The sequence below is a fragment of the Enoplosus armatus genome, chromosome 1 (genome assembly GCF_043641665.1).
Source record: "Enoplosus armatus isolate fEnoArm2 chromosome 1, fEnoArm2.hap1, whole genome shotgun sequence".
In the NCBI taxonomy this organism is placed as follows: domain Eukaryota; kingdom Metazoa; phylum Chordata; class Actinopteri; order Centrarchiformes; family Enoplosidae; genus Enoplosus; species Enoplosus armatus.
The window spans coordinates 10,776,097-10,903,225 of NC_092180.1; the positions used below are offsets into that span (position 1 = coordinate 10,776,097).

Sequence of the window (127,129 nt, forward strand, 5' to 3'; positions counted from 1 at the left end):
GATTCTTGAAATATTTTATCCATCCGCCGTCGATCAAGCCGTGTGGAGAGTCTGTCTTGAGTTTTATCGCCATCCGCATGCACCTGCTGCTGGGCCCCCTCTCCTCGGAGTACAACCAACTGGCCCGTAGCTCTAACAACAACATCCAAACATAACAACAAGACGAATGCGACCCGATGTAATCCCAAATAAAAGTCACTCCCACTCTTCTTGTCCGGAGTACTCCATGAAAGATTTCGGACTCGTGACGTTTGTCCCAGGACACAGTCGTCAATCAGACCTAATGCTGCTTTCAAGTGATTCCCGTAACATCCTACTTCAGAGCTCCCATGGGATGGCTAAATGTGATTTATGCCGCATTCACGGGGCTTTAGTTAGAAAAAAAAGCAGAAGAGATGTGCAGCAGATTGGGGTTTTAAGTAATTCAGTTTTGGCTTTGCTCATAATATATTCGCAGTTATATCTCATCCAACATTGCTGCTAACCAGTTTTACAAGAAAACGCCATTTTTATGAAGTGTTAAAGCTGTTAAAAATCATTAATATTTCCACTATGATCTGTTTATAATGTTGAGTAATACACATAGGGTATTTATTACTTTTATTCGTATATTTCCTATACATGAAAACATAACACTTGTTGAGAACATGTTGTAAAAGCCTTCATAGCCAAACATGTATTTGTCTTATAACATATCACATTACTATGAAGCTTAACTGTCACATCAGATACTCCCTGCTCATAAAACTCCAAGGGTCCCCCGTTTAGTATGGTAACGTTTGTATGTCCGATAACACGTAAAGGCAACAAAAATGGTAAGTAGCCGCGCCCTCTTCGCCACAGCCACGTAGCACAGGTAAATACAGCCATCTGTTAACCTGAGTTTCTGCTGGGCAACATTGGGCCACTAAATTGTATATCTGGACTCAAACTCATATCTGTTGCATGGGTGATTCAGGGCTCCCACAGACCTTGAAAACCTTTAGAGGTTTGCAGATATGACAGAGATAAAAAATAATAATAAGGCTTAGGCTTAATTAAAATAAATGGATGAACTGAATTGAGTTTACCTTAGCTCTCTCTGTCCCAGCATCAGCACAGCTTCACAACCTTAAGGAAACATTTGATCTTTTTAATGAGATAATTTTATTTCAAAACTAAAGTGAAATGACTTGAAATGACATGAATGTCCTGCACAAGTGAGAGTGGAAAACCTTTTCTCTCACTGGAAAACTTGATGAGTATCAAAATGACGCAAACCTCACATCAAGTCACCAGATTTCAATTTGATTATGTGCTAATGAGAGAATCTGGAGCAGAGCCTCGAGCCACTGTGTCCAAACACTGTCACCCAGTTCCAGGCAGGACTGTTGCAAAACTACATTAAGGTTGTTCTGGTGGCTTTTTGGTGGCCATGTTTGAACACATTGTTGTTTCTTATTTTTCAGAGGTGGAAAGGTGGGAAATCATGTGGGGATAGAAATGTGGTTAGTGAAAAAACTACTGTTTGATGTGGCAGTTGCTGAATTTTTTGTTTTTTTATTCAGTGTATGGAGCAAGCTGTCAGAAATAACTGTATTTTTTTGTAATTATTTGGTGAACAGCCCGGGCTAACGGTGATACAAAAAGTCAGCCATAAACACCACAAATATCCCATATAATTCAGTGTGTGTGTGTGTGTGTGTGTGTGTGTATGACTGTGCTGCATGTTGTTTTAACCACTGTTAATGGGATGTGAGTATACAGAAATTCATATATTTGTAGAAGCCCTATTAGCCCTACCTCAATCAAATTACTTGAAATTTGATTTATGCGTTTCTGCCCTACATTCACACACAAACACTCAATAACAACACCATACTCCTCATCCTGCCTATCAGGATAAGCCTCGGGATGGACAGATTATGGATCATGTAGGCCTCGATCTCTTATCCTCTTGTGAAAATACCAGAGTAAAATGTTTCAGCAGTAGTGTAATCCTGCTGGTGGGCGGGGGGCTTGGCTTTGTGAATAGGATGAGCTTCCAGCCACTGACATGTTTGGCACTGCTGTGTGCGACCATTCATCTGTTCTGGGCCATCGTCACTGTGTGCTTTAGAGAAACACTTCAGTTCTCTGTAAGTGTGTACTAGTCACCGTTCCCTATTCATGTAATCTTAAAGTCTAACTCCAATTTAGCATGTCTTTATTCATGTGGTAGATTGAAGATCCTGGAAAAGATATTTCTGCTTCCTCTTGAACAGCCTTGTGACCTTTATGACCGTGTGTTTGGCCAGTTCCCCACAAAGTGATTTATATTCACAGCAGCCAGCTTGTATCAAAAATCGTATTAAAATTGTAGTCATACATTTGAGCTCAATCGCAAATTGCAAATCTACTAAAGCTACCATATTACCATATTACCATATTCTACTGACAATAATGAAAACAATAATAGTGTGCCACTATAGGTTTGAGAGGTTTATTTTAAAAATGAACAAGCTACATTCATTAAACATGTTAACATTGTTGGAAATAATTCAGCAGACAACGCCTCTGGATCCTCCAGAAGAAGCTGGAAAATACTGCTGGGAGTGGGACGTCTGGACTGTCTTGCTTTAGCCTGCTGTCACCGCCACCCAGCCATGGATAAGTGGCATAAAGTGTATGGAGGGATTAAACATTTGCAGGTTATCAGCGCTGTTACAAAATACTGAAGTGGACTATCAGTGATCTTTTTTTTCTTCTTCTTATACTGTAGAGCCCTTTCATGAATCTCTATCAAAATACACCAAATAATCTTTGAATCAACAATGTTGTGATAAACATACACAAAATAAGTGTTAGCAATGGGATTTGCCAAAACAACTGTGGTCCAGTATTTATTCTGGTCTGTACTAGCTTGTGGATGATCATTTGCTCTATGTGTACTGTTAATTAAAATCAGTTTTACTTGTTACTTCCACTGTGTTTTTGTTGCTGTAGCTTTGTAGTAACTATGTATTGTTGCTGATGTATGAAGATACATTGAGAGTGACTGTAATTCTGATTGAAATTCCTTGTACAGTATCAGTGAAAGGAAACAGTGCTTGACCAGTGAATACTGATTCTAGTTCTGATTGAACGTCACTTTCTGTTCAATAGTAGGAACCTAGAAAGTAAAGGTGTCAGTAAATCGTATGATTTTGGGTTTATATGTTTGTTTGACTGAAGCATCCCCATAGTTAATTGTTGTGTACTTTGCTCTCTGTGTTGGACTGTCTTTCTCAGGTTGAATCTTAGGTGATGTTACAGCAGAGGTCTCACTGCCTTCAAATGCAGCCGCATCGGCAGTGTCTCCAGAGAGTCTGAAACTTTGCAGCATACCAGTATCTTTTATGTCCACTGGTGTTTCTTCTTCTTTTCCATCCCTGTCTTTTTCCTGTGGTTTATCCTCTGTTGGTTTGTTATTTGTTGTTATATGGTGGGTTTGTACCTTCACGTTATTAGGAGGACACAAGTTAATGTCTTGACAAATTCCCATTGTCACCAATTCCGTGATAAAAGCAGTCATGGAAGTATCAGAGTGTGGTGGTGGCTTTGCACCCAAAGGAGTTCTGGTTTCTGGGTGCAATGCTGATTGAAGGGAGGAATCAGTCTCATCATCAACATCTTGTTGATAATCAAATCTGTAAACACATGGGATGACGTACTTGGGCAATCTTCTTTGAATGGTTGGATTCGGATCTCCCAATGCTCCATTCTCCGTGGGGTCACGTCCTGTGTATGTAGAAAGTCCCTCAGTTTTGGGCTTTAAAGGGGATCTCCCTTCAGTAACTGTAGTGGAAGGTTCACCTGTGCTTGATTCCCTGTATTGTAGGGCTCTATGAGGACCTTCTGTCTTCAAGTTAGGCATCTTTTCCAAGTGTGAGCTTTCTGATGATCCCACATCATACTGTTTAGGAGAGGAATCTACACATGTGGACCACACAGGAGAGCAGGTCATGATGGTTGCCAAATGCCAGTTCACTTGGGCTTCTACCTGTGAAAAAAGCCTGTACGGTTCTGGGAGTGACCTCTCTGTGACAGATGTTAAACACAGCAGCTCTACATGTCCATATTTTAACTTGTTGGTGCCACTGGTTTCTTCTACTGTAGTCTGAATTTCACCATATTCCCCTGACCTCCAACCCTTAACATCGTCATCATAAGCTTCATCTTTTATATGGTTTAATGAACAATGACCTTCAGCCTTTCGATCTGAATGCTGGTCTCCCATTTGCCTAATTTGCTCTGCTTTCAAATTATTTTTTTCTCCCAGGTTTGAGTTTACTTTTGTTAAAATGTCTACTGCCTGCCCGGGTCTTTGTTCTTGCCCATTTGTAGATTGATTTCCTTTCGACTGCTGTCCAGCCGATTTACTTTTCATTTGCTTGTTTTGGTTTTGTTTGTGAACAGCTTGATCTCTCAATCTTTCATGACAAGCTACCCTCTGTTTTACATTGCTCGTCACCTTGACTCCTCCAGAGGGCCTTTCATGTGAACATTTCAAGTCACTTCCCTTACATACACTGGCCATCGTCTCAAACCTCTCCATCAAAGAAGACAGGAGGATCCCTCTTCCAATGAGTCTTGGCTTGACTGGATGATTCTTCAGCATGTTCTCTCCCTTTTCCTTTTGCTCAGCGATGGCAAACTTGGCCACAATATCTTTCACCCCACCCCCCCTCTTCAGTCCTTGTTCTCTTCTAGTCTGGTTCCTCTTGTGCATGTCGTGCTCACGGTCTTGGCTGTGGTTCACATTACCTGCCACTCCTCTGCTGGAGGACAGAGTTCCTACTTCCCTTTGGTGGGTGATGGGAGGTTTGGGTGTGGACCTTATGAATTTGGATTGGAGGAGCTGGAATGTGGTAAGGCGCCGGGATATTAATCTGTCTTTTTGTGGATCCGACAAGCATTTTTCATGGATCTTGGAACTGGTCTCAGCAGTCTTTCCCTGGGTTTTTCGCTCTTCAGGGAGCTGAACAATAGTGCAACATGTCTTAAATTGAGTCTGCTTCATTGAAGCCTCAATTCTCTGATCAGGCCAATCTGCGTTTCTTTCAACTACAATATCCGACCCTGGCCTCTCCGGGTTTCTGTTTCTGGTGGTCCGCTTGGGCAGATCCTGTGTTAGGTAATGCAGGAGACTCTCTAGAATCCCTCGGAGGACAGGACGGCAGTTGCGGTCTCTAACCAACTTTCTCAACATACTGGCATCAGGGCTCACACTGGTTTTCCGAGAACCTGGTCTATGGAGAATAGAGGACATGCAAGACTTAATCCCTGTAGCCATCTGCAACTAAGCATACCTGTAGTTACATACAATAGTTACTAAATTTACTATTGCATGAAAATAGTGGCAGTGCTGGATGCATAATTGTGAGGAGATGGATGGATGGTCACTAATTACAAATACTGTTATTATTGTAACATGAGTACATGCTGAAAATGTGCAGTATTTGTGGTGGTCGCCATTGTTTGATCTGAACTTGAAACTACATTCCCACTCAACAGAACTACATAACTGTACAAAATGGGTACATGGATAATGGGTTTGTCTCTGAGAAATGAGCATCACAGTCATCATATAAAACTAGTTGCTGTTACTCAGGGTAATCTCCAAAAGGATTACTTTCTCATTTACTTGTTAATCTTCTACCCAATTGATATTTGAGTGCTATTTCAGTAGTAGTCCTCCCACTCCTGCAGCAAAGCAGAGATAAAATGTTCAGACTTGAAGTGAAGTGTTCCAGCGGTGTGAACTTGTTACAGGTGATTAGTTCAAGGGATTGTAGAGGAAGGCTGTGTAGCAAGAAGAGGAAGTCTGGTAGAAAAATTAAGATAGGAGACAAGCTGTCCTTCAAAATAAATGTTGTAGTTAAGATAAAGAGACAGGCACTTCATGCATGATGTATATCTGAGTCCATTTTAATGTTCATAGCATATTAATATTCACCAAGTAATCGTGCCTTCACAATATAGTACCCTATACCTGATAAGAGCATCACAGTGCAAATAATAATCGATCACAGTATAAGATTAAATGATTACTATTCTACAACTCAATAATATTATGCATAAAAGTTCCAATCATCTCAAAATGTCCACCACATGTTACATGCATTAAAAAAACAAAGGCTGATGTAGATTAGAAACTATTGAATTTATTATGCACCTTAGATAAAGGTCGTATTTCGTATCATATTTCGTCAGAGAGGTATCTGAAAATTAATTAGGCTTTCTCAAAAGTTTGCACAATGTTTTCTGTAGATTTTCATGAATTAGATACTCATTGACACAACATACCCATGTGCTTATTAATACAGGTTAGCTTTAGAAAAGGAAAACGGTCAGAGAAGATTATCTTTTGTTTGTTAATTTTGAGAAGTTAACTAGTTTACTAGTCTTTGTTAAAATAAAAGCATTTTCTTTTCTCCACAGTTCTGTCATTTAATATTAGGTGAAGTAATAAAGACAAGTAACTCCTCCCTGCCTTCAACAGAACATGAAATTTCTGCAAACTGATTGCAGATGTCGTTCTAGAGAGATGATCTGACTGGAAAACATTCATGTCAGGCGGAAACTCAGTACCCTAAATGGTCTCCCTTCTGATGTCCCTCAGCTTCACACCTACAGTGACAGGTGCTTTAACTTTTCCAATTCATGACAGATCTGTGCATAGCAAAATCAAGCAGAGGAGGGCAAGAGAGGTGAGGAGATGCCACTCAAGACTACTGAGGACGACTAGTGAAGCAGTTTTACAGCCATGTGCAGTTCCTCTGATAGCCAGTAGGGTTCAGGCCAGTGAAGAGCAGGATTACTTGTCTATGCACTTCTCTGCAGATGCTGCTTTATAAAGCGCTTCTCCCAGCTCCTCCAGGCGCTCTCTTTTGTCCAAATCCTGGTGCAGGCCTGGGGGAACCTGGCTGAGGCCATGCATGAGGCCATAGAGACAACCTGCGATCAGGCCTGTGGCCTCACTCTCACCTAAGAAAACATTTTCACAGAAGTCACAGTGAGCAGGCTGTATGTTTTATCTATCTGTGTTTGAATGTGTCCTTCAGGTGCAGCATGCTGTGGTCCTCACCCCCGTGGAACATGGCTCGTTTACACAGTTCAGCCCAGTCACTCCCTGCTGCTAGAAGAGCATCGTAGGCGATCATGGGGGCATCATGACCTCTCCGGCCCGCACGGCCCTCTGAGCTCCAGCGCTTATAGGTCTGTATGGACAAGGACAGAGTAACAGCGGCACACTGTTCCTGTTAGGGGTTCTGTTGACATAAAAACCTGAAGGTAAGCTTTTCTTTTTTGTGTGACAGAGAGGCGGGATTTACCTTGTCTAGCTCCTCAGCGTCATAGCGATCAGGGAACGAAGGTTTGTTCTGTCCTTCCTTCTCTATCTCTCTCTCTTCCAGGTAAAACTGCCACTTGGCCTCAAAGTAGAACCAGTTTTCCTGATACTCTGCATAGGAATGCATAATCACACGTATTACTGGGATCAGCTGATTGTCATGCTCTCTCAGTCACATACATACCAAGCTCATAGAAACATATTGATAAAATTATTTTTGTTATTTATTCATTTATTTTACACAGAAGCTTCATTTGACCTGGATTAATGTGACGTGCCTCTAACGTGCCACAAACACAGACAGAAACACAATCTAACCTGCCATGTGCCGTATGGTCTTCCTGCAGTACTCCTCAGCCCGAGGGATGACCTTCATGAGCTCGCGGCCCCAATTCACCAGAGGTTTCCCCTGGATCGCATAGGATGCAAACAGTGCCGTTGTCAGGGAGCCGAGGAAGCCTGAAGCCAAGTGTGACACCTCAAGTCACTACGCCAATTCTGTCTACTGACACCTCAAACTCACCAATGAAGCAAGTATTGAAGTAAATGAATGATCTTGCAGGTAAAATGCAATTGCTTAACAAAAAAAATGCTGAACAGTTTATCAACCTGTAGCTGCCAGGTTTGTTTGGATTGGTTAGAAACTGCCATCATTGTCACCTGTGGGGTGGTTGTGGGTCATTCTGCCAATCTCAATGCTGACCTCCACCAGGTTGTCTAGTCTCTCAGGTTGCCAGTATCTCATACCCACACACATAGCCTTGGCAGCTGCCCCGAACCCAGACCCTGGACATAGACACATGTGCACCCATCCACACACACATTTTCATATACTGCAGTTATGTTGGACTCATAAAATAATAATAAAAAAAACAATATCTAAAATCTCCACTGGCCTTTTTCATTGAAGGGTGTATGCCAGGCGAGCAGGAAGTTGTGAGGTTTTAGGTGAACACAGCCCTCCACTGTGGCAGGATCAGGGGCTCTGCCCTGGAGAGACACCATGGCTTCAACATAGAGACGCACCAGCTCCCGGTACAGATCCTCCAGACACCAGTAATCTGGACACACACACACACACACACACAGTGACTGAGAGTCATCCGTGATTGGCATGCAAGGCGAGATGAGTGGTGCTGCGGTGGGCTAAGTTTAGCCTCAGCCTGCCGCACCACAGATTAGGACCAGCATGCCTATGGAGCGAGGGGAGTCACTTCCACACACCACGAGGTCAACTGGGATCATCCTCGAGCAGAGCCCACAGCCATCCTGCTGGAATTTGTTTATGTGTGTACTGTACGTGTGAAGGAGAGAGAGCCCCTGTTGACAAAGAAGCATCACCTCTAATTTAGTGATCTAGACCTTTGATGAAAGACGGGAACTTTAACCCTCTTGACTGGACTGTGGATCAGATTCTGTTATAGAGAGGAGGAGGGCGAGTAGACCTGAAGTCGTCGGTCTATGCACTGTCAAATGTCCTGGTTTAATTTAAGTTCTTTATTCTCTGCTTCAAATAAGAATGTATAATACATTGAACACGCCCCTTTAATTACTAATAATTGGGTTACTAGAAATGCCTTTTAACAGAGGAGCACATACAGTATTGTTATGTTATATACTGACATTAACAGCATTCATTCCACTCCGTAAGTTTTTGTCTGGCTGCTGTGTGTGTGTGTGTGTGCAGGCATTGTGGCTAAATAGGGCTTCCTAATCTCAAAAGATGTCATCACCATTTCACAGGACCGCTGTCATTGGCTTTGAACCGCATCTACAGCCAAACATGATACCGGCAGATTATGGAGGAGTCTGACCTGCTATTGTTCAGTAAAGGAGAGCTGAGGATCAGCTTTTCCAAAGTAGTCTATTTCTGACTTTTCTGTCCTGGCAACTCCTGGCCATCCTGCGGGGGGCTCGAGATGACATTTGAGTGACGGCATTCGTAACAAGGTATCTACAGAGATTTTGTCTTTGATGACCGGTTGCAAGGATGGATTATGATATGTCAGCAGGTTTTGTCATTTAAGAGATGGTCTGCCAGTAAGTGATTAGCAGCTTCCATTGACTTTATAGAAGAAGCTATTCTGGTCCGTCCACTTGTAGGAAGATCAAAAGCTGGGCTGGACAGGTCTGATGTTGTGTCTATATGTTATTGAACAGATAAAGAAAAGAAGCTCTCTAATCTGCCTCTTAGACAATCATAAATCCTTTTTGCCATTCTTCTTCACATCAACCCTATACGTACCTGTTACAAGTGCTTCTGCTGTGGTCATGTGCATCAGCGTTGCATCACTCAGGGGCCAGTTATCAGGGTCCAGTTTAAGGGCCCCCAGTCCCCCCAGAGAGGCCAGTTCCTCTTGGATCTTCTTGCCTGAGATGCAGCCTTCCCAACGGCCCTTTCTGTAGCCCAAGGCATCACCAGCAGCACCCAGGACCATGGCTGCCTTGAATTTCTCCATGATACTGGGCTCCGCTCAATGACGAAAAAAAAAAGATCTTCTCTTGAATGAAGCCGTCACACCTCTCCTGGGATTTAGATGGCTCCTGGCACGAACAGATGCCAAAATCTGAACTTGTTTCAGCTGTAGGTCTTCTTCACCACCTCAACAGACTCACGGTCACAGAACAATGGAAACACAAACTTTCTTACCCCAAAACATCCTAAAGAACTTAAGTCTCTCCAGCTCTCACAATGTTGTTAAGATCGCTCCACCACCCTCTCGTCCTCAGAGCTCTCTTCTAGTTTCTCATCAGTTGTCTCACACACAAACACGCACTCTCCACACCAAGGGTGGGTGGGCGCGCGCACACGCGAAAGCATCACATTATCAGCCACAGTGTCTTTGTGTTGGGCGGCGGTGAGTTCAGCTGTGATTAGGTGTCTCCTAAAAAGGCAATCCCCATGGCCCCAAAGCCTAAAAGCTGGATGGCTGGGTGTGGAGTGGTAATGGGGGCTGGACACACTGGAAGAGATGCTAATGTGCTGCTGGGCTGGAGTGCAAGCTTGTCAGCTGGTGCTAGACCTTGTTGACATCCCACCCGCCCCATGGGAGGAGGGTAAGAATGGAGCATCATCCCAACTGATGCCCCCCCGCTCCGTCAGCCTGCCTCTACCTACGTTGAAGCTCTTATCCTTGCCTTGCTATTTTAAACTTTTTTTATTAATCATCTCCAGTTCCCCTCCCTCTCATCTTCACCCAATGCCTCCATTTGACCCCTTTTGTGTTATGCTAATTACACAAATCCGTTATTGCTAACCCTTTACACACCTTTAAGTTTTTGATTTATCTTTTGGTGAATGTAGCCCTAAACATACTCAGAGTAACAGCAGACAAAGCATTACCGGGGAGCCAATGATGATGATGATATGCAGAAGGAATGCAACCTGATAAGGGACAACTGTTACCAAGCTGACATTACACATACCCTCTCAAACACACACAGTAGGGCACTGGCTTCTCACATACATAAATCCATTCAGTTTGCATATCTCTGCAATCAGTCAGTGTTTGGTTTGCATAAAAACCTGCTTACTCCACTGGACATAAACAAATTCTGCATAGAGTATATCATAGTAAGACAAATGGGTGAATTCAATATTATCACTTTGAACTTTTAGTGGTGTCGTAAGATAATCATTTCAGTTTTACAGAATTCTGTTATCCAATCCATATTAATTATTCAAAGGAAGTTCTGAAGCACAATTAGCTGCTTAAGTTTTACATGAGAGAAGAGTTTGCACTGAAGATCAAGTTGTATATTTTGACTGCAATTTTGCAAACTTTTGCCATGTTGGGATTCATATTGACCCAACTGAAATGTTTGTTTTTCACAACTAACTGCTGCACTTGGTGGACAGAAGTAAATCATTTACAAGACTGTTAAAAACAACATGCTTTATTGACAATTTTCTTAAAGAAAACAATGTACGGTATGCTTCTGTGACAGAACATAATATTCTGTAAATACCTGTTTGCTTGCCGGCAAAAACAATACTGTTTTGATGAGAATGATCTCCATGACTAGAAACAGTTGACCACACATTTGACAAATAAAAACGTACTAAATGTACCATATTATCAAAGTGAATACTGAAACATGTCACATTTTCTTGACGATGTCAGATTGTAAAGTCAACGACTATCAACTGGGAAAAGCTTTCACACCATCTCACTGCTGCAACAGTCAGAAAACACTTATATGGGATATTTCATTGCACCAACACATATCTAACTTGCTTAGTTACAAAGATAAACAATATGACACATTTACCAGCTCCCACAGTGACTGTTTAACAGCCATGATGAAGCTGGTTTCTTTGCCACTCTTCTGCATTCAATCTGCGACTGAAATCATAATAAATTCCCATCCTGATCCGCCTCATAACGTCTACTTCATGCACACCACCGTAGCTTATGACTGACTCCTGTTTACATAAATATTAGAACTTAAAACACAAGTTTGTCAACTTAAGGAAAACAAAAGGCAATTATTTCCCCTGTGGTTAGATGTTGACAGGACAGAGAAATTCTTTATCATGGTGACAACAATTGGCAGAACAAGAGAACATGGCTGGTTGCTGTTCTGAACAGAAAGCATGGCAAATACTGAGTACAGGAAGCCGCCCGCTGCTCACTGTGACTGGGAGAGGACGACTGGTACCTGAGCTCTACCTTCTGTCACACTCTTTAGCCGAGAAAGGGGGTGCCTTTATGCAATACAGAGTTGTTCAGTGTTTATAATTACACTTAAAGAGAAAAGCTAAAAGCGTTGCTGCACTGGCCTCTATGAGTTAACAGGCTAAAGCCACCTGACCACATCTATCATCACAGCTGGGGTTTGGTCAGGTGCTCTCATATACTTGTGACCACATCCAGCTGTGACGTAGCCTTGGACTTGAGTACACTGAGAAGTGCTCTACTGCACAGCCACCCCTAGATGGCAGTGCAAGCACTGTTCTTAAAGTGACATGATTTTCTTTACTTAAAACATGTCACCATTGCCCTGCAGTTGCTAATCCATGAAAACCTCAAACAGTGTAAATAAACAGTTAAAATACTCCTGGCTGGGATGTAGATGTCCATTTTAAAAAGTCTAGTTTGTAAGTGAACCTACTTTCATGTAAACTGAATAGCTCTGTAGCTGTAGTGCTACCTGATAAAGAAAACCTACAACAGAAAAAAAGTGTAAATCAGTGCAGTTTGCAGTCACCATCACCTGGATAATAGAAAACAGTCAATGTGCCAGTCAGTTTCTCTTTGTGTACAGCAGTTTACACACTGAAAATCTAAAGTCAACCAAACGTGTAATGCAGTAGCATTTTTAAAATGAGGATCCTAAATGCTTCTGTACTAGTCATGATTATAAATGTCATTACCTGTTTTCTCAGATATACATGTTCTCCTAAAATTTAATCTATTCTTATTCCCATGGGTACAGTATTTTACAACTGTAACAATAGAGATTCTGCTGGTGCTGAGCTCCAAAAGCATGCTGCCCTATCCAATTCTCAGTGAATACAAAATGTGGAACTTTTTCTGTCAATCAGTCGAGGTGAATCATAATTTCTTAACTTCTAATTATAATAAAACCAAATGAAAATATTTAACATTGTATTGTAAAAGAGGCAATATGTTTAACCCCCCCCCCCCGAAACACACACACACACACACACACACACACACACACACACACACACACACACACACACACACACACACACACACACACACACACACACACAATGATGAGCAAGCACACCTTCTCTCTGCTCTCACTGTGATTGTTAGAGAGCTACACATTTGCAATCTCAGTGAAAATAATGTAGATTACTTTTTTTCCCCTCCTCAACATCCATGACACTGCTTTCACACTGGCTGACAAAAGACATGCAGATTTTTAACATACTGTTCCATTCACAATTGACAATGTAAGAGGCCACATCCTACTGCATCTATAACTTAATCCTCTGCGTGTGCTGAAGGTTCACCGTTACTGCCCCTCCTCATTGTGCCAAGGGTGCAGGTTAGTGAGCCAAGTCCACAGCAGCAGCTCGAAGCCACACCCATTGGTGGTTTGCCCATGAGTGACGAGTTTTAGAGTACCCATCGTTTCCATATTGCAATTACAAAGTCTGTCCTTGCCAGCAGACAACAACAACAAAAAACATAATCTCTCTCTCTCTCCTGTTGATCCCCCCCTCCCCCTTGCTTTCCTCTCTGAACTGGTGATCCAGGTCACTCCCCAGCCAAGGCATCTTATGCAGTTGGAAGAACAATCTGAACGACGAGCTGCAGACAGGCTTATTGAGAAGTAGTCTCTTTTTGGCTCATTTGTATAAAATCCTCATTCAAAAAAAGAAAAAACTGGGAGAAAACGCAAACTCCATCTGCTGCATGAAGCCGGGGACAAACACTATGTCATGTTGCGCTTAGTCCCCATCACAATCGGCCGAGCAAACTCCACAAAGTCATCTATGAGGACAGGCCATGCCCCTGAGGAGAAAGAACAAACACTGAATATTAGTTACATCTCAATGTAATCGATTACAATGACTTAATTCATTGGAGCAATGATCCAATGATGGTGGTAGTTGGAACAAAACATTCACAGGTGCCCCCTGCTGGCCTGAAATTTAGCCAGACTGGATTCTAACCTGAAGTGTTTCTCCTTCATTCTGCTGAGTGCCATACAATTTATAATAAAAGAAAAAGGTTGAACACATTTAAAAGCTGCGCTCAACTTCTGCACTGGGCTCAGGGTACCAAAAAACAACAGCATCCCACAGACACTATGCAGAGATGAGGAAGAACCTTAATGTTTGTCAGATTTAATGTGACAGCTTGAGTAAAGAATTTCAGTGCAAATCAATGGCTGTGTTTGCCTACACGTGTTTGATAGTTTATCAGAAATATGTGATGCAATGAAATCCAACTGTGAGTGAATTTGGTAAACCAGTTCATCACATGACTAAAAGTCATTACATTACTAAAAGTTGTAAGACTTCACTCTAACATTTGCTGTAGTCTGAGTTAATCAGTGCAACTGACTGAATTATCAGCATGCGACTGGATGTGATCACTGAGTTGTTCGTCTTTCAGCATGGACTTAACCACTGAAATGTATACGCATGCACTGTATCATGGGTAGCCTTTATCCTGAAGGCTTTAATAATCTCACCTTCCTCATCATAGTTTGACATGTCGTCTGCAATCATATTGCCGAAGTCCAGAAGGAGGTTCCACGTGTCCTTGGGAATTGAGCGCTTGTGATGTTCCTGAATGCAGCACAGAAACAGGAAGAGAGTGGAAGTTAAACATTATGGTGTAATATTAGATAGATATATTAGACATAAAAAAAAAATATTAGAAATCCCTATGCATTGACAGATTGACAAAGATGTACTATATGGTAGTTTTTCAGGCTGTTGTTTGTGTTGTTGCTGTGTTTGATTGTATTCCAACTTTGTGTTTCTAATAGTTTTACTTCTCCATCTGCAGTTTGTGAATGAGATGGACAAAATATGCAGAAAGTAAAAAATATACAAAATGTCTGAAATCTATTGATATATTTTTGTAATATACTTCTGACACACAGAAAAAAAATAACAGGGTGAAAACAGGTCTGACAAAAATGTCCTCTCTCACCAGCAGGAAGCGGTTCCAGAGATCCAAAAACTTGAAGCGACCTGTGAGAACTAGATTCCAGTAAGCAACAGCCATCTCTAGGTCTAGGACACAGAGTAGAGGAGGAAAGTTTTTCTATTTTCTTTTTTAAATAAAATAAATCCAGGTGAAAATCTGCACCTTTGAAAACATCAGGGTATTTTTTGGTGCTTACCTAATCCTTTCTGGCCAGGGTTCTTGGCAAAATTGAAGGTAAACTGGTAGAAGTCTTTGAACTTCCCCGTGTCTTTCAGCTCCTGCTCTAGTCTGGGAAGGATCGCCTTGAGTTTTTCAGGGCTGTCACAGCTAGAGGAGACATTACAAACAAACAGCTCAGCTTTTTATTATGAGTTGTGGTGAACTGTAGACGCAAAAAGACAGAAATTACAATTTGAGATTCAACATTTGAGCTCATACAAACACCTTAACATGCCAAGAAGGCAGTAGCATCTCTGATCAAATACTGTAGATTTCGGTATCAATGTTGCTCACCCCAGCTCAGCCATGCCATCCAGGAACTCTTTCCTGCTGAACTCGCACTGTGTGGCCGCTCTGAACTTCCATGCCACCACAAGTATGCTCATGCTAGCTGGGTCCAGGGTCAGGTCATCACAGAACTGCTGGATCCCATCAATGCCTATCTTATTCTCATCCTGGGGGTCTGCAAAGACAGCTGAGAGGAGTGAGTAAAACGGTGCCAAAGTGTAACAGACAAGACAAGCAGATCGTGCCAATATTAACATTTTCAAAAAAGCAGACGTCACTCCCCAAACACTTGCCTTTGTATCTGTTGTAGAGCTGTTCCAGCTTTTTGCGGTCCACTGAGGTTTTCATGGATTCTTTATAGTAGAGATCTGGATTCTGGAAGTAGTTGTCTGTTGCGACTTCTAGTTTCCAGTCATTCTGCGTCAGGCAGTAGACGGCTGTCCTCTCCCCCGCCTGTGTGAAGGACATGAACTGCCGAACCTTGTCCTTCTGCGATGACTTCAACTTGTGCTGTAAGACAAGCAGGCACACGGGTAAACACAGGGCTGGAGTAACCTGTTAGGGTTCTGGGCCCCTGTTAAGCCCCCCCCCCCCCACCCCCCACACCACTCTGGAATACTGCCTGTCCCAGGTTTGCTGTGTGTCCATTTGTGATAATTTGTTTAAACGCGAATGTGTTAAGAATATGCACTACGTAAGCACAACATCAAGGGAAGTATTAAAATGATTAAAGCTGAATTGTAACACAGGGTGTAAAGCCCTTACCAGACAAATCAGCAATTAATCAAATTATCACACACAACCTGGGGTCTTCAGGACCTCTGAGGGTCTGGGGTTTTGCAAGGTTGGTAATCCAGCCTCGGGTAAATGGGATGCAGAGACATGTATGTGGAGTTGAGGCTGCACATCAACATTTAGACATACAACACACAGCCTGAACTTTTTGAACGTTTGAAAAAGAGTGCAAGTATTTGATTTCCATTCACACCTCCTAGCTGGAAACTAGTTCCTGTAAATAGTCTCTACACAAAAAACAAGTGCCATGACTGTAAGATCTGGTGTCCGTGCATACAATTAAAAAAGTAAGACTCACACCATGCGTGCAACAGCCTACGTGGAACACTGTCACTTCCAAATGCACCACCACAAGGTTCCGTTAGCTTACAAAAATACCTCCTCGTGTGAATTTAATCTACACGGTCATCTGCAGGATTGCACGTCTTTGCAGAGCTGCAGACCTGACCCACCCGATGATCAAACAGTAAATTCACCGTGACAGGCCAGTGTTTGGCGACCCAGTTTTCGTAGGGAGGGGACGTTTGATCCTGCAGGCTCTCTCCTGATCCGGGGCAGCAACATAGGCGACTTACCAAAAAGGGAAAGGTACGTGCCGCAAGTGCGGGTGTCCGATCTCTAAATACCAACAACTGACCTTCCATTTCCCTCATATTCCCTTCACACATCACCCTGACAATGCGACACTTGGCTGAGGACACCCCGATCCCCCATACCAGAGTGTCCCCTTAACGTTACTGACAGCCGTTAACGGGGTTTGGACTTGTTTAATGGAGCTAAAGAATTGCCCCGGTATCTCATTTTAATCTTACCTACCATTTTATCACACGCTGTTTTGGCCCACTTGATATCCAATTACCACTGGTGCGCATGCGCGAAAAGAACTGCGCTACTGTAGGGGGCTCTGGATTCATGGGAAATGTAGTTCTGTGGCACTGTGATCCCACAGGCCCTGTGTTTTGAATACCTTTAGCTTAATAGCTTTCAGCATTATTAGATAACTGTTTCGATAAAATATGTATTTGTTTTCAAAGTGTTTCTACTGAATTACATTTAAAGGAAAAGATCACATAACCGTGCACCAAACGGTCTGTCACCAACACATAAAAAATAAATGTTTTGAGCAAGACTGTCGATGAAACTCAGCTTTGAACTTGTTTAAGATGATTTTAAACTAAGTTGTATAATGTTAAGCAACCGTTAAGATCAAGTTAAAATAGACTCAACCAGGCAACAGCTGTCACAATTTGCACCTGACACGGTCGAGTTAAAAAACAACACGTCTGAAAACTACAACTCCCATATCAAAGCTGATAAAGATGTTTCGGAAGTAATCTAAAAATGGATCAAAGTTACATGGACGCGATTATATTCAGAAAACAACGCAGTGGTTGTTCAGTGTTAGCTACAGTTTATGGTAACGTTGCATTGTTACGTGTCTTGATGAGCTGTTTCCAGAAAAGTTGTTGGTCTTAACGTACACGACAGCTATTTAGCTAATGTTAGCAAAGTTGTGTTAGCTTTACCGTTACCGTTGTGTCATGGGAGTGTGGACTCAGCTGGCTGGAGCTGGTCTGACAGCTCTGAGGAATTTGAGGGCTAACTTAGCTTTACTTACAGCTCCAGAATAGAAAACAAGGTGAACTTTATACACACTAAAACTGGTCCGACTCCAATAGGGAGTTCGTCTACAGCAGTCGTTCTTACCTGGACGAAGTAACGTTAGCATCCCCTTGCTAGCGCGACTAACGTTACCGACGGTTGGAGGTCGAGGTAAACATGAAGTTGGTCGCCAAGTAAATTGGTGAACGCCTGCATCGACGCTGGCTTCAGCTATGTGGCAGGGGAGGAGGGGTGTCGGTGGTGGTGGTGGTGGTACGATACAACAGCATGATTGTTCCCTTCTCCTTCAGCTTCTCCGTCAGTCGTGGAGTGGAGTTGAGAGCCAGGGCAGTGCACATATTTCGCAGGTAGTTTGCAGCCTTTCTTTCTACATCTATTTCCATTGATATGTTCAGTGAAAATAATCGAGGAATCTGTGTGTGGGACGCTGAACAAATTCATGATTTCACTGCCCGTGGTGTTTCCTGGTGTGTCTGAAACATCATTCATGCCTGGGGTGTGTGTTCAACTTTATATAATGTAGCGCTTGGCTGTCGTGATTTTTTTGATTTTTCATTGCAGGGATGGCATCATTCCCCCCCTGTTTACATGTTTGGTATTCAGCTGTTTGTATTTACAATTTAGATATTTACATACATTCATCCTGATCGAATAACCTCCAGTTTTTCAGTAACCAAAAATGACAACCAGTCAAAACCTACTCACCAAAGTATTGTACTTAATTACAGTTTTGAGTTACTTGTACTTGAGTGTTGACATTTCATGTCACTTTATACTATACCTTTCACAACACTACATTTCTTTAACAGCTATAGCAGTTTATAGCTACAGATTAAGTTTATACCTACAAACCAATGTAATAATCAGTTTATGAAATGATGGTTGATGCATTATTATAGATTAATCCTCTCGATAGTATATGAATGTCTATTGTGCTATTGATTTCTAGCAACAGTAGCAGAGTGGCTGCAGTCCAGTCATAGGAATGAGGACAGAGGAGGAGTTTGGAAAGTAAACATCCCTCATCTTGACTCATGCTCACAAAGGTGCGGTCCAGCTTGGGTGTGAGTTGAATGCATTCGGTCATTATGCTGGTGCAGTAAAAGATTATGAAGCCAGGGTATGAGAGGGCAGGCTGTTGACAGAAAAGCAAGTTTCTTAAAATGGCACAGATCTTAGACTTTTGTATTCCAAGCATAGAAAGAAATGCAGTGTCACATTAGGTGTTGGCAGAAAAGCAAGCACCACTGGAATTTATACATGTGACATGCTCAGTCAAGTTAAGTGCACTTAACACGTCACTTCAAGGCACTCAAAGCAGCCAGTGGGAGAGGCCATAGGTGTGCATACACAGCTGTTGCTTAAGCTTTTCAGCTGTGACCCAAAGATTAAACCGTCTCTTGAGATTACTTTAGTACAAAGGCACAAAGAGTAGCCCACATAAAAAGAGATTGTGTATATCAAATATTCAGACAAGACAAGGGTATGACTTGACTGATTTGTTGACAATAAAAAAAAACTGAAATATCACCAGACTTATCCTTTAGATGCTCCTGACGTCGACACTACACTTTTTGAGTTCATATATATCTTATTTCCTTTTCCCAGGTCTCTTTCTCTTTATTAATCTCCACCCTCGGGTGAAGACAGAAGTAGCGGTTTGGATGCAGGTTGTATGCTGGCTGCTGTGCCTTGGCACGGTGGGGGCACTTGCTGCACTGCAGAAGGACCAGGTGGCCCAGCATGCCATCAAGCTCTATCGGAGCAAGGGGACCACACACGGCCACAGCTGGGTGGCCAGCAACTGCAAGCGGCTGGTGGGCCTCCTGCGTCAGAAGAATGTGGTCGTCAAGAAGCTCGCAGCCGCTGCTGATGCTGTTGGACGAGACCGGGCCCTTTCAGAACCTGAGAGGCACTTCCAGGTACCAGACTGAGAAAAATACCAAATGGAGCATAGGCTGTCTATTTTGATCGTAATGCTGTGATTTGTTAGTGATTGTTTTGCTCAGTTTTCTATCACCCTGGTACAGTACAGTGTGTGAGACATAACATCTGCAACTCTTCAGCGCGGTTTGTTTGTCTGTCTGTATGTGTCTGCTGCCACAGTCCTGTTGGCACAATGGCTTAACAGTAATGCATGCTCATATTTCATACTTACAGTTCAGGTTTCACATACACAGAGGAGGTGACCTGGTTAGATTAGAACTGCAACTGACAACTATTTTCATCATGCAAAAATCAGCCAATTGTTTTTCAGATTAATCAATGAACTTTGTGAACTAAAAATGTCAGAAAATAGATTTTTCAGAGCCCCCCCCTTTTTTTAGGTCTTCAAATTGCTTGTTTTGTCTGGAGTCTGGACATTAAATTTACAATGATACAAAACAGAAAAAAGCAGCAAATTCTCACATTGTAGAGGTGAATTCTCACTTGATTAGTGACTTAAATGATTAATGGATTATCAAAAGTGTTCCTGATTCATTTTATGTCAATTGACTAAACGATTAATCGACTAATTGTTTCAGCTCTGGATTACATAATGGTCACCCACATGGCAGGTTAAATGGCTTCTTGTTGAATCAAGCCAAATGAAGTGGATTATTTTTCTCATAGTAATGACCCTTCTCCCCATCTTAACATATCTGGATTTTCCCTGTATATCATGTCTGACCTCTGATGAAGACATGTAAACTGCTCTCATCTAGTGACCACATAAGAGGATGGCAGATATTTTACAGTTTAATGACTGACTGGTGTCTCTCTGGCTGCATTCAGGTTCACACTCTGGAGGTTTTCCAGAAGGAGCTGAACGAGAGCGAGCACCTGGTGTTCCAGGCGGTGCACAGCCTGCAGAGGGCGCTGCAGGGAGACTACAGGGATGTGGTCAACATGAAGGAGAGCAGCAGGCAGAGGCTGGAGGCCCTCAGGGAGGCGGCCATAAAGGTGAGGACATCAGGCTCAGCAGTGTTTCATGGAGACTACGTCAGAGTGCAGGAGAGAGGGACTGACACACCCTGTATTCAGTCAGTCTAAGCGAACAAAGATTGCTGTTTCTGTCATGAAACAGAGGAACATGTCTTGAAATGTTTTCTCTCAACAAAGGCAAGGAGTGCACAATGAAATGAAAACATTATGGGATGATGTGAATAGGGCTGCATCAAACAGTTATTTTCATGATTAATTAATTGACGAATTGTTGAGTAGAAAAAACGACATTTTCAAAAATGTCTTGTTTTGTCTGAGCAACATTCTAAAATCCAAACATATTTAATTAAAAAAATGAATGATTTCAAGCAAACTGTAATTAAAATAATCAATCAAGTCATTGAAATTTGATTGTGTTGAAGGCTGTGAAGGCTGAGTAATATCATGTATAACCGTATGCTATATGTCATATGAGTGTATTTTGTGTGAGTCTCCTGGGTGTGTCAGCTGCCACATGCATCTCTGTTAACTTGTCTGTATAACCTACCTGTTAACACACACCTGTCTGTTGGGTTTTGTTCTCGCCCCTCAGGAAGAGCAGGAATACGTGGAGCTGGTGGCTGCTGAAAAGCACCAGCAGGAAGCTGTTAAGAGCGCTTTAGCCCAGAATAAGACTCTGTCCATGCTGGATGAGATCCTGGAGGACGTCAGGAAGGCAGCAGACCGGCTAGAAGAGGAGATCGAGGAGCACGCCTTTGACAACAACAAACAGGTCAGCAAACAACATAAACATACTTTGATCACTTGATATGTTTCAGACACTTGAGAGATTGAATAGTCGATTGAAGTAGTTAGTAAATTGTGCCTCCTGTCATGCTCGCTGCTGTGTAGATGAAAGGAGTAAATGTAGAGGCTGTGCTGAGAGTGGAGGATGACGAGGAGAATGGAGGGAAGAGGAAGAACAAGTCCCGGCAGAAGGAAGTGGAGGATGACCTGGGACTGAGCATGCTCATTGACTCTCAGAACAACCAGTACGTCCTGACCAAACCCAGAGACTCCACAATGCCAAGAGCGGACCATCACTTCATCAAGGTCAGTTCATTTTATCCAGGTTACATAACAAGCGGAAACTCTGTATTCATTTGTTTTGAATCCTCAGTAATGCTTAGAGAAGGGCATTTTGCAATATAAATTAATTTTTAATATATTAACCCCAAGTTTTTTGCAACATGTATGTGCAGGACTTGGTGTCTGTGGTGATGTTGTCCCTGCCCTGTGGTTGGATTTGCTCTCTGGTCAGTCTTCCTCCCATGTTTGGATACATCATCTGTGGGGTCCTTCTCGGTCCTTCTGGCCTCAACAGCATCAAGGTGTGTTTGTGTTCACAGTGTCAGCATGTCAGAACAATACCTAGTCTTCATTTGTGAAATATCTCTGTGTCCTGCAGTCTATGGTCCAGGTGGAGACTCTGGGGGAGCTGGGTGTGTTCTTCACTCTCTTTGTGGTGGGGTTGGAGTTCTCACCTGAGCGCGTTCGAAAGGTAAACAAAGAGGGGTTTGAATTTAGGATAAAAATTGTACAATAATTTTCAGCAAAGTTTGTTTTTACATAACAAGTAAGCAACTTCTGTCATGTTTTATGGGCACACACATTGAAATGACCTCAGACTTGACTTAGACTCAAGATTAGTGACATGTAATGAGCGGGGATCTGCAACATCTGTGAAAGCTAACTGTATAAAATGTCTTTTTTGTTTTTCTTTTAAAGTTATGCTCAGCTACATGACCACTCTGAATTGCTGTTCTCAGTTCAGAAGCTACAGTGAGTTTTGTAAAAGTATTTTGTTACAGAAGCTCTTAGACACATGCTATGGCTGTGTATTGATTGTAATTGTTTACACTAACTTTTTGAAGCCCATGCCTGATACACAAATGAGTAAATAACCACCTACTGGTTGGTCAAATTAAACATTTTTCTTAATTTTTATGCCTGCTATCTATGACTGTTATTTCCCCTGGAAACTGGCCAATATCTGTATCACCTGTACTTCCATTTAAGTGGGTTGATAACTTTGTATATATACTGTGTGTGTGTGTGTGTGTGTGTGTGTGTGTGTGTGTGTGTGTGTGTGTGTGTAGGTATGGAAGACATCAGTTCAGGGGTCGTGCTACCTGAGTCTGCTGATGGTGGGGGCCGGTTTGTTGTGGGGGCAAGTCCTGCGTATTAGACCCACCCAGACTGTCTTCATTTCCACTTGTCTCTCGCTGTCCAGCACCCCACTCGTGTCCCGCTTCCTGGCAGGGGGGAGCAGAGGGGACAAAGAAGGTATGTAGGTATGTCTGTGCACATAATGAACATAGACGTGCATCATAGAGTCAGCTAAATCAGGTAGAGGTGAAACAAACTGAAACAAGTCTTGAATACTGCGTTGGTGGTAAAGTGGCATGTATGTATTTCCCATGATTCAGTTGTACAGTATGGCATATTCTCAAAGCATGGAGAAAACTGCCATGAATACTGTATTTAGAGAAATTTCTATAATTACAATGGTCAATAATGTGTGTGTGTGTGTGTGTGTGTGTGTGAGACAGGTGATCTAGACTACAGCAGTGTTCTCCTCGGGATGTTAGTGATGCAAGACGTTCAGCTTGGTCTCTTCGTCGCTGTCATGCCGACTCTAATCCAGGCACAGAGTGGAGACTCGGACAGGTCAGTTCTCTCCCAAACAACCAACCAACCAAACACACACACACTGACACACACACACACAGCTTATTTAAGTCTGCTGTTCCCTTTGTGAAACACAGCTTCCTGTTTGGAAGTCTCCGTGTGTTGTACCTCCTGGCCCAGGTCCTGGTCTCTCTGGCTGCTGTGCTGCTGCTGTGTTTGTTGCTCAAGTCGTTCCTGATCGGCCCCTATTACAAGAAACTGCATGCTGAGAGCAAAGGCAACAAGGAGATCCTGGTGCTGGGGATGGCGGCTTTTGTCTTTTTCATGCTGACGGTACTCACTTTGCTTTTATTTGCATTTATTCTTAGAAGAAGAGCTGTCCTATCTTTTTTGTTCAGTCTCTTATTTCTTTAGTTTTCCTGCGTTTCTCTACAAAGCTCTGATGTTTCTCTTCCATGGCAGTATTATTTAACCTACTGCGAAGAAGCTGTTGATTTTTCTCCTGCTTACCGACACTGTAGGTGACAGAGATGTTGGATGTTTCCATGGAGCTGGGCTGCTTCCTGGCTGGAGCTCTGCTGTCCACACAGGGTCACATGGTCACAACGGAGGTCATGGGATGCATCGAGCCGATCAGAGATTTCCTCGCCATCATCTTCTTTGCCTCCATCGGTCAGATCCAGCATGAATTTATCAGATCTCAGCTTTATGTTCATGTTAACACTTTTGTGCCATTCGCAGAGACTTTACTGATCTTGTGTGTTTGCGTGGCGCTGCAGGTCTCCACGTGTTCCCGACGTTCGTGCTGTATGAACTCACCATCCTGTTGGTGCTAACACTCTCGCTCGTCATTATGAAGGTACAGCGCTTTTCTCTCTTTTGCCCTTCTTCCTTCTTCAGTTCACCTTTGCCACACTCTCAGTCCCTCCGCTCTCCACTCTCATTTTCCTCCCAGTTCGTTATGGCCGTACTGGTGCTGTCGGCGATCTTGCCTCCAGGCTCTCGGCACATACGGTGGATTGTCTCGGCTGGTCTGGCTCAGGTCAGCGAATTCTCCTTTGTCTTGAGCAGCCGTGCGCGTCGTGCTGGCATCATCTCCAGAGAGGTCAGTGATTACTGTCCATATTTATATTTACTACAGGAATGTGTTTTTTTTTTGTTTTTTTTTATTCTGGCCCAGTTAATGTCTTTGTCATTTATTGTTGATTTTTAATTTACTGCCTTGTGTGAAGCACTTTGAAACCTGGGACTGGCACCTCCTAGAGGTGTCCAGCCTGCAGATAGTTTTGGTTTATGTGTCCAGGTTTTGCCTCAGGGGTTTCTGCCGCCACCCCAAAAATCATTTTTTTCCAAAATGTATTCATTTTTCCATCACTGTGAGCAGCACAAATGTCTTTCATATAGGAGAGGACGCAAAAATATCAGAGAAGGGTATCTCAAAATCCTGGCAAATAAAACCCACAGCTGTCTAGATACTGCTTGTAATTTGGGTGAATTAACCCTTTAAACTATTCTTTTCCTCTCTGTCTTTTTTTATTTAATTTGTAACTTGTGAGGTTATTTTCTGTCAAATGTAAGATTTAATAATATATAATGACCCCAGTAGTCGAATAAAAAAAAAAAGAGTATTGATACAGTGTAGGTGTCAGTGACATATACACTAGCAAATAGACATTTATAGACATAATATAGATATATTCATCGATATTTTCTATGTCTCTCTCTCTCTGCTCAGGTGTACCTGCTGGTTCTCAGTGTCACCACCCTCAGTTTGCTACTGGCACCAGTGCTGTGGAGAGTCACCACACACAGATGGGTTCCCAGGGGAGAACGCAAAATGGTCACATGACCAGACCGGCTTCAGGGCCAAAAGGTTCTCGCATAAAGCCGGCAGCGACATCAGGAGAAGCAGAAGTTAAGTCTTATTTGGTCGTTCAGGAAGGCTCTCATGTTAACGCACACAGTAATATGAGACATGGCCTGTTGGACCAAATCTCCCTCTTCTTCTTCTTCTTCTTCTTCTTCTTGATTTCTCCATGTCAAGAGCATGGACCTGGACCATCCATGCTCTTCACCAGTGTTACATATAGGTACTGATACCTGATACTGTATAAGGTCTAAACACATACTGAAATAATTTCAGCTAATATCAAATTGCAACAAAGCTGAACAGCTCCACTCTTTTGGCAAACATCAACAGTCTTAAAGGCTTGACAGAATCATTGATAGGAAGCACAAATACTTGATATCCTTTCAGCTCTGATGCTGTATGAAGAAAAACGGATACTTTCCCTCTCTGTCGTCTGTATGAATTATTTTGTTTTCCATTGAAAGTCAATGGAGTTGCTCTTTTTCTTTTCTTCATCAGTTGTGTCTGCACTTTCAACCCCACATTTATATATTCCTTGTAACAATCACAGGGACCAAATCTGATGGTTTAACTTTCTTTTTTTCATGTATGAGTAAAATGTTAGAATTGTTTTGATCGGGAAAACTTTGTGTGATTTAAATTGCCTCTATTTTCCTTATTTTTGACCATCTCACATTACTATTTCTGACTTTTACCTTCAAATTTAGGTTATTGCAAATGGCAGATTCGGGTTCTTACTGAAGTGCAAACCTTAGTGTCTGCTGTATTTAGTAGATGGTACTTGTAGTTTATCTAATCATTGTACTACTGTGAATTGAGCTGTGACTACAGTTTTAGTGTTACCTAAAAACTACAAATATTCCTTTTACAAAGACTTTAACAGTCATTCATTCCTTTTTTTAGACTCCATTCTTGTCAAATTAGTGTAAACTCTGGTATAATACAGATAAGTAAGAAGTACGAAATGGAGATCATGAAATATTTAGATAGCAGAGGAGAAAATGCTCATCAGAAATTATTTACTGGCGTTACATTTAAAGAACAATCCTGCACTAGTTACCATTGAATGTCAAACTTATGTGCCTGCTCAACACTGCTCTGCACTAAACACAAGACTTTGAGGAGTGTAATCTCACTGTGAGAGAGCACCTCTGTGGCATCTCATGCTGTAAATGTCCTTGTCTTATACTTCATAATGTGCAATGCAAATGTATGTACGTATGAGCTACGTACATGTTGTATTTTGTTTTATGTTTAATATTCTTTTTTTAATGTTTTCCTGCAGTATGTCAACACGGAGGGGTCTTTTTCTTTACTTTGTGTAGTGGATTGAGTTTACATACGTGTTGTTGGTGGCCATGACTGAAAATCCCAGACACAAGGAAATGCTGTTTTCATCAAAATGTTCATGTATTTTTAAATTGTTTGAATGATTAATTCATTTATTTATTAAAAATAAGATGACGAAGAACTTGGTTTTACTTTGTATTAACTCTTTTTCAAAGCTTCAGTTTTTAGAGAGATTTTCTAAAAGCGAGTTTAGAAAAAAGATTTATAATCAATTCATGTATTTTATTTACAACAAAAGTGTTTTTGAAAAATTCCAACCAGGCTTATGTTCCTTTCGTAGCACTAAAACCACACTCATTAAAGTGACCGATGCTGCTCTCTGTCAACTCTAGTTTTGTGTGACTCCTGCTTGATTGTTTGGAAAAATGGGTCGGTTTCAAGGACACGGCTCCTGATTGGTTTCGCTCCTGCCTTTGTGAAAGGATTACTACTCTTGAAATTTTGAGGACCGGGTTACCGCCTACCCCCCCTTGCTTGTGGTGCCCCCCAGGGGTCAATTTTAGGTCTCCTCTTTTATTTTCTTTCACATGCTGCCACTGGGTCACAGATTCCAAAAACACTGTACTGATTTTCATGTGTACGCCGATGATACCTACCTGTTCCCCTTAAACCTGGTCAGACTGCAGAGCTGGATTGCGCAGAACTTTCTGCAACTAAATGAACTAAACTAAACTTTTATGTGGACCACCTTCTCTGTCAGCTCCTCTACAATCCAAACTTGGAAACCACTTGCTTTGTTACCTGAGGTGACCGGGCCTTTCAGCTTTGGAAATCCCTTCCTGAGTGTCTGATGAATGGACAGGCTCATGCGAGTGAATCCATGTGACCAACATAATAGTTATCACACAGCACAATAATCTCTTTCAAGGCAACAGTGTGTGTGTGTGTGTGTGTGTGTGTGTGTGTGTGTGTGTGTGTGTGTGTGTGTGTGTGTGTGTGTAAGCTGATAACCCACAAACTCTGAAGTCAGCACATTTGTGAGAAACCTCATCACCATCATCATCCTATTAGCGAGGGGTAGACAGTGACCAGTTACAAATACAAATAGATTTTTAGAGGTTTACTGCCTTTGCAACAACTTAGATAGTTTAGTTGGTAAATGCAAAACTAAAGCTATGTTGCCTAAACCTTGAGCTTACACAAAATCAAACACTCTTGAGACCAAACTAAAATTGGATTAAGTTTTTATTTAGAAAGACTTTTTTGATGCATTATTTGGCATTGTAAGAACATGCTCTGCAGTGTTTTTTTAAATCCCAAATCCACCTCAAGAGTTTGGTAGTTTCCTGCTTTGGTTTCACTTTCTTGAGTATGAAGAGAGGAGACATGCAGACAGAGGTTAAGTTAGCATGCACCAGGTTACATAACAATAGACAACAAAATAGATATATGACAACAGATTTATAGATTTTATTTTTTTTGTCATGGTAAAACCTAAAAATCAGATGATAAAGAAGGTCATAATTCACTCAGCAAAGCATGACAAATCATGTTTATAAAAGCGCCACACAGCACAGAGATTTGGGCCACTTGGGAAGTGGGCCTAGACTGTTGCGTTAAGTTGAATACAAGTGGTTTAAAGGTTGTTAAATAATAGTCACTATTGATCTGTAGACACCTGCTGTATCTTTGATACTGACAGGTGGGCTGTTACATGATTATGATATCTGAGGATCTTTTTTCTCTCATTTCACTGCTTTGAGGTAGAAGGTGACTTTTCCCTCGTAGGGCTCGTAGAAGTTTTCATAGCTGATCTTGTCAGCGACCACTCTGCACTGGATCTTGGCGGACTTCTCTCCTACCAGGCTGAAGCGAACAGCCACCAGCGGGTTGACATAAGTGGGCTGACGAAAAGGAGGAAGGAGGCAATGCAGGTTATTTCTATTTTTCTAGGACTTAAAGGAATCGTTTGACATTTTGGAAAATATGCTCATTGGCTTTCTTGCTTCTTGAGAGTTACATGAGGAGATTGATACCACTCTCACATTTGTTAATATGAAACTACTGCTAGCAGCCGTTTAGCTTAGCTTAGTATAAATACTGGAAGCAAGGAGAAACAGCTAGCCTGGCTCTGACACAAGGTAACAAAATCCACCTACCAGCACCTTTAAATCTCACAAATTAACACTTTAAATCCTGTTTGTTTAGTCCAACGTTATTGTGGTTTTATGGGAAGTTATGTGTCAGGTCTTGCCATCAGGTTGCCAAGCAACCAGTGGAGACTGCAGGAAGTCACTAAACATTGTCACTTTTACAGTTCGGTTTTTGTAATGTTTAAACAAACTAGTTATAATCTTTTAGAGATTGCGGCAGATTTTGTTACCTTTGGACAGAGCCAGGCTTACTGTTTCCCCCCGTATGCAGTCTTTATGCTTAGCTAAGCTAACCACCTGCTGGTTGCAAATACATATTTACCGTACAGACGTGAGACAGGAATATTTAATTCAAATAAGCGTATTTTCCTGTTCTGTTCTTTTAATTCTTAATTCTTCTTTAAAATACTTGAGAATGTTGATCCTTGGTGTGACACAAACATCTTCAAAATGAATGCATTAACATCTGTTTTTTAAACTGTTAGTGAATCAAAAGCGTTTGACATTTACATGTGGTCAGATTAACCCTGGGTGAAAATGAGCTGTGGGTCTCTATTGACCCCCTGTTTGTGGTCATTTAGTCACACAGGTTTATTTAGGGATATTCACCGTATATTTTTTGGCATTGGGCCCCTTGACAACAGTTGAAAGTGACACACAATGAGTATGGGACCTTTGTCTGCTTGGCCTGGTTGGTAATCCAACCTTACTTTTACAGAGGACATTTTAATGACTTATACCGTTCAGTGTGTTGCTCAGTGGTTTTATGACTTTATTTCTCACCTGTGCCAGATTTCCATAGTAAGGGAAGTAAGAGGGGTCCATAATTCCCCTGTCAGGGAAATACTCGATTTTGGCCACATTGTCCTGTCCTTCCTAAACACAAACACAGAATTTCATCACATTAAATGGGGCAGTCCACCAATTTAACTTGTGAAGTTCACTTTACTTGTCACATGTGCTCCTCCGCCTTTGAAAACAGTTGGATAATTTCTCACGTGACGCTGGAGGAGCTTCGTCAAGTCTGAGAAAATAACCCTTGGCACAGAGACTACAAACAAAAAGCCTGTGTTACAAACTGGGGTTGAGTTTGAAAGACATGGGCATCATGGGAAATGTAGGAACCAGTCCCATACTGAAACTAAAAGTCAGCTTATCTCTGCATCGATTGTGATCATTCTTCCTTTAAATTGTCTCCAACTTGATGAGAGTTCAGTACTAAATAACGTGTAAATCGTCAGACTCATTTTCTTTGATGCATGCTGTTAAAATCAGTATATGCAGTTGTCGCTCACCAGTACAGTGCAGTTGACATATGGGGGAAAGTCAGTGCGATTAGAGGGCAGAAACTCAATGATCTGCAGAGACAAAACAGAACATTTACCTTTTTAGTCATTTTTATTTAATGTGATCTAATTTTTTTTATGTACTGCAAGATCCAAGTTTTCCAAAAGTGCTCAGAAGGATATTTATGAATTAAACATACCCTGTTCATCTTAATGACAACGCAAGGCATGGTGCAGTTGTAACCAAATGTTGGGTCCTCAAATCCTGAGCAGGGTCCCAGCATGCTTTGCGTGAAGGGACATGCCCACTTGGTGTGGTGAGGAGCAGAGAAGCTGTTCTGGATGAAGTACTTTCCCTTAGTGCAGTTATAGGGGTTACATTCATGCTGCTTGGTGTCATTGTAGGCTGAGGAAGACAGACAGAAGGTTTTAGATGTTTGACCTTGTTAAATATAAGAAATAACTGTCCAACAGGGTCGAGTGAATAAATACTAACGCTTCAGGAACTCATTAAGGATGTTGGTCATCTTCATCCAGCTGGCTTTGTCTGATGTGTTATAGAAGATTTCAATAACTTCCTCTCCGTAAGTGTCGGGCCACACCATCACCCCTGAAAGCAAACACAGCAAACACAGAGCTGGTAAAGAGCCACAGAGTAAGTCGTCATTGTCTTAACTCCTTGTTTTGTTCTTGTTGTTGTGTTACCCGGAGATTTTAGCCGGTCTTGGTAGTCAGGGGCGTACGGATCCAAGGTGTACATGAGCGTCCAGATGGCCAGAGAAAAGAGGGCCGTCATCACCACGTAGAAGGCCAGATAATACAGACTGATGTACACTGTGAAGGAGAGATTTATGACTTGTATTTATCAACACACACAGTCAGTTACATTTTTATGGCTGCATCACCTTTCTTTGTCCTTGTGTCCCTCTGATGTTGTCAAATGTCTCATTTTAAAGCTTTTTTTTGATAGTCGTAGTCAAAAAATGCTAAATAACATACAGTAAAAAAGATGAAATCCTTCCTGTATTTATAGTATTTACTAGCACTGAGTTATGCCTAATGTGAAAACACTCGTGACACAGAGGAGAGTTTGGAGTGTGGTTGCAAAGGTGTGTGTCTACATTTGCAGAGGTCAAGGTGTCCTCTGTCGATATGAGCTCAATTTAATCTGATTGTGAGATCAAACAGAAAAAAAAACAAAGCTTATCACAACAGCAGCATGCTTATCTCTCTCTGTCCACATGCTGCAAACATATACCTTGCTGTGGTGACATTAAGAGGACAGAAAAAGTCACACAGAATGGTACACACAAGCAAGTAGTTAGTCAAGTTACTTTATTTTGCAATACATTTTGTGATTTTGTTTCAAGAGTTAATTTAAATATGTCTCTTGGGTCAACTGGTTTAAAGGACGGTCAGAATTCAAGTCGATACAATACGATGCTCACATGCCTATATGCAGTGGTGGGATGTCACTAAGTACATTCACTACATTTTTATTAGATTTATACACAAAATATATTAAGATCTTATATAGAATATATAAAATATAAAGCACTGTTATAGATAAAACTACCTAACAATATATAAAGTAGTTCAAGATAACTCCAATTCAACCAACTACAATAAATAATAAATAGATAATACACAGGAGCCATTCTGCTGCATCATTTTATACTCAAAGTAGATTTTACATATACTCACACACTTTTACTTAAATAGCATTTGAAAGCTTACTTGTAATGGAATATATGTATCTTGCTATGCACATTGAGAGAGTTATGGGTTGCTGTAATCCTTCTTCCTGTTCATACTGGCCATGAAGAAATCTTTTTCTAATGTGACTCCAGTGAAAGAGAAAAAATCAAGCTCAGCAAGGAAACACTGTCTGGAAATCCAAAGAGGTAATTTTGGTAAACACCCTCATGATTTGGCTAATTAAGACGAATGTTAGCCTCTCATTAGCTTAAACTGAATTTAAGAATGGTGGATCACGCCAGGAACTGATCCCCTCAGGGCCATTATGGACAGGAGACATGATCACAGATCCACAACTCTTCCAATGCACATTAAGGCATCTGAGTATTGTTTTAAGACAAAACAATTATTGGACAAACTATTTTAAAGGTTAATCTCCAGATTAACTCCAGATTGTTCCGGATGGACAAAATAAAATAAACAGCAGTGCTACAGCCTCATAAATGACTGAATCATTTGAATAATGCTTCTGCTAAACCTTTCCTAGGTTAATTTAATGTTGCACGAGAGGTTAATGAAGTTAGTTTATTCCTACCCCATTTCTCTGGCGTTCTGCCCATCAACGTCCCATTCTCGGAGTTCCAGATAAAATGGCCAAAGTCTTCACATCGCTGCCCACAAGTCCTCTTCTCCTTCAGGGTGGCCATGATGAAGCTCTGTGCTGACCGGGATCCACGGCAGACCTTTTCTTCCTTCCTTTACTCAACTCTAACCTTTTACTTCTCTTCTTCCACTCTAGACACAAACAGTGATATTTGTTTCTCCTCTCTCCTGGCCCTCCCCAAAGATTTTGAGGCACTTTCAGGTTTGTGCTAATGTCTTGTCGCCTGTCTCATTCTCTTTTACAGTAAAAGCTAAAAGTCACTCCCTGGACCTCGCTCCAGAGTGTGATGTATGTGTTATCTCTTATTCACTATTTATAAGGCCAAGATAAGGTGGGCATGCTGCCGGTAGGGAAGCTGAGGTGGGCCAACGTAGAAACAGGTAAACTTTTTTCATCAGCAGCGACGTCCTTTACCTTGGAGAAACCTCAGGATCACCTTGAAAGGCCAGGCAGCTTGGTTGCTAATGACAACAGTCAAGGTAAACTACTGCATATGATTCGCTCAGATTTAAATGATTTGCACACTTTGATCCCTACCAAAGAGCCAATCTGGGCTCAAAACATTGTATTCTCCTAAAGTAATAAAGAATAAGTTTTAAAGGGAGTAGATTCTGTAACAATGTTATCACAGATTAGTTAATAATTCAACCCATGAAGTGTTGAAAAATTGTGAAAATTTACAATCACAAGTTCCCAGAGCTGAGGGTGACATCTTCAACTTGCTTGTGTTGTCCGACCAACAGTCAAAAACCGTCAACGGTCAGATGCTTGGTTCACGACTTTGGTCCAAACTGAAATGTCTCATCAGTTTTCGATGGACTGCTGTGACATTTTGTACAGAAATTCATGACCCCAACAGGATGAAGTGTTTGGTGTCATCATCAAGTCAAAATCAGGTCAAAATGTCAATCTGTCCAGTACTTTAGTTTATGACAAAATAGCATATCAGCCTCAGCTTTACTTAGTGTTTGTTGCTAATTAGCAAATGTTAGCACGCTAACTCGCTAAACTAAGACGGTGAACATGGTCCTATGTGACTGTTAGACCTTTATATATTAGATATATCATTAGATTTATATTACTCATGCATTCAGGTAAAAGCTGCACTTTACTGTTGTAGTTGGATGAAGTGGAGCTCATTCTTAACTGTTTAGGACTGCTGTGCTTGTATATACTGTTGGGTAGTTTCATTTATAACAAAGCTTCATATTTTATCATCTCTTTGTAAGTTTTGTGTGCAAAAATCTTTTTGTAAACTTGTAAAGTAACTAGTACCTAAAGAGTAGAAAGGAGAAAAGTGGCTCAAGTAAAGTACAAGTACCTCAAACGTGTACTTAAGTAAATACTTGAGTAAATGTACTTAGTTACATTCCACCACTATGGCTAAAAACTATAGATTCCTCACAGTTTTAAAGAGAATTATTAGAGGAAAACACAATAATGGTAGCCCTACTTGTATCTCAAAGAAGTAAAATCTCTGTAGCCATCTTTGTTGTTAGAATCATTGCAGGTTTTGAGACTGAATGAGGAGAGAGATGAGATTTGAAATTGCTCAAGTAAGACCAAAAGAGCAGAAGACCAGTACTCTGCAGAAGCATGACGCTGTGTCTTGTGTCTTTTCTCTCATTTTTCTCTGTGACAGTGTCTCTCTCTCTCAACTTCACTGCATTCCTGTCATTACCAGCCCACTACATGCACACAGTGCCACATTTATCCCTCCTCTCCATCATGTTTCCAGAGTCTTCACTCTTTGTGTTCCCTTCTCCTCTTCTACAGCATGCACATGGGTTAGCGCAGGATAAAGCATTACAGAGTGGATAAATCCCTTTGGGGAAAGGTGATGAGTCAGGTAGATCTGCATGTGTGTCTGCATGTGTGTGAGAGGAAGAGAAAGGACTCTCAGGTTTAGCGATAGCCTCGTTGAGGGAAACACTGTGGCAGATGTACGATATTCTCTGCTTCTGATGTGCTGGAGGAAGAAGATATCCACATCACATCTTATCTGGGAATTAGTCATATATCATCTGCTTCTCTGCTACTTTCCTCTTCTTTTTGCTATCTGGTCCTCATTTCCAGACGTCCACCTACACTCCTGCTTCCCTGCATCCCTCTGTAGCTTTTGCTGCACCTCACACATTCCTCCGTCCCTCCTCCTCACTTTGACTGAGGAGACTGCGCCACCATGGATATTGGTGGCCTGACGACGGTGGTGGCCAACTCTGCCTACATCTCGGCCCGCGGGAGCTTTGATGGCACTGCCAACCCTGCATCCAACCGAGACAAGAAGTACCACTCCCGCCTGAAGCTGCCTCACATCACAGTGTGTGAAGGCCTGCGGGAGACCTTAGATCTGGGCTTCCAGACAGTCTGTGTGGAGCAGCCCATCGGCAAACGCCTCTTTCAGGAGTTCCTAGACTCCTACACAGAGTATAAGGGCCCCTGCCGCCTGTGGAAGGATATAGAGGAATGCAACATGGCTGAGGATGACGATCGAGTCAAGAAAGCGAGCAAGATCTTGTCCCGGTACATGGAGCCTGGCGCCAAGTATTTCTGCCCCTTCCTGCCAGAAAACGGCATCACGAAGGTCAAAGAGAAACACCAAGGGGCCGGGGATGATCTTTTCAATGAGACCATGGACACCGTGATGGACTTCCTCAAGGAAGTGCCCTACACTTTCTTCCTGGAGAGTATGTATCTGAAAAGGTTTCTGCAGTGGAAGTGGTTGGAGATGCAGCCCATGGGAGAGGATTGGTTTTTGGACTTTCGTGTGTTGGGGAAAGGGGGTTTTGGGGAAGTGTCTGCCTGTCAGACGAAGGCCACGGGGAAACTATACGCCTGCAAAAAGCTCAACAAGAAGAGGCTGAAGAAGAGAAAAGGCTATGAGGTAAGGAATCACACAAAGATACATACTTTATCGTCAGGGGAAGAGTGAAAACTCAACAACAGATCTCAGTTAGCTTGCCTTGTGGTTGAAAACATGGTTGGTGGTTGGAAACATGAGTCGTGGTTTGTCTCTTACTGGTCTCTAGTTTGTCTCTTGTTCTCTGGGCCTTTTATGTACAGTATTTGTGTAATCCCCCCCTCTAAACAACAGTCAGTAACTAGCCACCTTTGGCTTATATGATTAGTGCCCTCAGCATTAGAGCATTTTGATCTCCTTACAAAGTGCCAATCCTGCCATGTTTATAAATGGAGCAGCCCTGGAGTGGATTTCCTAATCTTCAGCTCAGACCCCAAAACAGACAATAATATGCCAGCAACGTCAGTAGGGGGCTTCAATGACTCTCAAAATGTTTCTTAAATTATCCAGTTTTCATTATTTACTATGCCTTAACAACTTTGCAGTAAACAAAATGTTTAAAATGCTCTCTGTACAACGCGCTGTACAGTATTTTTAGACACTGAAGAATGATCAAAGTCAATACAATACAATATGGTCAAAGTAGTGCTGGTTAGCTCTGTATGGGCCCATGCATTGTGTAATGGAGAAACACGCTGTGTTTACATGCAATGTTGTATCTCACATGGAAATAGATTTTCCCACAAACCACAAACTTGTCTCTGCTGTCCCTTCCTGTCATGTAGGGGGCGATAGTGGAGAAGAGGGTCCTGGCTCGAGTTCACAGCCGGTTCATTGTCTCTTTGGCTTACGCCTTCCAGTCAAAAACAGAGTTGTGTTTGGTCATGACCATCATGAACGGAGGAGACCTGAGGTGAGATCTCACTCACTGACATCTCCATATTTCAGTCTCTCCCTTTGATCCTCTCGGGCTCTGCCAAAGACACTTTGCAACCCAATTATTAATTATTCATTTGTGAATATAGGGATTATGCATTGAAATTTAGATATTTATTTGGCTTTAGTGTGTTATGTAGTGTAGAAAATGGGATAAATGATTCGCGGTGCCTGTTACCTGATTGTTTTAAATGCTGTGTCATGTATGAACGTCCTGAATGTCCACATATAGTGTTTATTTCTTGGATAAACCTACATACCTACATGTCATTGCATTACAATTACCATTTTGAAGCACAATGTGTTCATAAAATAATTGTCTCGACCTTACACCCTCTCTCTCTTATGCCACTAGGTATCACATTTATAACGTGGATGAGAACAACCCGGGGCTGGACGAGCCGCGGGCCTGCTACTACGCTGCCCAGATCATCCAGGGCCTGGAGCACCTGCACCAGAAGAGGATCATCTACAGAGACCTCAAACCAGAAAATGTGCTGCTGGATAATCAAGGTCAGACACTCGTAGTAGCCTCTTGTGTTTGGTCCTGAAGTCCTTTTTTTGAAGACATAGTTGTTGTGCTGTTGGTGACCCATGACTGTCTAAGTGGGGTAATGTAAGTCTACAGACACAGCAGCTCATTTCCACATGTGGACCACTAGAATATTTGATTAAATTAAAGGTTTATTCGTTGTAATACTTTATAATAGCTTGATATATGTTATTAACTCTCGGCAAGAAAGCGAATAACAATATTTCCCAAAATGTCAAACTATTCCTTAAAAACAATTAAATTGAAACCCCCAACCACTTGTAAAAACTACAACACATATAGGCTACTGATTTCTGCTTTTAATGGAACTTGTAGCCCCTCATCTTGACTTTAAAAATATGTCCCATACTTGGCCTCTTGAGGTCAAAACACACACACACACACACACACACACATATGCTGGTCTGTATGAACACACTGAACCTCTCACATACACTTCACACCTACAGTACACACTGTGTGTTACTTCTAACACAAGGACGTCTTTCAGTTATCATGCTGCTACAGGTTAACGAGTCAGAGACGTGGTGTGCGGGTCAACATTCGTATCTGTGACGTGCACAGCTCTTGACATTACCCCCGGTGTTTGTTCTCACAGGCAACGTCCGTATCTCTGACCTTGGTCTGGCCGTGGAGCTGGCTGAGGATCAGTTCAAAACCAAAGGCTACGCTGGGACTCCAGGTACAGTCGAAAAAATGAAATCACCAAAACTTACATTTACCTTATTGCTCTTACAAACCCACAGCTCTACAGTGTTTATCTTTGTCACTCTGTAATTAATATATGACATTTAACATGTCCATTAATGCCACACTCTGCAGTGTATACAGACTATATACATACATACTTTGTATATAGTACAGACTGTACAGCTGCCTTTAGCTCTCCAACCAGTATTACCTGATTGACTGGACTGAAACTCCTGCCACTTTATAATAGAGCATAATGATTAAATATAAAATATAATAATAAAAGAATATGTATTTATCTATTTAGCAGTTTCATCATTTTTGTCCGAATGTTCACTTTCTAACTGATCTCTGACCTGCAGGTTTTATGGCTCCAGAGCTGCTGAAAGGAGAGGAGTACGACTACTCTGTAGATTATTTCACTCTGGGGGTCACTCTGTATGAGTTTATGGCTGCCAAGGGACCCTACAGGACCCGAGGAGAGAAGGTAAATATACTGCGTGTAACCTGGTCTGTTTTTCCTATTCTCAACCCACGTTTTTTGAGCTGTTTTTAAATATATTGTGTGCTTTAAACATGTTTTTGTTTGTTACTTTGGCTCCGTTTTCCTTGCCTCTTGTCTCACAGTTTTCTTAGCTCATACCTCTCGCTGTGATGTGATGTTTAAACCTGCTTTTACTCAACCTGTGCGATAATACAGTAACCTTTTTTTTTTTAAGATTTGATGGCTCAACTTTGCCCACTTGTGGCCTGGTGCTGCAATACCTCTTTGTTAAAAGATTTGAATTAAGTAAAAGTACAAAAGTATTATCAGGAAAAATATCAAAAGTAAAGAAGTACTCACTGGGCACTACTAACTAACTACTTTGTATACTATTGGATAGTTTAATTTATAACACTGCTTCGTATTTTATATATTGATCATATATTTTGTTTATAAAATATTAAAGTAACTAGGGACTAAATGTGTCAAATAAATAAGTAAAAAGTACAATATTTGCCTCAAAAATGTAGTGGCATAGAAGAAAGTACCATAAAAGTACCATACAATTGAAACACTAAGTACAAGTACCGTACAGTACTTTAGTAATTGTACTTAGTTACTTTCAGAACTGACACATTTTATTACATATTTGCACATTAAGCATGCCATTTACGTACTTCAATATAGATACTTTATAGATGATTTACAGTGGTATTATTATTATAATAGTAATGATTATTATTGTTATTATTATTATTATTAATAATAATAATAATAATAATAATAATAATATTCAAATGGCTGTGCACGTTCATAATGGGTGAAATATGTGTTAAAGTTGGGCTAATGTGACGTGTGCATGTTTTTAAATGAGAGGCAGAAATGAATCTCTGCTGTTCTTTGTGCTGTTTTTCGAGGTGGAGAATAAGGTGGTGAAGAAGCGGATTCTGAACGATCCTGTAACGTATCCAGAGAAGTTCAGCGAGAACGCGCGGTCCATCTGCGAGGGTCTGCTGCTCAAAGAGGTGGACAAGAGGCTCGGCTTCAGGGACGGGTCCTGTGACGAGCTCAGGACGCACCCCTTCTTCAGTGAGATCAACTGGAGGAAACTCAACGCAGGTCTGTTTCAGACAGTTTGCATCATCTTGCACAGTACACACATCTGTTTCTGCAGTTTCAACATGGCCTTATTTACTTCCTGCCCTCTAAGTTTGTTTTTGAAAGTATTCCAATATTTCATGCTGCCTATGTATGGATGTTTTAATAATTGACAGTGTTGCTACAGTACATGCAGTGTTTTTTTCCTGAAGTTTAACTTCATTGATGCTCATTCAGTAATGAATGTTAATGTTTAATGTTATAGATAAAGACTTTAAATTCTTTTTCTTATTTCTTTGACTCTGTTTTGTGGCTCTTTGTGTTTAGTTTTTGCTGGTAAAGTTACATTTTGTTTGAAATTCAAAGTATTTCTGTTTCGGCCTGTGCTGAATCCTGCTGGTTGAATTAAGAGCAGACTCTTCCAGGAAGTCAGTTAGTCTTGAGTTATTTTCTTACTTCACATTTGAAAAAGTTACCAACTGGTGGTCAAGCAGGGTGGTCAAACACTGATGTCACATTGATGGTGAGAAGCTGTTTGTGGGACCCTGGTGGCTCAGTCGACTGAGGCTCTCACCAGCCTCAGTGTTTGATGTCTGCATCTTGTTGTGTCTCCTCAGGGATCCTCACACCCCCTTTCGTGCCAGACTCAAAGACAGTTTATGCCAAGGACATCGGTGACGTCGGGGCCTTCTCCACGGTTAAAGGCGTGCAGGTAGACGAAGAGGACAAGGTCTTCTTTGATGAGTTTGCCTCGGGGAACATCTCCATCCCCTGGCAGGAGGAGATGATCGAGACGGGGATCTACGGGGAGCTCACAGTCTGGGGACCCAACGGCACTTTGCCTAACGACCTGCGACGTGAATCCATCCTGGAGCAGCCGCCCAAGTCCTCCACCTGCACGGTGTCATGAGAGGCTTCGATGGCCTGAGTGCACCACAGCTCAACACCTGCTGTTAATGGATGATTTTACATGAACTGTTTTGTACTTACACTTCAGTACAAGTTAGTGTTTTTTTTTTTGTTTTTTTTTTACCAGCAGTGCAGCTCTAATAGAGAGAGAACTCTTAAAAACTCATTTTTATAAAATGGCTTTTAATTAGAGTTTTTCTTTTTCTTTTAAGCTTTTATTCTTGTGATTTTTATTCATTGTCTTTTATTTATGTTTCTATTTCTAGACTGCATTGAACTTATTCCAATTTGTAATTGTAGTAAGTGTAAGTTTTTATGACTGTGACGCACAACTTGCTTTTGAAAAGTGTATTATTATTATTTACAGTATTACCCAGACTTTTTGTCCAGCGTGTTTTGCTACAATGCAAGCCAAGGTTCCACAATGCAGTTATTTAATTTTTCAACGTCTGATGAAAGTTTTAACAGCCCTTTACTGTAAAATGGTTGAGTTTATGGGGACTGATGCTGTTTTTTTTTCTTCTTTAATTTGTTGCATTGTCTAATTGTCTTTTGAGGTAGAGGAATGAATGATCAGTTATTACGTGTGTGTCAGTGTAAGAGCGTTTCCTAACATTCACGACGAGCCCAAAGAGAGCAGATCTCTGGTTTTATTTGGTTGCCATGTGAGCTGACAGCTGCTCTCGTTCCTCTTCATGTGTTTATAACGCTCTCAGATTCGTTTTATATGACAAATAAATTTAAGTGACATGACGCACACACATATACCTTTTGAACACGTGCTGCACTTATTTGTGACTGTTTCCACTTTTTGCTTGTTTTATAGATATTTTTGCCATTAAAATCACCATGTTTTATGTGCAAGTGACACATTAACAAATCAAATTCCTCCAAGTTTCACACTAAAGGCAGCAATGTGTTATAGAGCCGCCATATAAGCAGACAACAGACTGCAAGAAAGTAACATAATTAATAGTTAACATATTGAAATAATCTCTGTTGCCTGTGTGGCAGTATACACATGGGACATTTTTATAGCCAATAGTCCAGCAAAATGTATCTTTGATCAAATTATTTTTACTATTGTAATTTAAGAACTAGAACTAGCCTCTGATAGATATGAAACAACTTTGACTTATACATTTAGAGAGCTAAGCATACACTATAGGGTTGCAAATAACGATTACTTTCTTTATCCATTAATCTGCAGATTTCTTTTCTCCTGTTTGATCAATAAAATGTCACAAAACAGTAAAGCATTCCTATTCTAAAATCCCAAACCCAAATAAATCCAGTTTATAATCACATAAGACAAAGAAATACTCACAACTAAGAGGCTGAAAGTGGGGAGTGTTTAGCATTTCTGCTTGAAAGATGACATAGATGATTAATCAATCATCAAAATAGTTGTTGATTTATTTTCTGTAGATCAACTGATTCATTGAACGCTGCTGAAACATGCGTGTACATTCAACTTCATTGAAACCAACTTCTCCACTAAGATCAAACAGATACATTTTGTATTGGTATTTGTTTTGAATGGTCATTTTTTATATTCAGGATAAGCAGGATTTAAAAAAAAAAAACATTCCGGACGCTTTCATGAGCCTAAAGCTAGGCTTGTTTTTCAGGTGCTGGCCGATGGAGGGCGCTGTAAACTCACATGACAGTTTGTCTTCCGCGTCAACGCTGCAGCATCATGACCAGTCAGGATGCAGCCTGCAGACATTAAAACCCACCAAAATCTCACTTTAGCTGCCTTTTTATTACATAGTATAGAGTTTAACCGCACGCTGTAAGTGTTTTCAACATGAATTCAAAATATAAGCTGTATAAATTGATGTAAGATAAATAGTTTAATAATTTATCACTGAGGTGAATACAGGGAGCTGATTGGTCTCTCTCTCTCTCTCTCTCTCTCTCTCTCTCTCTCTCTCTCTCTCAGGCTTCAAGAAAAGTTGGACCCGTCAGAGAGTCAGAGGCAGCTGTGGTCAAATTTATATGAAATCCCACTTCTATTTATCACCTAAAAGATTGAATCATAAGTAAAACGCATCTTACTCGCAGCGTGTTGCCTGTGGCCGTGGAGGACGAGGACTCTGTTTCGAATCAACAGGGATAAAAAAAAAACCGCCTCGATCAAAACACTTATAAGCGTCGGTTCAGCTACCTGATCTCCTTTTTCATTTCTAGAGCTAATTCATCTGGACTGAGATAAAATGCAGCAGCCTGAAACCCAGCAGGCAACCCAGCAAACAGCGACAGAAATACTGGACCCTGCAGGTACACTAATGTCGAGTTTCATCTTCTAACCCGACTCTGTTACAGCAGCATCTTTAACATCAGTATTTCTAGTGTGCTTTAACTCAATGTTGCTCCATTTTCATTCAGTGCATGGGAAACGTTTCTGTGTGCAAAAAGTCCTCCAAAGCTCACGGGGCTAATTTAAACAGACAACTTGTGTTGAAGCTTTTGTTAGAAATACTTCAAATGCTTCTCCCACAGCTCATCTGCTCATCTAGTACTGTACTTAGGCATGTTCCTGAGGTATAGGCTACTTTTTATGCTGTTTTATACTTCTACTCTGCAGAGAGAAACATTGTACTTTTCATATCCATCTCACAGCCATCGTTACGTTGCTGATTAGGATTTTAAAGATGTATGATAATTACCATAAAGTTATTGCACACTAGAAAGCCTCACTGATTAATGCTTCACATAAACTATGAAAAAACTGAAATCCTGCATACTGTTGATGAAACCTACAATAAGCATATAAAATATAATACGAATCCACACAACAGCATATAAAACAGGTTGAATCAGCTCCACCATGTTAACACATATGAGTCTGATATATAATAAGGAAACACTGATCCTTTGAGGACATTTTGTTGAGTAATATTTTGAATGCAGGACTTTCTTTCTTTTTTTTTTACATTGTTGTACTCATACTTTTACTTAAGTAAATGATCTGAGTACTTCTTCCACCACTCCTTCTGTCAGGAAAGAAATGACAAGAGTAATTAAAGAGGAGTCAGATTATTTCAATATGTGCATGTTGCCTTCAGCAGACAAGGAGGCAAATTAGTGGTAATGAAAGTAAAGAGTCCTGTCAGTCACCCCATTTCTTCCTCAGTTCAGTACCTGCGTCGGCGGAAGTCGGCTCTGTGGGTGACCGTGGCTCTGCTGGCTCTGGCCCTGGTGGTGCTGACTGTGGGTCTGATCTCTGCCACTCGCACAGACAACGTGCCTGTAGCTGGATATTACCCCGGCATCACTGTGAGTGACAGTCACTGACCCCTCAAACACTCTGTTGTTTATGTCTTCTGCTCCTTCTCTGAAGCATTTTTTAAAAAAAAATCTCTTTGTAACCTGCAGCTGAGTTTTGGAGCATTTCTGGGCATCGTTGGCATCCACCTGGTGGAGAACCGCAGGCCCATGGTGAGTCTGCTCCTCTGACACATTTAACATCACATTGTAATGATGATTTCATTCATTTCATCCATTTCACACCTTTGTGGTCTTCATTTAAACCCCTTAACTACACAACATTTGTACTTCAGACTTCAAGAAATGTCTTATTGTTGCATGCATAGCATGTTATTTATCAGCAGCTGTACTACAGGTAAAGAAATCTAAACATGAATGACACTAAAATGACAGCTGGTGGCTTTTACAGGACAGCATCGAGCATAGTAGGTAAATGTAGATGGATAAGGCAATTCCTGTAGGAGGAAGATTTCCTATAATAATACATCATTTCCTTGATGTATGCAGGGCAGTAATTTTAATTTCCTGAGCGTATTCTCACCTTGACTATAAACATCTTGTCAGTTTCGAACTAGGCCTGCACATCAATATCCCAACGTGCTGATAAATAAAACATGTTTATAGCTATAGGATGTCCCTCGGCTTCACTTAGTTTTACACATTGACAGTTGGTGGCGGTAATGAGCTGTAACACATGCAACGCAAACGAAACAGGAGCGTTAACCTTATCAAATGCGCCAACTTCGTTTCCAAACCCTCCATACTGTACATCACCTGCAAAGCACCACACAAGTCAGCGACGAGCTGGTGAAGAAAGTGGAGCATTTAGCAGCTAAACATGCAGATATTTCCCCCACAACATGGCTGACACCAAAACAAAGCTAAAAGGAGAGAGACTACATTTGCCATATGGGCCAAAACATGACTCCAGGTGAATGCTAATGTTGCTCCTGCTAATGCTGCTGGATGCGTAAATAGGCAACTCTTTGCTAACGAGTTTACCACATCAACTTTTTAAAGGTGACAGTATGTTTTTAGGAAAATCATTCAACATGATTGTTGGCCCCTTTTTTTTGTTTACGGCGACAACAACGTCACATTCACATTTTAGCTGTCAGTTTATTCTCCCTCAAGGTGACTTCGGTCAGCTTTTCGAGCTTTATAATATTCATCTTCTAAAAATGAGGCATTTGTTCCTGGAAAGCGGGACATATATACACCATAAATTAGAGGATTATGTTACAGACTTTGCAAATTCACTAAACTGTTTTACGGGAAATTGCTCTATTACGAGCAAGAAGCAAATCCGATTACTCGATGGCGGAGTGATGTGCTCTTGGTCCTTGTGCCCGGGTCAGTGTACGTGACTGGAGTTGTGGTCGGGGGAAGTGAATGTGATTGGCTCTGGATTTCAATGACATGAGGGGGAAAATTGCATTAGTATTGGTCAGCTGCTGACAGGGCTCCTTTATTTCAGACAGGGACACAGGTATAATATCATCAAAGTGCCTCTCTGTACAACAGGGGGTTCAAAAAATGATCATGTCAGTGACTCCAGAGTAGAGACACTTATAGTTAGACTGAACACCTGTCTGATTATCGACTTCTCTTAAAATGTCAGTGAAGAGAGTGAAGCAACTGATCAGAGTAGCTGGTCTTTAAAAATCCTCCATTTTCTAAGTCATGGTGAATAAAACCCCAGTTTGAGAACTTCAGACTCCTCTAGAAGAAATAAAACAGAATAAAAAGAGGAACAAAATCTGCATGAAATCAGCGTAATTTGTGACAACAGTCAAGTCGCCGACAAATGCAAATGCTTCTTAAGGGCCAGTGGCAACCAGAAGCTGAAACTGCTCCTCTGTGTCATTCAAGTAATACAGTCAGTATCACATTCGCAGTACATGAAACCCAGCATGAGGTTAACTGTGTGAAGTCCCTGCAAGGACTGAAGAGGACACCAGTGACACAGAAACTTCAGCAGATTGCGAGTTCTTGTCTTTCACCTCTGAATTTGTCCTAATTATTATGTTGTACACATCTAACTTTGCTTTGTGTAATAAAAAACTCCAAGTTGAAGTTTCCAAGTTGATGAGAGTTCAGTATTATGCAACACGTCGGGGAGGACGGTCTGCAGTTTCTTGAAGACGCACATCTCTTTTATTCTTCCCCGTTTATTGTCAGATGTCCCGTTGGAATATTACATTTTTCATTTCAACAAGACTTGACAGTGTTGTCACCATTAGCATTCATCATATACTATACATTATTTAAAATATTTGGGGGAGAAAGAGAGGAATAAAGAGTATAGAGAAGAAACCAAAGAAAGATTTAGTTAAAGTTTGAGTTACGCCAGGACATAACAGGGCCGTAACTAAAAATACTTGAACACACCACCGCTTCCTCAGAAAACTAGATACCAAAAATATATCTCTAAAATGTTTTAATTATTTAGATTTTTTTATATTTTATTTATTCAGTTAACTGTTGAATCATATTTTCAGTACTATTTACATAAAGGACTAAATGTTGATGCCTTCTCCACACTACCAGGAATAATATTTTGGTGAAGAAATACTGATTTCTTAATTCTTTTGTTGACCTAAAAGCATAGACTGTACATAAGAAGTGGACGTAGCCACAGATGTCACCCACTGGTGTGTGGACTACCATTTTGAAGCCTCAAGTTAGGCACTTTGCCTGTCGCCATCTTGGTTTTTTGGAACCAGATGTGACCATATTTGGACGAGAGGCTGGGGATCTGAGGACCCAAAGAAAATATGCCACCTACCTCCTTCCTCTTCTATTCTATGAACATCATGCTGTATTCAAGGAGACTTGACACTGGTGATTGAGACCAGGAAACTGTTTACTGAGCTAATAAATCAACGACAAGTAGGGTCATTTTCTCATAGACTTCTATACTATCGAACTTCTCTTTGCAACTAATGGAGTTGCCCCCTGCTGGTCATTAGAAAGAATGCAGGTTTAAGGCACTTCAGCATTGGCTTCTCTTTTCAGATCCGGAGGTTGGTGCCTAAAAGTACTGCATTTGACCAAATGTAGGCTGACGTTTGCGGCTTTGTTAGATTTTGGGAAAGTTTATACCCCAGACCAAACTTGTTTCTCAAGATAGTGTTAAGTTCACCAAACACATTGGTTAGTCCTCATCCTGAAAGGATTTTCTCTTGTAACCTTAAAAGAGAAACATCACATGAAAATATGAACAATAAAGCGTAAATATAACTTTTTGCTTGTAAATATATAAGTTAAGCAGCTAAACAGGGTCATGTTACAATGAAATAAGAGTCTGAAGCCCAGCAACATTTATTTTTCCTGAAATTACTTCACAGACATTTTTTAGAGACATTTAAAGACACTTTACAGGATTGATACAGAACAGAGAAATAGACAAATTGTCTCGGTGTGATAGAGATGTAAACATGTTCCCTCGGCCTGTCACCATGATTGTGCTATATCGGTTTGTGTAGTGAATTTTTCATGTTGCCATCCAGCGTGTTGCTGTCTTACGTGACGCTACAGTGTACCGTATCTAATCCGGTCTACACAGATACCCTTAGCAGAGCTGTTCACACATGTGGAGAGATGCAGCGTCTGTGTGTCATTTAACAAAGATGAAGAGGTTTCGTGTTTGGGAGGTCTAATATTTTCTGTAGGCTCTCACTCCTTCTGAGTCTTTGCTGTTGTTTTGCCTCTCGTGTTGTGTTGTGTGACTGTGTGTGTGAATGTGTGAACACAAAGGAAAAGACAAAGACATTCACAACCTGCCTGCTTCCCCCGGCGTCGTTCCCAGTTCTGTGCTTTTAAACTTTAATGGTGCGATCGCTGCCACACTAGCGCCGGCCTACAGTGTCTCTTATGAGGCACATGTGGCCCGCTGCTCCTCTCACACAGGTGTCTTCTTCCCTCCTGTGTCCGAGGCTCGTACAGTAACACGAGAGCTGGCTGGCAGTGAGCGAGGTCGCTCATTAAAGAACAACTAACCGTAGCACAAAGCCACGGACATCTGAGAGCTCTGGAGCTTCTCTCACTTCCTGGATCTCACCGGCCTGTCGATCCTCTGACCTCATAAAGCTGCAGATGGAGGGTTTGATGTTGTTTGAACTGTAAACAGACAGAGACGCGACGAGTTCATCTTCTGCTGCCAGACAGAGACGTTTCCGGTTTGACTCCTGACGGGAGAAATCTAATACAGAACAACTTTAATCCTTCCCTAATGTTGAAGTGGGCCACATCCATCGAGCAGTGTGTTGTATAGCACCATTTATACAGGTTATCTATACCTCAACCCCTTGAATTGCATGCCATTCTGAATATATAAAGGTTTTTACAGGTTACAAGGGCTTTACAGATGACAGACATACTAATACGACTGACAATACAGTAGAAAGATAAACAGAAAATAAAAAGATAAAATGTAGAAATGTGGATATAAAATTAGAATATGAATAAAAACCATAATGGTGAACATAAAAATATAAACTACACCATATAAAATATGATTAAAAACAATTATAGACAGAAACATTAACATGAAAAATCAAACAATATCAATAAAACTCAAACACAAGCTTAAATCCTTCAATTTAAAGACGTGGCTGAATATGTTACACAGGTGATTATTGCTCTCTAATATGATAAGAAAAACTTTATGTTGACTATATTGTGTCTATTTGTTGTCAAAGTTGAAGTGGTTACAAGTCACTTACATTGATAAATTGATTTTAATTTGTAAGCCTTCTAGTTTCTAAGAATGTATGTACAAAAACATACTGCATATTGCTGTTGTGTAAATAGATGAGCTAGGCCTACTGCAGCCTTTTCATGCTTGACGACTGGCGCTCTACCAAAGTGTGTAAATGACTTGATTGTTGGCACCTGAGGAACTTATTCAGCTGCTGTTTTGAACTGAAAGCACATGTTAACAAACGCTAATCAAGGCTGAAAAAAGGTTTGTGCTCGGATTTCTTCAGTAAATACGTAAAGATTAGTTTTTATTTGTGATTTCACGCCTAGTTGGCAGTCCGAAATTTACGGTACGTGCTTAAAATTGACACAAGGTTTCAGTCATGGCATTTTCAGACAGACATTGTATTTTCCACTGAGTGAGAGAACAGAAACAACAGCCTACATATCATGAGCTCTATATATAATAATAAACACAAAAAAATGTCACCCATAATAGAAAACCTGGTGGCCAATTTCATTAGAGGAAGACACATCAATACACTCTTTCACCTCCCATCATTTTCCACCACACAGATCAATGTTGTGTCTTCTGGCTTCGTGGAAAACTTTAAATCTCTAGATTTTAGTGTTTTAAGACATTGAGCTACAATCACAAATGTTCCAGAGAGACGTTGCAGGTAAAACACACATTTGTGCTCTGCTGACATGTCTTGGATAAAGCTTTAAACACCTTAATGACTGGCATATCGCCACTTTTCACTTTGTCTTATCTTGTCCTTCAAAAGGTCTGAAAGGATTGCGGAGCATCAAATTCTGTCTGTAAAATGAAGTAAAAAAAGAAAAATTCCCTTCCTATCTGCACTTACCCTGCCGCTCCTAAAACAGGCTTCACTGCCCTGAAACACTGTCAGATTTCTTTATGACTAAATGCTTCATGTAGCTCATGTTCTTTGCTCCAGCAGCCTCTTCTGTAGTCACTGCCTGTATCTCTCAGACTGCCGTGCTTCTGGTCACCTTGCAGCTGGGAGAGCAGAACGGTGAACCTTTTAAAGGGCCGTATTTTACCCCACATGGTCTTATTACCAGTGTGTCCAGCTGTGGTCGTGATTGGTCACTGGACCACTGAGCAGGGGAAAAAGACCTTGCTGCGGTCAGCGACTTTAGTTACATAACCTGATCGGTATCTTTACTGACTCCTATAAAACTCTTCTATGCGTCTTTATCTCTTTGTCACTGATGTATCTTCTCCTCTGAAATTTTCATCATGTGTGTCTTTGTCTTTCATTGGTGTTTCTCTCTGTTTTTCTGTACTTAAAGTGGCTTTATCCGATATTTTTATATAATCATGTATCAAATGACAATGTGAAAGGCGTCGCTCATAGTGATGAATCTCATTGTTTGTCTGACCGGCCCACGAATTTACTGTTTTGGTTCACTCCCACCACTCATAGTGTCGTTTTCGGACACAGTAGGAAGTTATTTTCACTCTAAAAAGCTCTAAAAACCCTCTGTACACTACCTGCACAGCGCCAAACGGCAGACAGACACAGTTAGAGACTAGCTGGTCATCACAGTGGAGCATTTAGCAGCTAAAGAGTCAGATATTTCCCTCAGGAGTTGGTGGAGACCAAAAACAGTTAAAAAAGTTAAAACAAGTGAATATTGGACTTAAATTCATCAGATGGGCATAAACACAACTCCAAATGAATGATAATGTTCCTTGGATGTGTAACTAAGCAACTGTTTGCTAACAAGTTCGTCATATCAACTTAAAAGGTGATGTCATGTCAGTTTTGTGTTCACAACTTGTTTCCGTTGCCCCCAAGTGGCCATAAAAAAATCAACCATTGCAGGTTTGAGTGAAAGTATCAGTACCTTAATGACAAGTAAAAGTCCTTCATTTGAAATCCTGCTGATGCAAAACGACAGATGTAATATCAGCTAAATGTGACTGAAGTATCACAAAGTAGCATTTAACTGTTCATTTTTAAATGTAAAATTTGAAAAGTAACCTGAATAAAAAGTACAAAATGTCTCCCTGAAATGTAGTGTAATAGAAGTAAACAGTAGCATAAAATGGAAATTAAGTACAGTACTTGAGTAAATGTTAATTTCCACCGCTGCTATCTTTTTAATATCTCCTCACTGACTCGACTCCTGAGAGCAGAAAACTATCTACAGTGTGTCTGTGTGTCTTTAATCTTCTACAATATTTGATTTTTCTCTCTGCCTTATTTGTATCAGGGGAGATTGGGGGGGTTTGGGCGACCGAGTGTGTGTCGAGGTATTTTATGTGCTGGCAGCTGGTGCTAAGGTAATGTGAAGTAATGCAGTTGTCAGGCTCTATTGTCTCTGCTGCTGGCCTCATCTCCCACTTGCAGCCCATAAAAGCAGAGTCATTTAAACCGCTAATGAAGCGGAGAGTCTGGGCCAGTGGCAGATAAAACCCACACAGAAAAAAAGCCTATTTTCTCAGCACGGCTCTTATTTCACTTTGTTGAAGGAAATTCATTTAAAAAATCCCTTCTTTAAGTATCCATTTCACCTCGCCACCATGGACAGCTTGACATTTCATATATAACACTTGGCCACTAGGTTAACTAAGAATTAGCCCGAATCAAATTGACTTGTCAAGTGATCAGTCTTGGGCATTTACAGCAGTATATTGAACAGGCATGTTCGTTTATGATCAGCCACAACCTACGGGAAAATAAAACAAATAAAGCTTATTATTTAAAGGCCCTACAAACCAATGGTCCACCCACACAGGTATTTTTCCACTACATTTGTGTACAGAGTGGGCTTGATTGGCCATGTTTCAAAATCTACTTTTAAGACCTTTATTTTGGTGAATATTGTAAATAAAGTTCTGTCTAATCAAAGTCCCACAAACTAACTGACACACTGAAAATAAATGGGTGCAGGTATTTATTTGTATTTCATTTATTTATTTTGTATTATTTAAATAAATGTTGTCCTTTGATGTATTATACCAGAGTTAGCGCTGGTTTGCTGCCATGTGCACGGCTGTATACACAATGAGTACTTGACAGGGTATATTCACAATGGACAGTGGATGGTAGTTGGGGGGTCAGTATAGGTTAACCCGGCCATGCCGAAACCCAACCCAACAATTATTTGAAAGAAAGGAATGTTATTTTTATGATTATATATTATTTTTGTATAGAATTCTTCATATTAAAGACAAAACCCTGTGTTTTAAAAAGGTAACAGACCTTTTTCACAGCAGACATTTTGACTTGTATTGTAGGAAAAGTACAGGTGTTACTAAAACATTAACGATGCAGTTTAAAGGAGTTCAGCCATTTATCATTTTATAATTTACTCTCTTACTGTGACATGTCGAAATGTCTTTCATGAAAACAACTGGAACAATGCAAATTTCCCCGCTGAGGGATTAATAAAGGATTATCTTATCTTATTTTATTAAAGCATCTGTTCTGAGTCTTACCGGCCATCACATGTGCTACTTCAGGACCGTCAGCTGTAAACAAATAATAATCGAACCAAGAAAGGTCTTCTGGATGAAAGACATGCTGTCGAAATCTCTCTCTAAAATAAAAAAATCCCGAAAGTCTTAAATGGCAGAAATCAAAGAAAGGAAAAGAAAAGTCTCCCATGAATCAAATAAGTCACGCATGTCAATGCGGGATCAGTAGATACACTGTAGATTATACATATCCACACTACCTTTCTACTTTTTTTGCTTAATTTTTGGGACAGACTGCTTCATGTTTAATCTCCTGCTTCAGTACAGGAGGTTTGGTCCTGGAGGAGCGATTGAACAGACAGTAAACGATGCTCAGTGATAAAGTTCACGATCAGACATCTGTGATCAGCCAGCTGGGTCTGCTGGGCTGTGTGTGTGTGTGTGTGTGTGTGTGTACTATCAGAAAATGACTTTGTCTTACAGTAAAAGCTACATGGACGAACAGGTGTGTGTCACATGGTTCAGACAGAAATGAAGAACTGTTTGAAAAGGAAAGATTTGAGGTTATTGATCGGTGATCCGATTCTTAATTTACAGGATTGTGTTAATGTGAGAGATAAGCAACAATGTGGATTTGATCTGTCCTGGTGTGTGTCTTTGTGTGTGTGTATCAGATTGGGAGAATTAGATTGACCTTGCTGGTACAAAAGGCCGTCCTTCTGTCCTGTACGTTGCCTCTTTGCCCATAAATTACCCACAAAGCACCTCTGCGTTGGCAGAGCAAGACGCCGTACATTTCCTTTATCGTCCTGCAGCCCCGATGCTGCAGGCAACCAATCAGGACACACACCAGCAGAAACACCACGCTGTGTGTGTAAAGATTATGATAACATTTTGACTTTGCATTTATATCAAATGTAGATTTCATAAATACATCTATGTTTCCAGTTTATCAGTTTCCAAATGTATTTGTGGATTTATTTCCTGATACATTTTTTTATGATTTATTTTACAACTTCTGTGTATTTACTTATTAATAATTTTAAAATAATTTTATTTAGAGATGTGTCTCCAACTCATACAGTTATGCTTTCAAATAATGAAAAACAAGCAGATAATCTCATAAACTGTTACTCTGATAATACTTACTGGTACTTTTCTCTTTGTTCCAAAATAGTTTCTCATGACTTCACCCTATTTTCTTTTTCCTTTACACTCCCTTCATCTCCTTCCACCTCTCTTTAAGCTCATGGCAGCAATCATCTTCATCAGTATCGGAGTCATCGCGTCTTTCTTCTGTGCCATTGTGGACGGGATCATCGCTTCAGAGTTCATTGTAAGTATCACATGTATTTACATGCCTGCACCGACAAGAAAGAAAATCAAACTAATTCATCCTTTTTTGTCTGAACAAACCCTCACACACACTCTCACACCAAATGTAATCACACACATGCTGGGGTCAGCAGAGACGGGGTTTCAAAACTGGCACAGATACATTAGTGAGATCAGGAACTTTACAGATGCAATCAGACGGAACGGTCAGTACCATCACAACAGCACAGACATGTAGACCAGACCAACTAATCCCAGCCCGACCTGCAGAGAGCTGCTGGGTCACCTGAAGAGACTGGGCTGATTAAATGTGTCCAAAAGTTCCTTTACTTCCTCTGAGACACTGAAAACTTGTGTATTGCGATGCAAACAAGGGAAAAACAAAATATGCAACAACCAAAGATGGATACATTTTCCCTGATGGTCTGTTGGATACATATAAACTATTTTGCAATATATTTTCTTATAGAGAGAGATATTAGCACATAAAACAACTCTGTTCACAGTTTCATAATTGAATTATACATATTTAATTCTTTGAAGCCACATTTTATCTGAAACACTTTCATAATCAGTCAGTTTATCAACACATCATGGCATCAGTCAGAGGACAGTTTCAACCTCTCTAAACTTTAATAACACCCAGGCTTAATTAATATGCGTAAAATCCAATTTGTGCAAATATCTGTTATATGTTTGTTTATATGGGAATGAACAGAAATTGCAGAGAGGTCAAGTAAGGTCATTGTTGCTGCCTTACTGGATATCTGAGACGCTCTCTGCGTTTGGATACACGGACACGAACACCTCGGTTTGTCACATCGGCCTAATGAATTTTAATGAGCGTCTTAATGAGTGTGGACCGGAGAGCGTTTAAAAAGCTGGACATCTCAGCACCTGGCACCGAGTCACTCATATTGATCAACAGCGCTATCAAACCTCTGCAGATATATTTATTTTGTGCTCACAGGACAGTAAAAGTCATATTTACTGCACCTTCGAGCTTCGCACACATTATATAAAGTCCGGTGAGGTTTAATGCTGTCGGTTTTGTAGTCTGGTGCAGTGGACGGTTTTATGTTGTAAACCTTCAAATTCACACACACACACGTAACTTTACATGATACACAAGTACAAAAAGTGCATCATTGAAACCCTTAAATCATGGAGATTTGCTCTAAAAAAAGAAACTGACGCACGGAGAAACATTTGGATCACAGTTGTGATGTGTGACAGGCCGACTCATACGTCAGTGGTCACAATCCTATATTAGTTTGTCTATTTCCATGTGATTGAACGGATTTAACAAAACCAGTCGCGTCTCTTCTCTTTCTAATCTGTCGGACACACACAGGACACAAGACCCTTGCAGGAGGACATGTGCGACTTTTACGCCAGTGGATCGGGCTACGCCTACGACAGCTACTACACTGAGGTGACTGTAAACACACTTAATATTTCTCACTGAGCAAATATATTCTTAAAAATCTGAATAATAATCTGAAAACCTAACGTAACGTAGCCGAATGTATGGTTTCCATTCACTTACAGATCACCTTCAATCTCTCGGTGGTTGTCTGTTAAATGGTGTAAATGATGCTTGAAATGTAATATATTCGGGGTTCTTGCAGCCTTTCTGTGCTCAGCTCACAACATCTGTAGTGACATCTAGTTGTTAAATGATGCTACTGCACTGAACGCAACAACTGCATCTCGTTCACATTACGTGCAGACAGTTTCATACCGGCCGTGTATATGTGCAGCTGGTATCAGGTTTCATGAGGTTACCAACACTTTTAGTACAAACGACTAAAGCTCTGAGAACCTCCTCTGTGGCACTGCAGGTGACGTGCCGTTCATTCGACAAAGCGTGCAAGCTGAAACTGAGGAGCAACACCTGCTACTGCTGTTACCTGTACAACTGTGAGAGGTGAGGCGCAGCAACACAAGCTGCTGGTGTTCAGATCTGAGCAACACCAGAGTGCACGTGTGTGTTGCTTACTTCGGATAAACAAGGACCATACAGCTGGGTTTGCATGTTTTAACCCATTCACTTCAATTGGAATGTACTGCAGTATTTTCACGTTTTTAGATGAACTTTCTACAACTAGTACCCATTCACTTCAGTACACTATCATGTTTATTTATCTGTTTTTATATGTTATAAGTATGTGATAATACAGTAGGAAGCAGGGGCTAGCGGACACACACACACAAGCTGACATTAGATCATGTGATTTTGCACATCTTGTATTAAAGAGGCTCCTATTCTACAGCCAACTTTCAAATACCAGATGTTGGAGTTTTCCATAAGCTCTTGAACGTACCAGAGGAAGAGCTTTCCAAAAAGTCCCTCCCTGCTTGCCCCTACATCACTACTCAGTTATTCGCTGATAAATGGCCGCCTGGACGTTTTAATAAAGAAATAAAGTGAGTGAAAGGGATGAGCCTGGATAGCCTGTGGTATGTAGTGGAAAGAGGTTGCCATACAGTCGGCATTCCTCATGGCAGGTGTTATTAATAAGATTAATAAGAGCTGCACTCCGTTCAGCATTACCTGTTCCGGGGACCTACCATCGTGCATGTCTGGTCACTGACGTTGCTCCACTTACACTGTGTTTATGGCATTTTGTATTGACCCCCCCCCCCCCCCCCCCCCCGCTCTCTTCCTCTTCCAGCACAGAGTACCACACACAGTACTATGAGTTCACCGGGGTCAGCAGCTGCTGGGACGTGATCCACCTGCACCGTCTGCTGTGGGCCTCAGTGGTGCTCAACGTGATCGGCTTGTTCCTGGGCATCATCGCCGCCGCCATCCTCGGAGCGTACAAGGATATGGTGAGCAGGAGTCCAAGAAAGAGAAAAACTGGGAGAGCATCTTTACTTGACTAGACAAGACGTTACAAAGGACTCTTTGGAGTGAAGGGCCACAGGAAATTCAAAGACAGAAGATTAAAAGGCAGTCTGAGTTCTGAGGGAAATAAAAAGCTTGTAATATTACATGGCTGACAGGTGTTTCGGCAATAACCTTCAGCACCTTGACTAAGGCCTTTTATTATACTTGTGACTTCAAGGGACTTCAGGATCCTGATCTCCAGATGTGTCATTAGAATTATTCTCAACTCAACAACATCTCTCACTGGAGCTTCTTTCAAAGCTTCCAAAAGGTTAAATTTGTCACTGAAAGTGGAAGTGTGCCAAGCTCGCTCTCTCCTGCAGTTGATTAACATAGTTCCTGAATTACCAAAGAGGTCACTAATGAGACTGAACTGTCAAAAATGATGCATCAACCGAATACTGTACTTAAAATTATTCAACCTTTCTTTTTTTGCTCTGTTACTTTACCAAAGCTTAGTTTGAAACATAACAGTGATTTATGTGCGCAGTTATCTTTTTGTTTCACTGCATTTTCAAGAATTTACAGCTCACACATGAAAGTACTAAAAACTACGTAAAATGCGATTTCTCTGGCATGAATGGTAGGCTGGTAATCTGTTTCAAAGACATGAAAATCTCTGATCTTATTTTGTTAATCTTAATGGTCCTGCTTTTACGATTATAGTTCCTACAGTACATTAGGCAGCAATCACACTTCATTGCCTCTTATATAATGACGTGTGTGTGTTTCATGTGTATCTCACTCACTCACATTTGCCCTCCAGCCTCCTGTGATGATTTCCCATCTTATTCAAATCCATTTTTACTGTTTTCCTGCAGCAGAAGCCGACTCCTCAGATGGCTCCCAGCCCTGCGCCGCCACCCCACATCCTGTACAACCCGACCCAGCACATGCTCACCTACGCTGGCTTCTGTCCCTCAGGACAGACTCTGCCCGCCTACCCCAACTATCCCATAACCATGCAGGTAGGAGTCCAGACCAAAACAAATAAGAACCATTAATAGGCGCCTTTTCACAGAAGACAAAGGCCTATTACACTGTAAATATTTCATTCCAGATGAGCAGCACTGGATCACATTTATTCTTGCTGCACTAGCACATCTGTTTCACTCTAACATCAAAGCACTTAACCAGAAAGGTCTGCTGCCACGTCACATTACTGACACAGAAATTACAGAAATTATTTTAGGTATCTCTGGCTCAACTTCCACATACCGTTGCAACCTACCACTCCCCGTCTCTTCTCCTCTCCCACAGCATAACAGCAGCTATCAGCCACCTGCTACTCCCCAGCTGATCCCTGAGGGAGGCCCTGCCTCCAACACCTGCCCGTCTGAGGAGAACCCGGGCCAGCAGCCCTCTCAGGCTCCCAACCAGCCACAGCCTCAGGGAACCACCCAGGAACCAGGGGGCTACATGCTTACACCCAATGCTCCTGTCCTCTACGGATCCTCCTACAGCCCCTTTGAGAAACCTCCACCTTACGCCTGCTGAGCTCTCAGACAAACATATGGGGCATGTTGGAGAAAAGATAACTTGATCTGGTCAAACCGAATGTAGCACAAGACATTTCATAGGTGACCTTATAGATGGAAAACACTCAGTGAGCTTCACGACTACTCTGTACTGATATAAATGCTACATTTCCTGTGGTTGACTGAAGAGAGACACCGATTTATAGCTATGTAGTGTGATTATATAGATATGATCAAGTTATTTCATGTGTATTCATTAAGGGAAATGGTTTTGGGAAATACGCTTATTCAAATAAATCTGTTTTCTTGCTTGTATCTGAACCTAAATATGAAACTACAGCCAGCCAGCTAACTTAGCTTAGCATAAAGACTGGAAACAGGGGGGCAGCTAGCCTGGTTCTGTCACTCAGCAGGAAAGCAAATAAACGTATTTCCCAAAATGTCAAACCTCTTCTTTCGGCCTAAAGCTGGCTTTCAGATGCTTAAATATTACATATGAATAAGTGATAAGTAGTACACTTGAGTATGATCTGATAGTTGTTTGTTATAACTTGTGTAGATTGGATTACAGATCTCGTTGTGTATCGTCTCACTACACTAACTACTATACAAGCAATTAAAAGGGCTTTCTTGTGAACTGGAGAGTAAATGACGCTGATGTTGCTGTTATTTAATTATGTTTGTGTGAATCGTTTAATGTGCACTTTAAAGTCAATATACTCTATATATTATTGATGATGCATGTTAACTGCTGTAGGATGGGATTCTGTAGCTGCTGCTGCTATGAAATACATTATGTATTAAAGAGACACCTATAAGAAATATACATTCACTGATGCAAATCTGCATGCTTATTTGCCGACGGTCAAATGAGAAGACTGATGCTTGTACGGTAAATACATGCATGATGTATGAAGCTACTGCTAGCAGCTGCTTAGCTTAGCTTGGCATAAAGACAAGGAAACAGCTAGCCTGGCTCTGTCTAAAGGTAACAAAATCCACCTTCCAGGACCTCTAAAGCTCACTACTTAAAAAGTTTTAGCTTGCTTGTCTAATTCATACATGAACCGAAATGTAAAACTACAACTACTACGGAGAAAGCCAGGCTAGCAGTTTCCCGCCCATTTCCAGTCTTTGTGCTAAGATAAATTAGCTGCTTCTGTATCAATCTTCTCATCTCTCTGCAAGAAAGCGTGTATTTCCCAAAATGTCAAAGTCTACCACCAGAACTGTTTTTACTACCAGTACCGGGTGTTTTCCCTGTATCATTTTACCTTAACATGAGACTATATATGTAAGAAATCAACATTCTTCCTCTTATATAAATAAAAAGTTACACTCAATAGCCTTTCAATGAATTTACATTCTGTAACAACTCTCTCTGTAGCAGTTTTCATTCGCCATTCCCGTGCTGGATTCCAATCGCCTACCTAAGCACGAGTGATTTACAGGAAACCGATTGTTGGTTATCAAATATTACTTTTAAAAAATATGATCTCATTAATATCAGCCTCATTGTTTACAGTTGCTCTCTTTACGCCATGTCACATCTGTATTAAGTTACTGCAAACACCAACATTTCCTACTGCTGCTAGTTCAAATTAAAAGAATTCGTCTTGGAAAAAGCTAGTACATTAATTAAACCTTGAGTTTAGAACATTAATAACATGTCACACATGGAGCAGGACATGAAAAGTTTATCTTCAAGTAACCACACGGCATACAAATGCATTTTTTGAAAATACAATTTTACTCTATGATGTTCGTACAACTGCTTTATTTTGTTTTTAAATAGGATTTTCATTGTTGAGGGAAGTTAAAACTCAAAAGGCAGACTTCTCTCAGCATTGTACACGTACTGGCAGTTAAAGTGAAAAATAAAAACTAAAGACAAAGTTCAATATACAACACATGATAAAAAATAAACAATAACTCGTCAAGCTCTATATTCTGGCATTCATTCATCAGAAAACTAGAAAAGTATACATTACAGAGGGAAGTTAAAGAACACTGGAGCCCTTTTGGCATTCTCAATCACAATGCTCCTCTGACATTCTTTGTTTTTATTGTGTTTTGATTTGCTCAGCACCTATAAAATCAAATTAAAAACTCAGTTCCTAAAGATTAACGATACTTTGATCCCTGGCTATTGCTCTCTCAGTCTCTCACATTCCCATTTCAAGAAAATAATTACGTATTTGTCGCTCAAACATTTTTTAGGAAGCAGATGAAGTTGAGACTCGGACTACTGTTTTTGACTTTGGATCAACTTAAGTGTGCAGAAAACCTCAGTGAACATAAGGTAGTTGTTTTCTGTCTTCTATAAAGCATTGTACAGTCACGTTATTTACATATTCAGTATAATACAGCGCACTCTTTTTACTCTCAGTAGCTTGTGTGGTGCGATCGATGCAGTGCTCACTCTCTCTCCTTGGCGGAGAGGGCCCCTTCCTGTCTCCCTGTGCTTCTGTGACTAATCTATCATCCTCTGATTGCTATATGGCAGGTTTTAACTCTGAGTGGGTGCTTCGGAGGGATAGAAGGGGCCTTTATGACGAAGTTAGTGACTGAAGATTATTGAGAATCAGGGTGTCGGTCAGTTCTTTGAAGGACTGTAATACTCCAAAATGCACAGGTGGAAATGCATAGTGTATTAACAGCAATGAGTACAACATTTCATAAGAAGCGTTAGCTCTGTTTGTGTGTTACAGTACTGCACGTTTGTGAAATGATTCACCTGTTTGGAGGGAAGCTGTCGTGAAGTTTGGGTTGGTTGCTCTTTGTAGGCACATGGTTGATTTTTAAGGTTGCAGGTAGACATGGAGTGCTGCTTTATTCGAGGAGGAAATCAAGAAAATGGCTTCACACGCAGTCCATTTCTACCTGCAACAATGTGCAAGGTTTTCTATTGAACACAAAGTTGTGCCTAATACCACGCCTCCATGCTGTGAAGGAGGGGATTCAGCTTGTTAGGGCCAAATAAGATTGATTTAGTCCCCTATCAACCCCTAAGTCATTATGCACCAAACACTCATGAAGATCTGAGCACCTATTCGCACATTCTCTCTGAGTAGGGTAGCTGATGTAGGACTATTCATCTGGTCCCCATTGTTTTTCATTTCATTGGATTCTACATTAGCACTTGATTATTTCAAGCTTTGTGAACGTGGGCCTTAGGTGAACTGGATGTAAGCATCATGACCATAGCTCTATCAGCTGAGTCACTACAGCGGAGAGTCATTCTGCCTACAAACCCCCAGTCAGATCTGCATTTAAGCGCAAGATGACAAGCGTAGCAGGCTGACCCAAGACCAACCATTTGACATTGATCTAGATAAGGCCCTGTGTGTTCTTGTGGGCTTTCAAGGCTGTGATACATGGGCAGTTTTTGAGGCAATGTTGTGCAGCATTTATTCCCATATTTTCTGCCTAGTACAGATGTTGCTCATTGTCTGACTAACTGCCTTACTGGGTCATAGTAAAATACTGTGAAAGTCCCTGCAAATGCTTCTAGGCAGCAGTGTCATCACAGTAAAAGGACAGGGTGATCCTGGGCTAAGGCTCCAGCTGCACCGTGATACCTGGTCCAGTTTTTTATTTTTACATTCCAATCTAAAACATCTCCCCACTGATCAAAGCTTTTATAAATATATTGGAAATCATCCCCATTGCCTGAATGAACTGCTTATGGATCAGTTTTGGCAGACTGATGCGATGGTCACTGGTGAGAGTCCAGCAGGGGGCAGGAGTGTGAGCGGATGTCATTGTGTTTGTGGATGGCCTGGTCCAAGTCCAGAGGCCGTCCGTTAACACTGACCTCCATACAGCCGCTGTAGGGCGCAGACACCAGCGTGGATACCAGAGAAACATCTGAGGGAAGAAACGACAACATGTGATCCAGCAGATAACAAGATGGACGGTGACCTAACCATGAATCTGCAAGCAGTATTACTTAGTGTGTTGAAACTGTCAGACTCAGCAAACACATTAACCAACCCTTTTATCAAGTATACATGACAATCGTCATCAAGGCGTTGACTAACAATTTCAAAACAATATCAAAACAAAATCCTTATCGTGTTTTCTTTCTAGTTTGGGGAATGTTGAGTTGTTTCTGCTGCCAGTCACAACTATGGATCATTATTATGTTTGCAGTTTACAGTACAAGGAAAAAAGTGAGCCACTCATAAATGGCAGGAATTTTGCATAATCGCCTCCTCTCATCGTTGACTCGGTACGATAATTTATTGTTGACATGTGTTGTGTTTTGGAGACTGTACAAGAACAAATGAAGCTGTGGCTGGCAGGGCATATGTGGCTTTGCAATTTAAAAATACATGTGCAAAACACTCGTTTCGTCTCTATCCATGTTCTAGACCACATATAATAGCCAACAATAATGTGCGTGTGTCTTTATTAAATGACATATTCATCATACTGAAAAGCGAAAATGTCTGACTTTCATTTTTATTTTCCAATGAGTATAAAGTAATGTTTGGCAGCTTTAGTGATTAATGATTAATTTTAACTAGTGATCATTTATAACATTGTGCTCCTCCCTCCAATGTACATAGCATCACCACTGACATAAAACTCTACATACATCCTGAAAAATGTGTATATAAATGTGCGTGTCCTCACCAGGGAGGCCTCCTATGAAGGTGCTGGACTGTGACAGGACGTCAGGAATTTCAGTGTCTTCACTACGTCCAGACTGGCCATCGACCAGCAGCAGGGTTTGGTTACCTGAGATCGTCACCTGGATTTCATGACTCTCACCATCACACAGGGGGGCAGGAGAGCTGGCGATGATGACATCACCTACAGATACCAGAACAAACTGAAGACACGCAAAAGGTCAGTTTTGAGATCAAACATATAGTGACTAACATATTTATCAACATACACAGGTCGAGTTTTAAAGAACTCACATCTCGCCATTCATCAGTGCCGGGATGATAGTCGGCCAGAGCGACAGACAGAGGGACTTTGTCCTGGTGAACGAGTGCAAACAACACACCGATCGCAGATGTTGGACGCAGGGTCAACTGGATGCTCAGGTTCTGTGATTCTGAAGTAATGAGAACAGGAAGTGTGAGGACAGGAGGTCATGAACTTTATCGACAAAGATGAGGCAAACTGTTGACATAAGAGTAGGCGACGATGGAAGCATACTAACATTCAAACAAACAAATTATACACTGACTAACGACTTCAGGATGAAGCAATTAGGCTCACACACACACACACACACACACACACACACACACACACAGCACCATAGCTGATGTTGAAGAGAGCGAAGCCTGTGCCGGGGTAATATGCTCCCGGATCCTCTGCGCTGAAACACTGCATATTGTCGTTGGACCGAATGGTTTCTTGTATGGACGTATCTTCGCCCGTCAACCACCTCCACTCCTTCATACAGCCGTCCAGACGGGGATTCACCTACGTCACAATCACAACAGTTGTAAGGAACATCTCTTTTTTGTCCATATTCAAGAAAATACACAAGCACATACAAACAACCACCTGATTGACAAGGCCGTCCTCTCTGAAAGGGACTCCTCCCACAGTGAGGTTGAGTTCATGCATGCCCTTCTTCAAAGTAAACAGATCACCGTTTACTGCGATCTTCATGACGGCCTCCCTGTCAATCTTAATCACTAGACTCCGCCCCTGCTCCTCCACCGAGATCTGAGAAGAAAACGAGACATTTAAGGAGGTTTCAATCAGCCAATGAAGCGAATGTAGACAGTGTATTATTATGACAGAAACTTCCAACCTTCCTCCACTGGCCGTCATTGACAATGGGTCCGCTGCTGGTGACCCTGCTGACTGTGCCGTACTTCAGCTGCAGCTCCAGCTTCCCATGATGCATTGCCAGCACGATCCAGGAGCTGTTAAGGTGACCTCCAGCAAAGAAGATCACCCCCTCAGGGTCGTAGGTGCGGAAGTCAAACTCTGCCGAAAAGCTGGGAGTGGGGAGCAGAGACAGAGTGTGCTTTTGAATAAGTAAGATAGCGTCACAAAGATAGTTGAGAATAAATAAGAAATAAAGGAAAACAGAAAGGACAGGAAGAGACTGTAGAAAAGAAGCAATTCCTTTTAGTGGCCAAAATAATTTTATCTGCTATCCACTTGGCGCTCAAACAAAGTGGGTGGTATTTTCCCAGCTAATATTAGAAATTATTTTTAGAATTAGCTGATACAACTTCATAGAGTGGCTATGTATGGTTAAAAAACAGACAGACATCAATCCAATTCATTCTCTCGGTTGGATTTACTCTTTGTTCACCCTGCTGTATCACTTTAATACAAACACGGCCATTAAAAACAAAAATATGAACAAGAATTTAAAACAGGATTTGATTAAAGCCCAAAGCTTAGATTACGCGACACCACAGATGTCAAGTGACGCACATTTGACTTGCATTTTGAAAGTGGATAAAAAAAAGTTCCACAGGAAAAAGTCAACTGGAGGCACATTGCTTGTAAAAAAAAAAAAAAGAAAAGAAAAAAAAGTATCGGCACAAAAATCAACAAACAAGCAGAAAGTTTAATGCTATTCGTCAGACGGCATTGGGATAGTTTGTTGCCTAAGTAATTAACACTTCCTCAAACAAATGCTCATTGTTAAGAGAAACTAAAAAAGTCTTAACAACTAAGAGTTGTGATCGCTCCATTTAATCATCTATCAGTCTTTATATTTACCGTAACTAAAGTATATGTAGAGACGGTGGGACTTTTTTGTTAGGAGAGTGCTGAGCATCAAAACATAACAACTTTCTCACCCAGTTTGAATCCTCCGGCGGAAACGCAGCCTCACCACTGGCACACCGCTGAACATGCGGCCCAGGTAGAGGGAGCGAGAGTTCCTCTTCAGAGATGGCGACATGCAGGGAGTTAAAGGCTGTGAAAAAAAACAGGTATAAAACAAGCTGGAGATAACGCATGCTTCTGCTTCACGAGAACGATTTGTGACTTGACTCATTCAAAATGGTTTAACAGATCAAGAATGTAATTTATAATTCACATTTAACAACAAAAGGTGGAAGGCTGAACTATTAAAATGCCTGGTTCATATTTGCCACAGTTCATGTATTTCACCTTACAGCTCCTGAGGTCATGGCCCAGCTTCATGCCCTGACGACCATCACAGAAGCAACGGAAACTCCCCGGAGTGTTCAGACACTCCTCTGCACACACACCCGCCTCGCACTCATCCACATCTGACAAGTGACGGAGCAGGTTTGAGAGACAAAAGAGGAGGAGAGATGAAAGTCATGAGTGGGGTGTAAAGGGTTACAGAGAACCAGAGAGTTCATGAAGTTATCAGAGTCACATCAGTGGAGGAATTAGCCAAAACATGAACTTTCAAGAATCTAAGGAACAGCAGTTCCACAAGCATGAAAAAAAAGAAGGATGTCTTTCCTGTCAACATATCACGGAATGAAAACAACACTTCAAGTGGACTTTGACGTTGACTGGGTGGTATCTCCCCGCTCCATATACAACCTTACATGGCCATGAGAAGGTTGGCTTTAATAAACGTTATTTCTCAGAGGAGGGGCACTGAGGTTATGAAAAGTCTGGTTTCCACTGCAGAGCAAAAACAGGGCACATGAGTGATTAATGATTTTGGTCTGTAAATTCTTATTCAATGTTTTTACTAACAGACCTGATGTTATTTATCTTATTATGTTATCTTATTAAATACCAAGACAACATTTTTTTGCTTGGCCTTGGACATCCTTCCATTCCTTGAGTATAAAAGTGTATGTTGAGCACTTCGCTCTGGGGGAAACATGAGATTAAACTTGTTTGACATGCAATATACAACATTTATTAAGGTCCAAGGCTACTTGTAGATTTGGCTTGGTGACGCTGTTGCGATTGTACAGATGGTTGATTCAGTGTTTTTAAATCGTTGCATGTTTAAAGCATGATTTGCTGTGCTTAAGATAATACTTCTTTAACCTGTAAACCTATGGCATATCTTCTGTGTTTATGAATTCCAACGACTGCACTTTAGCTTTAGCTTTCATAACTGTTTCTGTCCCGACCTATTTTAAATCAAAAGAGAAAGTTAGTCTGTGTATTTTGCCCCTGAAGAACTTTTTCTAAAGGCATGGAGATGGTGACCTGTTACCTACTTATACAGAATTTCTCCAAATGTCTTTGCATTCCTTTCCTGACCCCACAACACAGCTGCATCAAGTCCTGCTGAGGCTGAAGCTGCTCCTCGGTCAGTTCTTGTGAAACTGTGCGTGTTTGTGTGTCTTTGTGTGTGTTGTCTCTTTTATTGTGGGCGTGTGTACACACTTACCAACACAGCTCTTGGTTTCATTGTCGTAGACGTAGCCGTTATCACACAAGCAATCATAGCTGCCCTCCTTATTCTCACACTGTGCTGTTCCACACACACCTGGGTCCTCACACTCATCCACATCTGAAAGACACACAATGTGGTCTGCTGGATGGCTCAAACATCTGGTGGAAATTCAACAGTACCAAGAAGACTGAACAGTCAACTCCTCAGCTAGAAGGACGTGATCTGAGGAGGTTATTTGTACCTTTGCTCATTAGTGTCAGAAAAAACAATTTATCAGAAAAAGACCAGATACTTAAACTGGATAAATTGGAGGTGCGGGAATTTAAAACCAACTGCAAGACAGATGCTATTTGGTCCTGATTGATTAACCACTGGAATCAAAGCGACCCCAATATTAAATTGACCTCAGAGGAGCTTTAAAATTAGATTAATAGTTGTTAAAATGCAGACTAAGTCATGACATGACTCAAGTTGTTGAATGATGTGCATCTATGGTTTGTGGCTCACCATTACACATGTGGCGTCCTACCAACATGTAGCCTTGGTGACAGGAGCAGCGGTAACTGCCCATAGTGTTGTTGCACTCGTGGTCACACCCTCCATTTCTCTTGCTGCACTCGTCGACATCTGCAAACAGGATGGTGGTACAGTCAACATGAGCGCAGGAAAAACATCATCATGGGCTGATGGGTTGTTGGTTTTGTTTGGCTGGCGTTAAGATTTCCCATAGTAATTCAGGATCAGGTTGTATTTAACATAACAGATTCTATTTCATTCTGAGTAGGACCGCACAGAATGAATTGCCAGTTTGATGCAGTTTCAAAAGCTCACTTAAATGTCCTATGCATTTGTACTTTGCTAGACGCCTTAAAAATATCTGACACACTAAGTCATTGTGGCCGAGTGTTGCAGCTGAGTGTTTAGGAGGAGTGCGGTCGTCAAGTGGAAAAGACTCACACCGAGTCAAACTGAATCTGTTTTGGTTTCCTCTCACAGTAAGGTGGCAGGATGAGTCACAGTGGAAATGTGTGGAATGGTGGCTGTGCCATAAATCAGAGAAACATGTTTCCCTCTCCCTCACAGTGTGCGTGTATAAATTATGTGTGCTTTCCAGTTCCTGCTTATACACTTAATATTTGTTACATTTCCCTTCTAAAAGTGGAGTCGCTGGTCTAACTTTCATGTTTTCAGGAGAGGAGATGCAAGCCTCCCCCCATATCTATACATAGTAACTAGCTTTGACCTCTAAAGAGACACATAGATTCCCGTACATGCAGTTCATATTGACCTGACACACCATTCACACATCATTAATAACAGTAGCAGCAGCAACAGTTAGATATTAAAGAGACAGGTCAACAATAAAAGTTGCAACTGTAAGATAAATATGAAACTCTAGAAGTAGAGTTTTGCGAGGTCAAAATAAAAAACACCTTTCACATTAACATGATGAGAAACAATGAAAATATTTGACACATGAATGACTGATGATGGGAAGCCAGATCTTCCTATCAGTGGACGGGACAGGAGCTGTCTGTCAGGACCAAGGTCACAGTGACTGTGACATCTACAGACGCTGGATAGGACACTGAGTGACAGTGCAAAAATTCAACCTCTGTTGAGCTCAAGCACAATATATAGTATACATCCTCTCCCACTTTCCACAGTGATGACAGTACCTTTCTCACATCTGGCTCCGGCCCAGCCTGTGAAACAGTGACAGAGGAAGTCGCCCTTTTTGTCCTCGCAGCGCACCGTACCTCTGGCATTACAGGGAGAGGGAGAGCACTGGTCTGGAATATCTTGTGTAAGAAAACAAAGATAGAAAGACAGAGAAAAAGAGGAGTCTGTTTAAACCAGATGCATACAATGAGTGTAACTGTATACTGGTACCAGACAGAGGAAGGGCATCTCTTATGTTCTGCATATCAGGAGTTCAATATAAATAGCCTAATGCTGGCTAAGCTCTCCTGCTGGAGATGCCCTAATTCCACCCTTCCATGCATACCTGACCTCTAGCTCACAAAAAACAAGATCAAATGAAAATTCAACGCTCTGTTAATTATTGTTTATCCTATTAAATAATTTCACTTGAGGCCTCTCTTTCACTCCAAGCTTGTGTAAGTGAGCACATGTGCAAATCTTTTCTCTCCCTGCAGTTTCCTTTTCCTAGCAGTGGAGTTTGACTGCTCGACAAGTCTGGGCATGTTAGCTGGAGTTTAGAGAGAGAAAAGGACAGTGTCTGGGAAAATGAGGGGAACAGGATTGAGATAAGCTCACATGTGAAACACAAAGACACAACTTTCAACTCGGGCCATTTTTCACTGAATGATGTACAATACTGTACATGTAAATGTCTTAATAGTGAAACATCCACTGCTTTGAGTGCAGTTGAAGTTCAACATTTCACACATAATCTTTCAGAGCTTTGGCATATTGACAGCAGACTCACAATGGCAATAAATCTAAACTACATATGGGTGCTACACAGTGGCAAAATCAGTATCAATTACAAGCTCCATCTCCAGAGAAGCTTTTACAGACAAATTCTGATTGCAAGTGGAGCGCTTCCAGCAAAGTGATGATCCTATTTTTTCATCAATTCATCAACAAAATGTTACAAAATGTTACCTGTAATATTCAGACCACCGGTTTCTCTGAGCTACAACGAAACTAAAAATGCATTTAAAAGGTGCATTACCAACATTCTCTAAAATACATTAATCAGCTTATTGTGTCATCCACATCAGACCCAATATCAAAATTATGCCTGTAGTAGCACATTGATATATGTGGATGATTCATTTTACACGGCCATATTTGTGTATTTTTATTTATTTTAGCTAATAGCCTGTTAATATCAGCATCAGTTACTAGCAAATTATCAAGAATAACAGTGTTAATAAGTCCACTCCATTGGTGGAAACTAAACACATGGAAGTATTGCAATGAAATTAAAAATATCACTATCAGTATATGCTTCTTTATATTGTGTGCCTACTTCTAAAAGCAGTCCTTAAATAAATCTGGTTAGAAATATGTTGGGGCTATAAGCAAGCAGGGGTAACCACAGGAGCCTCACTTGTTTCCTCTGCTTACAATTTTAGAGGTCCCTTAACAGCACGTCAACATTTAATTTCATTTAATAAAGCACACACCATGGGCTACCACAATGCCGATTTGGACGAGCCCTCCAACGTAAGCAGAGCAGCAACAATTCATGTCACATACAGTATGTGCTAGAAAATGGGAAAAAGTGTTTTAAATGATTCGATTTTTCTGCAGAGCAATTCACAAAACATTTGAGTCTGCAAACTGCAGACTAAGGGAACAGAAGCAGGGAGGAGTGGGAGAATAAGCACTGTCTGCTGTGCTGTAACATTGCATGCCTGTAATATTTCATAAATGGAATGATCTGCTAGGATACTGGTACTGGACACGGAGGCAGGAGACAGATGGGCAGAGATTTGCAGCGAGAGAGAGAGAGAGAGAGAGAGAGAGAGAGAGAGAGAGAGAGAGAAGTGGTGAGAGAGATGGGGGGTGTGCTGACAGACAGATAAAAAGGAGCTGCCGTGTCACGATGCTGCAGCTGAGTCATGGAAACCCCCCCGAGGTTCCTCAGCCAATAGCAGTAAAGCCGGGTTGGTCCAGTGCCTCTTGTATCCTGATGCAGCAGAAATCCTGTGCTCCACTCACGTCAGATTTTTGTTCCACGTCACTCCTCCGCTGAGGAAGGAGCTGGTGCAGTCGCCCAGAGAGTGGGCGAGTGTGTGAGTATGTGACGACTGAAGGGGTGTGTTGCTCATTCACCAATGTGCAGCATCACTGTAGCAAAGTGCTGCAATGTTACTCATAGATACCTGGGCTCATGCACATATAGCACAACCGGGCTACATCAAAGTCACAGAAACAGTTAGGTGTGTCACGCTGCAAAAACTGAACTGGAGTTGCCAAAGAAATTCAGCACCTTTTCATCATCTTTCCATCTTTTTCCTTTTCTACTCTTCTACACTTGCTTTGGCAATGCTAACGTCTGTTTCCCATGCCAATAAAGCCCCTTTGAAAAAAAAAGTGTATGCCAGAGTATGATGCAGAGCTGTGATACTGCAGTGCAGCCCAACCCTACACTACAAACTATGTGCTTCTCTCTGGATGTAATAATACTTACACAGTGAAAATAAAGACCAAGAGGAAGGGTAGGGAAGGTGAGTTTGTGAAAAAATGAGAGAGGTAAAATTAAGTCAGTCGACAGGTAAGGGGGCATAAAACTTACTGTGGACACATGTAACCAGATCCTGTTTCTTCTTTTCAGCATCTCCAAACCTCTCCATACAGGCTAGACAGAAACAAAAAGTGAAATTAAAACAAAGAGATTACAAACATATAATCAGTCAAACCAGTTGTTATGAGTAGAGATTAAGAGTTTTAGTCAAAATGATAACTTACCTAAATACTTGGGATAGAAGTAGTCCTAAATCAGAGAGAAGAGACAGGAAAGAGAGAGGGATAAAGTTATGTAAGCGTATAAACAAAAGTCTAAACAGAACAAGATAATCTAAATAAATGCTTACAGTTAGTTGGGGGGTTCCGTTAATACTTAACATAATCTAGGATTTGGTTTCGTTTCATACCGGCTCTCTGTGCTCATACTTATGAAAGTGAAAAGCAACTCATAAACATAATTAATTTTGACTTTGACATTTGTCTGTGTATGTGTGTGCTTAGTATCCAGATATAGATTACAATATGATTACTCTGCAATCTGTGTGTGTGTGTGTGTGTGTGTGTGTGTGTGTGTGTGTGTGTGTGTGTGTGTGTGTGTGCTCTCTCTCTAATGGGTGCGGCCCTTTGCCAAAGGCTTCCTGAGAATTCTCTGCATTCCTGATAGTAGTAGCATCTCTCCCACCTCCTGGCTGCAGTATTCCTCCACATGTAGGTCAAAATGTGGGGAGATCTACCCATGGAAAAGACTGGCTCTGGAGGCACAGAGACTTCAGAGAGCCTCTGTTGCAGTAGGAGCCAGATGCAGCAGGCTGAGGTGAAAAAAAGTCTCTTGTAAGAACCAGACCAAAGCCTGCTAAAACTAGGAATATATTACACAACGTAAAGCCTGATTATAACCCTGATTTGATGTGACAACTGTTTTACAAAGGTCAGTCACATTTGGCTAAGATGTAGTGTGGTCCCAGAACTAGTTTGGAGCTATTACTAAACTTGACTCTAACATAATAGTCAGTTTTTTATCAGCTATCTGTCCCTCCAACAAGTGAAAGAGCAGAAACTTGGTGTGATCGTGTGTTGCCAAGGATAATCATGAGTATCCAGGAGCAGCCCACTCTCCCTCTCTCTGCAGAGCCAGAAAGCTGCAGCAGAAGAAAACGCAGAGTCAGAGATGGGCACTTTCAGAATGAATAATGCAGCTATGAATGAGACTGCAGCTTTGTGGCACGACATGGTAGAAAACTACAGGCACGCAAACGCTATTCTAGTGGTGATGTGCATCCAGCTGATTCAAACTCAATTGGAAGGATCACCCGACTTCACCTTTTCCTTTGAACCCAGCTCAACTTTGCTTTAATCCTCCCTCAGCCTCCATCTCTCTCCACTTGGCTAATCTTACAAGTAATCTCTGAGTCATCGATTGCCTCATTCACTCCCTCTCCGCTACAATTCACAAGAGTAAAGAGCATAGCATCACCAGTGCAATGCTAACAAACACGCACAATTAAAACTTCATCTGAATCTCTGAATTTCAACAAGCAGTTAAACGGACAACATGCAAAAACAAAAACATTGAACACTGTCAGGATATACTTGTTGATATGTCTTGACAGCTAACATTTCAAAGGGGTTTGGGCAAGAAAGTATACACTATAAATGGCCCACACTATAACTTATCTTACTGAGTAACATTCACACACACTGACACATGCAACACACTGAGCACAGATATCTATTATAAGACTTAAAAGTCTGCACTCTCAGCCAATGAATGAATACACTCTTGGCCCGTAAGCCCATGTTCCACGTTTTCCTGACACATTACGTTATTTATATGTCTGGAGCTTGTTTGCATATTCAGCACATATACAACATATTCAATAGGCTTATGCATTCACATGGATGGAAAGGCTAATCTGCGCATTCATTCACGGAAACTAATCTGCAGTAAATATTCCTGAGCATACACATTGTGATGGATTTTGCATGTTGGTAAACATAAAATAGAAGGGGTGGGAGCATGTATGCAGATTAGTGAGGCAATGTGCTTTAGTGTGTTGAATGAAACACATTTCTCACCCCACTGTCATTCTCTTACAGAAAACAGCTAATCAGCTCCCAAAGAGTTTATTTGCATCACTCATGTGCATTTATGTGTGAGGAATCTGTAAGAGTAGGAATGTGCAGACATACAGAGATACAGATGGTGAGAACACAGATGGAGAAAAGACATCCAGGTGTTTCCCATATTTGGCAGGAACCTAAGCCAAGCAGATATCCACTAGATAGGGCCAAGTTTTAGCAAATGGAATATGTTTAAGCCAAAAGTAAGACACACAAGTGGCTGTGTGTGTTTGTGTGCATATAAATATGAAGGGCAGTGTAAGGATAGCAGTGTCTTCACTGAAACTGTTTTTCATAAACTAAAGCTTAGTCACACTGACTCAATGTCTGTCACAGAAACAAACAATGAAGAGAACAAAACATGCTTAATCTTTGACATGGGAATATTATGCACACTGACAGCTATCAGCACTCTGGATTTATTGGAGCATGAACACCAGCAGCCCAGACAATGAATCATTAGTCTAGTGTTACCGTCATCAATTTGTTACCGTCATCAATTTGTCACCATCATCAATTTGTCAATATGAACATGATGTAAACAACCGACCTTGCAGCTTTATGTTTTCTGACAAAACTACATGAAACAATATGATTTCAACTGGTAACTGTGTTTTTGTTGGTTAAAAGACTTCTCTGAGTTTTTACTGAATACTGCAGTCCCTCAATGGAGAAGAAGCCAGAAGGTGTGGTGTGTGATTGTGTTTGGTGGGGGGGGGCTGAAACCTGCTTGCAGCCTTGACTGAAAACCACAACTTCAGTGGTGGTTTTGTGCCATTATATATAATATACTAACCGTCTCCGGGTCGTTTTCAAACACTTCTCTGGCCTCCTCTTTGGTGCACTTTTCCTCCACACACTCCCTCTCCAAGTGTCCTTGCTTCGTCTCCTCGAAAACTTGATTTGCTCTCCTGTGTCTGCTCAGAAACTGGTTCGCCTCATGGGGAGACAATGAAACTAAAAAAAGAAAAGAGAGACATCCCCAAAATACATTAATTAACCTACAAGAACGAGAGAAGGTCAAACAACTCTGGAGTTAAGCAATATTTTGGCTCCCAAAAACGAAAACATGTCAGAAAGGTTGCGAAACATCTACTGTTAAAGCACCATTAATGACGTTAATAACTAAGGCATGTATCATCATCAGCCACAACACAAATGTCAAAGGGGACTTAGCGAGCTAGCTAGCCACCTAGCATGTAATTGTTTACTTACTGCTGTCGGACCAGCGGACAACCAGCAGGATTAGCAGGGCTGCCGATGAAAGGGACTTTGTCGGGGTCAGCCGCATTGTTTAACCGCTGTGTCTGCGCAAGGCTTGAGAAACTTTCTCCTGTCCCGTCTTGTAGTCTCTCTACCCCCTCTCTATCTCTCAGCCTCCCAGTCTCTCAATGTCAATGCTGTTTGCAACGAGCCGAGGCTAACGTTAGTGCGAAACACTGCAGGTATTCAGGTACTTCCGACCGTTGGCCGTTAACGTCTTTGATGTGAAATCACTGCAGCGCGGAGCGTCGCAAGCTAAACTGTCGTGTGTCTCTCCCGCATATCGTTCATAACACAGCAAACTAATTTAAGCGGCCGTCCTCTTTTCTCTGCGGTTCAGCTCGTCCCCATTGCGGTCTGTAACGTTACTTTATTTTCTGACCCTCCTCTCTGGTGTGGAGCCCTCTCTCTCTCTCTCTCTGGCCGGACTGAGTCCACTCTCTCTGCGGAGAAAGACTGCACGCCTCTGCTGCTTCAGGAGGGGGAGTAGCTCTGAAAAGTGCAGGCAGGAGTTTGTAACGATGCAGCCCTCCAGACACCTCTCCCTCATCCCTCCCTCCCCTCCTTTAATGTGCGTGTGTGTGTGGCTGTGTGCGTGTGTGGGCACCCATTATCATACTGAAAAAAAGAAGAAGATAAAATTAAAGCTCACTGGTAGTTAATGCTTTAATACTGTTGTAGCTGTAGTGCTTCCAGCCTGGGTGCTGGAATGTAACTAAATACATTAACTCAGTTACTTTATATTTACCTGTACTTTACTTGAGTATTTTCACGTTATGCTACTCGATACTTCTACTCCACTACACAGGCAAATACTGTGCTTTTTACTGCACTACATTTGTGTGATAGCTATAGTTAGGCACCACTTAGGGTGTTTAAGTTGTAACAAATTACTTTCTCAATGGTTAATAAATAACTTACTAATGCAGCAGAGATAAGCAGTAATTAGATGAACTTTTTTTTATTACATAAGTTAAATGAAATGAAACTACCCAATAGTAAATACAATTGTTCAAGTCAACATTATAATTCTACTTAAACATTAATGCATCAATAATACTAATCTAACAATACACATAATGATAAAACTCTCTGCAAGGGGCCATTCTGTATTATGGACAATGTGAATTTCAACTTTTGATATTTAAAGTATATTGCGCTAATACTTGAGTAACATTTTGAATTTACTGCTTTTACTTAAGTAAAAGATCTGAGAGCTTCTTCCTCAACTTTAGAGGTGAAGTCAGAGCAGTCATTAAACAGTTTAAAAAAACACTTATTTTAGACCCACACTATTCCAAGCAGTTTTTCTTTCTGTTTCGTATTCTCTGAATCTTGTGTGACAAATCTGTTTTGCTCGTTCCTGTTTTCAGTATCTCATTTCTCTACGGTTCAGCCCGCATTTACCCTCGGTTTACCCTCTTTGCTCTTTGTGTTTGACTTGCTTTTCATCTGTATTCCTATTTATGTATCTAGGCCATTAGGCCATAGTGTGTTACATGTTCAACTATTCTGTTTTTTTCATACACAGGGTCACAATAAAATTGCACGTGATAGTTTTGTTCAAGTGCTCCTCATCAAGATGAGAAATTAAATGAGTATTGATAAGAGATATTGTGATGTACCTTAAGGTTGGAGAATGATAATTATTTAAAATGTTTTATGTTACTGTAAATGTTTAACAGTAAAAAACAATTTTCCAAATAATAACAAAAATATTTTTTTACAAGCTACATTGATGCCTGTTGTCTTTTTAAATATGGAACTAAAGTCTAAAGTTGATTGAGTTATTGACTGTCTGATTATTCACTAAACTGAGGGGTATTACAAACAAATCCAAGTATTGCAGAGATATCCCAAAAATTCATAGGTGTGATGATGCTAACAACAAAAAGTTTTACTAATATTTTATGTGTAGTATATGCTAAAATTGAATGAAAATATGATTTTGACAACCTAGTTTAAAGTGGACTGACTGGCAGAATGAAGCATGATGGTGCATTGGCATGCATCCATCTGTCAGTACAGAAACCTCCAAATGAAGGAGAAAACACACCAGGGTCCAACAGTGTTTTGTTAACAACTGCTTTACGAGTTTGTTGTGTCACCAAGGGCTCAGGACACCAGCAATGCCAGAAAGAAGGCCACAGGAAAGACTCAGGAAGTGTGCTTTGGATACTATTGTGTTGAAGATATACCAGAATAAATGAATTATCATGTCATTCTGATCAACCTACTGCCTTCAGCTGCAACACAGTCACTGAAGGAGAAACAGACCTTGTGGACTCATATATTGTTTGTTGTGTTATGTTAAAACTTGCAGCATTATCATTTCATATTCAAAGACTACCAGAAACTAATTTTGGATACCTCTATGAAGAAAGTTCCTGTGTGGCCTTGTCTCGGGAAAGATGGCAAATAAATGTAAACGTTGCTTTGACCAATTTTATTAAAACAAACATAAAACAAACACTGAACAACTACATTTAAGTTATATATTAAAGATGGCTTGTTTTATATACAAGGTGAATTCTGAACACAGTTGAGGACAGAAATGGAAGAACAGAAGTTGTAGATAGCCTTGCAAGACCAGCCATAATGAGAGGTGTAGTGACAACCATGGTCGGTTCTGGGAACAATAAAATAATAAGCCATGTTTCTAAATGTTACTAAACAACACCTCAGGAAGGCAGAGCTCTAATAAAGAATGGTGATTCAAACAAGAAGATGTCACAGAATTGAAAAAAGCAAAAGCCTGGAGGCTCAGCTTTCTCTTCTGTGGTTTTCCCCCGCCACAACCAACAACTACAATTTCAGCTAGTTGTCTCCAGACGTCTGCCTCCACGAGACCAGATTGAAGAGAATTTAGAGATAGTACCATGATTCAACAACAGGGACAAAGACGCAGGTGGTCTCAAAGCCTGGTCAACAGTGACCATTTGTTTATTTTTTCTACACAAACATAACCATCTCTTGCTCAAAACATGGTATGCCTGCTACAGAGCTCAGCTCTTTTCAAACGCTTCTTGGAAAGCATTTAATTCATTGCAACAAACTGCTACAACTACGTCATCAAGCTGTCCAGCTTCCGACCAGCTCACTGGCAAGCCAGCTCTCGTTGAGAAAAACCCCCAAACAAAATGCTCCCAGGACAGGAACAATAATACTGTATGGATGAAAACCGTAAAACAAATCTTAAAATAAACCCATCAGAGAAAGTCAACAAAAATGACTATAACTGTCTACCTCTATCTCCTCTTCTTGTCATTTCTCTCTCACCCCCTCCCCCCCATCTTATATATATCTCTTTTTCCAAAATATCCCAAGAAGTGGCCGCTGTGGGATGCTGCCTACTTTTAATGTGCCTCGTTGTTAATTAAGGTCACTTTCTGTGCAGGTGCGGTGCATCAGGGTGACTCTCAGGGGCAGACACAGGAGGACAGGAATGGGACTTAATGCTGTTGTGTTTGCTGAGAGCCTCGTCAAAGTCCAGCTGCTGGCCGTTGATAGTGATGTCCATGCAGCCGTGGTAAAAGGCCGTCACAGGGGTGGCAGGTAACGGGACATCGTCTGAAAGACAGAGAGAGAGCGGGGCAGTCAGTGAGACTGACAATGAGAATTGTCCTCAGACAGCAACCCTTCATGAGATGTCTTGAGAGATATCACGCTAGTATATGGGGACAGCAATTCAAAAATAAATGTAGGGGCTTTACCTCGGCCTTCTGAAGCTCATTGGAAGTCAGAGCTGAGAACTGAATTAATGTAGTTTAGTTCTAGTCAAAATATGGACCATCATTTTTTTTAACTGGATGGAGATGAGTCACAACTTCTTGACTGAAGTTAAAAACGCTATTGCAGTCTAACAATGCAAACTCAAATATTCCAGCCCACACCAGGAGGCTGACTTTCCTTAATTAATTTATTCAGTCATACATTTAACAACAAATCTGACAGTGTTGTTTATTCAGAGGGAGGAAAAGTAACTAAAGGTTTTAGCCATGCTAGCGGCATGGCTCTTGGGCTCACGATGTTGGTCAGAGTTGGTCGGTCGGTCCACCACTTTGGTCCAGACTAAAATATCTCAACAACTACATTGCCATGAAATATTGTGCAGACACTCATGGTTCCCAGAAAGTGTCTTCTGCTGACTTTGGTGATCCCCTGACTTTTCCTCTAGCTCCACCATGACGTTGACATTTGGATTTTAGTGAAATATCTCAACAACTATTGAATGGATTACCATGAAACCTTCATGTCCCCTCAGAATGATGAATTGTAATCACTTTGGCGATCCCTTAAACTTTAATCTAGCGCCATCATCTGGTCAAAAATATAAATTGTCCAATAATTTGGTGCATGACCAAAATCCTGCATCATCCTCAACTGTACTTTTGTGTTTAGTCATAATTATCAAATGCTAACACTGTAAACTAAGATGTGACAATGGTAAACATTATACCTGGAGAACATCAGCATGTTAGCATTGTCACTGTGAGTATGACAGTATGGTGACATTAGCATTTAGCTCAAAGCAGCCTACAGTTTTGCTATTACAGCACAATCAAGAGGATATTCCTTTGTTTGGAACTTCTTTTCCAGCATAAGGAAATCTCTGAAAAAGTTTTCTTATTTATCGATGAGGACGGTTTGGTATTCATGAAATGATTATAGCCAGGAAGCCACATTGGCCCTTTCATGATGATGATATATAGCTAATAAATCATGCTCATAGTTATCTTCAAAAGAGTTAACTTTTGTACTTTTACTTGAACTAACCTGGTATCCCACCAATATATGTACTGATGGGGTTCTGCATGGTGTTGTTGAGGCGCTGCAGTGCCTCCCGCAGGACATCAGACTTCATGTAGGTAACAGAGGAGGAGTTGGCTGAGATCTGGATTTCTGTGGGAGTCACATTCAGCTGCACTGTCAGCCGGTCAGGGTAACACAACATGAGTGAGTCCAGTGTCGCCACAGAGATGCCGTACAGGAACACTTGCAGGTTCTGGAGCATGGAGGACAAATAACATCGCAAAGTTTAATCACGTGTGAGACATGCAGAGATACACGTGCTTATTTCCAACAAAAGTGTGAAATAACTCACAGCATCATCTTGTCCCTGCGTTACCACAGTGACGGACACTGGGACTGTGTTGTTGTGGACAAGAGCAAAGAGGACACCTGTGCTGCTGGACGGACGTATACTCATCTTGATATCCACATTCCAGCTCCCAGAATCACCTAGTTACACACACCATACACAAGGGGAAACACAGATTTATTTCTTTTGTCAGGTTGGAAATTTAGGAGCTTTGGCCATTTCCAAGTTTTTACCTGAATTGGAGGATCCCATGGTTCTAGGTTTACTCAACTCTGACCCTGACAAGTTCTGTCATGATATGGAATATATGGACCATAAATAGATGTAACAGCTACAGTGGAACCTACCATATATGTCTACTCTGTACCTGTGCTGGTACCTGTGCTGGATTTCCCCATAAGGATTAATGAAGTATAACTTACTCACTGTAGTCAATGTTGAAGCGTGCAAGTCCTTCCCCAGGGAAGAAAGATCCTTGTTCCACATGCACAAAGCAATGTTTGCTCTTCTTCTCCTGGATGACCTCCTTTACACCAGATGCCCCCTGGTTCATCAGGTTCCAGCCCCGGATGCAGCCGTCCAGTCGAGGGTTGATCTAGTGGATGGATGGATACACACATTGAGTACAACACTGGACTGGAGTCGGTCCAATATAAATCCCTATCTATTCATTTCACAATGTTATAAAGGTTATTAGATGTGGGGGGAAAAAATCCATGTTTGCTGGGTGATTCATTGCATGTGCATGCTTTCAGATGACCTACTTACAGGTTTGATGACGTTGTCCGTGCGGTTGGGTAGACCAGCGATGTAGACCTTGGTCTCCAGTTTGCCATTAACAGAAGTGAAGAGACTCTCAGGGCTGTTGATGCTCATCACAGCTTCCTTGCTGATCTTCACACTGATACTGCTCTCCAGTTCATCCACAGAGATCTGCATGTTACACATTATCATCATCTCTTTCTCACTGTACTTTAACTCAACACAGTTTAGCACCGGAGCACATGGTTACCACAACACAATCCACTTTCAATCAATTCAGTCTATCGATTAGCACTTTATTAGCCACAGGGGAACAAGCTCAGTATGTGTAGGGAATTACTGGACTACAGCTTTTTCTTACCACATGCCACTGCCCATCATTGATGGCTTTTCCTCCGCTGGTGACCTTGAACGTGTGCTGGTTTTTGAACTGAACTTCAATGCGACCGCCTCTTAGCCCCAACATGAACCACGAGTCCTGGGAGGACTCCGCATACAGCACAACTCCCTCTGGGTCGAATGTACGAAAGTCAAACTCTGCTGCAAACCTAACAGCCAGAAACAGAAAGACTGGAATATGAGTTTATAAAGTATCCTAATTACTACAAAGTAATTGCATTGTCCATACCAATGTTTTAGCATCCATTTCACATCCATTAACAATCACTCACATCCATTTAACAATTTATTGATTTGTGGTTGGGCTTTTCCAGGCATTTCCAGGCATCAACAGACTTAATCCATTTCAGTATGGTATGAAAATCCATTTCTAGAGGCCTGGAACTTACTTGAGATAGGTAGAAGTGAAAATCATGCCTACTATTATTGTATTGTCAAATTACATTTTTGTTTGACAATCGCTGAGACGGAGCATTAAGCTGTATTTTACGCTCAGATGATTGATACTCATATCCTCCATCTAGATTTTAAATTGAATTGAAGAATTACATTTTGATTTAAGATGTTTTTTTTGGTCAAACTACTGTTTCAAAGGTCAAGGATGAATTTTTATGCTCTGACTTATAGTTGTGGCGTAATACAGTGCAGATGTTGGGAGTAAAACACACAAAACACATTTGTGATCATTTAAGTAGACTACATTTGTGTGTGTGTGTGTGTTTGTGATGGACCCTCACTTTGTGTTCTCTGGCAGACGGAAGCGCAGAAAGATGACAGGAAGGCCTGCAAACTGCTCGCCCAGGTAAAGCATCTCAGGGTGTTTGAAGTCATGCAGGTCCACACAAACGGGGATTCTTTCACAGTACCGCTCATTGTCCGCCAAACGAATACCCTGACGACCATCGCAGTGACACGCATAGCTGCCCACTGTGTTTATACAAGTCCCGTCGCACACACTCAACTCGCACTCATCTACATCTGCATCAACAGGAAAAGAAAAATTTACAGGAAGTGGCCTTTAGCTCAATGCCTATGGTAGCTTTTTAATGACTACATACAAAATACATACACAAATCTGGTTTAATGTACTCAGTTTTGTCACCAGTCGGACTTTATGACTTGTGGTGGTAAGACAGGAACAATAAATTGAAGTCTCACCATTGCAGGTCTTGGAAGTGAAGTTATATTTGAAACCCAGGGGACATCTGCACTGATACATGCCCAGCGTGTTGACACATTTAGCCGGTTCTTCACAGATATTGGGGTACAAGAGGCATTCATTGATATCTGGAAAACAGTAAATTAACAGGACAAATGGTCCGGTGTGAATTTGTAATATGAACTGTCTGAGTCCTGATTAAAAAAATAAAATGGCAAATAAACTACATACGGTTGATTGCAAGTGTAATTTTGTTATGTGGAAAAAATTAATAAATATGACATGACCATGATATGGCCTACAGTACCTTTCTTTATTTGTTTTGTAAAAGTGACTTTATCATTGTGCCATAATGAAGTGCAGCTGCAAGCACACATTGTTTTGAAACTCAAACAAATTCAAGGCAGGAGTCAGCTGCGGAAAATCATTGCTTTCATGAGATATGTTAAAATTAAACCTAGCAGACAAGCAGTAAGAAAACTCACTGACTAACTGAATACGGCTGATGTTCAGCTGCCATCTCTCAAATCTTATGTCAGTCTCCTTCAGTGTGTTGCAGAAACAAGTTGTTGACAGATAATTATCTAATTTCTTCAGTCATTTATAAAGCACTGGTTCACTGGTTCTAGTTTCTCAACTGTGAACTGCTGTTGATATTTGATAGATTAAGAAACTGTTATAACAGTATTTGCTTGCAACTTATGGTATGCTTTGGAAAATGTCGACATCAATCAGTCAACATTAAAGTATAATTTGGGATATGTATTGATGGGCTATTTGCAAAACCATGTCTAAATCTCCACAACCCATCAAAAAAAAGACGGACAGAGCAAATTTACCAAACTGACTCAGTCCATGTTTGTGAAGACTTTGTACATTCAACACACTCAAAGATAAACACTGAGTGAACTGCCCACACAAATTAGGACAGATAGAAATAAATGGAAATGAGACAACAAGTATCTACAAACTATAAGCAGGTTCTAACAGCTCAGAGATATGAAACTGCTGGTCTGTTTGCAGCACAAAGCATGGACCTTTTCAGATGTTAAAAGCTTTTCACAATCTGTTGTATAAGAGGTCACCTCAGGTCAGTTTTAGAAATAACAAATGGTTCGGGCCCTGAGGACAACAGCTGGACAATTTTTGTTATAAGTGCGTAGGGTTCCACCGTCCATAAGGAAGTTATCAAGAAGAATAATACACGGTGTAAAAATGTGTGTTTGCTCAGGACAGTAAAAGCTGAATGTCTTCATATGTAGGACATAAGCCATTAATACAGAGAGAGAGAGAGAGAGAGAGAGAGTACATGCAACCTTTCTGTCCTTTGGTGTAACTGAAATTAATAAAACTGTAATGATTCATAACATTATTACTGTTTATGTACTGTACAAATTGCAACTGAAATGAATTAAGTCTTACCCACGCAGTTGATTTTGTCACTGATGAAGTAGCCATCTTCACACATGCAGTGGAAACTGCCGGGTACATTGTAACATTTTTGGTTACATCCCGCTGGAAATTCAGGATCTGAACACTCATCGATGTCTGCCCAGTCAACACATCACACAACAACATCTATCAGCAGCCAGTTCAATCCGTTTTAAGTTGAATTAAGTCTATGCATGTTAGACTGAAGGCACAGAGTGTACACGTGTGCCTATCTAAAAGCTGAAGTAAAACATTTAAAATCCCAAATAATGTATCTGAACTCACCGTCCTCACAGCGCGGCCCCTTCCAGCCGGGTTTACACACACATGTGAAGGAGGCCTGGCCGTCCGCACAGTGGTCTGTACCCTCCTTGTAGCATGGAGGTGGCGTGCACTGGTCACTGATCTCTGCCATGCAACAAACAGTTTTGGACACACACACAAACACACACACAGGTTTTTGATGAAAGCCTTGATAAAAGCATTTCACAGGTGAGGCTCACCTTTATTAGCCTTACAGAGCAACTGACATGAAAATGCTAACATTTTCTACTAAAAAAACCCTCACCCTTCACGCAGGTGCGAAGGTCCGAAGGGATGCCAGAATCTGAGTTCTGGTTGTTGATGCCGACACGGTGTGAACCCAGACACGCTGCAACAAATAGTGTTCCTCATCAGAATAGGCTAGTAAAGGCTAAACAAAACTGATATCACAACACATTAGGAAACAAAATAAATTCTGCAAACCTACCAACATATTTGGGGTAGAAGTATTCCTGGAAAAAACACAACAGGCAGGAGATTAAGAAAAGGAAGACAAAGAGAGGGGAGAGTGTGCAGGAAGTGAGATTACAGCCAGCTGTGCTCTGAATAAATGTTCTGTTTGAAACAGAAACTTCAGTATAACATCTGGATAAATCAACTTTGCATGTTTCATTTTTCTGAATTACACTGGAAGGAAATTAAATGTTTCAAATTACAAGACACAGCATCTGATCTATAGCCGAGATGTTTAGTTGATAAATCTACCAGTCAATTGAAAGAAAACGATTCAATATTGATATAAATTGTTATGTTTTAGCAAAAAAAAAAGAATTCAAGTGTGAATATTTGCAGTTTTCCCTCTATGATAGTAAATGGAATGCATTTAGATTTTGAATTGTTGGTGGGACAAAATAGGACATCTGAACACATTTTATAGATCAAACAAATATCAATTAGCCAAGAAAATAATTGGCAGATTCATCAATAATGAAAATAATCATTAGTTGCAGCCCTGGTCTGATCTATCGCTTGCATTTTCTTTCCCTTTCACTGCTCAATTCATCTCTGAATTTTCACTTTTTCTTCTTCATTCCCTATCCCCTTGGCCTGGTAATCAGAATTGCCATTGCGTTCCACTTCATTCACCACTTCCCCACTCAGATGTGGTTAAGTGATTCAGAGGTCTGGAACCAGGCTACCTTGCTAACCACTACCATCAGGGAGCCGCTGTTCTTCTTACCGTCTCTGGCTGGTTCTCAAAGATCTCCCTCGCCTCCTCCTTGTTGCACAGCTCCTCGATGCACTCCCTCTCCAGGTTGCCCTTCTTGCTCTCCTCAAACAGAGAGTTAGCTCTCCTGTGCCTGCTCAGGAACTGAGAGGCCGTGTTCTGGCTCAGGACTAGGAGAGACACAAACACATACACATACACACACACACACACACACACACACTCATTCAAATGTATCGTGTAAAGCTATCTTTCCATTGTCAGTGTTGTTTGCATGTTTGTTGTTACAACAATCAGAAATGAACAGGCCTATTACTGTGCAAGTTACCATGGAGTGATATTCTCACGTGTGATTACAAACAGGCATATGCAGCTACATTATAAAAACACATGACTGATCCCAGCAGGAATTTAAGTCCTGTTTCCCCATGACAGATGGCTGATGTGGCTGGTGCCTGCATGGACAAAGTGGACACCCTAATTACTCTTCTGTGAATTGGCCTGAAAAAAAAAGGTCATTGCGAAACCGTTATTTCCCAGAAATGTTTCCCTAGTTGTTTTAACAAGCAGCTCATGTTGACCAAGCATTGTTTCACGGTGTAGAAAGGAGTCATGACCCCTCACACTTTCTGTTCCCTGTTTGCTGCTTTTATGTTGGAAGTTGTAAAAGAAAGTCCTCAAGCCGTTCCCAACTGCTCACATCCAGCCTGAAAAGCTGCTTTCAGTCTGAGGCACTGAGACTAAATAGACTGTAACAGGCTATTCCGTGAATTACTTTACTAACGTGGAGTTCAAAATGTCAACCGCAAAAACCAAACACTTACATACTTACATCGATAAGCATCGACGAGCGTCACAAGAAATACGAGGCAAGCCAAGGATTCCCCAAGTGCCCGTTTCTTTCTCCACATAGTCGGGCCGTTCTTCCTGCTAGGCCACGGTTTGGCTCTGAGTAAAGACTGGCTGAGCACGGGTCGATGTGAGGAAAAAAAAACTTTATTCTTCCCGAAAGTGTTTTCGTAGAGACAGGGGGAGTGTCGGGGCCCGCCAGGAGAGCAGATGCAGAGGGGTATGAGGGGAGGCAGCTAGGGAGCGCTGCTGACACACTCGCGCGCACTGCCATTGTTTACTTACAAGCATGGATGGTGCTGCTTTGGGTGGCCGCTGGTCGGTTGAACTGGCAGTAAATAGGTTTACAAAACTTAAGAGAGGACAGGTTTTACCCAGTCATTAAGTCAAGATGAGTAGGAACGTCCCTAAACTCACAACAGTAAGAAAATGGGGACAGAAAAAGTAACATTACACGACAAACTACAGACACACAGGCCTGACATGTAGCCAACTCTCATATTTTCAACGTTCAAGCGACGTTCAAACGTCAGGAGAACTCATTGTTGCTAGGCGACTGACAACGTTTCTTCTTCTCTTGTCAAATAGAACGTTACTTGTAAATGTTTTTGTGTTTCTGGCGTAAAGTAACTAAATACATTTACTCAAGCACAGTACAATTTACTGTACGTTTAGTTACTGGTTACTTCCTAGATTCAGATGAAGAATACAAAATATAATCAAATAAATTATGATATTGTTGTTTCAATAAAACTTTATTGATCCCCAGGGGAAATTCACAAGCTACCCAGCCTTTTCCACCCCTGCGTATACAGTATTTTCACTTATATTCACTGTAAAATATGTCAGTCACATGCTAGACCTTCACTAGCCACTCATAGATTATTTTGTACCATAGGCTTACATATAGGGCCATTTTTAAGAGCCATACATACAGTATATCTCCACAATAAGATAAAATAAGTTGCTGTGCCGACTGCATTTTAATTCTAATTTCGGCACTCCTATTATGTACAGTGAATCCCCTCATTCATTGTTAATATCAAAACTATTCATGGCACAAAATCCTGGCGTCATGTTTGCTTAAATGGCATTGCCAGTTGGAACCCATATGCCATTAGGGAGTCTGCTAATATTCTAAAAGATTAATGCACAAGGGTACAATTACTCATCAACATTTCTCCATTTATAGTGTTCCATTGACAGACGGGGACAATTGGGATCTTTTTACTTCCCCACTCACGCAGAATGGGATATGCATGACTTACAGTAAATGCAAGGAAAACTAGGACTTGAACAGACACTTGCAAACAGTTTTTTTGGCAATTAGATTTTAAGCTGTTAGGGCAAAAATCTGATGATAGTAGACAGAATGAGACAGCCAATGAACCATACTGGGAAATAGTTTGACATCATTTAGACATTTGTCTGAAATTGATTTTAGACTGCAGATGTTTGACTTTTCATTAAAGGAAAAAGACAGGTGGAAGTAATAACACTAATCACAGCTATATTCCATTTGCCATACCTGGAACGTGCACATTCATTTGTTACTAGTTACACCTGTGTGTGTCAAAATGTAATGTACACAAACATACAATGGATACACAAAGAAGACATAATCAATCACCATCATCAAAACATCTTCCTGAGTGCATCATCTGACTTACAAACTACTAATAAAATGTCTTTACTAACTGAAAGAAAATGAAGCTCTTGATGCGAGTCTGTACCGTGTAGTTTAGATGCAGACTGAACAAATGACACAGACACCATGTTTGCATTAATATTGGTTTCATTTAGTTATTCAGGAAAAAAAACACATCACATTTTCACCATTCATTCAATTGTTTTATGTACACATATAACAGGCTTATTTTAATACTTTTTAAAATATTTGTACAAAATACACTGTTCTCCCTTTTATAATATGTTTATCTGAAGAGGCATTTTACTGCAAAAGGTCAGCAGATGTGCGTTGTTAATTTGTGATAATTTGATGTAGTTGTTAATATTATTGCATGCTGAAACACCATTATTGCATAAGTCATTCCTTTGTGGGCTTCGGGGGTGGAGGAGTTGCCATTACTGTAACTGCTACTACCCCATCAACTCAGCTGATGTTTCTGGGAAGGTTTTGCTGAAGATGATAATAAATATGATTACAGAGTTAGGGATGAGAGACGTTTGGTGGTTTTATGCTTCAGTCCGCGTCTCTTCGGTCTTGGCAAAAAAACAAAACTGCGGCGTTTCATAAACCTGAGGAGAGTTAGTAACTGGTGGAAACAAACGCTCACCAAAGTTCAGAGGTGAAAGCACCGCTGCTCTCTTAATGTTTCATCAACGTTATTACTGTGTAACACACATTAAATGTTTGGGGAGAATATATTGGCAAAGGTTCCTTGAAATGGAACAGTGGTTCTATACAAGAGGGAAGAGGAGATACACTAGATCAGGCCAAAGTAGCAACTGTTGAAACAGTGTTTCCACAGTCCTACTACAGTCTTTAGTATGATTACAGGCAGTGATTTTCTCTTTTTTAACAAGTGGGACTCTGCCTTTCCTGACCTGTAACACTGGGTTAATTAAATTGGCAATACAACCCGTCATGTCAGTCACTCATGCACATACTGACAAATACACACTCACAAAACACACACACACACACACCTCAGTCATTCAACTCATATACACAGCGAGATAGAAGATAGAAAACAGAGTCAAATTGGTGAGAAACGTTCCTTATAGTTCATAGATCAACATATTCGACAAAGAAAAAGATGTCATCGGAATAACTGCTTGTCTGTTTTTAAAACAGTATAGATTTTGAGATATATATATATAGAAAAAAATATCTAAACAATGAATTTTTTTTGTTTGTTTGTTTTTCAAAAAGAGAATTTTATAAAAGTGATGACTGGCACTGTTTGGGATCCTGTGATCACAGGAACACCCATGAGGCTACATAACCAGGTACTTGGAAAATACAAAAATGTGTCATGGTTTGCAGCCACCTGCTCGCACAGAAGTGACTGTGGAGGCTACCGTCGCTGTGACTACAGCTATACTTCACATGCACTGGTTTGGCAAGAGTGAGCGCCGATTAATATGAATGCTAATGAGAGTGGTTGCCTTTGGGATGTGTAGGACAACACAACTGATTAACAACAATAAATCCTGTACCTTCAACAGATTCTGGGGTGCTGACCGGTAAGATTCACAGCAGGCAGTTTCTCAGAGGAATGCATATAAATAGGTTTTAAACTACAGGGGACAGCTTTTCCAAAGTAAGACAGAGCTAAACTCACAAAACAGAGGACCCACATCATTAGGCAGCCAACAGGGCAACACAACCAGTAACACACTACCCATTTCACAATCATAACTTGAGACAAGACTGGTTAAAATGTTAGTATATTGATTAATTAGAAGTTAAGCCAAAAACCATCCTTGTTAATGAGCAGTGCTAACACACAGGTTCTGCTTTGTGAAGGGAGAGTTTAGCTATAACTACTTTTTCTACTCACACAGAGAGAAACAAACATGTCTGCCTGCGGTTTGAGGGTATGTTGAATGGTGATCTTGGCCTAGCACAAGTATCAGCATCTCTTAAAAGCAGCTAAACACACTGTTTTCCATGCATATGAACATGCAACAGTTACATTATGGTTAAAGCTATTTATTTGGAATTACTAATATTTATCCGCTGTGTATGGAGGCTGGGCTACCAACTGGACAAAAAGGGGAATTTGCCCAAGGCTCTAGGTTCAGCATGTGGCAACTAGTTTGTGGTAATTCAATTAATTACAAATGTGTTAATTAATTCTGCACACTATATACACTTATTGTCCACTTTATTAGGTACGTACACCTCTACAATGTAATCAAACCCAATGCAACTGTTTTGCCATAGAGTCAACTTTTATGATGCTAATAATGTTCATATGTTCATAGAGGTGTTGGAAAAAATGATGTAGTCCAGTACAACATCACCTTTAAATATGACCTCAATTATAAACATACAATTGAATTTACACATTTCCAACAATGTCACCAAAAACTGAACATTATAGACTTTGTAGAGGTAGAATTTAGAGCAGAGCTATTGTACTGAATTGCAATAGATTGTATGGGCGTACCTAATAAACTATGTGTTTATTGTAAGCATATTATTATAGCACAAATTCCCAATTCACAGATTTTGGGAGCCAACATTTTTCCCCTTGGCCCTAGTGGGTTAATCTGGCCCTGATATCAACAAAAACTGGTTTTTAAGTTGGACATTAACTAATTTCTTTGTGCATAGATGGAGTTAAAGTAATCTGTCATCCAGTGTATTTTGTCTTACTTAAAAGAGAAGCGGCAACTTGACATCCATAAACTCAGCCACGCTATGCAAACTGTTCGACAAATCTTCAAACAGCATACAAAGATACAAAAACAGGCATTCATGGGTTTGTCTGACTCAGTGTAAGCAGAAAAAAGAAAAGAAATACTATCCTTTAACTCAGGTACTGGTTACACAGGGGCACGATATCCAACCACAACAGAAGGCTTTAAATGAAACGTGAAAACTTGAACCTGTTAGCACATTGATGATAAGGATTAAATATGAAGGAAAAAATAGTCTGTGGAGTTTTGATGGTTAACATCAAGCTGCTCTTGGCTGTGCTTGGTCCCGACGATCCCTTCTTGTGTACCCTCGACCTTCACAGCCTTCCTGAGGAGGTTGGGGACAAAACAAAAAAAAACAAGCAAAAACAAAAAACAGGTACATAGGAACAACACCACCCAAAGAGGGAAAAATGAACAGTCCTTCCTTCCTTCTAGAGTGAAATACAACGGAACATTTCAACCATTAAAATAACCAAATACAAATCAAACAGATAAAATAAGCTTTTTGAAAGTGTGCTGCGAGGCTTGTTCATCCATAGATTTGGAGGGCATTAAAGTGCGTGTTGGTCACTGTCAAAACTGTCCAGTGAAAACGTTTGTTCTCTCATCACATCACAGAGAGGAGACCCAAATAGATGCATGGCATGATTATCTCTTCATTCGTATCCCTCCTTTCCTCCACAACTGTTCCTCTTTTATTCTTGCTGATCTGAGGTCTGTTGGAGTGATGCACCTTGAGACACTGCAAAAAATTCCATCTACACAGCTCACTCAGTCTGGCATTTTCTTTAAATGTGTTTCCAAACCAGCATCACCTGCTTCCAGAAATATTCCTTTTGAAGAACATCAACATTAGGGAAATTACCTAACCTTAATGACTTTCTTCTTTTTACAGATTTAAAACTCAATACTAGACACAGAGCATTGTTAAGATAGATTTCTTTGCAGTAAAGAAAAATATGCTGGTTCTGGGCATCATAGAAACAGTAGACAGGGCCGTGGCTAAATAGAGTAGGTGGAGCTCTCAGACTGCTGGCGGATGTAGCACTGGAAACTCTTGTCTCCAATCGGATGCTCCCTGAGGAAACAAAGAGAAAGGTGATGTTTATTTGTTGGCAGGAGAAAGAAAAATAGAACACAAATAACAAAAGTTTCTGTCAAGATTATTAGGTGGAGGCCAAAATATCCACAAGTCTGAATCAAACGCTAATGTGACTGGACTGAAGGAGAAATCCAGGAAGCATCTCACAGTACAGGTTAAGGGTATGATGTTGGAGTTATTTGAAATGTTAAAAGTGCTACATTTAATCTCCAACATACTGTGTACATGTTAAATTTATCACAGGGAATTGTGGACTGTATAACTGCACCACCTGTTGGCACAAAAAGGAAGTTGCTCTGCATTGATCTAGATTTTACATTTTGAAAGCTACCATTTTCCCCACAGTTCTCAGCCTCTGCTGCATTATACATACAATAACTGTAGTTTTATGACCAAACATAATCTGAGCTAGAAGCAGAAATAAACAACAAACCACATACTGGCTGCCTATCTTTGTCTTCTTGAACTTGTCACGTTTGTACTTGGTGTGCTGCTGCTCCAAGGTCTGCACGGCTGAAACAATCAGTTTCAGGGTTTTGTAGGTCTCCTGGGGGTCGTCGATGACAAAGCTGGAGTACTCCTCCTGTTCGGGCCCATCGTACACAGACTTACTGCCACAGGCCTCTGCGGGGGGAGACGGGCAGCAGAGTGAGAGACAGATCAAAAGGGACAATGTGACAATAAACACAGATAAACATGTGGTAATCGTACACATGCATGCTCACAAACACTCTTGTCTGACCTTGCATCTTGATCAGTTTGGTCATGTATGTGCTGAACAGGGAATAAATCCTCTCAGTCTCTCTGTCTCCATCTACGTCCAGCTGGATGTTTGCCGGGAGACCGCTGAAAACAGATGCACACAGGCGAATGTGAGGGAGTGGAAACAAAAGAAAGGAACCTGTTGCTGGATAGATTTTGGCAACTTAACGTACCCAGTGCAGGGTGTACACCCAGATGCCGTGTCTGCTGAGAGCTTGCAGCAGAGCCAATGGCCGTTGAGGTAGGCTGAAGGATGGTAGGTGCTCAGGCGTTTGCGGTTGCACTGGCTGACTTTGGTCAGGATGTCGATCCAGTCGCGCGCCTCCACACAGTTGTTGGCCTGGATGTAGAGCGCCCGCTCTGGCTGAATAACCTGGAACATCTGGAGGAGGGAAAAAGGGACAGCAAGTGAGGGACGAACCTAAACACTTGCAGGAGTGATTTCGGTCAAGTGGTCAAAGCTCCACAGATTTCATAGGGTTTGCCGTGTGGGGTCCTTACATTTTTCATCTTGAAAGACTCCTCCTCTAGCCTCTCTACAGCCAGAATGTTCTCTATGGGGATGCTGCACAGAGCGCCCTCACCTGGAGGTAAAAGGAGACACATCAGACATGAGAGATTAGTAAAAAGTAAAAGAAGGAAGCTGTAAAATGATAATTACTTTTATAAACTTGTTAGTTTGCCATTAGCATCATTACAGTCTACAGTTGTATCCCAATTCCATACTACATACTTATTGTATACAGCAGGGGTCTTTAAAGTCTGACACTGTGGTCCCCCTCAGACAAGAATTAACACCCCATCATCCCCGTGTTGATGGGACATTCTGAGACTTAGTAGTAAAAAAATATACTGATAGTACAACATGAAAACATAATATTAATGGATTTTGTCACTCTTTTTATTATTCTTTGTCTTATTTCTATTTGGGGGATAATCATGATCCAAGTTTTGGAGTTACATTTCCCATAATGTGGGGGCTTTGGGGATATATACAGGAAGTATAATGTTGCCAAGGATTCAGGGAGTTAGCTGTGGGCTAGTTTTTTTTGTCTAAATTTGTTTACATTTTGGTTAATTGGCATAATTAAAAGAATGCCGATTTAGCTATTAGCAGTTCCTGTTTGCAATGAACCCATGGATGTACAGACAACTTTGATACTGCAGAAAACTCACCTACCATCAACAGCACAATTAAAAACTAAAAAACATTTTTTAGTCTGCACACTGACTAAATTGAGTATACTTGATTATAACACAGAAAACCTGGTATGTAATATGTAATTTAGAAATAGCTTATATATATGTTTTGGCCTGAGCTTGTTTGGATGCAGCACATATGTGTTGCCTGCTCAGTAACTTAATCTCCACCACATGTGTCGAACGCACATTGTGTTCAGGCTAAATGTACATTCAGTGGATTCTCTCCCTCCTGCCGATTCTTACACAAGCACAAACGGTGACATAAACAGACGAGGAAACAATGCAACTGGAAGAAGATCCTGAGAAACCTTTGACCTCACCTTTTGTTTTGTGGTAGGTAAACTCGTGGTTGGTGAGACGAAACCATCTCTTCTTAAAGTTCTTCATTCCAAACCGGTTCCTCCCTTGTGCTCTCTTGATCATAAATCTGAGGAAAAATGATGGGTGAGAGAAATTCCACAGAAAACCTTGACAGATGAGCTCATTTCTCACACAAATGTTTAAATATATCACAATATTTTTGTGATTACATATGTCTACAGTGCTAAAATAGTGCATCACCTAAATGTATACGTTTATACATAATATAAGTATAAATTAATTACTTTACATCCATAACCACCATTTCATTCTGGTTAAAGGAATCCTGTGCAGTCAATACTCTACATTTATCATTCTATTTACATGCTTACAGTTCCTTGTATTCATCGCTGCTGTATATTATATAAACTTCAGTACAGCACTCATAGATTTAACAGTCTATGAGTCAAAAAAGGAGATGGGTCAGCAGATCAAAGGTACCCCTGTTTTTGCATATTTTACCTCATTACCTATGAATTGTGCATAAATCACCACTGACTTTTTGCCAAACATTTTAGACTGACTTCCTTCCAAACAGCAACTGGTTTCCCTTTCTTTCAGTACACTATGAAAATCAACTTGCAGACACTTGAAACTTGAGATACATAATCCATCACACTGACAGGGAGTATTCTGTAAACGCTTCTTGTCGGTGTGTTAAAGGATGCCACGGCACTCTGAGTGTCGGCTGCTGAACAGCAATCCTTTTTTAATGCAAGAAATTAGACCTGAAACATGTTGATTAATAAATTAGTTGTTTAACTGAGGCAAGTATTCTGACAATCTATTAGCAAAAATGCCAAACATTGTCTGGTTCTGGCTTCTCCAATGTGAGGATTTGCTGCTATTCTGTGTTTTAAATCACTGTAATCTGAACTTCTTTGGTGTTTGGACTATTGGTCGTGCAAAACAATACTTTTGTAGACGTCACATTGGACTCTGGGAATCTGGACGGACGGCCATGTGTCACTATTAGCATTTTACAGATCAATTTATAATGAAAATAATTGTTGCAGCGCTGCAAGAAATTCACATTAAACTTTTAGCGAAGATGTTCATATTTGCTTACTTTTTAAACTCTGGGTTTGATTTTCTCCTCATGAATGCCGTTCTTCTCAGCTTGCAACTTATTGACCAATAAATAAATCAAGTCCACTATGATGGATTAGCTATGTCAAGGAAGTTTCCTATCTCTAAATTAATTTTCACACTGTAATAAAATAAATGGAACCAGCACGTAAATTCAATCCCAAAAATTACAGTATGCTTTGGAAAATGTTTGACAGTGATGTGAGGTATGCACCATTTGTTGTTAATGGGCTAAAACATGTAAAACCACCGGTATGGTCCTTTAAGGGAGAATAAACACCAGGATGTCTTTGTTTTACAGTTTAAGGGCCAGAGGATACATGGAATATGAAGCACTAGGGTTACTACTCTCTCACAGGAAGACTTGTACTCTTTTCACACCACTGAGCCAAGAACCTGCTGGTTTCACATCCGCCATAAGGCTTGGAGTTGTGCTGGAAACTCTAAGGTGTATGGTAGTGATATGGTCACAGTCAGGGTATAAAGGGTCAGGGTGCGGGCAGATATGAGATCCCAGAAATGTTTGTACAGTAACCAACCCCTGCTGTCACTGTCACACCAAGCATGTCTGGCATGGCAAGAAGGGCTATCAGCTCTAGAGACGCCTCCTAGGTAAGCGGGCTTATGGGTTAACACTTTACTTTATACCATTACAGTCATTGTACACATCAGTCTACTGCCATGTAAATGCAGAAAGACCAAAATCCATCACACAGTGTCAGACAGTGTAACAGTCGCTTGATAGGTTGCTTATATGTACAGGACATAGGCCAGATATAAAGTAAAGTGCAGCAGCATCTACAGTAGCGCATGATGTTGGTGGGAGAGAAAATGGCCAGCTTGGTTTGGGAGGGGGGGTTAAAGTGCACACACAGGGGGTCACAAGGGCAAAGCCTTTATATAGAGAAGCTCTTACCTGCCCTTCGTGCCTTTTGACCCCTTCCCATCAACCCTCTTTATAGTGAGTTTTACACTCCTACGCCCCGGTAGCAGAAACAAAAGAGGGTGGGGATGTGATGAGCGAGACGCTGGCACAACTACTGTCAACTGGAAACTCCCCTTTACAGCCTCATTAGAAATATCATCAAAACAACACATGCCCATGTGTTGTTAGAAAGTGCCAAGCCTCAGGTGTGTCTTTACTGTAACTGTTCACTTTGGAAATGAATCAGACCATGAGGGGTCAAACATGTAAAGGTAAAATCCGGCTCCACTTAACCAACAATTTAAAGGACTCGTTTGACAATTACTCTAACTCTAACTCTTACGCTAACTCTCCGCCAGAAAAATTTCCCAAAATGAGTGTGAGAACAGATCAACGTTATTAGCCGACCCAACTGTCTTGTCTGAAGCTAGAAACAAGTGCCAAGACAACCTTAATAAGGTGGTAAAGAGACAAACATTGAAGCTGCTTAATTAGCAATGAAAAGGTGACTGACATTATGGTAACAGTCACAGTACACAAGACAGTTTTTCTACGATTACAACATCTCAAATTACAGTGCCATAAATTCTCTAGATTAATCTAATATCATGTATGTAGGACTTCTTAGCTGTGGTATGAGAGAGCTGTTTATAGACATAAAAATGATTTAGCTTAATGGTGTTTTTTTTCCATGAATATCAGTTAAACACCAAGTTGGCACCTTACCCCTCTTTGAGCATGATTGGTGTTTCAATACTCTTCTGATCCCATTTTCCAGAGGTGGAGATGAGGTCCAGGAACTGTGGAGGGAAGTAAAGGATGCCATATATCAACTTTTTATTGTGGTGGTAACACACTTTGACATCCCTCTACCCACTCCGCTTTTTCAGTCCTTTTCAAATGTCTCCCTTCAAAACACATTTCATCACCAATTTATCTGAGTTTATCTTCGTCTGAGGTACAATACAAAAACAATATTTGATCACGTGTCAACAAACTGGCTGAGATTTATGGCGTGTAACAAGGAAAGAAGCCGAACACTCACATTCTTCACAGCGTCCGCATATTTCTGCTCATTGAAGTAGTCATAAAATGCAGCCATGTAAGACTCTTTGAAATTGGCCTGGAAAGGAATAAAAGTATGGAAAGAAAGAGTAACAGAGAGAGAAAGACCAGCAAGTTATGTTTGAATTTAACTTTTTAGACTGAAGTCTAGTTTAGTCACAGGAATGAAAATAGAAAAATACCCTTTAATGAGAGAAACTCACAGATTTAGACTTGGCAAGACTTCCCAGGGTCTGGATCGTCTTGGAGATGAGGGTGAGGGTTCGAGAGGTGGCGGGATCCTAGGGACACAAAGAGACATGAAATCAAATAAATCACATCTTAAAAGCACTGTATTAGTAATATGAAGTACAGTCTTAACTTGGATGTGGTTGGGCCATATACATAAAGAAAATGTACTGTTTCCAGAGTCAAGAATGAACTTTAAACTTCAGCTTTTATGGCAACAGGCACGAGAAGTCCTTAATGTAAAAAAAAAGTGGTGATTTGGACATGATACATTTCAGGACAACTAAAAAAAATCATGTGATCATAATCAAAAGCTGTTGTTTCTGAGGTCTAAAATTCACTGTTAACCTAATGTTTTTAAACTTTTTAGCAAAATATTTTCAGCAGCACTTATTTTCAGAGGTGTTCATGTATATGCTGTATGTTGGTTGCATGTGTGTGTGTTTTAAAAAGTCAGACTCACTGGATGGTGCGGCCGTAGATGGAACAAGTTAGGGGAGAGGATGGCTGGAGCGAAGAAACGCAGGAAAATAAAACTGCTCACTGCTGTGTATCGGACATCTTGGTCAACTAGAGAGCAGAAAAACAAAAACAGGGATTCATCACACACACACACACACACACACTATACTTGCTTAAATTACATTGAAGACATTACATATACAGTCAGTCTGGAAGAAGAAAAGCGAATTTGTTCAATATTCTGAAAATTAGTTCCATTTTGTTTTATATTGTCCTTTTAACTGTGAACTGTGCAAAACTCTGGTACGATAAAAACAGATATTGATATGAATATGGATGATGCACAAAGACTGAGTTGGCTGTTCACATATGAAACATATCAATTCGCCAGTTACTTGCAGAAAGCCGGGGAGAGGAGATCTGGATCAACTGAAGGCTTGTAGCAGTTATTTTTGGTGTACAGCTGGAATTTCCCCACATAAATACGTTATTTGAAAGCATATAGAAGTACTTCTAATCTTGTAACTGATGTTTTTTGTTCTTTTGTTTTTGTATATTTATCACCAGAAGATGTTTTGTAAACCCACGTCAGATGGGCCAGATGTTTGGCATGACACAGAAATAAAAACTAACTAACTCTACATCTTTTATCACATATAACAACTTGTTCCTCCTGAGACTGCAGTGCCATATGATGCCCGACAGGGGGCAGCACAGAATACAACACTGGGTGTATAAACTCTATACTCCACACATAACCATAATGAGTGTGTGGGAGGCTTAAGTGTTTTCAGGTTTGACACAAATAGCGGAGCAGAAAAAGAAGAGCGTGTCCTTGGACATCTTGCACATCCTGTTCTTTATTGTCTATTTCCTGTTACTTATTAGCAGCTGGCTTTCTCTCTGCCATCTCTTGTAAGAAGAGTTACCTTGGAAACGGGTGGCAGCGGACTCTCTCAAGGAGAAGAAGATGTCACACATGACGGTGGGACAGCGAACGCCAGAGGTGGTGATGACGTTGAAGATACGGTCTACATAATGGCGAAGGTTTTCCTGAGGAGGAGGAGGAGGCAGGGCAGATGTGTCAGATAACACAGTGACTGCACAACAAACACACACTCAGACAAACACATGTCGTCTTCTTACCCTGTTCGTGTCCAGGTTCTCCGACTCTTTGAGCTTGACCGGATCGATTTCACAGGGTTTGTGTTCTGTGCAGATCTGTGACGATTTATAAAAGCATTGAAACATCCATTCAGAGAAAGAAAGACATGTGACATGAATTAAATCAAGAAGTAAAATGAGGCTTAACATCTGGTAAAACAACACAGAAGAATACTCTGAATAAAGGAAAACAAACATGGAAGTATCGCAGTGCCACACCTCATCTATGATGGGTTTGAGTGTGACTTGCAGATAGTGCATTCCTGCCAGCTTCATGGTCTCATCAATGCACTTGGAAGTCAGCGAGTTTCCGCGGAAAATGGTGTTAGGATCCCTACACAGAGAGGCAGGGTGTGTTTCAGAGTCATTTAATATCCAAAATAAATTACATTACTGTGGCTGTGTGCTAAGCTAGTTGATGCCCGAATATAAATCTGATGACCTAATTTCTACAGTCACATTAATTAATAATCTCTGGTGATTCAAGGCTATATCTGCAAATCCTAAATATCCAACATTCAGCTGGTTTATGTTGAAGAAATGTACTGTATTATTGCTAACAAAGCTAATAAAGCTACAGTCACAAAGTTATTTTCTACATATGATGTGTCTTCCTCTGCTGTAATAAATACACTCTATAGGATGTCCACAAAATGGGAGATGAATTTATGCAACAGCTGGACTCTCAGGTAGAACTGTATAACTTAATTGTGTGAAGTATTAGTTGTCGAGCTGTCGTTTCCAGTTTTATTCAATGGGAAAAGATGCGACAAGACACTCACTGTGTGCGGTTGACTTCAGCATGAGCGATGGCGCTGATGAAAGGCACAATCTTGCCGTAGTGAAGAAACAGACGCACAAGGGGAATGGCGGCTTCTTGTTTCTCTCGACACACCTCCCCCAGAATATGAGCTGTGGACGCCGACACAGGCTGAACAGAGAGGGCGAGGAGTAAACGTGTGGCATTCAAACGGTGAAGTGCAAAGCAGTTAACAGGACAAGATGCCGAGCAGAGCAGAGACACATTCATGCACACATACCCCTACGTTAGCAGAGTGCAGCAGGAGATCTCTGAGGGGGGTGTAGTGTTCGGAGGGGAAGACGTGGTCCTCGGTGTAAACGATGTTCAGACGCAGAGAGCCGAGCTCTTCTACCTTCACGGACTTCCCTCCATTCTCCCTGGGCTGGAGAAAGTACCTGAAGTAAAGTAAGAAAGTATATAAGATCTTAGATCAGACAAATCAGATCATCTCACTGATTGGATTTTGATGAAACTTGAAAGGGTGAGACAGATCAGTCTAAAATAGTGCTAAAACATTTGTTTAAAGCTGCACTAATGGATTTGGTTTTACGGCCCGCAACTTTATTGTTTTGGTTCACTCTCATGGCTCTCATCAACCTCATTTCCAGCAGCAGTTTTTATTGAAAAAGCTCTAAAACGCCACAGTACGCCACTTGCCCAGCACCAAACAGCAGACAGACACAGTTAGAGACTAGCTGGGGAACACGGTGGAGCATTTAGCAGCTAAAGCGCCACATATTTCCCTCAGGAGTTGGTGAAGACCAAAAACAGAGATAAAAATATTGGACTTATATTCTCCGGGTGGCCACAAACTGACTCTAAATGACTGCTTATGTTGCTCTGTGTCTGCTTAGACACATTCATCATCTTTATAAGATCGTAATGTGTCAATGTTGTGTTTACGGCCTGTTGCGAATGAAGGTTTAATTGTCTCATCAAAACCTAGAAAAGTGAAAAATTACTGAATGTATACTCATTAAATGTAAGAGGATGATTATTACACTCTGAACTGGACTGTACTTCTTTCAAAACAAACATGTAGTCCGACGCAAAATACATAAACAGGCTCTGTTGGAGAAAAGCATTCATGCTTAGCGAAATCTACCCTGGTAAAATCAAAACTTTAAAAGGAGGTCTGTTGTCCATGTTGATACTTGTTGCTATGGCTCTGCTGTTGCTACGGCAACACATACTCAGAATGTCATCGGATGATGATAATGAAATCAAACCCGCTCGGCCCCAGCAGGGGCACAGCACAGTACTTGTGCGGTGGAAAAACCATAAAGCAGACCCGAAATGATGTGATGTGCGAGTTATGTTCCTCTCACCATGCATCGTGGACCCCAGCCTGACCCAAGACCCGCAGAGGAACGCGCACGCCCCCCAGGAACTCGTCCCCGAACTTCAGGTTGCTGGCGTTCCACAGATCCACCCTGAACACAAACCACAGGGTGCAGTTCAAACATGGGAGAAGCTTTGAACGTTAAAAGTTCAGCACTGATGCCGACACACTGTCTCTCTCTCACCTCAGTGCCAGCTTGTCAACATCCTCTTCCTCAACATCAAAGTGCCGCTTTGTGTAGCTTAATGGCCGCGTCACCTAGAAATGGAGACAGAGTGAACATTTAGCGTAAACCATGCAGACGTTTCCCCCAGGTAAGCTGCATCGCCATCTTCATCACAGAAAAACGGGCAGAAACAGAACATTGAGACTAGAGCTGAAACAATTAGTTGATTAATCAATCTGTCTACAACTATTCTGATAATCAGTTTATTGTTTTAGTCATTGTTTCACCTTCTCAAATGTGAGGACTTTATGTTTAGTAATATCTTTGTTTTTTTTTTTACTGTTGGCCAAATAAAACAAGCAAGTTGAATATTATAATTTGTCCACTATTTTCCAACATTTTATAGACAAAACAATTTATCAAGAAAATATTCAGCAGATTCATAAATAATGAATATAACTGTAAGTTGTAGCCCTACTTGAGACATCAGATTCTTCACTACATTTTAAAGCATATGATAGCCTTTTGCAGAGCGGAAACCCTGATTTTCTTAAATTGCACATTGAAATGAGGCCGAAATGAGCCTCGACCCAAATTAAAGTCAAAGCGCACTATCAGGCAGGTTTGGATCCAAATGGGAGCCATCAGAGATCAGAATGCGGCAGGGTCCGCGTAAGTTTAGAGCAATGTGTAAACAAAATTCGAGACAATAAAAAAGGACAACCATGTGACAGAGACATGATAGATGGCCTGTGTTTGCATGAGGACGTGGACCTCTGCGTGTGACTGCGAAGGGGGCTGCAGGCAGAAAGCACCACAGGGTATGCAGCAGAGTCCTGCTCATGTGGTGGTGGGGAATAAATGAGACGGTCTTGTCGGATAGAAATCAATGGGTCAGATTGTCTGGTGGTTTGTCTGAATCAATCATACTCTTGTCCTGCTGTCTTCTAGTGCTGCAGCGACGAGGCCGGAGGGAGGAGCGACACAGAAATGTCAGAGCAGCGCTGCTGGTGAGCGAGGGTTAACGGGGGCAGTGTGAAAGGGAGTTTTAGTGTGTTTGTGTGAAAAACATCTATAAATATGAACTCATGAATATTAATAAATGTAAATGTAAGAGAAAATGTCTGCATTTATGTGTTTCCAGTTGCTTTTGCTAATTTATCTGAACTTTTATCACATGAATCTCAACAGTTACAAAAGTTATGGTATGAAAAGAAGTTCGTGAGCGTGTGTGTACAAACAATAGCTGCTATATGTGGATCATGGGTGTGCAAGATAAAATGAAATAAATTAAAATCTACAAACAGCTTCTCTGTGATCAGAAGTATATGAACACCACTGTCCAATTAAGAAACGTCTTAATGCTATAGCTCACAGTGACATTTTAGAAATAGTGTGCTTCCAACTTTGTGGTGACTGTTTAGGGAGGGCACTCAACATGACAATGTCCCTGAGGACAAAACCATGAGGTCCTTAAACAAATGTTTTTCGCAGTTTGGTGTGGAGGAACTTGACTGGTCTGCACAGAGCTCGGATATCCATCCCATCCATTAGCTTGATGAATGAAATGCTGATTGCGAGCCTCATGGCTCACTAATGCTCTTGTGGCTGATGGGAGCAAATTCCTCCCGCCTGGTACCAAAGTCTGAAGTGTATTAGACTTTTATAGCAGCATATAAATAAATGGAATAAATCAACAATTACTTATGGTTGTATTGTTCAAGTGTCCACATACTTTTGTATCTCTCTCTCTGGCTTTCACTGATACCCGACACGAAGACACATCTTTACAATGACAAAACAAGTTGATGTTAAACAAATCACACACAGAAATATTTACCTCAAAATAGAAAACCTCCTCAAACTGTGGATTGTTGGTTTTCCTCTTCACCTTGGTCTTCTTGGCTTCTGACCTGTGAGAAGCAGAAAGGAAAGAAAAGAAAGAAAAAATGTGATAAACAACGTTGCTTATGGTGACTGGTGAGATCACGTCCCATCGTGTGAGAGATCTGACCTTGAAGGTCCTAGTAAGGAGACAGCAGCGTAGGGATCACATTGGCCGTTGACGATCGGAAGACCTTGGCACTCCAACACTCTGCAGAAACACACACAAACCATGAATGAATATGCACACTACTGTACTAGCATAGACTTGCACACGCACACACCTGTAACACATTAACTTAAGTGATGCTAATTTTAATGCAACATTAGCACTGTGTGATCTCATCTAGTGCTCTACTCTAAAATGTCAGGGATCATAGTACGAAAACTTGAACAGTGAAAAAACTATTTCAAAAGCTAATATAGACAAAAGCTTTTCACAAGGGGCATTAACAGTATCTTTATTATGCCAAGGTGTCTTTACTATGCTGACGTACATTTACTATGCAAAGTTAGGAGCTTAGCTCTTTTTATGCAAGGGGAAAATGGCAGCACATAAAAAAGGAGCAGGATAAAAAAATCAGCTAAATATTAACTACCAGGGGCCACACAAAACAATCTGAATATACTCTCAGAGGACTCTTTAAGCTGTCACTTAATGGTCACTTAATCAAATGGCTAATGAGAAAGGGTCACCAGCAGTGCCAAGACCACTGAGAATTGACACCCAATCCCACACTTCTGCAAAGCTTTTAGCTTCATCAGCCCACACAGACAGTTTGAGTCTCACTGCTCTCATCAACCTTATACAGTATAAAACAATAGGAAGCTTTTTCCAGAACACAGAGGATAAGTTGAGTCTATGCTGCCTGCCCAGCATGAGGCAGGAAATAACATATTTGAGCAGCTGAAGATAGGTATTTTTCTCTGGAGTTGGTGGAGACCAAAGTTGATTTTTATTATTTCTATTGACCAAGGGCTTAATCTACTAACTATCTAACATCTGGTCCATTCATACTGTAAGCGCACTCCTACGCCGGGAGTCATGCTAGTACATTTTGGACCAAGTTAAGAGCTCTCAGTTTTCTCAGCAATGTGAAAATGGCCCCTGGTGTCAATGTTAGGTGTGTCTGTATGCAAGAAGGGCAGAAACACGGAGAGGGGCAGATGAAAAGAGATGGAGGGAAGTGGCGAACAGTGGTGCCAATTTTAAATCCTGTGTGATCCAGCAACTACATACACGAAAGAGAAAAAGAGCACTTGAGAGAGGCCAGAGAAAAACAAAACAAAAAGCAGAAGAGAGCATATCTTGAGGAAAATGGACAGACTCCTGACTTTATAGTAGAGAGATCAGAGATCAGAGTATAAGAGAGATATAGAAAACAAAGCTCAGGTAGGATTTAATCTTCAAACGTGGGTCCAGAGTAGGATTCAAGCATAAAACGAAAGAAATTCCTTTTTTCAAACCGCATTGCATACATTCATGCATGTAAAGATTTATACACAACCACATAGAAAAAAAGATTTATTGTAAAAAAAACATACAATTTTGTAAACTTTATATTAAATTCAATATTATTAGCATTATAATTGCGTACAACAAAACAGTCTTGTCATGCCAGGATAGTGCAACCTGCTAAAAATATTTAGCAGTAGACAATAAATAACTGTAAACGCTAAGCACACAATCATGTGAGGTAATGTTAAATGTGCGCTGTTTTATCACTGTAAACGATGAGTGCAAGCAGACAGATATGTACATTTTGTTGCACCTCTCTACTCTGTTATTCAAATTGAATGTTTTGTACATACTACATTGTACTTATGCTTTTAATTTGGCATACATGTCTTCAAATGGTGTATGTAGTACAAAGTATGCATACAGACATAAAGTTCCAGTATAAAGATGTCTAATATGGCACTAAAGACTCTTAAAATGGATAAAACGCTGATGATTGTATGATTATATACTATCCACAGTATAAAAAGTCCTGACACACCTGATTACTATTCAGAAAACAGTCAAACAAGCTTATCGACCGTTTGGTTTTCTATCTCATGCTGAATGAAAAACTCTATCTATCTATCTATCTATCTATCTATCTATCTATCTATCTATCTATCTATCTTCCTGTGTCACGGCTATGCGATGACATCATGCTGTAAGGGGATTAGCACCCAAACAACAGGACAGGACACCCAGCGGGACGTATCACTTCCTGTGTGTCACGGTGATGCACCACTACTCACACCGCATGATGAATTACGCAGCAAATCGAAGCACTGCCCATAACTGAACTGACACACATGCAACAGCTTGCACCATCCTGCTGACACACACACACCCACACACACAGGTTTCTAATAAGGAATAAGGAGTGGGCTGGGTTAAGCATCACTAATGCCAGAGCGCTTCCTGTCCAATAAGCTTGTTTATATAACCCCTGCTTGGCCTACTATCCAGCCCTCCCTCTCTCTCCCTCTCTCTCTCATCACTGCTGTGAGCTCTGACATGCCAGACAGTGGTTGTGGCGGTGAAGCAGACTTATTTGTTTTAGACGACATTACTCATATTAGGTTAATGTGCTTCTTTTCTGCGCCCACGTACCCTGTCAAAAACAATTCCACCCATATAAGAGGGAAAGGAATTACATCACGGTGCCAAAACCACACACAAAGAAGCGGATGTGATTATGAGGCAGTGTCATTGACGGGGGCGTCCAAGTAAGCGAGATGAAATATTGAATTAAATCAGAACAGACTTACATTCAAACTATTACTAAAAGGGGAACTCCACTGATTTTTACACATCAAAGCCTGTTTATAGATCTTGGGAAATACAACTGAATATGTGAAAAAAGTTGTTAAAGCCTTTTATGCTGCATGACATCTGATAAATTGCCTCAAGTGATGTCACTTGAGTCAGCGTCAGTTGGGTCTGAAGACTACGGGTTTAAAAATGAGAAAAATCTGGAGGTGTGGCATTACAAAGAAGTGAGGCTACCAGACCTCTGTAGCCCACTCCCTACCTCTGCTTGAGGCTAGCGGATCGAAGCTACATTAGCCTCTACTAGCATAACACACCCGAATCCCCGACCAAACTGTCGGCGGTCGAGTTGCATTGTGGGTAATGTAGGTGGCAGGTTTTGGCAAAACAATTTTATAGAAGTAAAACGCTAAATCAGTGGAGTACTCTTATTACTTCAGTAAAAGCACAGAAGAAAACTGACCACAGAGAGTGTATTATTTTACATTATGTTATTTGGTTGTTACTGATGCATTAATGTGTAAGCAGCATTTTGCTATTGTAGTAGTGGGAGGTACTGCTGATTTTAACTTAACTGTTGTCGGGTGGTTAAATCTATAACAATGCATCATTTTGTCTAAGATGATCATATGTTTTTTGTGTAAAATCTTCAAAGTAAGTAGTAACTATAGCTGTCAGATTGATTGTAGTGGAGTATCAGTATAAAGTAGCATCAGATGGAAAAAAGTGGTTTCATTTTTGTTTTCTCTCTTTTTTTTGTTGCTGTAGCACTTTATGTCAGTTTACCTGCAAAGAAACGTGCCATCATAACTAACATTTCCTTTCCTCGCCTAAAGAAGATTTCTTACACTATCCCTTTGAGTGTGAAGATCATGATTTCTTTCAATTGGTTGGTTTGATCTGCAGAGCTAAATGAACGCAGCTCTCTCTCCGTCTCCCTCATGCACATGTCTTTCTAGAGAAATCTGACTAGATGACCTCCTGCTCTAAGCTCCTTACCCACAATGCGCTCTGGGAACGGAGCCACGCTGGCTCATCATCAAACTTTACTGCTGCATGTTACAACAGACGAGCTGGAGAGCAAACAAGCACCTACGCATACACACACACACACACACACACACACACACACACACACACACAGAACAACCCATCCATAAGCGTAACATTGATCCCCTGCAAACACTGAAGTTCACACATCGCATGCGTGAACAGTCACATTTTACAAGAAACTAGAAAAACAATATTTTTGCAGGTTATTTTATCATAAACAAGGTGAAATTCTGACCAGATGCTGGCCCTAGAGGAAAAGTGAGGGGACCATCAAAGTCATCAGAACTCATCCTCTCGGGATCATGAATGTCTGTACAAAATGTAATGGCATTTTTTTTTTTTGATATTTCAGGTTGGACCAAAGTGGTGGACCTGCAGGCACTGCAATCCCTCGAGCCTCACTGCCAGCGTGGCTAAAAATCTTTAAGACAGAAGCTGAAAAGATGTGGCAGTAAGTCGTGACTTGGATTTTGAATGTATTATAAAGCTGTGAAATCCTTGTTTACAGGAAATATGTATTTTTTTTTATGTTTCTGCAAACAGCAAAGAATCAGTAGAGAAATTCTTCTTTATAAATTTCTCTTCACAGAAACGGAAATAATTTCTATAAAACTGTATGAACAACACAACACATGTGAAGGCAAAGGACTGTGTGTGTGTGTGTGTGTGTGTGTGTGTGTGTGTGTGTGTGTGTGTGTGTGTGTGTGTGTGTGTGTGTGTGTGTGGGTGGGTGGGTGTGTGCAGACTCACCGTGTGGCTAGTTTATGGTTGATGACTCCGCTGTCTGTGATGACTTCACTCAGACGAAGCTCCAGGTGCACTTTTCCCTGCAGAGCACGAACACACAAATAGACACTCTTTATGCACACACTTTTATCCAATTGAGAGTACAGAGTTTAAATGTTCTTAAAGTTCTACAGAGTACTTATGAACACCTGAACGTGTTGATAACACCAGTGTCCACCACACAGCCAGGTGCACCGTGACAGGTAGTCGCTGTCCAGTGAAAACCCTGCATTTCCAATTTGATTGTGTGTGAAATTGAGTGGACTTAACCAAATCCAATCTAAAAATGTCAGCTATTCAGACCTGTTTTAGGCTTGGTGACAATCCATCTCTCACAATGAATAATCCAACAGGTCTCAACTCATAAAAGCATGTAATCCTTCATGTCTGAAAACATATTATTTACCAAACATGGAGATACATGGTACATATCATATCCTACACCATATGCACTGTATAAGGCTGGGAATGGTTGAACCATAAAAGGCCTGATGCATAGACTGTAAGTACGAGCCAAAAATACGCTGATAAAAACAAATAATTCTTCTTTGCTAAATCCCTGTGCAAAACAAAAACACACAAACATGAAAAAAAGTGGCATTCCTCCACCAACAGAGACACTGAATGAAAATAGCTGCGAGCCTGAACGTCATGCTGAAGTTATTTTCCCTCTGAAGTGATTGGATTAATGACATAATGACAGTGTAGTGCTGCAGCTGTCTAGAAAAGCTCCATTAATTAACAGCATCAGTATGCAAACTCACAGGCGTTGCTCTTTTTCTGGCTGATTCAGGCAGAGGGAACAAACACACGCACTTACACATGTGCGCACAGGCCAAACAATGTGTCCTCTATTGAAAAGAGAAGAGAGACACTCTATCTTCCTACTTCATTTGATCCATCTCCCCTCGCTTTCTCTCTACTCTCTCATTCTCTCACACATCCTTCCTCTCCCCGGCTCCTCGGATGAATGTGTCTCTGTTTCAGATCCCTGCTCCGGGGCGACACACACCCATCTGTCTGCAGATGTTACTGTTTGCTGTGTGTCTGACTGTCAGTGTGTGTGGTACTACGCGCTGGGTGTGTGCGTTCCTGTCTGTGCGTGCATGCGTGTGTGTAACCATGCGTGTGGGTGAGTGAGACTCCTGAATACTGAATAGTAGAAAATGTTGCACATTAAATAAGCATGTAGGGCAAGTGAGGAAAAATGCAGCAGCTCCAAAACTGATTACTAGACCATTTCAGAAGTCACAGATGAATCAATGGCAGCAAAAAAATAGTTTTCTTCATGGTATTTCCCAAAACTTAGGGAACAAATATTCACGTGTGCACAATGACATTCACTTTTTAGCTTGTTTATAACTTGCTGGGAATACCCAATGGGAGGTGCTAACTACATGGCAGCCACTAAATTCACTTTCAAATGTATCCATGAATTGTGCAGACTTTCCTGCACTTGTTGCACAGTCACAAACAGCAGCAGACTGGAGACGTTTCTCACAGTGATCAACACACTCCAGCATTTGAGTTGCTCCTAATATGCGTTTGATTTACATAGACAGAGATACTGTAAGAGCGCCATCTTGTTTGTTTCTCAGTATTTCAGTATTTCATGTGACAAATTAATATATTTCCTTAGTAATAAAAAGGTTAATGACAAAAAGCAGAATAAAAGTGCAAACATTTGACATTAAACAATGAACATTTGAGATTGAAAGTGAACATTTTAGTCAGGACTGTCTCTCAATATTCCCAAAAACAATGGGAATGATTTGCTTTGATCTGCATGAACACATTTCTGTAACATTCAGTAACATCCTGGTATTATTCTCAAAAGCAAATCAAAACCACAACCTGCGACCCAAAGCCAGCTGACATTCAATCATGACAGGTGAGAATGTGGGAAGTGTAGTGATTTTGATCAAAGCTGAGTCTTCACTTTTTGACCAGCTGATCACAAACTGAGCTGTGACGGAGGAGAACGAACGAGATCTACAGTATAAACGGAGAGCCAGGTGACTCCGATCCTGCAGGCTCAGGTGTTTCAGGTGCACACATGCTGTGTTTGTTTGGGTTCTACCCTGCTTCAAACATTAACATGCAGACACATCTATGCACATACTGTTTAGTTTCGTTTAGTGCATTTACAATACATGAAAGTGGAACATCTGACATGACTGGCATTAACTGGGGAACAGTCCTGTCCTGTCTAATATCATCTAATATCTAATTAATAAAGGCCTGGTTCTCTCTGCAACTCCGCTACTGAGGTAAATATTGAGATTTTACGGTAGTCTTGCTTTAAATGTTGTCTAAACACAAGCAGCTACACTAAAAGATTCAAAGATGTGAGCAAGCGTTTGATGCCAGCTTTTGGTATCAACCAGACACGTTTTGGTCGATACCAAAAAAGTATAAGTGTCGTGTGGTTTCTGAGGAGAAGCTGAGGAACAAAACAACCGGAGACTCCACGAGAAAAGAAGAGGAGAACATCAAGAGAGAGTGCTTTGTGATTTTTGTGAAAAGGTGTGATTGTGTGAATGTGTGCGTTTTCTCTCTGTACTCACCTGCACCTCTGAGTCAGCGCTGACAGGTTGTATCTGAAACCAGGTGTCTTTGCCGTGATATTTCTGCAGGTCCTCTTTCTTCACTGCAACCTTGCCTAGACACACATTAACACACAAAGACAAATGAGCTCAAAACATAACTCCCTTTACGCTTCCTAAAAAGCCTACGTGTTCAGATGCAGAGCTACAACAAACACACCCTCACATGCCTGCTCACATACTGTAAATCCATACGCCAACCTTTTCTTTTTAATGCACGTAGATACCAGGTGCAGAAATACTCACAAAGTGCCCTGCCAGTGGCCTGGAAATTTCTGCCCTGAAACTAACAAGTTAACTTTTCTGTTTACAACACCCACAACACACACTGTGATAGTGTTGAAGATACAAATCATACCCCGAGAAAGGTTTTTCAGTTTGTGGTCGGTAGTCACACACACAAATACAAACCCACCAATGTACACATTGACACACCCAATAACACTGATAAAAACATCTGCCCACACACAAACAGACACACAGACACACACCTTTTTAGTGCTTAAAGTGTAAGTAAGATCAGATAGTACCAGACTTCATTCAAAATGTTTCCAATTTTAGACTAGATTTCATTTGTTAATTTATTCTTAAAGGAATAATTCGAAATGTGAAACATGTTTATTAGTTTATTAGCTTTCTTGCTGATACTTCAAGAAAGACCATCGATACCACTCCCATGTCTGTCTGTTTAATATGAAGCTCTAGCCAGCAATTAGCTTAGCTTAGCATAAAAACTGGAAACAGTTAGCCTGGCTCTCTCTGATGGTATCAAAATCCGTACCTCACCTCTAAAAACTCACTAATTCGTTGGGTAAAAACCACAATCTGCAGTCTTGTCGTCGATGTGAGGTTGCCCAGCCAGGAGGTAACTGCCCCCAGCCAAGAAATAATCCGGCACATAACCAGAACCAAACCAGAAATTTTCATTTTCACACCTTTTACGTTTGCGTGAGTGATATAATCATACTCTATTTGACAAATGCACACCTGTCACCACTCCTCATTTAGATATTGAAATTGTTAAATATTCTAAGATACAGTATTACAAAAATATGTATATCGTTTAAAACTTAAACTTAACTTATAAACAAATATTAAATATAAATGATAATTGTTTTAATATTATTTTAATATTGTTATTACTTAGCAGACACGTTGTTTAGTTGCTGTGGAAATACTAAATTACTTTACTACTAACAAGAGGCTTTTTACTCCTCACCATGAGTCAAGTCTTCATTCATTCAATACAACAGGGGAGCTTACAACAGACGGGGCAGCTGTTTACTCACCGATACTGAAGTCCCTCCTGAAGACGTCCCTGTCGAAGATGTAGAAGGAGAGGTGTCTGAAGCTGCGTGGGATCTCGCAGTAGAAGTCCTCCCCATAGAACGGACTGGAGGTGAGAGGAGACACAAGGCAAACTGTGATTAGAGAGACTTCTCTTGTCTGACACAGTGCATTTTACCACAAATGCAAATGTAGTTTGTATTTAGTATTTAGTAGTTTATTATTCAAAATCTCCTGTAGAAATTAAGTGGTGGGTTGTAGCAAAAACTGAATGTCTAAAATGAAAAACAAAACGCTATAAAAGTCACATTTCTGTAACAAGTTCTGTGCCAAGAGATTACAGCAGTATACACATCTGAAATGTCAAGTGATATAACCAGAAATCACAAATCTACGGAGACCTTATCTCATAATTATGACCTCCGTATCTCATCATTACGAGAAAACTCATAATTACAAGATAAAGTTCTTTTTCGCTTCTGTTCAAATTTGCTTTACAGGTCTTTACAATCTTTAATGGAACATGCTGTTGTAGATTGAGGTCAAACCGCTTCTCCCCGCAGCGCTTAATGAGCACGGGGCATCGTGTATTTAAAAGCAGGCAGTCATGGAACCAAGAGGCTGTGAAGTCATTTGTTGATCATATTTTCAATCAATCATATTTTAATTTGGAATTTCGTCTAAAGTTATTTTAATATTAAGGAATTTAATGTGATAATGTCATAAAAGGCATGTAATAGCGCTTTACAGATCAGGTCTCATTCACACACATATTCACACACAGATGGCGACCGAGCTGCCATGCAAGGTGCTGGTCACAACTTATGGTTCAGTGTCAAACCCCCAACCTGCTCCACCTCCCGTGCGACAGTGCTATATGTGGAATTTTGTTTTAGAAAATATGATCTGCATTGTCGACTGTTATATTTTGAAGATGTTTCACTGAAGCGCAGTTATTGTCTGTCTATCATCTACATCTCTGGATAGTAAAGAGATGCTCTGTCCACCCAGCTAGTTAAAGTGTTAACTGACTGAATGATTGATTGGTTAATCAGTAAACTATTCCTGCCTCTGAAATATTTTTCAGTGTTGTCTCACCAGGCATACTCTTGATTGGCGAAGCTAACAGGCTGTAAGTCTTCTTGCAACTTCATGCAAACATCACAGAAAAAATTCTTTCATCATTCTTTCCCAAAGAGGGTTGATTTTGGGTCAACCCTCTTTGATTGATCTTTTGATTGATTTTGTCGATTCATCACATTAGATATAAATTAAAGACCACAGGAATCATGTGGTACAGCTTGTTCGCCTACAACAATTGGCCTGTTTGTGACCACTAGCAGGAAGGTACATCAACTGAGCACACTAAATGTACCTAAATGTCGACCATAGAAATCATGGCAATGAGAATCTCGTGAGTCCTCAGGGACTGACTTCCTCTGTTACTCATTAGACATTAAGACAAAGAGAGAGATGGGCGGATAGATAGGCAGGCAGAGGCATGACTGCATTTCTACACAATCCGACAAATACAGGATCCTTAAATAAATGTAATTCAATTTTGTCACAATGTGTGTGCACAAAGGATCTCGCTTGTCCATCTCTAGTCGGTGTGTAATGAAAGTGGAAGGGAATCACAATCTATTCAGCCATCAATAATCTTTAAGTAACACTGTGACACAATATACAGCATCTGAGTGAAAAAAGGTGATATATTTTTTATGTTAAATTCCTAAAAGTGAAAACAGTATGTCTCTCATCTAATCTTAATATTTTCTCTTAGGGTTGGCTTGATATTTGTGATATTTCCACTATTTATACAGAAGTCTGCTGAGTTTGTGATGACGCACCTTGATACAGAGCCCTTCTGTGGCCAAAAGATTTCAAGAAATGTGCATATATCAAGTATATTTTCATGAAAGCCCAAGCTAGTATAGAGAACATTTGGCATTTCCAAGACATATTTGTGTATAATGTATGAGTCTACTGGAACTGCTCAGTGCTCGCTGAAATTAAACCATGAAATAAAAGAGAGAACTGAGAGTAAGTTTATCCGTCAACCAATGAGACGAGCCGTTATCATTAACCTGATGTAAGACAGGCCGTTACAGTAATCTGAGGTGTTGAAAATGGTGTTGTAAATCAGTACCTGGAGTATGGCGCAGTGATATAGTTCAAATCAATATCAGGCTAATCATAAAGATGTTCTGGTATTGAAATGCTTCATATCAGTATTTTATTTTGGCCTTTATTAGATAGGAGCCAGTGAAGACATGACATAAACTGGGAACATGGAGATCATATGATCAGTAACATAAAACTGTGCATTTAACACCAGCTTCAAAAGGTGGGGAGTTTGACCTGTGACAAAGTGAGAAACAAAAAGACAGACGTAGAAAACGGGTGGAGGGGCCCCTCAACGTACCAAAGTGACTTCTCGATGATCTTGGTCCTGAAGACCTCTTCTTGGTCCAGGTTGACAGTGCAGTAGCAGTCCCTCATCCTGTTTGGCCCCGGGTACGGAGGGATGTTTTTTGCTTCTCCTGCAAAAAGAAAAGGGAGGAGAACAAGCAGGAAGGAGAGAGTGAGCAGCTATTATTAAGGAACGCTGTTGTAAGCAACAGCAATGTGTTCACTCACAAGTGATTACTTATTTAAGAACACCACAAGCACGCACAGTTTGAAAGAAAATAGCATTATGTAAGTTCACACCTGTTTTAGCTTAGAATAATCTGACAGCACGTATAATGAGCTTAGCTCTGCCAGGGTGACTACTTTTACACTGGACGCACAAATATTAAGCTTGCTCTCAGAGACAGACACACAAATCACAATTAAACATTAAAAACAACATGTGAAAACTGTGTGTGTTGTGTGTGTGTGTGTGTGTGTGTGTGTGCGTACAGATCTGTGAATGAAAGAATCTGCGTGGGACATGTCTTGAATCCCGCCAAAGCTCAATCTGTTCATCAAACATGTGTGACAGATAGCACTCCCTTTCACAAGAATGTGGTCCAACCACCCACCGAGACACAACACACAAACGCACACAGGTGGTGCTCCAGTCCCTCAGGAGCAATATATTCCCCTTTATGAAGCCTGTGGATCCATATTAGTTAGTTCCCTGCTCCTTATTCTGTTTCTCTTGGCCCCGGGGACCCACAGGACTCTGTGGTCTATAGTTACACGTGTGTTAGTCCAACATTGTCGCTGTTTGTTACAATAACGCTCCATTATGTGCATGGGAATCTGACGCTACCATTCAGCCGACAAGCTGAGCTGTAGCAAATCTCGCACTGTTATTTCTGGCTTAGAAAGAGTAACTTCTTCACAATGACTCTTTCTCTTTTAAAGTTGATCCTCTACAACTGTGGTTCCCAAAATATTTGGCTTGTGTTAAAAATACAATTTTTCCTTCTTAAATTGTTTCATTTTACGGACTTTTAGAGGCGTGAGGAGGTAAAGTGTCCAGTGTTTCACAAGAAAAAGAGAAAAAAAATCAGAGAAAATTCAGGAAAACCCCACTTTATTCCTTTGGTTAGGGGTGCTAACTTAAACAATAAACTTTCAAAAGCAGCTGATCATCATTTATACAGTCTCTTCAAATAAAAAGGTTTCTGTTGCTACTTTAAGGCAGAACAAACAATGCTGTTATACGCACTGCAGTGTTTCCCTGGAGGGGGGAAGGGTAGAGAGTTGACATTTGACACTGGATAACTGATTGTAAAACAGGAAAACAGACAGCTCCCTTCAGATAAAGGAAGTCAGTTTTCCTATCAATATATCTGCACATGAATGCAGCGGTCCCATTAGACTTTTCAGTCAATGTGCACTGTCTACTCGGGACTCGGCGATGAGAGACACCGTCCACCTCATCGACAATTTACGTTTAGGATTTGTGTGTCTTATCACACAACCAGTTTAATACTTTAGAAAAAAAGAGTTGGTGTTGCAACAATGAAAACGTATCATCATGTGCCATCACTGGGAGGAGGTGAGTAATCAGATTTGGCATGAAGCACTCACTAACATGTGATCACACTGTTTGGATAAAAACTGCAATTTATTTACACACTGAGACCAAGCAGTTCAGCAAAAGTCCTGCACTGAAATGTCACTATTTAAAGGACATGTCTGTTGATATTCTGTATTTTTGTATTGTCAACAAATACCATACCAATTGCACAAATAAACATGGGTAGTGTAGTTTATTTTAGTCAATCCGACACACACTATCCTGCTGACGTAAATACTCACTAGAGCTCCAAATGTGTATTAATCAGCGAGTGAAAATAGCCCAAAACAAATGCACTATTTACTTGTGTTTGAGTAACAATTGCTAGACATTACAGTGCCCAGCTGTTTTATGAAATTACTTAGCTGCTTTTAAAAATTAAACTACATATTTGTGATATGATTTTTAAGATTTTCAACAGTTGTGTCAAGAATGAAAAAAGAGAGAGCTAGAGAGAGTTCAAACCCTGGCTCCTTTCTCATTCTTAAAACGCATCATTTCAATCTGCAATCACAGTGACAAGTCAGTTATGAAAGAGAACGTACACCTCTACCTCTGGTCCATAACTCTACACAGAGGGTAAACATAAAACCATGCTGAGACAAACAGAGGTGTTTAAGTGCCCTCTGTGGGGTTTGTAATACAACACAGTGTTATGACGGCTTCATGGAGGCTGATTCATACGGTGTGTGGATCATTACACAACAATTCACAATAGCAACATTCGTTCACAAATTAAAAAGACACCTGAGCTGTCAGACATGACACACACTCCGCTGTTTCAGTTTGTTGTTACAGAATCAAAGTCTGTCTGTGTTTACGTGTGAGAGCAGAGTGATGACGTAAGTCTCTCTTATCTCTGTCTTTATCCCTTGACTTCCCGCTGTTATTAGATCTCCTCTCTCCCATTTATTCTCCCACATTTATTTTATCTCCCTCCTGTAATCCCCCTCATTCACCCTGTGCCCCCCCCCCCCCCCCCCAACCCCCCAACCCCCCAATCATGACCTGTAAATTCCCTTGATTGGATTGCACCATCCGGGTCATCCTAGTAACCAAAACATCATGGGATTACCACAGCTCTGGGTGTGTGTGTGTGTGTGTGTGCGTGTGTGTGTTTAATGACTCAACTTGCAACGTAAAAACACATCTCTGTGCCAAAACAGGAGCTACTGGAGAGCGGAAAACATCTACAAAAAAAGGATACGAACACACAATTCGTATAAAGTGTATCTTCATGTTTTAACCTACGTACATCACATACACATCATGTTTTATTCTTTTTAAATTACTGCTGTCCTTTCTCCAAACCTTCTTGATGAGTGCATTTTTCCAGCAGAGGTTTCAACTCATGCCAATACGGCATGAAAATCAACTTGCAGAGACTTGAAACTAGCTTGAGATTAATTGATGTGTAGTAAAGCTGGTGAAAAGGTTTCTGCGTGGTGCAGAAGTGAAGCCTCAACACGTGAGAATTACAGACCAACCAATATATAGAAAGAATCAACATTATTGGCTGACCGGTATCGACGTATTCGTTGATCGATAAGTCACAAAAAAATGTATACATGAAACAAATATAAATGCTATATTTCCACCACTCTTTGAGGTTTGACTGGCGCTACATTAAATTACGCACTTCCTTCTTATGCAATGGTTAAACGGCACCCAACTGGAAAATTAGCGCCAGGAGCTGTTTATCTCGATGTGTTCAACTTCTAATATTCGCATAACAGTAGTGGACGGAAACACGCATTAATGCGAATGCTTGAGGATGCTTAGAAAATGGTTATCAGTAATATAACATTTGCAATCTGTAGTTTTAAGGAATGTCCCTCCAGCCGCATCAGCCCAGTCATTACCACAGATACAGGGTGACATCTTGCAGCTTCCTGTTTAGGGGAGAAGGAAGTGCTGGACAGTCGTCTTGTCTTTCTGGATGAGTTGATAAGCAGCAGCCTCGGGAGTGTTTTACTACAACAGTGAGGGTTTAGTATACAAGTTTTGGTTTTGTATATTTGAGTGTTTATGTTTGATGGAGAGTGAGTCTGTTACAAAAGAAAGGATAAGCCTCTCCAATAACCTGCCACTCAACACGTTAGATTAAAGACTTTATTATAAAACCAGAGTGTAATCCTCTCTCTCAGGCTGCCCATCATTCTCTCTTACTTTCTTTTTATCCTGGTCCATGTGCTGCCGTTTTCTCTTTCCCTTTTTGTCTGAACCCCCCCCCCCCCCTTTTTTTTTTGTTGTCTTGCATGGTCGCTTTCGGTTTCCTTTTTTTCAAAATTAGCTTCAACCTGATTTCACTTTCCTCTATTTCTGGTTGCTTCCCCTTTCTTCATCTCTCTCTCTTTCACCTTTCACTTTCTCCAGAGGGGTGCATTTTCTCTCCTCAAGATTCAAAGTAAGCAGAACATTTTAAAACAACAACAACAACAGCAGCTTTCTCTTTTCATCAAGCACCACGGCCGCTGCCCTTGGAGAATATCTTGCCCTAGTATCTGAGCAAAACACAGTGAAAAAGACACACTCTTGGCACGTGTGCGCGAATGCGGAGTGGCGTGCACGCAAATCACGGGGGCATTGAGCAGAACTGCAGAGAAATAATGATGACAGGAACACCCCAAAGAGGGCGAGAGCGAACAGGAGCGGATCGAGACATCAAAAAGGGTCGACTCCCCACCTCATTCCTGCAGAGGAAAGTGACGAGAAGGAGGCAAAAGATAGAAGAAATGAGGAAGCACAAGTGATTGAGGCAACCTAATGGACGCAGTGAATGTGCAGCTTTGTTCCTCTTCCTCCTCTGCCGACTAGTTCCAGTCGACCAAACTCGTGCGTACAGTAACAGAGGCACCGCTCCACTCGTTATTCTAATCTTCTCTGACATGAACACATTCGAGGATACACAGGCGTGAATGCTTTCAGTGGTTATGTGCTCAACTAGCAGGCCTGGGAAACACAGGCTTTAAGAAAAGGAAGGGGGGGGGGTGTTACTGAGAAAAATACAAGCAGTGTACTCAATCAAGGGTGAGAGAGGAGGAAGAGTGCAGAGAGAGAGAGAGAAGTCAGTCAGATAGAAAACTGGAGAGCAGTTAGCTTTGGAGAAAGCTACAACAGGAAATGAGATGAGGAGAAAGGAATTTCAACTGGATCCAAGATGTAGTTTAAAAGCAGTGAACAACCCAGTTACCCCTGAGTGTGAGTGTGAGTGTGTAAGACAGAGAGAGACAACGTGAGAATGGAAAGAAGGACTGAGAATTGTAAGAGCACAATTTATTATCCCACAGTCAATACTCGGTTCCTTTGATGCTCTTATGTAGAGAATCAAAACAAGAACCGAAACAAAACTGTAAGTCATTAGTGTCTTTCTGACCGTGACTAAACATAAAAACATTACAAACACAGACGCCTGCTCAGTGGATGTTGACTGCAGTGGCTTTGAATCCACAGTAAAATATTCCTTTATCGTTGAGGCTGTTACTCACATTTATTTTCGTCTTGATTACTGTTACTGATCCCAAAGTCAAGTCTCAAAAAGGTTTCTCCTGCCATTTAGTTTTGCACTTTCATAAAGTTGGGGCACTTGTGAGAAAAACAAGAATGGTTCGTTCATTTAGTCCGTACTATGGGCTCCCAACTCAATGTAACTCAACAGTGTCTATTGTTAGGCCTCCACTGCCTAGTAAACACCCACGCCTTTCAAACTCAGACCCAAATCAGTGCTGGGCTGTGAGGCGATTCTGGCAAAGCGGACTGAACTGACTGTGGAAGAAGACCTTTTCTTATGGACACAGTTAAAAAACCCGCTGTAAAACACCCAGAAAAAACGGCCTGAAAAATATCCTCAACATATGCGCCCCCTGAGTAACTTTGATTGACATGAATGGGGTGCCATCTTGTATCGAGTTCTCTTAATACCTCACTGCTCCACAGCCCCAGTTCGTAACACAAGCTTTCCGTTGAAATCTGACGACCAAACCCAGATAACTCCAAATGACAACAACACTTTTTGTCAGACTATGTAAAGCTCTCTCTTTATGTGTCTAAAACGTGCAGATGGAAGCACATGTTTGTATTTGTACATTAACTGCAATAATCCAAGGTGAGCACTCGTCACGAGGCTCAACTCAGGGAATAAACGCGACACCACTGAAATGAGTATTAGACCGTTACCTGGTAGCCACATTCACCACTTTGAACCCTCTCTGGCTCATCTTGAAACCCACTATCACTGACAACCTGTCAACCTCTAAAACTCTGGTTTCACCCGTAAATTTCCGCTCCACTTGTATCTTTACAGTATCAAACCACCGCCGCAGCATAATCCACTTCTTCACTTTCAAGCCTACATGGGCTGAATGTTTGATACAGTGTTTGGGTGGAGTGTCACTTTAAGTAGCTTAAAGGTGAGATAAAAAAAGATCCCACCCTGTTTGACAACATGATATATGTCACACATATAGTACACATCGCATCTGGTCATTTCATACTAAATTGAAGCTACATTTAGGTCTCTGATACTGACCAACACATATTCTTTACATTAAATGGTACTAATTATGTGCGCATCATGTAGAAACGTATGTCCTAAATTTAGCTTGATGTATTTAACATCTTAATCTTAACGCTTGGGATCTTGACTACAATCTCTGGATTTGAACAAATGAAGTCAGCACAAAATGTATTTGTTACACCGGTCAGAGTCAATACTTGTGCTTTCCCTTATTTAACAGCTGGTTTGGTGTTTTAGCTGGTCACAGCAGCAGCATCTATCTACTGCTGACTGTACCAACCTTTTAAATGCAAACCACAACAGTTGTTGGAGCAGCATGAGGAGGAACATAGTGGGAAAAAAAGGGAGTTTACAGTTAAAGACTGTGGCTGTGCTGCACACCACAGTCTCTGTCATAAACCAGTGTTCAGTTACTGATCAAACTCTCTCTCTATCTGGCGCTGCCTGGAGCTAATGTTCAAACAGATTCGTTAGTCTCAATGGAAAACTTGAGTAAAACAAAAATACACAACCACAAACACGCACACACACACACACGGGCGTACGCAGTGAAGCTACACTGTGTAGGGAAAACATCTTTAAAATCTGCTCGCATGTTAGAAATCAGGGTCAGAAGCCCGGTATGTTCATTCAGGATGTGAGTGCAATCTTTCATAGCAGTGTGGTGTCATGGTGGAGGGTAGTGAAGTACAAGGAGAAGACATGGTTTAACACTCCAGATTCTTATCCATTTACATAATTCTCAGGGGACTCTACTGTTTTCTTACTTACTAAAAAAACAATTAAAGATGTAAAACGAGGACAACCCTCCCCCACACACACATGCACTCACAAACAGGCTTGGCATATACAGTGGTGAGAAGATACGATATCTTTTGCAAGCACAGGAAAGGGAGAGTGAGCTGGGTGTAAGGCCCTGTGTGTGGCAAGCTGACATTGCTTGTGTTGCCAGAGGAGAGCAACACCGTTGCAAAACCTGATTTAATCAATGTGTGCGGAGCCATTTGCTACAGCATTTTTTCGTTTTTCTTTTTTTTTAAGCCACTTTCTGTTGAAGCTTCTTCACAACATAGACACGATATGGTAACTGCACCTGACACTTTTTGACACTCGAGTTTCTCTCTCTACTGTACAGCATGGTGAATGTTTTCACGCTCGTGTCATTGTCAGCAGGTAGAGGTCAGTCGAGTCAACTTCTCCCACGGGGCATCTGAAGGACATCCTGAAGGAGCTCTCCGGCCCTTTATTTACCCCTGCCGACCCTGCATGCTGGGCCTGCGGAGATACTTCCCCACTATTCCTAGTACTGTGTTCTCATGGAGGAGTGTGGGGAGAGCTGCTGTACCCAACCCGGATTATTCCACCAGCCTAAAGCTGCCTGGACCGAAACACGACCTGCGTCTAAACAGTCAACACACATGTTTACAGCAAACTACTTCCCAGAGAGCCGGCCTTCGAGGACAAAATGCCATACATGTATGGCGGTATATAAAGCCTGTATGTAAGGCGTGGTATGCAGGCTATTTCCCCCCTACACAAACATCTTTTTATGAACATAATGTCATCATAAGCTTGTTATTTTTCTTAACAAACTAAACAGGACCTGAACCCTTCACCTAAATGAGCGCGGGAGTCCTCCACACAGACAGAGCGTTTCTAAAACATTCCTCCCCTCCCTCTCCCCGTCACTCCATGGTCTCCTATTCAGTCTGGACAGGAGGAAGTTTGGGAACCTCTGTTAGCCAGCTGTCAAGGGAAGGAGGGGGGGCTTCTGTCACTACAAACCAGCTTTTCCCTCCCAGGCTCACCCGGCTCGAGTCATCCAGCCTGAGATGCCTGAATTCAGCCGCCCACTCCCGTTTCTTTGCCCCCCAACACTTTGCCTCTTCTACACAATATGTAATTAGTGTTCCTTCCTTTAACTCCTGAATGTCCAGTTACCCCTTTTATTTCCCTACAAATAGCTTTAATCTGCTGTAATCAACATTCTTATATTAACAATAGATCAAAATGACTGTGTGATGTAACAGAGTTCTCTCATAGCGGAGTTTTTTTTGGCAACTTTAAGCCAATTGTTTTGGTTTCATGCACTCATCAGCATCATTGCAGCTGTTTATATGTATAAATGTATATGTATATAACTCCACTGTATGCTACCCACCTAGCACCAAAAAGCGCTCAGACAAAGTAGCAACCAGCTGGTGAACATAGTGGAGCATTTAGCTGCTAAAGAGACAGATATCTTTTTGAGGAGTTGGTGGACGCCAAAAACAGAGCTAAAAGAGAGTGAATATTGGACAAACATTTATCAGGTGGCCAGAAACATGACTCCAAATGAATGTTAATGATGCTGCGGATCTGCTGGAGGTGTAAATAAGCAACTGCATGCCAACAAGTTCAACTTAAAAGGTGATAATATACCTATAAGTTGAGTTTAAAGCTTACAAAAACATCTATTATTGCGGGTTTAAGGTTGTATGAGAGAATCATACCATATATATTATGTATCAGCTTCTTCCCACTTTTCATCCAGTCTATATGTTCTATAAGTTTGGCTGCACGGAGAGAGTTTATAATCACTGACCTACTGGCAGGTGGGTTTAAGATGTTATTTATTTTTACGCATTTCTTTGAAGGGGTATACAGCAATTTGCGCCAAGATATGGTTTTCCAGTGTTTTGAATCCGCCCGAGTTTGTCAAACTATGTTTCTAGCAGTGACAGAAAAGTCGAATGCACATATGTTGTTGTTAATTAGAGCAAAGTCCCAACTCCAGCTGCGCCACTGAGCATTCCCGTCTCTCTGAGCGCTGAATGAAACCAAGTCGCTGACAGATGAAGCACAGCCTGCTCCTGTATGTGAGACGCCACCTCTGTCCCTCGCTCAGTGTCTCACTACATCTGCTTTGCATTAGCTTGTTGCCATGCAGGAAAAAACACAATTCTTTTGTAGTCTATTCCAGCCAATCAGGAAGTGAATTGGGGGTAGTTTCCTGTTTCCTGTGTTCCCCAGACAGTACGGACTCGGGCCCAGTAGCCCCGTTTGGTTTCCAAAATTCATGTGTTCCTCCAGGAAACTGAGAAGAGTCATCACCGTAACAATAATAAGTCCTCTCTCTCTCTCTTCTACAAATATGTGGCAGGTTTTCAGCTCTGAGTCATCATCCAACCACAGTCCCATGCCAAAGGACAAGACTTTGATGAAAACAATGTGATGCAAGCGTTACAGACATTACCAGGAGTAGAGCTCCGTGGGGATCCGACTGACATTGAGTGTGACTGCTGCTAGGTAACTGGACAGTGTAAACTCTTCTGTCGTCACTGTGTTTTACATCAAGGAAGAACAAGGACTGAGGAAACTCAAGAGTCCATAACGTAAATGTTCTTCATGAACGTCACTAAACTGTAAATAACAAGTCCTGACATACTGATAAAGCAATAAACAGTTTTTTCTGGGTAAGTACATTTACACAAGTACTGTACTTAAGTACAAATTTCAGCTACTTGTACTTTCCTTAAGTATTTCCATTTTATGCCACTACATTTCAGAAGGTACTTTTTACTCCACTACGTTTGTTTGACAGCTGTAAGTTACTTGTTACCATGGTTGCAACTAACGACTATTTTCATTATTGATTAATCTGTAGATTATTTTCTCGATTAATCTATAAAATGTTAGAAAATAGTGAAAAATGTCTGAAGGCTGATAACAGCAGTGTTTGGCATTATTGCATTATTGCTTGAAGAATGACGTAAACAATTCATTCATCAAATTCATCAATTATAAAAATAGTTGCCGATTATTTTTCTGACTAATTCTTATACAAAATTAGATTTTACATCCAAAATGAGTAAACCACCATTGATCCACCACAACCAACTACAACAATAAAAAGCTACTTACATAATGCATTAGTAATAATCCAGTAATATGAAATATTATAGTATCTAACACTCACGGGGGGCATTTTTCTGTATTGAGCACTTTGATACTTTCAGTACATTTTGGTCACAATACTTCTGTACTTTTACTCATAACAGAGTACTTCACAGTGCGGTATTGTTAGTACTTCCTCCACCACTGCATTTTGCTGGCGTGATTAGTAAGCAGGCGTTTGTGATGGCAAGAGGTCGTCCACTCATTCAGTTTTCATTCACAGGAACTCAACGCTGCTGGCTGACTGAACATTCATTCAGAAAGTGCAGCAATCTGACGAGGCCTTTGTGATTTAACATTACAACTCTCCCTGGAATTACAGGTCTGAGCATATTACCTCACTGGGGCAGGATTAGTTGAAAAAGTCAGGGTGGTTCTCTCTCCAGCTGTTTCCTCTGACGCTGCAGCCAATTTTAACAGCAGGTAAGGAGCTTAAAAACACAGCCTAACTTTGTGCATCAGCTCAACTGAAAAAAGGGGCCACGGGAGTGTTTTGTCTACTGCTGGCTGGCATCATCACACAGCCCCACAGCTTGTATGTGTGTTTGTTGTCATTTTTTTCCTCTGCTCATCCCTTCTGTCGCATGTTTGGAGTCAAAACAAACCAGACAGCACAGCCAGGATGAACCGGGTGCCAGATGTCAGTGAAAACGAAAGGAGACGATCCCAAACGTCCCACATTGACCCGAGATAACGGTTGGGGCACACAGAGAAAATGATTTGTTTGCTTTGAATGTTTTGATATTAAAAAGGGAAAAAAACATGACATCAAACAGGTCAGACTGCAGCATTTTAGACTTCCCCTAACAGAATAAACACTACAATGTTTCAACAATCAGTCGAATAATTGATTAGTCGATTGAAAATGGATCAATTAAACGGTTGCAAACTATTTGAGGACGGGCTCTGGGCACTTATGCTGGGTACTGCTCACTTGTTTATGACATTTTGAAAACCACATGAATCGACTAATCAAGAAAATGACCTTCAGATTAATCATTAGTTGAAACCCTAACTTTAATATTGTGGCAAGAGTGTCTGTGTAGCTTAAAAGTAAGCTTTTGGCGACTTAATTTTTTTCTAATGTTTTAATAATTCTATGATTTCTTCCTCATAGTATTCTCATTATTATTATTATTATTATTATTATTATTGTAATCCACTAGATACATGTGTTAGGAACACTTTTCATCATTTAATTACTACACTTTTACTCAGTATCAGGAAAATGAACTTCTTGTACAGGCATGCCAATTTCAGAATTGCATAAAAACACCGTCCTCTCCACTAAATCCTCCATTGCACACTATACTCAGCCTCCTCATGGCTCCATTCACAAGATATGCATGCACCACATGTCTCCTATAAACCCGGGGTACCCACTGGAGACCAGCTAGATATCTAAATATAGAAACCTGGGCTAACAATCAATCGCTAAACAGTTAAGCAAAAAGCTGTTTTTGCTGAGGGGGGGCGGAGAGAGAAGGGGGATTGCAATAACACCAATGTGTGGCTGCAGTTAAGGTGCAATAAAGGTTTATTTGATCTGAAGTGTACAGAAAAAGCATCTGGATATGTGCAGCTGTGGAGCCTTTATGTCGCACAGCCTGCTAAATATCATCCAGCGTGTTCAGATCAGTTCAAGTCTCCATATGCAGACCTCTAACACTGGTTTCTAATGCCAGCTGCCAAATTCCCACAAGGCTTTGAATCTCTCAAATTCTTCCCTTTTACATTTTCAGTTTTACAATTTGCGGTTTCCAGTCTGTGCGCTGAGGGGAAAGCGTGTGATATGAATCACAATATCAGCAGGAACAAGACGGATCTGTTACCCCTCCGGTCTCCAGCCCGCACTGCCTGCCTGCTTGGCCAGTTAATATGGAGACATCCATTGAGGCGCTCAGACTGGGGGTAGGGATTTTTTCTTACCGATTTTTATTTTAACGCTCTGGAAAACCCGAAGACCTTCCTCTTCTACCGCCATGCTTCCCCGTGGCTCTTTCCCTTTTGACGACTAGATAAAGGCAGTCCTCCACGGTGGTCGGTTCTGGCCTCTCCAGCGCACGGATATTCCAGGGGTTTTGCACATCTATGCTCTCCGGACAGCGATCGTACTCCGGCCCGACCGCTACTGGTGCTGCTGGCTGGTTGAGAACAAGCGAGCAGATTCAGCTTCAGTCCCGCAGCAGCAGCAGCAGCGGCGCCAGTGGAGGTGTGGCTCCGCAATACACCGCCCACACATTGGTATGGAGGGCGATCCGTGCCACAAAGAGAAGGAGGAGAGGAAGTGGTGTCATTGAGAAACTGAAGACAACCGGAGTCCCGCCCACACTCCAACACACATATATTAATAATGATGATAATGTGGAAACTGCCTATTAGTTAAACATAATTTAGATATAATGCAGAAATGCATGTTTTGTTAATGTAGTTTTGCACACAAATTGCAGATGAAAATTCCATTCATAAAAATGCTCTGAGATGGATTACAAGCTAAAGATCTCTGCATTGGACATATCCCTGGAAACAACTGAGGTCTCAAGTCCTGCTTCACAACACATGTTAACCCGTTGCACACTTGCTGTAATGACAGTGAGCACTTCAGGCACGTCACAGAAAAAAACAGAAACGTCCAGAGGATGGACACATGCATTCAGCCTCTGTTGTCATGTTGAAATATTTTACCTAACAAATCCCCTTAGAACATAGCAGCAATAGTGCTGTGGATGACACTGCTTCCCCTCTTCTTGCTCTTCTGTGGTTAATCACCCCTCACATTTACACTTCAACGTCCCTACTCCTCTTTGGCATGAAGCACCCCTCATACAGGCTGCAACGTCATGAGGATGGCTAGACTCTGAATTGACAAGAACTAGCTCATAATGTTGAATGATTTAGAAAATACAATTGTAGCCGCTGGCAAAGCTAGCTCACCATACTCCAATACATCAGCTTTTTATTTGTACCCTCCCTCTCTGAGAACTGGATCATCTGTGGCTGTTCAGTGAGTGTTACTCCCCCTTTATGGCCCCACATGCAGCAGCATGGGCCTGACTGCTGGATCTCCTCAGATTGTTTCCTACATCAAAGAGATTGCAGATGCAAAAAGCAACAAAACAGTTTTATACTGTTATTTCTGTGGAGCAAATTATGGATTGCTCTTCCCATGATCTGAGCTTTGCAGGCTGTAAATGTGCGAGGATTAGCCTCACTCCTATTGTAACAACATGCTTTAAAATCTGTCACAAGTGTCCCTTGTTGACTCTGTGGAAGATTTCACTTCCACAGGGTCAACAGACACCAGGCTTTGGCCTCCTAAACTGAATTGGCCACCATGTGACATGCAGCAAAATGTAAATTTGTGTCGAGTCAGGATTTTACATTGACTGAAAAATTAGACAAAATGCACAAAGAAAAAACAAAGTCCCTCACCGCTTAAACTTAAACATCGACCTGTCATTATTGAGTGATTGTTGGTAACTTTAAAAATGATTTGTTTGGTCATGTGTTATGTTTCAAGTGTGCATCAACATTATTGAGCAGTAAAGTACGTTAACTCATTTTAATATTTTGTATTGTTATCTATTCAAATTGTTCTGTTCAAGAGGGTACCTCAAGTGTGCAAATCTCCATTAACTCAAGGGAGGAATCATCAAACACAGTGCTTGAAAGATCTAACTTGGATGGTCCATACATATTTCTTGAATGGTCAAATACCCTCAGGATTAGGTATCAAGTCTGTGTCTCTCAGAGTTACATAGATGTGCTATTAATTTATCTGAATCACCACCAAACTCTTGTCAGACTATCTTGGTGAGCGAGACAGAAAAAGAAAGGAGCTAATGGATGTAACATAACATAACATAACCTCCATGGCAGAGGTAGCTTTAGAGCTAAAAGAGAAGTGTTCTTAAAGGCAAAACAAGACAGCAATAACCTGGAAAGAATAAGTGGTCCCTGTTTCTCCTGTTGACACTGACCATGGGCCAAATTTAACAGATGGAAGAATGGGCACGGTGCTGTCCTGCCTGGTGGGAGGTGTGTCTGGACAGGACTTAAGATCCATTCAGGTGAAAGGCGCAGGGTCATCATCAGCCCACACTTGAGCCTGTTGGGCCACGCCTCTGAGATCACTATGACCACATTCCTTTAAAATAGCCTGACTCTGGTCTGGAGCACTCTACAAACCCAGCTGGCCAGGCCCAACCCAGCAGAGATGTGGGACTGATGAACAGTCGGACAGTCTCTCTACTAGGAACGACAGTTAGCTGCAGGGCGGCTGCTGCCGGCCAAGGTGTCGGGATTAGCTGTGACTCCTTTAGAACAGCTCTAAATCTAAATAGGCTACATGTCTCATCGCTACCATTAGCCTGTTAGACCATCCCCAAGAAGAAATACAGAAATACAGCCTCCACAAAGCAACAACCCTGCCCTGCACTACAGCTAACTGAATGCAGTAGTGGCAACTAACTAAGTACATTTACTCAAGTATAGCACTTAAATACAGTCTTGAGTACTTGAGTATTTCTATTTTATGCCACTTATACTTCTACTCCTGTATATTTTCAGAGGGAAATATTGTACTTTTTATTCCACTACATGGTTTGACAGCTTCAGTTTAGTTACTTTGCAGACTCAGATCATCAGTGATGGAAAGTAACGAACTGCATTTACTGAAGTACAACGCTGTAGTACGTGTACTTAATTTCAATCCAGATCTTCCTCAGTCTTTTTGGCAGCGTCCAGTTGGGGCATCTTGTGACAGAGGCCATTTCCTTATACTTTTGTTACTCCACCAGTGCAGATCATTAAGTTATTATTCATTATTAAAGAATAAACCACCAGACAGTATCGAAAGTAGTTCAAATTCGCTCTGCCTTTACCAGCTGCAACATTAAAGTGATGTTTACATGTTGATGCACCAATAATAACAGTATAATCCAAAAATATTATATATATGATTCTGAAATGGGCCATACTGCATAATGAGCAC

The 127,129-nt window shown here is 41.0% G+C and overlaps 9 protein-coding genes across 11 annotated transcripts; 3 read left to right on the forward strand and 6 right to left on the reverse strand.

The window, feature by feature from the left end:
• Window positions 1-6,720: 6,720 nt before the first annotated feature.
• adprhl1 (ADP-ribosylhydrolase like 1) lies at window positions 6,721-9,810 on the reverse strand. Its single transcript, XM_070910337.1, has 7 exons — window positions 9,597-9,810; window positions 8,248-8,412; window positions 8,012-8,137; window positions 7,670-7,810; window positions 7,335-7,462; window positions 7,088-7,220; window positions 6,721-6,987 (listed from the first exon to the last, which is right to left on the reverse strand). Exons 1-7 carry the CDS (start codon window positions 9,808-9,810, stop codon window positions 6,818-6,820), a joined length of 1,077 nt encoding a protein of 358 aa, XP_070766438.1. The 3' UTR covers window positions 6,721-6,817.
• A 3,586-nt stretch (window positions 9,811-13,396) lies between these two features.
• On the reverse strand, window positions 13,397-16,860 carry dcun1d2b (DCN1, defective in cullin neddylation 1, domain containing 2b). The gene is given in 8 exon segments (XM_070910455.1): window positions 13,397-13,845; window positions 14,531-14,627; window positions 14,998-15,080; window positions 15,191-15,321; window positions 15,508-15,676; window positions 15,795-16,011; window positions 16,773-16,805; window positions 16,807-16,860. Coding segments are annotated over 8 exon segments (864 nt in total). The 3' UTR covers window positions 13,397-13,765.
• Window positions 16,861-19,583: 2,723 nt separating this feature from the next.
• tmco3 (transmembrane and coiled-coil domains 3) lies at window positions 19,584-25,363 on the forward strand. Its single transcript, XM_070910215.1, has 13 exons — window positions 19,584-19,841; window positions 20,695-20,862; window positions 21,437-21,616; window positions 21,736-21,936; window positions 22,086-22,214; window positions 22,292-22,384; window positions 22,983-23,169; window positions 23,436-23,553; window positions 23,652-23,847; window positions 24,036-24,186; window positions 24,294-24,373; window positions 24,470-24,619; window positions 25,250-25,363. The coding sequence occupies exons 1-13, from the start codon at window positions 19,584-19,586 to the stop codon at window positions 25,361-25,363; spliced, it is 2,025 nt and encodes a 674-aa protein (XP_070766316.1).
• Window positions 25,364-28,419: 3,056 nt separating this feature from the next.
• Window positions 28,420-32,518, reverse strand: LOC139288967 (potassium-transporting ATPase subunit beta-like). Its single transcript, XM_070910443.1, has 7 exons — window positions 32,407-32,518; window positions 30,819-30,947; window positions 30,610-30,723; window positions 30,314-30,519; window positions 30,123-30,185; window positions 29,611-29,703; window positions 28,420-28,578 (listed from the first exon to the last, which is right to left on the reverse strand). Exons 1-7 carry the CDS (start codon window positions 32,516-32,518, stop codon window positions 28,420-28,422), a joined length of 876 nt encoding a protein of 291 aa, XP_070766544.1.
• A 2,139-nt stretch (window positions 32,519-34,657) lies between these two features.
• grk1a (G protein-coupled receptor kinase 1 a) lies at window positions 34,658-39,946 on the forward strand. The gene is made up of 7 exons (XM_070912774.1): window positions 34,658-35,359; window positions 36,061-36,188; window positions 36,567-36,724; window positions 37,363-37,446; window positions 37,817-37,941; window positions 38,856-39,057; window positions 39,654-39,946. The coding sequence occupies exons 1-7, from the start codon at window positions 34,658-34,660 to the stop codon at window positions 39,944-39,946; spliced, it is 1,692 nt and encodes a 563-aa protein (XP_070768875.1).
• Window positions 39,947-42,164: 2,218 nt separating this feature from the next.
• Window positions 42,165-57,104, forward strand: LOC139289028 (transmembrane protein 255B-like). Its single transcript, XM_070910529.1, has 9 exons — window positions 42,165-42,228; window positions 43,085-43,227; window positions 43,327-43,389; window positions 52,623-52,712; window positions 54,066-54,146; window positions 54,556-54,641; window positions 55,390-55,549; window positions 56,429-56,575; window positions 56,868-57,104. Exons 1-9 carry the CDS (start codon window positions 42,165-42,167, stop codon window positions 57,102-57,104), a joined length of 1,071 nt encoding a protein of 356 aa, XP_070766630.1.
• Window positions 57,105-58,764: 1,660 nt separating this feature from the next.
• gas6 (growth arrest-specific 6) lies at window positions 58,765-73,118 on the reverse strand. Its single transcript, XM_070922453.1, has 15 exons — window positions 72,981-73,118; window positions 72,562-72,722; window positions 69,867-69,891; window positions 69,694-69,756; window positions 67,100-67,222; window positions 65,928-66,047; window positions 65,415-65,537; window positions 64,196-64,317; window positions 63,880-63,998; window positions 62,871-63,060; window positions 62,618-62,782; window positions 62,365-62,533; window positions 62,017-62,156; window positions 61,727-61,925; window positions 58,765-60,955 (listed from the first exon to the last, which is right to left on the reverse strand). Exons 1-15 carry the CDS (start codon window positions 73,054-73,056, stop codon window positions 60,804-60,806), a joined length of 1,947 nt encoding a protein of 648 aa, XP_070778554.1. The 5' UTR covers window positions 73,057-73,118; the 3' UTR covers window positions 58,765-60,803.
• A 2,822-nt stretch (window positions 73,119-75,940) lies between these two features.
• pros1 (protein S) lies at window positions 75,941-84,294 on the reverse strand. The gene is made up of 14 exons (XM_070902688.1): window positions 84,205-84,294; window positions 83,385-83,542; window positions 82,632-82,656; window positions 82,449-82,532; window positions 82,166-82,288; window positions 81,872-81,997; window positions 80,449-80,577; window positions 80,028-80,268; window positions 79,253-79,439; window positions 78,898-79,062; window positions 78,556-78,724; window positions 78,133-78,269; window positions 77,805-78,033; window positions 75,941-76,598 (listed from the first exon to the last, which is right to left on the reverse strand). The coding sequence occupies exons 1-14, from the start codon at window positions 84,281-84,283 to the stop codon at window positions 76,411-76,413; spliced, it is 2,040 nt and encodes a 679-aa protein (XP_070758789.1). The 5' UTR covers window positions 84,284-84,294; the 3' UTR covers window positions 75,941-76,410.
• A 5,283-nt stretch (window positions 84,295-89,577) lies between these two features.
• On the reverse strand, window positions 89,578-124,183 carry rasa3 (RAS p21 protein activator 3). 3 transcript variants are annotated; one of them, XM_070927104.1, is made up of 24 exons: window positions 124,066-124,183; window positions 112,095-112,212; window positions 109,672-109,775; window positions 108,344-108,438; window positions 105,741-105,817; window positions 101,301-101,381; window positions 101,127-101,199; window positions 99,305-99,378; window positions 99,107-99,211; window positions 98,017-98,173; window positions 97,759-97,907; window positions 97,196-97,310; window positions 96,959-97,033; window positions 96,742-96,865; window positions 95,814-95,920; window positions 95,326-95,403; window positions 95,103-95,180; window positions 94,784-94,857; window positions 92,004-92,110; window positions 90,982-91,064; window positions 90,654-90,862; window positions 90,461-90,564; window positions 90,159-90,342; window positions 89,578-89,694 (listed from the first exon to the last, which is right to left on the reverse strand). In XM_070927104.1, exons 1-24 carry the CDS (start codon window positions 124,118-124,120, stop codon window positions 89,619-89,621), a joined length of 2,502 nt encoding a protein of 833 aa, XP_070783205.1. In that variant the 5' UTR covers window positions 124,121-124,183; the 3' UTR covers window positions 89,578-89,618. The 3 variants fall into 3 exon arrangements, with proteins under 3 accessions (XP_070783205.1, XP_070783049.1, XP_070783127.1); XM_070926948.1 differs by having other exon boundaries at window positions 90,982-91,059; window positions 91,999-92,110; XM_070927026.1 differs by having other exon boundaries at window positions 91,992-92,110.
• Between the last annotated feature and the right edge of the window lie 2,946 nt (window positions 124,184-127,129).

Excerpts from the sequence above, each read along its gene's own strand:
- rasa3 (XM_070927026.1), bottom strand. The coding sequence starts at position 124,120 with ATGGCGGTAGAAGAGGAAGGTCTTCGGGTTTTCCAGAGCGTTAAAATA. Across the intron at positions 109,776-112,094 it reads ATCATCGAGAAGTCACTTTG|TCCGTTCTATGGGGAGGACT; the intron begins GTACGTTGAGGG and ends TCTCACCTCCAG. Across the intron at positions 101,382-105,740 it reads AACCATAAACTAGCCACACG|AGTGTTGGAGTGCCAAGGTC; the intron begins GTGAGTCTGCAC and ends GTGTTTCTGCAG.
- tmco3 (XM_070910215.1), top strand. The coding sequence starts at position 19,584 with ATGCAGGTTGTATGCTGGCTGCTGTGCCTTGGCACGGTGGGGGCACTT. Across the intron at positions 23,554-23,651 it reads CAGAGTGGAGACTCGGACAG|CTTCCTGTTTGGAAGTCTCC; the intron begins GTCAGTTCTCTC and ends TGTGAAACACAG. Across the intron at positions 23,848-24,035 it reads TTGTCTTTTTCATGCTGACG|GTGACAGAGATGTTGGATGT; the intron begins GTACTCACTTTG and ends CCGACACTGTAG.
- grk1a (XM_070912774.1), top strand. The coding sequence starts at position 34,658 with ATGGATATTGGTGGCCTGACGACGGTGGTGGCCAACTCTGCCTACATC. Across the intron at positions 35,360-36,060 it reads AGAAGAGAAAAGGCTATGAG|GGGGCGATAGTGGAGAAGAG; the intron begins GTAAGGAATCAC and ends CCTGTCATGTAG. Across the intron at positions 36,725-37,362 it reads TGTGCTGCTGGATAATCAAG|GCAACGTCCGTATCTCTGAC; the intron begins GTCAGACACTCG and ends TTGTTCTCACAG.
- LOC139289028 (XM_070910529.1), top strand. The coding sequence starts at position 42,165 with ATGCAGCAGCCTGAAACCCAGCAGGCAACCCAGCAAACAGCGACAGAA. Across the intron at positions 54,642-55,389 it reads TACCTGTACAACTGTGAGAG|CACAGAGTACCACACACAGT; the intron begins GTGAGGCGCAGC and ends TTCCTCTTCCAG. Across the intron at positions 55,550-56,428 it reads TCGGAGCGTACAAGGATATG|CAGAAGCCGACTCCTCAGAT; the intron begins GTGAGCAGGAGT and ends GTTTTCCTGCAG.
- adprhl1 (XM_070910337.1), bottom strand. The coding sequence starts at position 9,810 with ATGGAGAAATTCAAGGCAGCCATGGTCCTGGGTGCTGCTGGTGATGCC. Across the intron at positions 8,138-8,247 it reads TACACCCTTCAATGAAAAAG|GGTCTGGGTTCGGGGCAGCT; the intron begins GCCAGTGGAGAT and ends GTCTATGTCCAG. Across the intron at positions 7,221-7,334 it reads ACGCTGAGGAGCTAGACAAG|ACCTATAAGCGCTGGAGCTC; the intron begins GTAAATCCCGCC and ends TTGTCCATACAG.
- LOC139288967 (XM_070910443.1), bottom strand. The coding sequence starts at position 32,518 with ATGGCCACCCTGAAGGAGAAGAGGACTTGTGGGCAGCGATGTGAAGAC. Across the intron at positions 29,704-30,122 it reads ATGTCAACTGCACTGTACTG|GAAGGACAGGACAATGTGGC; the intron begins GTGAGCGACAAC and ends GTTTGTGTTTAG. Across the intron at positions 28,579-29,610 it reads ACTATGGAAATCTGGCACAG|CCCACTTATGTCAACCCGCT; the intron begins GTGAGAAATAAA and ends CCTTTTCGTCAG.
- gas6 (XM_070922453.1), bottom strand. The coding sequence starts at position 73,056 with ATGCGGCTGACCCCGACAAAGTCCCTTTCATCGGCAGCCCTGCTAATC. Across the intron at positions 66,048-67,099 it reads CGGAGCCAGATGTGAGAAAG|ATGTCGACGAGTGCAGCAAG; the intron begins GTACTGTCATCA and ends TCCTGTTTGCAG. Across the intron at positions 63,999-64,195 it reads ATGACCTCAGGAGCTGTAAG|CCTTTAACTCCCTGCATGTC; the intron begins GTGAAATACATG and ends TTTTTTTCACAG.
- pros1 (XM_070902688.1), bottom strand. The coding sequence starts at position 84,283 with ATGTGGAGAAAGAAACGGGCACTTGGGGAATCCTTGGCTTGCCTCGTA. Across the intron at positions 82,657-83,384 it reads TTGAGAACCAGCCAGAGACG|GAATACTTCTACCCCAAATA; the intron begins GTAAGAAGAACA and ends TGTTTTTTCCAG. Across the intron at positions 80,269-80,448 it reads CACTTCCAAGACCTGCAATG|ATGTAGATGAGTGCGAGTTG; the intron begins GTGAGACTTCAA and ends CTGTTGATGCAG.